This window comes from Mytilus californianus, unplaced genomic scaffold (assembly GCF_021869535.1).
Source record: "Mytilus californianus isolate M0D057914Y unplaced genomic scaffold, xbMytCali1.0.p SCAF_6, whole genome shotgun sequence".
Lineage (NCBI taxonomy): Eukaryota > Metazoa > Mollusca > Bivalvia > Mytilida > Mytilidae > Mytilus > Mytilus californianus.
In genome coordinates, this window is record NW_026262712.1 from 88,548,448 (window position 1) to 88,654,483 (window position 106,036).

Below are 106,036 nucleotides of genomic sequence, written 5' to 3' on the forward strand. Positions count from 1 at the left end.
TTCATAACATTTGGTTGAGGCAAACTTAAGTAAGAGAACGGAAACTAAAAATTTTGCAATTTTTCCATTTATAAAGGGGCATAACTCTAGAAAGATTAAAGTGACGCCACCAAAATTCAAACTTGATCTGTGTTTTGTGGTAATAAGCATTGTGTATAAGTTTCATAACATTTGGTTGAGGCAATCTTAAGTTAGAGAACGGAAACTAAAAATTTTGCAATTTTTCCATTTGTAAAGGGGCATAACTCTAGAACGGTTAAAGTCACGCCACCAAAATTCAAACTTGATCTGTTTTTTGTGGTAATAAGCATTGTGTATAAGTTTGATAACATTTGGTTGAGGCAAACTCAAGTTAGAGAACGGAACCAATTTTGGGACGTACGTACGTACGTACAGACAGACAAGGGTAAAACTTAATGCCCCCACCGCTACGGCGGGGGCATAAAAAAAGAATGTGTTCATGTAAAACAGATGACCCTGCTTGTAAATATATGGCAAATTAAGCAACTTTTCTATTTATAAAGGGGCATAACTTGAGAATGATGAACAGGGCACCACCCAGATCTCTGTTCGGTAGTAATAAGCATTGTGTATAAGTTTCAATAGAGGCAAAGTTAAGTTAGAGAAAGAAAACCAATTTTGGGAAAACCAGACGTACAGTCATACCAGTACAAGGGTAAAACATTATGCTCCCGTCACCTAGTGGCAGGGGCATAAAAATAGTTTTGAAATTACTATAACATTTACCAGGGCCTTGTTCATTTAAACATATAAGAAAAACATAAGCAACTTGATTTACGCTAGTGTACCTCTTTATATAAACATCAATGTTCTTTAATTTATTTAAAAATATACTAAAACCACACTATATATATTATCCATTTGGCAAAATACATGCTTTGATTATCAAAGTATCATTCCTAACATATGTAGAATTATCCAGAATTCCAATCGGCAAAAATTCCATATACCCAAATCCTTTATGATTGCGAGGTGTATTTGGTCTTTGAAATGCAGCTAAATTTGGTTTCGAGATTAAAGTTTCAACAACATGATGCCGTAATTCACATACAGGATTTTGATCAATAACGGTTAATATTATTCTGCCATTAAAAGGCCAGTCTAAAATGTCGTCATAATCTCCCTGCATAAAATGAATAAATATAGAAAGATGAGTTCCTCGCGCAGAATCTACACCATTTAAATTGGCTCTTATACATAACTTATACCCATAGAAATGAGAATAGAATGGTGGACTGTGAATTGCTGTTGTATCACCAATTTCAGCCTCTCGTCTGTATTTGCGGTAATTTCTTATTTTCCAAACATAAGTTCCATTGCACGTCCTTCCTTCAAATTCATTAATAGTACTTTCTAACATTTTAAGCCGTTTATTTAAATCCTTGACTATTTTTTCATGATTTTCATTTCTACCACGAATTTCATCTATTTGATGTTCGTGTCTAGCTAAACTTTCATCCTGTGTAACGTTCTGATCTTTCAGAGACTTTAATTCATATCCTTGCTGAACAGATACATAAGCTCCACCTTCTACATCCTTATTGGATTGCTGTGAAGAGTAACTTAAACTTGGAGCAACTTGTGTTTGCTCACTTATATTCCTCTCTATCAGACCATGACTATGGCTACCAGCAACTGGTTCTGGGAAACCTTCAATAGAGGAGACATTAGAATCAGGTGAATAAGGAACAGGAGTAGAGTTCAATGATAAGACATTCATTCCTTGCTGCTGAACACCTATACGTAAAGTTTCTAGTAAGTTTGTGATTGATTGTTCCGATGACGTGACTGGCAAACTGTGAGATTGAGGGACTGCAGGAAAATGTTGTAATGCTCCAGGGGCTATGTTTTGTACAGCTGAGGTCAGCTGCATTAGAATGTTGAACATCAAGTTCATATGCTGTTGTATGGATTCTTGTAAATGTTGTGACATTTCACATCTCTCCAGCTAAAACAGAAGAAAATAACTTTGAATATGCATTGTTTGATTATACTGGTAGTCAATTTTGTTCCTTAATATAGTAACTGGAAGTCAAAATTGGAAAATAAATCAAAACAAGGGCTTTCAAATGACAGCAAAACCGTGTTTTTATTACATTTATTAGTGTCAATTTTAAAGCAATAAAGGGCCACAACTCCTGAACTGCAAACAAGTAAAAATGGTCAATATTAAACATGATCTTTATTTGGTAATCAGTAACACCATATCAAAATTTTAGTAGAATTTGTTTGTCACTGACAAGCTTACGTTATTGCACAAAACAACATATAGTGCTATTTTCCAACCAATCAAGGACCAAAACTCTTGAACGGCAGGAGTGAAAATAATCAATATCGACCTTAACCTCCATTTTGTCATCAGTAACAACATATCAAAATTTCAAAAGCCTTGGTTGAATAGTTCATAACATGTTGCAAGGAAAAAAGTGGAGACACCCGAAACCAAGACCTTCCCTTCAGCCCAAAATCAAAAACTGAATTTTGGCCGAAAAAAAAACAATTAATAAAAATGTCAGCTTGATTGCTATTATTAAAAATTTAGACAATAAATTATGTCAGCTTTTGAATGATTTTAAGTGGCTGGTTACATATTTGGCTATCTTCTTATAGCTGCAATATGTAGTTTCTTCTTATGATTGTTTCATTCTTACAACATATGCACTAATTAGGTTTAGGAGAAGGTTTGTGTACATGTAATTTAATCCTGTTTTAACCCCACCACATTTTGTGCCTGTACATAGTCAGGCTATTTTGACCATATGTTGTTTGTTGATTGTTTGTCATTGTTTGTGCATCTTTTTTCCCAGGAGTCTGGTGTTAATAGTTGGTATGGTCTGTTATACTGCCCATTATTTTTGGTAATACCTGTTATTTCTTTTATTTTTAATTATTATGAAATATTCAAAATAAAAATAAGAAGATGTGGTGTGATTGCCAATGAGACAAAAGTAAAATAACAAAAATACCGAACCCCAAGGAAAATTCAAAACGGAAAGTCCCTTATCAAATGGCAAAATCAAAAACTCAAACACATCAAACGAATGGAAAACAACTGTCATATTCCTGAACTCTTCACCAGAGACCAAGTGACTTAGAAATTAATTACTATAGGTCACCACACCTGCCCTTCAACAAAATGCTGGTTTTATAAAATATTATAGACCAGCTGCTATTTTCTATGAATGCTACTTTTGCACTGCATTAATTTTTTTCATATTATTTTATCTACATGTCCTGAAATCCATTTATGTATTACATTTTTGTTTCCTGGTGTTAACTGGTAAACAAATTTAGGTTTTTTTCATTGGTGGATTTGACAATTACAGTTCAAGAGTTACAATCCTGTGTTATTCATGTTATATTTAACTTGGGGTTTTTCAGGTCTTACCATGTAACCATACCATATTACCAGTAAGTAATTTTTTACATAAGGTCATCAACCATAAAATAAAGGTTAAGTTTAATTTAATGATATATCTGATATCTAGTTTTCAAGAATTAATTAAGAATGAAAAATTTTGTCATGCATTTTTTTTTAGTTGTAATCTCTGTCCTGCTTTTTTATTTTTCACTATATTTGGTCCTGCCTTTTTTTTTATTAGTTTATCCTGACTTTTTTTTACATAAATTGTCATCCTGCCTTTTTTTTTTTTGCCAAGTTGCTCATCCTTGTTTTTTTTTTACTCAAAACTCCTGTCCTGCCCTTTTTTTTTTAAATTTCATCCTAGCCCCCATAAAAATCAAATGGTAGCTCCCTAAGCTACTTTGTTCTCCTGCAATACATTGTGTATGTTCTGAATACAGCCCCCTCCCTTTTTTAAAAATATGTGTTATATACAATTCTGCTTAAAGACCATCAACATTTTAAAAAAAAACATTTTCCTCATGCATTGTAACTGAAATATTTTCAACATGTAAATACAAAATGTTTTCAAACTTTTCATAAAAACTTGCATTGAACATTAAAAGTAAGTGTAAACACACGATAAAAATAGCTAACTTCCACTGACCCTTTGTCTAAAAATTCATTTCCATCAGAGAGTGTCCTCAAAAAAACAAATACAAACATTTTGAAAATAAAAAATGCAAACTGTTTCCCTGTATACTACCACTGAAAAAATGGGATATGAGTTAGCATGACAGCTGCATATTAATAATTAAGAATAAAAACACTGCTTACCATCCCGATACATGTTTTAACAGCATTGCAATATGATGCCTTAACGTACACATGCACATGTAAGAATGAATTTTAATGTTATGATTTCATTTCACTCAAGATCAATATCAAGTTTAAAGTTTAAAAGTTTAAAAATGCAAAATAAAAGTCAACTTACAGCTGAAATTGTGTTGTATTATACCATAATAAACAATACTAATTAGAATTTGATAGAGCAGTAATGTTAATCCATTCAATATTCTATTAACTTCCTGAATCAAAGTGATTGGACCTTACAACAAACAATAAACATATTAAAGAGCTATTTATGTCATTTCCAAAGGTGTTTTAAAAGTTAAGAGATCATTGTTTCAAGACCATGAGATTTTACAAAGTAAGATACTTTTTTTTATTTCAAATGAAAAACTTAATGGTATGAATGTAAAGTGCCATACTACACCTACTGATCAATGTCACACAACTATCAATTTTGCACTGTGGCCTCAACCTTTTCTCTAGTAGTGTCAACATTTTACTGGAATATCTGTGATGTCAATTAGTAAGAAGTTGTATCAACATGACCATTAAATAACTGTCTATAATTATAAGACCTCTAACTGTATATAAGTTTTTGTACACATTGTGACTTGGATGGAGAGTTGTCTCATTGACACTCATACCACATCTTCTTATTTCAAATTATTACAAACTAAAGTTATTTTAGTTTTCCTCAATGGACATATATGTTTGATTTACATATTCAAATAATAAAATTAGCAAAGCCACACCCATAGACTGATAGCTATTTGGATTTTAGAAGGAAAAAGATACAGGTTTAATTAACTAAATGATCTTAATTTGTTTTTCTTGACACCAGTTGATACAACAGACATTATTTTAAAATACATTGTTTGTTTTATGTTAAAAATATAAATATCTTTCAGAAAATTAAATAGGGAAGAGAAAGATTTTCTTATAAATTTTTCCTTAAAATTTGTTCCAGGATTAAGACATTTATCCCTTTTATGAAAAAAATAAATGCTTTTAATTAAACACTTTTTCCACAAATTCATGTGATAAAAGATCACACAATACATTTCATATAATAATCTGGAATAACATTTGGTGCAGGATTAACATTTTGATTTGAGCTTCCATTGAGCTTCTAAAATTCCGAATATGTTAAACTGATTTTCCAAGACTTTTGATGACAAGGATTAATCAACCAATAAGGAAGAGCATGATCTGTTGTAGATTTCAGACAGTAACGGAATCAATTTGACAAAACAAACGTTTTGAACATTTGAATGACCACTAAAAAAAAACTACCACTGGTTAAATCATTAACAAGATTTTATAATATATTTCACTTTTAACAAAGCAGATATACTTGCTTAATTTTCCAAGGGGGAAAATGAAGAACAGTCTCATCCAAAGAGTAAAATGTTATTATTTTCTTATAATTGTGTGGTTTGTGATCTTTGAGAAAAACCCAAAATTATTCAACAAGAATTAAGGCACAAAATTTTTTCTCTTTTTGCTACAATAATATTAAAAAGCAATCATCTCTGACTATTGAATTCACATTCATTTTGAGTCATGGAGTTGCTCCCTCATTAACAAACTACACATCATCTTTCATTCATAAAAATCTTCTCCAACAACAATTTTGTTGCAAGCTAGACAGGAACTGGGAAAGGTAACGAAAACGATTTATCATAAATTTCTACAAGAAACAGGAAATGACAAACATCTGGTTATATTATTACTTAACACATGCATGTAGTATGTTGTTTTAAAAAGACTTTATGTTGACCTCTATATGTCTTTTGGTAATCTGTATACAATTGTTGGGTTGCTGTCTCAAAGACCTATACACAACATCTCCCTCTCTTTTTACAAAATCTTCACAATAATGATAACATTTTTAACACAAATCTAAACAAAACATTCGATGGTGACAACCATAACTGAATTAATTCTTTTATTGTCCTTTTTGGGGCTCTCAAGAAATTTTAACTTCCGTACTATTTTCTTTAAGAATTTTGATTGATAAAATTTTTTTTGCTAAACTTTACTTATCAATTCAAATATTTAATTTCTATCTGTAAATATTGTTGAACTTGTGTCTAATCCATGGTCATTTATTTGGATTTTGACAATAAATTATGATTAAAGTATAAAAAATAAATGTGGATTGTGTCAACGTGTATAGTTATAAACAGACATAACTGAAGAATTGTAAAAGTGACGCTACCCAAATTGGAACTTGATCTGAGTTTTATGGTAATAAGCATTGTGTGTAAGTCTCATAATATTTGGTTGAGGCAAACTTAATTTAGAGAATGAAAACGAAAAATTTTGTAATTTTTCCATTTATAAAGGGGCATTACTCTAGAACGGTTTGAGTGACGCAACCAATATTCAATCTTGATCTGTATTTTGTGGTAATAAGCATTGTGTATAAGTTTCACAACATTTGGTTGAGGCAAACTTAAGTTATAGAACGGAAACTAAAAATTCAGCAATTTTTCCATTATAAAGGGCATAACTCAAGTACCATTTAAGTGACGCCACCAAAATTCAAACTTGATCTGTGTTTTGTGGTAATAAGCATTGTGTATAAGTTTCATAACTATTGGTTGAGGTAAACTTAAGTTAGAGAACCGAAACTAAAAATTTTTCAATTTTTCCATTTATAAAGGGACATTACACTAGAACGGTTAAAATGACACCACCAAAATTCAAACTTGATCTGTGGTTTGTGGTAATAAGCATTGTGTATAAGTTTCATAACATTTGGTTGAGGAAAACTCAAGTTAGAGAACAGAAACCAATTTTGGGACGTACTTACGTACGTACAGACGGTCAAGGGTAAAACTTAATGCCCCCTCTGCTACGGCGGGGGCATAAAAATACATTAATCCTTCAAACTTAAACGGGGCTCCAGAGAACGAGTGGTCTAAATAGTTCATCTACTGGACCACTAGCCTGTCAACACTGAAGTTCTGAGTTGGAACCCCATACTTGGCATGTGCTTTCGACTCCAAACTTAATAGACTTGGATTGCCAGTTTTCCTACAGAAGATCATTGCTTCTCTCTAGGCACTCTGGTTTCCACCACCAAAAAAAAACTATTAAGCCAATGTTGCTGAAAGTGGTGTTAAACACCAACAATCAATCAATCAAACTGCTCCAAAGCAATAAAATCTATTCACAGAAGTGAATTAACTGCACATTTCCTTCTTGGCCTAAGCATGTGGAGATGGATATAAATTAATAACTATTCTGTGTTGATAATAAACTTAAGAATTAAACTTCATTTTGAAGTTGTTTAATTGTTAACTGTTTAATGTCCAATGACAGATATTTCATTAATATTCAAGATGAGAACGAATTGACAATAAATGCAATAGGTACCGGTAGGCTCTGCAAGGTAGTTTAATCCACTTGGATGAAGGACAGGAAATTTTAGACTGCCACTGGACAATGAGAGTTTATTGGATATACAGCAGAAATTTTTTCTTGCAACTGGCCACCTACAGACCATCATTGAGTTGTTGCAAGGGTTCTTATCATGATGTGAGTTTGTCACTCTCCCTACACAAAGCATTTGATTTAACATCAAGATTCTGACCAGACATTCAACTTTATCAAAGTTTTACTGCTGGAAATGAGAATTCAAGTGATTTTTTATTGTTGAAAATAGTTTGTGTTGTTCATGAAATATTTAGAATTTTTCTGTCTCTCATTTTATAATTGAAAAATTGAATTTATACTTCATTTATTATAGTACCAAGGTATATTTCCCCATTAACTAATTAGAGGGTTACAAGCATTACATGCTTAGAAAACTTCTCATTTTCAATCTGAAGTCTGAAATTAAGGAGACTTTGGCATATAACATAATAAAAACAGAAACAGTTAATAAGGGTTAACATATGGTCTTCAACAAGTACAATGCACTCCATTAGTAGCTGACAAGATCAAAGTAGCCTCACATTCAGTTTAAATGCAAATGCTCCAATATAAAACTGGCAGTCACATTGGTAAGACAATCAGCACTGAAGTAACAACACTCAGTAAATACCTTTCTGTTAAGGATATTGTTTAATTAGTTCAAAAGTAATATAAAAGTTCTTTAAAGTTTCAGAGAATCGAAAAAACCCTTTTTTACAGGCTGTTATTCCATCAAAATCAAATACTGGTACTGTTTATTCAGAAATTATAGTGAGCTTTTTATTACAAATGTTATGCCAATAATGGGGTTGTATGAGTATTGCAATAATAAGTACTCACATTCTGATACCTGACGCATACATATGTATTCAGCTTTTCTTTGAAATCGCAATAAACGCTCTTGAATTTGGTTGGTTATGTCAAGATTGTAATAATAAAAGCTCGCAATAATTTTTGAATGTACAGTTCCTAATAAACTTTGATTTTACAATCCTTAGGAACATTTCTTCTAGATTTGGTCTGATTTGTTTAAGCAGTTCAATAAAAGTAAATTTAAAATGTTTATTTCGAATGCAGGCAAGTCATTAACAGCTAATGGCAGCCAAGTGATGGCAAGAGATCACATGTCAGATTTAGTTTTAAGCTTTTCTGTCATTTTTTCAGTACCCGCTAACAAGATATAAGAAGATGTGGTATGAGTGCCAATGAGACAACTCTCCATCCAAGTCACAATTTATAAAAGTAAACCATTATAGGTCAAAGCACAGTCTTCAACACGGAGCCTTGGCTCACACCGCACAGCAAGCTAGTTCACATACATTTTTTATAAAATACTTTTTTTCATCATTGTAAGATTAAGATTACATCCACAAAATAACTTTCAATGAGATGTGTTTACATATTTAGAAAACTAAAGGCTCACACTTTTGCCATGTCTTATGAGCTGAGGAATGTTCTTATCTATAAACATTATCAAGCAATATTGGTGTTCTTTGCTGACAACAGAAACAATCATTAACAAGAATCTTGTTCAAAACCAATTTTGTTTTAAATACATATTTCTTACAGCCTTCAATGTAAGACTTAATTCAAGGTAAACACCAAGGCAGTACATCTAAGGGCCTTATCTTTTTATCTATTGTTTGCTTTTACAATCTTTTAAATTACTGTTTAAATAATTGAGATATTTTTAAGAATTAGGGGACCTTCGTGTAGCTCAAAATACAGGAGTTATATCATGCCTTATAATGAATCAAATTATGAAAACAAAAAGCAAATTGAATATTGTTCTTTTATCCAACTCAAAGTCATCAATTAATTTAAATAAAATAGTTTTCTTATCTTATGCATTGTACTACAAAATATTGAAGTGTAAAATATAGGCTAAGTTCTTGAGCAGTCATAGCCTTTGAACATCCTCACAATTTCAGAAAACCTTAATAGCCAACTCAAAATAATCATTTTTTTTTTAAGCATTGATGCAAGGACAGAAATGTACTTTTTCATCGATTTTATGACTAATGAAATAACTTTTAAGTGAAAAAAAATTGCTTCTGGGCTCTTGCATCCATTATCAAATTTCACAGTTTTATCAAAACAATAAACATTAGTACCCAATGGGAATGAACACTAGTAGGACTCCAAATTAAAAAGTGATCAAGATGGGACATAAGGATGACAGCATAATGAGAAATAAACAACTTCCTGGTTGGTTGTTATATCATGTTTCTCTTGTATCAGCTGTGATAATACTTCGAACAGAACCTGAAGTCAATTTACATTGTGTTAAATATTAAAATCCACTTATTTTCCTGTTATTGACAATTTTAACATACAATAAAATGCTCCGCAGGGCGCAGCTTGATACGACCGCAGAGGTCGAACCCTGAACAGTTGGGGCAAGTATGGACACAACATTCAAGCTTGATACAGCTTTGCATTTGGATTGTGATTAAATATTTGACACAGCATAGGTTTCTGACACAGAATGAATGTGGTCTAAGAACTTAAAAATTTTAAATTGGACATTCACCTATTATGGTCCAATATCCAAAATCTAAATACATGGTTAGATTCAGCATATCAAATAACCCCAAGAATTCAATTTTTGATGAAATCAAACAAAGTTTAATTTTGGACCCTTTTGACCTCAATGTGGACAAAGTTGATAACGGGGCCCAAAAATCAAAAATCTAAATACATGGTTAGATTCAGCATATCAAAAACCCCATATATTCAATTTTTGTTGAAATCAAACAAAGTTTAATTTTGGACCCCGATTTGGACCAACTTGAAAACTGGGCCCATAATCAAAAATCTAAATACATGTTTAGATTCAGCATATCAAAGAACCCTAAGAATTCAATTTTTGTTAAAATCAAACTAAGTTTAATTTTGGACCCTTTGGACCTTAATGTAGACCAATTTGAAAACGGAACCAAAAATTAAGAATCTAAATACACGGTTAGATTCGGCATATCAAAGAACCCCAATAATTCAATTTTTGATGAAATCAAACAAAGTTTAATTTTGGACCCTTTGGACCTCAATGTGGACCAATTTAAAAAGGGGCCTAAAATCCAAAAACTAAATACACAGTTAGATTCAGCATATTAAAGAACCCCAAGAATTCAAGAATAAAACCCCATTGAAATTGGTCAAGAAATAAGCAATTTATACGAAGTATCTTCTTTTGCACAATACTGTGCAATTAAATATTTCTTGCTATTGCGCAATACTGTACTATTGACAATTTCTTGCTATTGCGCAATATTGTGCTATTGGATATTTCTTGCTATTGTGCAATACTGTGCAATTGAAGATTTCTTGCTATTGCGCAATACTGTGCAATTGAAGATTTCTTGCTATTGTGCAATACTGTGCAATTGAAAATTTCTTGCTATTGCACAATACTTATTATATAATAATTTACACATCCTGTTTGGTGTGTATCTCCTACCATATCATTATTATTTACTTTTAAATATAAATCAGAAATAACCAACTTAAAATGGAAAGTTTTAAAAGAAAAAATAAGGAAAAAGAAAAAATCCCCCCCCCCCCAAATTTTTTGAACCCCCTTATGATTCATCACCCCCAAACTCAATCCCAGCCTTCCCTTTGTGGTATGGTACCTTGCAGTACAATTTCAGAGAGATCCATACACTTGTCAACACAACTTATTGTCTGGAAACTAGAAAAATGTGTTTTTTGCCCCTTTTTGGCCCCTAATTCCTAAAATATTGAGGCAATTACCCCCATCATCAATCCAAGCCTTCCCTTTGTGGTATGGTACCTTGCAGTACAATTTCATAGAGATCCATACACTTGAACACAAGTTATTGTCTGGAAACTAGAAAAATGCTTATTTTTGGCCCCTTTTTGGCCCCCAATTCCTAAACGTTTCGGCAATTACCCCCAAACTCAATTCCAGCTTTCCCTTTGTGATATGGAACCTTGTAGTACAATTTCAGAAAGATCCATACACTTACACACAAGTTATTGTCATGAAACTAGAAAAATGCTTGTTTTTGCCCCTTTTTTGGCCCCTAATTCCTAAAATTTTGAGGCAATTACCCCCAAAATCAATCTTAGCATTCCTTTTGTGATATGGAACCTTGTGGTACAATGTCAGAGAGATCCATACACTAACACACAAGTTATGTCTGGAAATTACAAAAATGCTTATTTTTTGCCCCTTTTTGGCCCCCAATTCCTTTACTGCTGGTACCATAACCCCCAAAATCAATACCAACCTTCCTTTTGTGGTATTGAACCTTGTGGTAAAATTTCATAGAGATCCATTCACTTAAACTAAAGTTAGAGTGCGAAAACCAATGTGTCTTCGGACGACGCCGGACGACGACGACGACCACGCCAACGTCATACCAATATACGACCACAAAAATTTTTTTGCGGTCGTATAAAAATTCATTGCATTGGAACAATATTCTAACTTAATCTATAACTTGTCATGATGTAAACGATACAACAAATATCAAGTCAATATCTTCAAGCATGACGAAAAAAAGTGTTGAAAACTGATTATTTAAGTGATTTTTTTAAGTCCAAGGACCATAACTTTGCACAAAATCATCGGACCGAAACAAAATTCAAATTTTATCTGTAACTTGTCAGGATGAAACTATATAACAATTTTCGAATCAATATCTTCAAGCATGACGAAAAAAAGTGCGGAAAACTTATTATTTGAGTGAATTTTTTTAGTCCAAGGACTATAACTCTGCACAAAATCATCAGACTGGAATAAAATTCGAACTTAATTTGTAACTTGTCATGATAAAACTATATACTAATTTTCAAATTAAAGGGGCACTAGCTACGAGATATATAAAAAATATAAAATATGATTTATTTTTGTTCAATCATAAATGAAAGTGACATAGTGAAATTATATATCGCTTTTAGCAGCCAGTATGGTTCAATTTTGTCAAAATAAGCTAAGAAACATTGACGATGAATTATTCATTTGCAAGTGAATAATTTGACCTCATTGAATCTGTATTGATGTGAAATTCAATTTAACCCCTTAGCTAGAGATGGATACCGCATGCATTGTGAGTGTTCAAATTATTTAAAGGAAAAGAATGTCAACATTGAAAGTGAAACAAAGGTAAATCATTTGATTGACCCACCAAAAATCATTCTTATACAGGTAAAAACGATGATTAACATATATTTTTAATCTTTAATATGAAATTAAACAGACCTAGAAAAATCCAATTGCACGAGTCTGCTATCTATTTATATCTTTATTTATGTTTATATCGCTTATATGGCAATGGGAGGTCAACGCGACAGTTAATTAGATGGCGTCTAGACTAAAATACACACGAAACGAAGCAACATATTATCGAGCCCATGTCCAGTATATTGTTTATTGTAGACTTTTTATGATTTGGATGAATGTTTTACATTGTTATAAATCAAATATGAGAATTTGAGTCAAATCAGTGAACATAAATTTGACAGCTAGTGCCCCTTTCATATCTTCAAGTATGATGAAAAAAAGTGCGGAAAACTTATTATTTGAGTGAATTTTCTAAGTCCAAGGACCATAACTCTGCACAAAATCATCAGACCGGAACAAAATTCAAACTTGATCTGTAACTTGTCGTGATTAAACAATATACCAATTATCAAATCAATATCTTCAAGAATGACCAAAAAAAGTGCGGAAAACTGATTATTTTAGTGATTTTTCTAAGTCAAAGGACCATAACTCTGCACAAAATCATCAGACCAGAACAAAATTCGAACTTTATCTGTAACTTGTCATGATTAAACAATACAACAAATATCAAATCAATATCTTCAAGCATGAAGAAAAAAAGTGTGGAAAACTGATTTGCCGTACTGACGGATGGACGGAGTGCAAACCTAAAGTCCCCTTCGACTTTGTCGGTAGGGGTCCAGGGCTAATAATAATCATGATGAAAATTTATATGCGCATCTTTTACTAAAGTATGAAAATTTACAACCTTTAATTAAATTTTTTATTTGCTATGAATAAAAGCATAATGTGTTCATAATGCAAGTAAAAGTCCGGCACAAATTCCCCATGTCTGTATAATGCAGGCAGGAGTGGCTTCAGTCATTTGTGAAAGGAATGGTTAGGACTTAATAAAACTTGATATTTGGGCAGTGAATGCATTAAAAAAGTAGTCAAATTTCAAATTAACCTGAGTTAAGTAAAAGTTATAGAGAATACAGACATAAAGAGGTATACAGTAAAACCTAAAAAAATTCCTATAATCTTAAATGATTTGGTTCATGCTTACTAAAAAAATTAGCTAATTTCCTAATTTTAAACATGTTAAAGGGGCATAATTCTTGAACAACAAAAGTTAAATGGGTCAAACTCAATCTTTATCTGTAAATAGTGGTCCCTTACATTTCCACATGGACTAGAGACAGTGCTATAGTGTAACTTTTATTTGGGAAACAATGTCTCTTCATTGATGTTTATAGGGCTTTTTACATAATTTTAAGCATCTTTAATCAGAACTTATCTGTAATTTAAAGTGTCTTAGGGGTGAATATTAAAACATTATATGAAACTGTATTTATTTTTGTATTTAATTGTGCCAAAATTTGTCTCAAAATGATGAAACATCTATGTAAATCTATCAAGCAGGTGCAAGAAAATTTCAAATACACCTTAGATCTAATCAGTTTTGATCCTAGAAATTGAAAGTGCATAAACCATCAGAATCTATAAGCAATTTTAAATTGTAACTAAAACTGAAAGAACTTTTTTGCAATAATAAAAGGTCCAATAAGTATTTACTTTAAATTTTAAAACTTGTTTCAAACAATTTATTTGGTAAGACTGGTAAAAAAACCACAAGAATTATTACTTCCCCAACTTTTGCTATATCTATGATGGCAAATAATCCATCTTAATGTATTGCATGTTTACCAAACATCAATTTGTTGAACATGTAATTACAGACAAATATTGGACTCAATTATTTGTCTTCGTTTTTACCTATTTCCTTATTTTCTAAAGATTTTCTTGAGCATGACAATACTTCCATCAGTCTATTTCTGCAGTTTCCTTGTGTACGTGCATGTATTCAAATATTACTAACTTTTGTAAATTTAAGTCAGCTTTTAAATATCTATTTTACACAAGCTAGCCTATATAAAATTAAACTGGTCATATATAACCAAATTAAAATCTTAAACTTCTTGTGGACATTCAAAAGCCTTCGGCTGTCTAATTCACTATTCAGCCAGTTATTAAACAAATGTGTAACTGTTGTACTGACTTTCAATGTACATGTGTATTCCATCTCAGAGATATCACAAGATATGTTAGTCTAACCAACAATTTGATCTTATTATAATTTACAAATATGTGTAGATTTGGGACCACGAAAAATCAGAATTCAACAAGGACTTGCAAATTAAATACTTCTTAAATATAACAAGATGACAATAAAAAGTGAAGAAAATTGATTATTTGAGTGAATTTTCTAAGTTCAAAGAGCATAACTCTTCACAAAATCGTCAGACCGGAACAAAATTTGAACTTGATCTGTAACTTGTCATGATTAAACAATACACCAAATATCAAATCAATATCTTCAAGCACGAAGTAAAAAAGTGTGGAAAGCACGAAGTAAAAAAGTGTGGAAAACTGAATTGACGGACTGACGGATGGACAGACAAACGGACGGAGTGCAAATCTTAAGTCCCCTTCGACTTCATCGGTAGGTGACTAAAACAAGAGGCTCTCAAGAGCCTGAATCGCTCACCTGTATTTCAGAGGAGAAGATTTTTAAATGTTAGCAAACTTGATGAACAAATTGTGTAAAATTGTCTTTAAAGGGCAATAACTCCTTAAGGGGTCAATTGACAATTTTGGTCATATTAACTTTTTTGTAGATCTTACTTTGCTGAACATTATTGCTGCTTACAGTTTATATATATCTATAATAATATTCCAAATAATAACAAAAAACTGCAAAATTTTGTTAAAACTACCAATTCGGTGACAGCAACCCAACAATGGGTTGTTCGATTCGTCTGAAAATTTCAGGGCCGATAGATCTTGACCAATTAAACAATTTTACCCCATGTCACATTTGCTCTAAAAGATTTAGTTTTTGAGATATAAGCCAATAAAATGCTTCGCTGGGCGCAGCTTGATACGACCGCAGAGGTCGAACCCTGAACAGTTGGGGCAAGTATGGACACAACATTCAAGCTTGATACAGCTCTGAATTTGGATTGTGATTAAATATTTGACACAGCATAGGTTTCTGACACAGAAAGAATGTGGTCTAAGAACTTCAATTTTTTTAATTTACCTATTATGGTCCAATGTCCAAAATCAAAATACATGGTTAGATTCAGCATATCAAAGAACCCCATATATTCAATTTTTGTTGAAATCAAACAAAGTTTAATTTTGGACCCCAACTTGGACAAACTTGAAAACTGGTCCCATAATCAAAAATCTAAACACATGTTTAGATTCAGCATATCAAAGTACCCGAAGAATTCAATTTTTGTTAAAATCAAACTAAGTTTAATTTTGGACCCTTTGGACCTTAATGTAGACAAATTTAAAAAACGGGACCCTAAATTAAAAATCTAAAATCACAGTTAGATTTGGCATATCAAAGAACCCCAATAATTCAATTTTTGATGAAATCAAACAAAGTTTAATTTTGGACCCTTTTGACCTCAATATGAACCAATTTGATAGCGGGCCCACAAATAAAAAATCTAAATACATGGTAAGATTCAGCATATCAAAGAACCCCATATATTCAATTTTTGTTGAAATCAAACGAAGTTTAATTTTGGACCCCAATTTGGACCAACTTGAAAACTGGGCCAAAAATCTAAAATCTAAATACATGTTTAGATTCAGCATATCAAAGAACCCCATATATTCAATTTTTGTTGAAATCAAACAAAGTTTAATTTTGGACCCTTTGGACCTCAATGTGGACCAATTTAAAAACGGGGCCCAAAATCCAAAAACTTAATACACGGTTAGATTCAGCATATTAAAGAACCCCATGAATTCAAGAATAAAACCCCATTGAAATTGATCAAGAAATAAGCAATTTATACGAAGTATCTTCTTTTGCACAATACTGTGCAATTGAATATTTCTTGCTATTGCGCAATACTGTACAATTGACAATTTCTTGCTATTGCGCAATATTGTGCTATTGGATATTTCTTGCTATTGCGCAATACTGTTAAATTGAAGATTTCTTGCTATTGCGCAATACTGTGCAATTGAAGATTTCTTGCTATTGTGCAATACTGTGCAATTGAAAATTTCTTGCTATTGCACAATACTTATTATATAATAATTTACACATCCTGTTTGGTGTGTATCTCCTACCATATCATTATTATTTGCTTTTAAATATAAATCAGAAATAACCAACTTAAAATGGAAAATTTTAAAAGAAAAAAAAAAGGAAAAAAAGAAAAAAAAAAAAAAAAAAAAATCCCCCCCCCAATTTTTTGAACCCCCTTATGATTCATCACCCCCAAACTCAATCCCAGCCTTCCCTTTGTGGTATGGTACCTTGCAGTACAATTTCAGAGAGATCCATACACTTGAACACAAGTTATTGTCTGGAAACTAGAAAAATGCTTATTTTTGGCCCCTTTTTGGCCCCCAATTCCTAAACGTTTCGGGCAATTACCCCCAAACTCAATTCCAGCTTTCCCTTTGTGATATGGAACCTTGTAGTACAATTTCAGAAATATCCAAACACTTACACACAAGTTATTGTCATGAAACTAGAAAAATGCTTGTTTTTTGCCCCTTTTTTGGCCCCTAATTCCTAAAATTTTGAGGCAATTACCCCCAAAATCAATTACAGCCTTCCCTTTGTGATATGGAACCTTGTGGTACATGTCAGAGAGATCCATACACTTACACACAAGTTATTGTCTGAAAGTTACAAAAATGCTTATTTTTGGCCCCTTTTTGGCCCCTAATTCCTTAACTGTTGGTACCATAACCCCCAAAATCAATCCCAACCTTCCTTTTGTGGTATTGAACCTTATGGTGAAATTTCATGGAGATCCATTCACTTAAACTAAAGTTAGAGTGCGAAAACCAATGTGTCTTCGGACGACGCCGGACGACGCCGGACGACGACGACGACGACGACGACAACGACGACGACGACGACGACGACGCCAACGTCATACCAATATACGACCAAAAAATTTTTAATTTTTGCGGTCGTATAAAAACCAAATGTAGAAAAAAAATTGCCAAGCAAACATTTTTTTTTAATATCTTTGCTTATAAAATATTACTCTCAAATTCTGCAAATATTTATCCAAACAATTTGTCTGACAGGAGCTGAAGTGGATTTTGAGAAAATTAGATAAGAAATTTGATCAATTTTTCTTTAATTTTGCTTTGATCTTTTTGTGAGATAATTTTCCATCTCAAGCGACTCTGCTGATAATGTTTTTTTCTTAAACGAGTAGAATGAGAACAAGATGACATAATAAACCAACATCATTACCTAGGAAAATAGCAAAAAACAGATTATCTATGATCTCTAAACTTGAAGAAGTTTCTTGGTTGCAACTCATTTCAGGGCTATTGTTTTTCAATGAGATTTAGTCGAGAAACTCCCTCTCCTTTTTAAAACCATAGATAATCTGTAAATATACAGATGGACACATTAATAATGATGAGATCTCATTGGTACTTTTTATTGGAATGAGTCTAAAACAATTTGAATTAAACTGAGACGACATGTCTATGACTTACCCGTGTGGTACAACCCATGGGTTGATACTGACAGGGAACTATTACTCTCTGACAGTCAAATTCTTCATGGCTTTTAATCTGTAACAGAATTAATTCAAATAATTAACTCAAGTTAATTTTAAAAAAGTATAAATTGTTATTGGAAGTATTGATTGAATCCAACAATACACAACTTGACATTTTCATTCATACTGACATTCAAGATGTTCCAATATAATAGGACAAAGTCTACAAACATGTCTGTAATACAGGAATTACTTTGACAAAATGGATAAAATTTTACAAGCTTCAATTATCTTTTTTGCAATTTAAAGATAGAATATCGGATCTCAAATAATGCTATATGCAAGAGCAATTGAAAAAAAATACAACTACAAAATAAAAAGTAATACAGATAGCAGAGAGTAGCAAGTTGCACACATCATTCTATATTTTCTCTCTAAGATTAACCTCAGTTTTATCAAAATGTAACTTTGGACACAAATGTTAGAAACAATGGTAGCAAGTGGAAATTTGAAAGTATCAACAAAAAGTAAAAGAAGTATGTGTCTGAGGACACGAATGCCACCGCTGAAGCTTGCTTTTCTAACGAAAATAGGACGGACAGACGGACAGTCAAGGGTTACACTTAATGCCCCCTTCGCCTTGCTGCTTGGGCATAAAAATAAGTGGCTGTGTGACATATGTGATTGCATTTTGAAAACCATATCAATTACATAATCATTACTTTACAAACTAGAAAAAATTTCATCATCAACTGGTATATTCAAATTCCAAAGTATCATAAAACAGAAGTGATTGAACTGCATCTGTAGCTAGAGGTTCAAATGAGCATCTGGTAAAAATATGCCATATTGATATAAAAAAGATTTCAATTAATTTTTATAGATCTTTTCTTTGCAGTTTACAGTTTCTGTCTATCGGTTTTAGTTTTACATTGATTGATTGATTGATTGATTGTTGTTGTTAATGCTACTTTCAGCTAGGTTGGCTATATCATGGGGGCCAAGTTTTCTTGGTTGAGAATGCTAGAGTACCCAAAGAACAGCATTGACTTTTGGCAGGAAAACAGGCAATCCTAGTCAATTAAGATTCGAGTCAAACACAATTGCCACGAGTGGGATTAGAACTTAAAACCTCAGTGTTGATAGACTAGTGATGAATTAATAAGACCAATCTGCCACCAAGGCCCCCTAGTTTTATAGATAATGAGCAAAAAATGCTAAAAATTGTCGATTTTTGGGGCAATAACTACTATGATGGGCCAATTTATCATTTTAATCAGTAGATTGGTTAGTATTTTTGTAAATCTTGTAGTATTGATCACTTTGCCTCTACAGTTTCTTTTATTTATTATAGTTTTCAGAATATTATACAATAATCTGCTTTGCTGAGCGCAGCTGGATACGCCCGCAGAGGCCCAACCCTGAACAGTTGGGGCAAAAATGGACACAATATTCAAGCTTGATACAGGTCTGAATTTGGATTGTATTAAATATTTGACATATTATAGGTTTCTGAATAAATGTAGTCAAAGAACTTGAAATTGGTTATATGAATTGAATTTATATTCAATTAAAGATTTCTTGCTGTTGTGCAATACAGTGTGTTGTTGCGCAATACTTAATAAATCTGTTGTCAGACTATAAACAAATAAAGTTCAATTAATTCTCAATGTCATATTAGAAATTTATGAAAAGGGAGCTTACATCAATAGATATAAACAATTCACCAAAGTTTCATACGAACTGCTGAAAGCATTTTTGATTTTTTGTCCGAAAACTGGAACATCCCCCTTTTTTTAAGAATAAAACCCTGTAACTCGGAAACGTAAAATCTAAAATATATAAAAAATCAAAAGGGAGCTCATGTCAATAGATATAAACAATTCACCACAATTTCTTGCAAGTTGGTGAAAGCATTCTTGAGTTATTGTCCGAATACTGGAAAATCACCCTTTTTTAATGAATAAAACCCCATAACTCGGAAACGTAAAATCCAAAATTTATAAAAAACGAAAGGGAGCTCATGTCAATAGATATAAACAATTCACCAAAGTTTTATGCAAATTGGTTAAAGCGTTTATGAGTTAATGTCCGACATGTTGACAACGGACGGACAGACGGACAACAGTATACCATAATACGCCCCGTAAACGGGCGTATAAAAATGCTACAATTCATCAAAAACTGTCATCTACGGGGTCAATTTATGGTTTCAGTCATATTGGTATTTTTTAGACCTCAAATTGCTGATAATTTTTTCTATTAACAGTTTCTGCATATCTTTTATACTTTTCAGGATAATAGGCAAACATTTAGAAATTGGTAAAAAATAGTAAGTAGATCTTGACATTCTGAACAAAAAAGAAGAATGAGTCTGAGGACACAAATGCCCCCGCTCAAGCTTCAAACAAACGAAAATGGGACGGACGGACCGGAAGACGGAAAGACGAAAGGACTGAAAGATGGAAGGACAGACGGTCAATGGTAACACTTAATGCCCCTGTCGCCTACGGCTGGGGCATGATAAAAATAAATGGGAAATGTGTCCATGGGACACAGATGATGCCCCTCTTGCATATAACGATATAAAGGGCCATAACTCAAGAACTGTAAAAGTAACACTACCCAAATTTGAACTTGAACTGAGTTTTGTGATAATAAGCATTGTTCATAAGTTTCATAATATTTAGTTGACGTAAACTTAAATTAGAGAACAGAAACAAATATTTCAGCAATTTTGAAATTTGTAAAGGAACATAACTCTAGAACGGTAAAAGTGACGCCAACAAAATTCAAACTTGATCTGTGCATTGTGGTAATTAGCATTGTGCATAAGTTTCATATCATTTGGTTGAGGCATTCTAAAGTTAGAGAACAAAAACTAATATTTCAGCAATTTTTCCATTTGTAAAGGGGCATAACTTTAGAATGGTGAAAGTGACACCACCAAAATTCAAACCTGATTTGTGTTTTGTGGTAATAAACATTGTGGATAAGTTTCATAACATTTGGTTGAGGCAAACTCAAGTTAGAGAACAGAAACAAAAAAATCAGCAAATTTTTTCATTTGTAAAGGGGCATAACTCTAGAACGGTAAAAGTGATGCCACCAAAATTCAAACTTGATCTGTGTTTTGTGGTAATAAACATTGTGGATAAGTTTCATAACATTTGGTTGAGGCAAGCTAAAGTAAGAGAACAGAAACGAAAAATTCAGCAATTTTTCCATTTGTAAAGGGGCATAACTCTCGAACAGTAAAAGTGATGCCACCAAAATTCAAACTCGGTCTGTGTTTTGTGGTAATAAGCATTGTGGATAAGTTTCATAACATTTGGTTGAGGCAAACTAAAGTTAGAGAACGGAAACCAATTTTGGGACGTACTGACGGATGTACGGCTGTACAGACGTACAGACGGACACTTGGTAAAACTTAATGCCCCCTCCACTACGGCAGGGCATAAAAATAGAATATGCAGACACTGAAACCAATATTCCTAATAATACAGTAAAGTAAAAGTGGCACTTTTATTTGTAAAACTGTCAATTTTTTACAAAACCTGCAACTGTGCAAATGGTTAAAATACATACATTTAGACAGACCTTACCTAATAAATATATAGAATTTTAAGAAAATAAGTAATACTTATATTCCTTTGATATAATATTATACAATGTGGACATTGTTTGAACTTTCAAATAAGATACATTGTAAGCTTTTACTTATATATTTCAGCCTGTAGATATCAAGAAGGTATCATGTATAGTTGCTGAGAAAAATTTGATGAAAATTTCATTTATATGTGCATGACATTTTAAAGATATATATTTTCAGCAAACAGGAAGTACAACATGGAAGGAACTAAATAAATGTCACACAGTACACCATAAAGAGATGAAGCTTTGTAGCATATATTAAGATGCCATCATATGTATTTGCAAAGAAAAATGTGACAGAAATGTTTCAGTTCAGACATACAGAAGCACAGATAGACAGGGGTTAACCAGCAGAGTAGCCCTTCCTTTGGAGCGGTGGTATGTTACATACTTGTTAAGAGCTTTTCCAGATTGATATGCATGGGGAGGGGGTGGGGTTGAAAGCACTTTTTTTTTTATCCCAACCACCCATAATATAATATTTTCATTACACTTTTAATTCTTAAAAAGTTCTTAAGAAAATAACACCACCCACAATTTATTAATTTGATTCCTCCCCCTCCCCCTTTCCCCTGCCCCCTCCCCCACATGCATTTAAATCTGGAACAACCCTAAGTATTTCAATGAGAAATTATTTTCACAAACTTTAAAAATGAATTCTTTATTGATAAAAAACAAGCGACCTACCTGAATTTAGAATATTTTCATTTTAATCATAAATTGTTGATATTCATATTAAACGCACATTGAGCTTTCAGCTATCAAATATCAAGAAACCACTCCTTTCAATTGAGTTTTGTCACTATTGTAAGAATCGTATTTCTAACATATAATAGGAAGATCAAATTTAGGTACTTCTGTTTATTAAAATTCAGGAAGTGTTTTTTATGATTTAAACATTTATCAACACCGTATTATATCACAGTTCGATTAACATTATTTGAATAGACTTTAATGGTCATTAAAAATTCAATAGGTTGTTAAAATGTTTGAGATGTAATGTTTTGATATAACCTATATATACAAGAATGCACTCTTGTATGTTACCTAATTATTATAATTTGTCAATATGATAAGACCTTCCTGTATAGCAAGTTTTTTGTGTGTTGTTGTTTTATTTATACATTTAAAACTCCAATCTAGTCATATCAGATGAAAATTTGGGGAGAACATTGAAATGCATAAATGTAGATGGAAGAAAGATAGAAATATTTTTTGCCCAAATTCGAAATGAAATAACTAAATTTAATGTAAAGGACAAAGGATGTATAAATTATCTATCACTTGCTTTTTACAACAAAAGTAGCAGCAGAGAAAAACTATCCACCTTAGAAGGATGTAAACAACTATAGGTCACAGTACTGTCTTGAATGAGGAGCAAAACCCATACTGGGTGATAAGTCACAGTACTGTCTTGAATGAGGTGCAAAATCCATACTGTGTGATAAGTCACAGTACTGTCTTGAATGAGGAGCAAAACCCATACTGGGTGATAAGTCACAGTACTGTCTTGAATGAGGAGCAAATCCCAGACTGTGTGATAAGTCACAGTACTGTCTTAAAAGAGGAGCAAAACCCATACTGTATGATAAGTCACAGTACTGTCTTGAAAGAGGAGCAAAACCCATACTGTGTGATAAGTCACAGTACTGTCTTAAAAGAGGAGCAAAACCCATACTGTGTGATAAGTCACAGTACTGTCTTAAATGAGGAGCAAAACCCATACTGTGTGATAAGTCACAGTACTGTCTTGAAAGAGGAGCAAAACCCATACTGTGTGATAAGTCACATTACTGTCTTAAATGAGGAGCAAAACCCATACTGTGTGATAAGTCAAAGTACTGTCTTGAAAGAGGAGCAAAACCCATACTGTGTGATAAGTCACAGTACTGTCTTGAAAGAGGAGCAAAACCCATACTGTGTGATAAGTCACAGTACTGTCTTAAATGAGGAGCAAAACCCATACTGTGTGATAAGTCACAGTACTGTCTTGAAAGAGGAGCAAAACCCATACTGTGTGATAAGTCACAGTACTGGTTAAATGGGGAGCAAAACCCATACTGTGTGATAAGTCACAGTACTGTCTTAAATGAGGAGCAAAACCCATACCGGGTGATAAGTCACAGTACTGTCTTAAATGAGGAGCAAAACTCATACTGGGTGATAAGTCACAGTACTGTCTTGAATGAGATTCAAAACCCATACTGTGTGATAAGTCACAGTACTGTCTTGAAAGAGGAGAAAAACCCATACTGTGTGATAAGTCACAGTACTGTCTTAAATGAGGAGCAAAACCCATACTGGGTGATAAGTCACAGTACTGTCTTAAATCATACTGTGTGATAAGTCACAGTACTGTCTTGAATAAGGAGCAAAACCCATACTGTGTGATAAGTCACAGTACTGTCTTGAATGAGGAGCAAACCCCATACTGATGATAAGTCACAGTACTGTCTTAAATGAGGAGCAAAACCCATACTGTGTGATAAGTCACAGTACTGTCTTGAATGAGGAGCAAAACCCATACTGTGTGATAAGTCACAGTACTGTCTTGAATGAGAAGCAAAACCCATACTGGGTGATAAGTCACAGTACTGTCTTGAATGAGGAGCAAAACCCATACTGGGTATTAAGTCACAGTACTGTCTTGAATGAGGAGCAAACTCCATACTGTGTGATAAGTCACAGTACTGTCTTGAATGAGGAGCAAACCCCATCCTGGGTGATAAGTCACAGTACTGTCTTGAATGAGGAGCAAAACCCATAATGTGTGATAAGTCACAGTACTGTCTTGAAAGAACCCATACTGGGTGATAAGTCACAGTACTGTCTTGAATGAGGAGCAAAACCCATACTGGGTGATAAGTCACAGTACTGTCTTGCATGAGGAGCAAAACCCATACTGTGTGATAAGTCACAGTACTGTCTTGCATGAGGAGCAAAACCCATACTGTTTGATAAGTCACAGTACTGTCTTGCATGAGGAGCAAAACCCATACTGTGTGATAAGTCACAGTACTGTCTTGAATGAGGAGCAAAACCCATACTGTGTGATAAGCTACTGTAAATTCAGAAATTATTGCATGCTTTTTTATTGCGATTTTTGAAGAATGGACAAAAATGCGAGACTATGTATTGTGATTTCAGGAAAATCTGCACACTGATGCATCAGATATCTGAAGGCGAGTTCTAATTATTGCGATACTCACCTTGTCACATTATTCGCAATAACAAAAACCTCGCATTAATTTCTGAATTTACAGTATATAAATCTTGGTACAATTGTTTACACTGTACATTTAACTCTGCTAGCACAGCAAATCTATGCACTGCCTTCAATAAATTCAACTCTAAGAGTATGTTTTAAACACATTTTGGACACAGCTCTATAGGTGAGTATGCTACCACAAGGCCATCTTGTCAGTTCCCTTATAATGGGCTTAGTATTGTAGATCAACTTGCCTGATTTCTCAAAAGTTCAAGCTGGCAGTATTGACACACAACTGTCACCATAGGACACTCTTTACGTAGGTGTTCCTAAAAAGTAAAAACAAAATCTCATCAGAAAAATAAAAAGCTGTTGACGGAAAGTTTATCTTACACAATAGATATAGGAAGATGTGGTATGAGTGCCAATGAGACAACTCTCCATCCAAGTAACAATTTATAAAAGTAAACCATTATAGGTCAACGTACAGCCTTCAACAGGGAGCATTAGCTCACACCGAACAGCAAGCTATAAAGGGCCCCAAAAATTACTAGTGTAAAACCATCTTCTTATAGTTCATTATGCAAATAACTAAATACCACAAATACAATTGTACAAATATGTATTCTTACCAGTCAAAATCTTCCTTATTATTTGTCTATTAATGAGGGATAATGCAACATTCAAAGCTTTTTATGGCAGTCAGTTTAAAAAAATCTATTGAGTAAAATGAGGGCCTGGTTTAGCCTGTTTTTAGCCATCAACCCTCAGTAAGAAAATAATAATTTCGATCAAATGCAAGTAGATTGAGTGCAGATGACTTTTACTTAACTTGATTGAGACTTGAACCCTACCATAATAGTGATTGACAGCTTCAGCCTTAACAGGTACTTAGACTAACCAGCCATGATGCCCCCCAGTTAACCATGTTATGTTTTATATCATATATTACAACAGGCATGCTTAAGAACATAAGATACACTGAAAATATCTTTCATGGAGTTGTCCTTAAGATTGTTACACAAAATCAATTTTGATATACACTTTCAAAATATGCAAAGACAAATATACCATCATGACTTACTTTTCAAGATATTTCCATTTTAAATTTGAATACTTAATGTAAAAAACACAAAATTTCATTTTTCAATACTTACATATAAAACACAACTTCAAAACGGAAAAAAATATTTTCATCTGTTTTTTAGCAAAGCGTTAATTTACTGGCCATTAAGGCAGCCCATAAAATTTGTCCTTGCAACTGTATCGTATGCCCTTTAAATTCTTATATTGTCAAAATCTTGGAATATTTATGCATTACAAGGTTTGTCTCTGTTGTAACCAGAGTAACTACTACCTGTTCTCTGAATGTTGTAAATATTTCGATTATGACATGTACCTGGTAACTTGTGTCTTTTTTCTGTCACAAAGTCAGTTACCCATTCTCTCTCAGTTCATTTTATCCTCCATTCTATTGATTACCTATTCTCTCTATGTTGTCATCTGTTTTATTAAATACCTGACCTGTTCATTCACCGCTGTCAGCTGTTTTATTTAATTACCTGACCTGTTCATTCACCGTTGTCAGCTGTTTTATTTAATTACCTGACCTGTTCACTCACCGCTGTCAGCTGTTTTATTTAATTACCTGACCTGTTCATTCACCGTTGTCAGCTGTTTTTTTAATTACCTGACCTGTTCATTCACCGCTGTCAGCTGTTTTATTTAATTACCTGACCTGTTCACTCACCGTTGTCATCTGTTTTATTAAATTACCTGACCTGTTCACTCACCGTTGTCATCTGTTTTATTTAATTACCTGACCTGTTCACTCACCATTGTAAGCTGTTTTTTTTAAATACCTGACCTGTTCATTCACCTCTGTCAGCTGTTTTTTTAATTACCTGACCTGTTCACTCACCGCTGTCAGCTGTTTATTTAATTACCTGTTCACTCTACGTTGTCAGCTGTTTTTTTAATTACCTGACCTGTTCACTCACCGTTGTCAGCTGTTTTATTTAATTACCTGACCTGTTCACTCACGGTTGTCAGCTGTTTTTTTAATTACCTGACCTGTTCACTCACCGCTGTCAGCTGTTTATTTAATTACCTGTTCACTCACCGTTGTCAGCTGTTTTTTTAATTACCTGACCTGTCCACTCACCGTTGTCATCTGTTTTATTAATTACCTGACCTGTTCACTCACCGTTGTCAGCTGTTTTTTTAATTACCTGACCTGTTCACTCACCGTTGTCAGCTGTTTTTTTAATTACCTGACCTGTTCACTCACCATCGTCATCTGTTTTATTAACTACCTGACCTGTTCATTTACCGTTGTCAGCTGTTTTATTTAATTACCTGTTCTCTTTCTGCTGTCACCTGATCACCACATTTACAACAGACAATTTTTCGTTTTGTACAGATCTGAGATAAATGATGAGGTAAGTCTTTACGTAGTAATATATCACTACATTCATTAGGACATGGAATTGGCACATAACCACACACTTCTAAATGTTTCTGGAAAGAGACAAAAAACATTACTTCAGAGATAACAAACTTAACTTTTTATTTGAATGCCAATTTTCAAGTATGAAAAAAAAAGAATGAAATATTTGAATTTGTGCAAAATATAAAGTTCAATATAATCCACAGTTTTACTAATATCACTGTCCTAGAGAAATGAAATTACCAATACAGCTGTTAAACAATTGAATATACGTCTGTATATCATACTAATAATATTGATTTATTTGAAAAAGATGACATTGTGTTTAGGAATACTACACCAATGTATTGGCAATGGTCAACTGTAACAGAAATTACTTTGACAGTTTCTACCGATGGACAATGACATGATTCATGATAAAATAAAATCATTGTTATTGCAAACCTAATAAGTCATGATGAACAAGGAGAGTTCTGAGATAGTTTCTGCGTCAACTTGGGAGTTAAAAAAAATCAGATCACATCATTCACATGTCATTGTTCTATGCATCTTTCACATAGGCAAATTAAGCAAATGGAATGATTTTAACAGACTTTTTCTTGAAATATTCATCTATGCTTTTCTATTTTAACCCCCTCAGTCTGGTGAAAACCTATAGCTATGATATGGTGACATTACCCAAAAGTTGATATTTCATGAAGAGAACATTTCCATGATCCCAACATTGCATAGATTTCTGATGTTATCATATATGACTTGTGTGATAAAATTTTTACTTGATAAAAGACAATCTCAGAACTAAACTGTAAAAAACTGAAACACTTATCTTAACAAATGTACTTACAGGTAATTGCTTAAGAACTTCTATCACTTTACAGCCTTCTTTGGATTTGGGACATTTAACTTGTAAATTAAGGATTTCACGTTTGGCAAAATTATCTGGAAACACTTGGTCTCTTATCACAGTTGTATTATCTACAGGACAGCGTTGTTCACCAGACTCACTGCAAATATAATTGAATCTATGTACATATACTTTCATAAAACACTACAATTTTGGTTTAAAATATTTCCTTTCAGTGTGTGATAAGCTGCCATGAAATGTTAGTAAAGTAAAATAACATCAAATCTTTGACTCCTACATTTTGTAAATGTTGGGAAGTGATATAGAGCACAGCTTTGCCCAAGATTAAGAAACAATGACATACATGTATCCAACAATTTCAAAATTATCAATGGCCACAGAATGATATTTTCAATAATTTTAAAGTGTTGGTAAATGTAAAAAATTTTGCACCAGGGTTCATTTTCGGGATTGAGTAAAACTGCACAAAAATATCTCCCATGCAAATAAGCAATATTAATGTGAATGGCACACTTATTCAGTGCAAATTTAACCTGTGCAAAAAAAATTATGTAATTTGAAAATCAACAAAATATGGAAGTTTATAGTACTGCTCTTATGTTTTTCAAAAAACTATGTAAATAACAAAGCACATTGCCAATTTTTTTTTAATCCATATAAAAACTTGGTAATGTCTTTTATAATTTTTCTACTGTGTGAAAAGCATTACATCTTTCTGCTCAAATCCTTTTAAATGTAAAGATTAATGTTGTTAAAGCTTACCATAAAGACGTGTGGGAAAATTCAATACCTACCACAAGGTGGCAGGTATATAACTAGTTTTACTTATGTCCATACCGAGGTCCATACTTCCCCATTCTGACACACAACGGTTCATCATTCTTTTAAATTTGAATTAACTTTTGGCATATATTGTTGTGAAAGGATGAGCTATCACTCAGGTAACATTTGATCATGTTTGCAGATCCGATATTTAACTGATTTTGGTAGGTAATTGTACTGATGAGTTACTGATCCAGTTTAAATTTCATTCTGGTTAATCTGTTTAATATTGATAGAATTATAGCACTTGTTAACATCTTATCTGACAGAGGCAGAGGATATTCCTGTTGTACAGAAACATCTTTTACTAATAAAATTTTCAAGGTTTTTTATACATCATGTAAGAATAGTTAATGTAAGAAAGACAACTCCTTTCAAAATATAAACGCTAAAGTAAATTGTGGAACATGAAAATTACCTTAACCACCTGTGTATACATTTATGACAAAATCTGTGTCCACAAGGTGTTTGAACTGGGTCACGTAAAATAAGTAAACAAATTGGACAGTCATATTTGTCATCTTTTAAGTTCACAAACTCAAAGTCATATCCGTCTTCCGGTTCCGTAAGAAAATTAACGTTTGATGAGTAACTTCCAGAATCTCCGTTGTTCTTTTGTTCTAATGTGTCGAACACACTGGCCATCTGACCTTGATCATCATATTTACGTTAGGAATCATAGGAAAGGTTACACAGGGACATAATACACCTTTTCTTTGTATGATGTTTCTGAAAAAACAAGAAATAGTTATAGCTGATTCTAAACTGCAGAGATGTAAATATAAAACATTTCAAACAGAAAATTAGTATAAATTGGTAGATTCTATTCATTTCATATATCTGAAGAATGAGGATACAAGTATTTATAAAGTGGGTATCTGTGAAGTTCTTTCTGCCAAAATAATGAAAAAATCAGCCTTTTTTTAGCATGTCAGAAGAACTTCCAAAGAATACATGTACATAGCAGCAGTATCTATTGTAAAAGTTTTCAGAAAGGGCCTTACATTGAAGCTGAAACTTATAGCATCAGTTAACCAGATATTCACTTTTGATAGGATCAAAGTAAAATATAACATCAGGATGTCATGGTACCCTCATGCTGTTATGTCCAAGACAGAACACATAACATGCCTTATCTCTGTGATTTGTACCACTAACACGAACAAACTGATATTCAAATCAGGAATGTGGAAATTTCCAACCCAATTTGTGTGGATTGTCCAAAGTAAATATGGTCCAGCTACTTGTCAGGCACAAGTAATTTCTGTAAAAGCACAATCAGTAGCTATAGGGACAAGTAAATATGTTCCAACTACTTCATGTAATTGTCAGGGACAAGTAATTTCTGTAAAAGCACAATCAGTAGCTATCCGGACAAGTAAATATGTTCCAACTAATTCATGTAATTGTCAGGGACAAGTAATTTCTGTAAAAGCACAATCAGTAGCTATCCAGACAAGTAAAAAAATTCTCTAGCAAGTACATCTATGTATAGTACTTGTCCTAAGAGAGTGAAGAATTTTGATATTTACACACCACACCCCTTCAAATTATACAACACAAAAACCACTACCTGCTGACATAATAGAAAAAAAATTGATCATCCCACTGAAGATTTTTACACTACATATACTCACTGTCATGACTGTAAACTTTTCTAATACAGGTATCTTTGTATACAAAGAGGTTATAACATATTACTTGCAATTCTTTTGCATGAATAATCAAATCTACTCATGTAAAAAATTAAATTCCCATTATCATAAATCTAATACTATGTCCACAATTAAAATACTATCTTAATTTACAGTCAATCAAAGTGACTTTTTTAAAGTATAGAAAGGAATACTTTTCTATTCATTCCGTGTAGTGTTAATTTTCATAAAAAAAAATATGATGTAGTAAAGCCTGATTGAAGTTGATAATGATACGGGTTAGGTCCTCGAAAGATATGGCTTAATTTAACAACAAGATAAACTGTCAACTATTGCTCACTAAATTATACACCGCTCTTGCTTTTGTATTAAAAGAAAACACACACACCAATTACATTGGGTAAAGCAAACAAGATAAAATAGATAAGGACATAGTTTAGCTTACCAATAGTAGACTTGGAACCAAATTCCAAATAGCAATGATAAGATACAAGACATTATATGTATTATATTGTATGTATGTCAAGTATATGCTTTAATTGTTGGAAAAAAAAAGAAGCAATGATTTGAAGTTACTGAGAAAAATGCAACATATGTATACATACATGTAAATGTAATGAACATACTGGCAGACAGGAGAGAGATAAGTTACAGATCTGAAAATGCATCACGTTGTAAATTTTCTCAATATGAAGTTCAGTACAAAAATTTAACAAGCTTTGACTTGAGTTGCTTAGAAAAATGCAACAACTTAATAAAAAATTTCTACATTTATTTCAAATGATGCAAAAAGGAATTAGAGAAAGTGACAAATTGAAAGATTTATCACAAGATGAAGCTTAATTGTACCAATATCACAAAGCTCTGGTTTGAAGTTGCTGCAAAAATCTTAAATACATGCATCAATGTTAAGAACATACATATATTCTGCAAACAGGAAGTAGACAAATGATGGATCTGAAAATGTGTCATACAGTAGAGCTTACAAATTGGAAGCTTGGTACCAAATATACAAAAAAAAAGAGTGTGCACTTAAACGTGTCAACTGCATTACTGATCTTGAATGAATTTTATGTTTGAAGTCATTTTACATATGTATCACATAAACTTCATATAATCAATGATAAATGAAAATGAGGTCAAGGTCAAATGAGTCCTGCCAGATAGACATGTAAACCTAACAATCATTTCATACACAAAATATAGCTGACATATAGCTGATAGTATTTGAGAAACTGACCTAATCACGAAAAATGAAAGTTTACCAATAAACCATGAAAATAGGTCCTGATGAACCCTACCAGACTGAAATGTAAAATGAAAATGAGGTCAAGGTCAAATGAGTCCTGCCAGATGGACATGTTAACCTTACAATCATTCCATACACCAAATATCATTGACGTACTTTCGAGTAAAGGACCTAATCATGAAAACCTATTAAACATTGACCAATTCAAGGAAACATGAAAATGAGATTAAGGTCAAATGAACCCTACCAAATGGACATGTTACTCTTACAACCATTACATACACTTAACAAGAATGTAGGCATTAACTAGCTAACCATAACCCCACTCGTATCAAAGTATCAATAAAGAGGAAGTAGGTGTCCGACAAATCAGAGAACACCCACAAATTACAACTCATCACATGCATGCAAAGCTGCAGACAAAGTATGAAGTCATTCTGTTCAGTATAGTACTGGAGAAATGTGTGACTTAAAATTTTCAGTTCATTTAACATCTTGAAATATTAAAGTATTGGCAAACAGGAAGTACAAAATGCAGGTGTCTGACAGATGGAATAGGATCCCAGTTACAGGATACCAGTCCAGTACCCATGAATGAAATCCCTTAATAAATCCACCATCTTTTAAATGGGATATTGTACCGAGATGAAAATTATGTAAAGATGCTTAAATTTGTAGTATATCCAAAGGGTATTCATTAAACTTTCAAATTCTGTTAAATTATAAGTGATTCTGAAATGTATAGGGTGGATGATTGTCTGAGTAAATGGTCCAGATTTTATTTTCGATTTTAACCAGGAAGTTAATAAAATTACATACCGGTACCCTAATTATACTCAAAATAGTATTGCTCTCTTAGATGCCGGTCATGACTTTTCAAGAATTCTCCAAGAAACCATGGAAGGGGCTACTTGTATGACAAAGTAGTAATTTTGCAGTCTTAACACAGGGAATAAAAAATCTGCCCCTCAATTATGATAAAATTGCATTGAAGTAATGGGGGAAATAATTGGGTCCCTGTTCCAGATCTGAAAAGTGCTCGCAAGTTGCAACTCATCACTGTCAAGGGCTGCTGACCAAATGTGAAGTCACTCTATTCAGTAGTACTGCTGAAATGTGTAATGAAAATATCTAAATTCATTTACCATATTAAAAATTGGAAATTAAAAGTTTCAGCAAACAGGAAGTAGGTGTCTGACAGATCAGAAAAGTGGCCAAATATTACAAATCATTATTAAAAGCTGCTGGCCAGATGAAGCCATATCTTTAGGTAGTAACTAGGAAAATTCTGAAGGAAATATTTGAAAGATAAACAGACAGATGAATGAAAACTTAATTTAGATCAATGACCTATGAAAAAGAGGCCTAGGTCAGATTTACCATGCCAGAGGGATATGTAGGCCATACAATCATTCCGTACACCAAATATGGTTGACCTACTGAAATAGTACAAATGAATCTGAGATACAGGCTTCACCATTGAAACTTAACCTTGATCACTGATCCATGAAATGAGGTCAAGGTCAGGTGAATCCAAATATTATTGTCCTGTTACTCATAAGTGAGAAAATTATGGGATAAAAGACTATATACAGGTTTCTTAAGCAGTTGCTGAACCATATTACAGACAATGCACATAAGGCAGACGGAAACTTCATAACAAGATGCATTTGTATATAAGATATGAAGTATCCTGGTCTTTAACTTTCTGAAATATAATGCTTTATTAAAAAATAGTTTACACAATCACCCGATTAGCCCCCATTATATGTCTTGAATTCTACTAGTATGTGACATAGCAGGTGAGACAGAAATGTAGGAAAGTCTTTTCAGTATAATTTTTAGTCTTTAAAACATGAATATCAATTTGAAGTAATTTCCTGATATTGACACGACAAGGGAAAAAAACAAAAGATAGTGCCAATTATTTTATATGAACTTTATTTTTATATAAAATATGAATGTATAACTACCAGTCACCATGGTCACAGCTACAATTATTTTTAACTTTTTGATTATACAGTTGTTAATGAGCACTTGTATCAATTGGCTCATTGAACTCTATACAACATGAAACACTTCTTCTGTTTAACCTTCTCAGTTCATCTATCAAATTGTAAAGTTTAATTGATACCAAACAAAGTTAATTTATCACCCTCAACTTGTTACATGACATTTAGGTGTCAATCTCAATAACACAGGTTAAGGGTAACCATAAAAGTTTTCCACTTTATCTAAATACAGATTTTGGAAATTCTGTTCCTATATAACTGCTTATCAAGTATACATATCTATATATCTATATGTTTATATGCATAATATTGACACATTAAGCAAAGTGGGACTACATGTATATCTTTGACTGAAGACATTGGAAATCAAGTCGCTATTATTACGAACAAAGGACAATTTATGTGAACATATTTTTGATAGAACTTCTTACTGTCATGACGGACAATTTATGTGAACATATTTTTGATAGAACTTCTTACTGTCATGACTGTTACTGAATTGTGATGGCTATCATTCAAAATGTGTTTTGATCATTTTCAGCTTGAAACAAACAAGGAAGTACCTTGCATAACTCGGTAATTTCAAAGCATTTCGTTTTTAAATCAATTTTTTCTCTCCGTCTTTATTATGCAACATTAAATGCATTTAATCAAATTAAAGGAAGACTGTACAACAATAATGTTAAATAAAAAATTGATCTTATGTCATTGCATGTTTTTAGTTTTACCTACATATAATGCAATCATCACAACCTAAAAACGATTCTGTGATCAAAATGAAACATCATGATTAAAGCTTAAAACTTATATAACTGTACTAAAATTAAGGTTGCAACTCCATCTTACAAACTTGACCTTTGATGCTCCCAGTTTTGGCAACTTTTAGACTAGAGCATACCAATGTTGGATTTTACCGTTTATTTTTCTATCAAACTGTTACTTCAGAAATAATGCACATGTATGCAAAAAGTATCACGTCTCATACTTTTCCTTATAGATATTGAATATATAACATGAACCCTTTTATTTTATTTTTTTTTCTAATTAATAAACGTGTAGAAAAAAAATAAAAACCTATGCAATGACAAAAACTTTTTCCAAGCATCAGTGCACTAAAAAGAAAAGAAATATTGCAATGAATATTATACTACCTTATTGATTGTACGATTCCAACATCAGTTTAATAATACATGTCAACTTCCTCGTTGTCAATTTCAATCAGCTTGAGCTAATCATAGCTTGTATTAAATATAAGCACTTGTTTCACTAACTTACATTACAACTTAAACATGCTTTTGCAACCAGTACCTCAGTTTTTGAAAATGCATTAGAATAAAGAAAAGGTGCATGAAAAATAAAGGAGATATCAAGATCATTCTACGTATTTGATTGAAGTTTGAGGAATTTCATTTAACATGACCTCAAACATAGCTTCCTATTAGGAAATTTAACATAACAATAAATGTAATCATCCATGTAACATATAATGTTGTAAGTTTTAATTCTCTTCAATAATTACTTAAAATTTCTTTTGTTTATACCCTTTGAATTCAAGAAAAAAAGAATTTTTTAAAATTCTGATTTTCTGTAGAAAAAAAATATAGGTCAAACCATAAGCATACAATTATTGCATTCTTGAAACATCATAAATCATTACATAAAATACCATTAATATATTTTTGGAACTTTGGAACTGTATGTACGCAATCAAACATATTTTACATTTATTCATTTCATTGCAGCCATTTTAAATTAACATCTTTCTTTTTTAGAAGAGGCAAATTTTGTCATGTGTCTGTTTGTGCAGTGTAGATGTCACATAAAGACATTGTATTTTTCTGATACAGAAAATTTCAAAGGAACATCTTTTTTTTCCCTTTATATGAACTTTCATAAAAAAAATCTCCAAGAAAAAATTCTTAGTTTCATATTTTGATCATAGAGGGATGCATTTACTGTGATTTGCAGTGTAGATGTCACATAAGACATAGTATTTTTCTTATACAGAAAATTTCAAAGGAACATTATTTTTTTTCCCTTTATATGATATTTCATAAAAAAATATCTCCAAGAAAAAATTCTTAGTATCATATTTTGATCATAGTGGGATGCATTTACTGTGATGTGTTGAAGTTCTATTTGTGCATATTTTTACATTTTGTTTATTAACAGATTGCTGTCTCATTGAGATTTACCCTGCATCTCTTGAACACTGACTTGTCTTAAAAATATCAAAACCTAGAACACCTAACTTTGATGAGGTTTTTCAGTACCAGTGCTAAAAACTTACTCAGCTTAGAAAAATATGATCAATGTATAAATGAAAGACTTAGACCATTACATCTGTTTAGTCTCACTAACATGACACAGCTAAAGGCTAAAATATGATTTCACCATAAAAATATGAAAATTGAGCCAAAAAGTTCAAAAAGCATAATGACTTCACTTTGTCAACTCTCTAATTAGCAGATTTTTCTGATGACAGCTAAGGGCTGTCACATATAATGCATTTGTTATTTTGGTTTACAGTATACTCAGTTTATTACATGTATTTACTCATAATAAAAAAATACAGAACAGTCCAGTATTGAAATAAAAACTCATGAGAAATCTTCTTAGAGGTTATATTTTGATCACTTAAATTTTCAAAATACATGTAACTTACATTAAATGACATTTACATCCACATCCAATGTATTCTTACACAAAACAATACAACTTCAAGAGTTTTTAACAAACAAACGATTTCCACTTTCAAGATTTATATATGACTTTCAGCACGATCAGATTTGTTCATTTTCCCATACATTTCCTAATGTTACAATGCTTATGTTATAACAGTCAGAGTAAGAACCAGTTGTTCAATGACGTTATTTACTCCAATTGACCTCAGGTCAATGGGTGTAATTCATTCATACAAAACAACTTGAGAATGGTCTATTCTAGGCAAAGTCTATACAGTCAATCAAATATAAGACTGACTTTGATTTATCCTCTTTGTAAAAGTAAGTTGAGGATACTTTTTTAAATTTCAAAATGTGATAGTTTATCAAAATCTAACCTTGTAAGGTCAAATGCTATCATATAATCTTCAGCCATATAATAACAATGCCAAGTAATATTAAAATTCACAAATAAATTCCAAGAACTGAATCAAAATGATAATTTTTCATCTAACAAGTAAATACATGCGTGTTGTGTATTTTCAAAGCAATGTGGTAAATTTATTTCATAAAACCCCATGCACTGAACTAGTTGCTCAGACATGATATAAAGGGAATGATAACTTAAAAGAATATACACGTAAAACAGAATTGTAGCAGTGCACCTCTACTTATGTATAGCACCACCAAGGGTATTTAGTTAGGGGTCTGAATCTAAAATGTAATTAAAGGCACCCAAGACACCCAATATCAATAACAAATATAAAAACATTCTATATTTTGAAGATCCCTTCTGTTACTTAGCAATTTAAAAAAATTCCATACCTAATATGATGGATTATAGAAGGAAAACTATTATTATTGTCAGGCACATCAAGAAAAAAAATATCAATTTTGACTAATGAAAAATCTTCCACAATTCTTTGACCCCATATATGAGGCTGTTGTTTGAAGAAAGACTGGAACTAGAATCAAATTAAATTTCCTTTTCTTTTTTTTTTTGTTGTTGATTGTTGCGTTAAAGTTTTTAAAATGTGCCACACATCTCAACATTAAAGATACATTTCAGCAACTGGTTTTGGGGTCTGGCCTGTTACAATTGTTACATTTTTAGTCAAATTTCTAACCACTTAGCAGTCAAAGTTTCCAGACTATCCTTGAGTTTATCCACTTTGCAGATTCCTACCCTACTGATTTATAGCCCTCCTGCTGAATATGCATGACATATTTACCATTGAACATTCAGTAAACAACAATCAATCAACCGACAGTATTTATTAAAATCAACTTCGTGTGATCATCACAAGATCTTTAAGCTTTTTAAGTAAATTAAAAAAACATATGCTTCATCCTTAAGATTTGTAGGACTTTCATAAGCAGTATATAGTGTCTGTATAATCCAATAAAGTATGGAGAACGGGAGGTTGTGTGTTCAATACCCAGACAGTCAAAACCAAGGACTTGGCATAGGCATTTACTGCTTCTCTGCTAGCATGTAGTGTTCAGAGTATGAGAAAAGATTGGTCTGTTTGGAGTCAGAATAATGTTTGAAAGTAGGTTGACATCTTCCTATTAGGCTATTACCTTGTGACCTACATGTACATGTATGCTTTAAAAACAGGGCTCAGCATGTTGGTCTTGTACAAAGCAAAGTTCAAGGTCATATCAAACTAATGTTCTTGTCCTGATTTGCATTAAATATTTGCCACTGGACATTAAAAACTAATCCATCCAATAAAGTATGTTTTCTTTTAGAGTAGGCATGCACATAAAAGAAGAAGACCATTACTACTGTAAAGTTACCTTGCATCCAGGTTAGCTTGAACTGTATACACTTCAATTCTGTCTTCGACCAATATGTTTAAGCTGAAGCTTCATGTAGACATGGTAGAAACATGTTTCTTAACCAAAAATAAAACTTTTTAATAGGTAATTCCCAATGTAATGTTGACAGGAAGATTTAGTGTGAAAAATATACATATAGTCATAGTTCTGGTTTTGATTATCAATAAGTAGTCAATCCCCAAATAGTCAATGCACTTATATATTCTAACAGTAAATAAGGATCCTAGCACACACAAGTTTTCTGAAAAGGTTGTACAGTGCATGTGCCAATACAAATTGTACACAAATATTTTTTTTTTACTTCATAGATGAATCACATGGAATGTCACCAGCATCCTTAACAGATGATAATGCTGAAGTAGTTAACACACCATTTAAGATACATATAAAGTTTTACAACAAAGGCAAAATTGCATGCCTTTTTTCCCTCAAGAATGTTGACCACTTTCTGTTTGGTTTTAAGTCTTAAACTTAATTCTAAAGATTTTTGTTGATAGAAATATGCAATTCATGTCAGCAGAAAATTTCTTTTTTTGTGTTGCTTGCAACAGATGCTAATGACACAGATATATAAGTAATTTTCATGATTATAAATCAAAACATAAAACAGATGTACTTAACCATATAATGTGGTCACATTATGCAATTTTTACTGAACAAATACTTTTCAAGAAACATTCAAATCAATACTTCATTCAAAGAAAACAGCCAACTAAAATAAGTTAAAAAAGAAGTAAAAAAAGAATCAAATCACCACAACCTACTTTTTTCACAATATTGTAAACAAGAATGTGTCCATAGTACACGGATGCCCCACTCGCACTATCATTCTCTATGTTCAGTGGACCGTGAAATGTGAGTCAAAACTCTAATTTGGCATTAAAATTAGAAAGATCACACCATAGGGAACATGTGTACTAATTTTCAAGTTGATTGAACTTCAACTTCATCAAAAACTACCTTGACCAAAAACTTTAACCTGAAGCAGGACAGACGGACAGACGAACGGTACGACAAACAAATGGACGCACAGACAGAAAAACATAATGCCCCTAGGTTGGGCATAAAAATCTACAGTTGCACAAACAGCATGCAAGTATGTCAGAGCAAACTTTATCCCTATATTTTGCAAGAAGACTTCCAATTATAAAACCCTGTTTATCAACATCTCTCCTTATTCTGTCAACAGGGTTACAAAAGAAAGTATTTCTGCTAGAAAAAGATCTCTCTTAATATGAGTGTTATCATTTCATTTTTGTCAGGAAATTCCCCCTTGAGTGATTTGTATGTCATTGCAATTGACAAAAAAATACAATACTGCAGATTCAGTTTTATATCCATTGATTAAAAATACAGGAAACACTAGAGGTGAACAGAAGTTTGAGTTCCCTGTACTAATTTAACTCACATTTTGATTGGCCAAATAAATGACCAATCAAATGTTCAATGGTAAAACTGAAAGTCATATGCATTCTTCCTTTAACATTGTTATTTATAATTTATTTTATTTAAAACAAAAATAACATCCTCTCCTTTTGTACTTTAATCTTGAGGATGCAGTTAACACTTTATGTGATTTATTACAAAACAAAATGACTTTATTCCAATCAAAATGCTTAAAACTAAGAAACAATCAACTAGCTAAATGGAATTAAATTTCAGACTGCTATACAAATTCACAAAAACAATATGTACTTAAAAGGAAACTGTCGGTATTTGTATAGTACAAAGGGTTTTAGAGCAAAGGAGAGCTGACTATCCCTATATACAAAATTCTTCATAGTTTTAAATTGTTGAGAAAACTGACAAAATTACCATAGGGTAGCATCCCCCTCTTAACAAGAATCCTTTGTTCCACACTCATTTTAAATTAATCCAGTGATTCCCTCCTAACCAAATTCAATGCACAATAAAACTCTCAATTAATTGATACAATAACAGGATTTCAAATCAGAAGCTCTTGCATATATTGTATAACATATATTTATACTGCTAATGCTATAATATACATGCTGAAAAAAGTCTTCTACTTAATTTCTGCTAATATACAATTCTGCCAAATCTTAAATTTAATAAACATGCAACTTCAAATCCATAGTAAGTCTTAACTATTTTCTCCTCTATTTTAATTTACTTTATAAACATTCTGTTAAGGCTAAACACGTCATTGTAATATATTTTGCGTTATTGAATGAAGTATATATTTACTTTGCAATGAGGAAGTCTATTTTATTGGTCTACTACCTTTTGTACCTAACCAGGAAGTATAGATAAAAATAATTTTTTTTCTACTGAAATAAACTGGCCTTATAAAAGACAGATCAACATGTGGATGGTAGCATATGGATGCAGAGGATGAATCAGCCAAGCCATAAGGTTAAGGATAATCCTTAACCATATTCAATATACATTTTATGATAAAGCCATTACTCAAATTTGATCTCTAACTTTTTAATTCCTTATTAGCTAGTCAGGGTACATTTTATATAATTTTCCTGCTGGCTAATCAACCTTCTTCAAGAGTTATCTTCCTTTACAATAGAAATGGTATTGATTTGAAGTTCTCAAAATGATTTAAATAACCCGTTTTTTAATATTATCAAATAAGATGATGTTTCTCTAAGATACAGATAACCTACCTTATTGTTGGAATGAAAGACATAAATGAAAATCTTAATAATTCACATGTTTAAATTATGCTCTACAATAAAATAATCAGAAGCTGCTCAACCTTGAAATGTAGATTATGTAGACCAAAGTTTTATACATTGTGTCAGAATTGTAGCAGTGAATTATTGTCAATAAGACAAAAATCAGAAAGCAAATAATTCTAAAAGACATCTGTTATATCATGAATTTAAAGGAGCATCTTCGTATTACATTATCCTCAACCAGGAAGTAACACAACAAAAAAACACCTAAAAATTAAAAACTACATTTGTACATGTAATTTGAATAACTAAATCTATACATATCATGTATATATGCATGTTTATATATACAAACACTACTGTAAAAGTTTCATTAATGTCAAACAGTTTTTAGACTCAATTGAAAACTAATGTATAAAATCAATGAATAATGACCATTTTATCCAACAAATGAATAATGATTTATATATTATAAAATATTTATGATAATTCATAAAAGTATCTTTTGATCAATATTGAATACTATTTAGTCCTTCTTTTGCAGTTGTCTGGCAATGACATGTACTTAACTATGTATGATCAGACTCATCAGCAATTTTTTATAGGTCAGTAGGTGACCTGATGCAAGAATAACAAATAGCAAATGTACTACTGTGGATTCATTTATTTTTGTGGATGCTTGAAGTTGAAGCCATTTTTAGGAGTGGAAGTTTGAGAATGAAAGTCTGTATAAAAATGTCCAAAGCCCATAATAATAAATTTCAGCAAAAATCAATGGAATGGAACCAAACGTAAACTCGATCTGTAACTCATCATAAGTAGACTCACATACTAAAAATAAGCTCAATATGGGAAGGTGTTTAGAAAAAAAAATCTGTACAACTGCTATTTTCAAAGTCCAAAGCCCGTAATTTTGGCAAAAATCAGTGAAGCATAACCAAACGTAAACTCGATCTGTAATTCACAATAGTGGACTCACATACTAAAAACCAGCACAATATGTGAAGGCATTTAGAAAAAAAAGTCTATATAGCTGTTATTTTCATGAAATTTTCAAACTCCAAAGGCCATAATTTCTGCAAAAATCAGCGGAGCAGAACCAACCGTAAATCTCATCTGTAACTCATCAAAGTAGACTCACATTCTAAAAATCAGCTCAATATGTGAAGGGGTTTAGAAAAAAAGTCTGTATAACTGTTCATTGTGGAATGACGGATAAGGGTAAAACTATATATACATTTCTATATGGCCTAAAAAAAACTTTGTTGGGGGGGGCCATAAAAATCAATGTCCATACATACTGGCCAACTTCGTTAAAATTCTTCATACGTGTAGCTCTACAAAGTCACATGTATTGTGACAAGGGAACTACATGTATATGTAATGAACTCAGAAGCCTTCTCTTAACAATGTAGCATAGATCAATCAAGTTATACTTACCTCACATACATTGTATTTTATCAAGGGAAGCCATTAGCTTAATGACCTTCCTGTACTTAAATGATTATAAAGTTTAGTACTTTATCAAGGTTACATTTTGTGGATCTAGTTTGATCACCTCTAACTTACATAATTAACTTATAAGTTGATCATTCTGTGAAACAAAGATGTCATAAAGTAAAGCACCCCAAATAGATCTAAATGCTGTTTAACCAAAGAAGGAAATACTTTTATTATATTATAATATTATTATTGGCCAAGAAAGGTATACATCTGCCAAGTTTAATGCAAATACATAAAAATGCACCACTTGGGAATAACAATTTTTGTTAAATAACACTTTTTACAGTTCACACAAGGTGATCGATTAACTTAGAAATCACTTTTGTTGGTGATTTTTCACATCAAATGCTAAAGTGGAGATTGTGGGTGATTGACATTCTGAAATAAATCTTTGTACAAATGTACATGCTGTATATTTAATATATTATCAGAAGGGGTATATTCAAAATCTAAATGTTGTAGCAGAAAATCATTAGCAAACACCCTGTTTTCGCAGTGATTCACTCAATACCAGCAAAAGTAACTTTTAAATAAATTACCCAAGTTTTCTATATGAAATTAACCCTTACCAAACTCATTTGTTCCAAGACCATCATCAAGGTGTTAGTAATTCACACGCATACACAATGAATGACACATTCCACAGATCTGAGGTGAAACAATACACGTACATGTATATCATGTAACACATTGCTAAATGACACACTGCCCGTGTTACATTTTAACTGTAGAGCATAATTTATGAATATAACTGCAAGCAATTAATAACTCTTAAATACATGTCCATGAACAAATATAAATATATGTTTGCTACAATTGTTTAAAATATAGCCCATTTCAGAATTACTGTCAATGAAACATCAGAACTTTTGTTACATTATTTTGTTCAACATGTAAGTTGTTTAACAAACTTTGATATATATATGCTTGGCCACTTCTTAGTAATGACCTCTTGTTTTTATAAGAAAAGCTACACAGTAGTTATTGGGGTTTTTTGTGACACAAGATTTTCTTCCAATCAATCCTACCAATATCTGAATATTATTATTAAATAAAATGCTCTGCTGGGCGCAGCTTGATACGACCGCAGAGGTCGAACCCTGAACAGTTGGGGCAAGTATGGACACAACATTCAAGCTTGATACAGCACTGAATTTGGATTGTGATTAAATATTTGACACAGCACAGGTTTCTGACATAGAATGAATGTGGTCTAAGAACTTAAAAAATTTTAATTTACCTATTCAAACCATATTATTATTATTTGCTTTTATATATAAATCAGAAATAACCAATTTAAAATGGAAAATTTTAAAGAAAAAAAAATCCCCCCCCCCCCAAATTTTTTGAACCCCCTTATGCAGTACAATTTCAGAGGGATCCATACACTTTAACACAAGTTATTGTCTGGAAACTAGAAAAATGCTTGTTTTTTGGCCCCTTTTTGGCCCCAAATTCCTAAACGTTTAGGGCAATTACCCCCAAACTCAAACCCAGCTTTCCCTTTGTGATATGGAACCTTGTAGTACAAGTTCATAATGATCCATACACTTACACACAAGTTATTGTCCTGAAAACTAGAAAAATGCTTGTTTTTTGCCCTTATTTTGGTCCCTAATTCCTAAAATTTTGAAGCAATTTCCCCCAAAATCATTCCCAGCCTTCCCTTTGTGGTATGGTACCTTGCAGTACTATTCAGAGAGATCCATACACTTGAACACAAGTCATTGTCTGGAAACTAGAAAAATGCTTATTTTTGGCCCCTTTTTGGTCCCTTATTCCTAAACATTTTGGGCAATTACCCCCAAAATCAATCCCAGCATTCCCTGTGTGATATGGAACCTTGTGGTACAATGTCAGAGAGATCCATACACTAATACACAAGTTATGTCTGGAAGTTACAAAAATGCTTATTTTTGGCCTCTTTTTGGCCCCTAATTCCTTAACTGTTGGTACCATAACCCCCAAAATCAATCCCAACCTTCCTTTTGTGGCATTGAACCTTATGGTAAAATTTCATAGAGATCCATTCACTTAAACTAAAGTTATTGTGCGAAAACCAATGTGTCTTTGGACGACAACACCACCGATGACGACGCCAACTTCATACCAATATACGACTGCAAAAATTTTTTGCGGTCGTATAGAAAAGTGTTTGTGAATAACCTGCTATTTATGCTTAATTCCATAATTGATAGTGTTTTGGGTCATCTACCAAATGCTTAAAGGGTTAACAATGCAAATGAAATATTCCTCTTTAGCTGTTAACAATTCATCTCAACAGGATATTATAGAATTGTGGTAATTAGTATTTTTGTCAAATTCTCTTTTTAGAAATGCCATGATTATGATGACAGCAGCTGAGGGCATCAACCATAATACTTTAATAAAAGATGATCACAAATGTATCATTTAAAAAAAAGTTTGGTAACAATCTGCAATCAAAAGATTTATTTTGATGAACTATGTATATTTCTAATAATGGTGGCTTTGTTGACTGTTCAGCAAGAGTCATCACTTGTAAAATTTACACATGCCTATGTCACAGGATGAAAACCAAATCAAATAAAAATAATTAAAAATTTCTCAGAAAAAAATCACACTGGCTTTTTGCTAAGTGGGCGAACAAATTACACTTAACTAACAAGAAAACATTTGCAAATTTGTTTCTCTCTCACCTAATCATAATGATTACATACCAGTCAACTGCTTTAAGTGTAAAATTAGCTCAAATTGTTTAAAAAAGTTGAATTTATAATCATTCACCATGATTATGAGGATTATTATTTCGCTTGTTATTAAGACAAATCTGAATACAATGCTAAGTGTTGTAAACTTCAATGAGACAGCAGTCCAACAATACAATTTAACAACAATAAGTTGATCACTAGGTCAAACTGTTACCAGTGTATATTCAGCTATGACATGGATCTCTCAGAAAGTTTTTATTCAAACAAAGAATTCATTCTAACTAATAACTGCTTTGACAGACATACACAATGTATTATTAAGTACACAATAGAAAATGTTTAGTGTAAAAAAGTTCTTGGCATGCGTGAACATTGGCCACAATACATGCAGCTTTTAATCAGTTTACAGTTGTTTTTTGATCAATGAACTGATGATAATAAGATAATTGACATAAACATTGTAAATGTAAAATGTTATTTAAAATGAATAAATGGGGAATGTGTCCATGGGATAGATAGACATTGCCTCCACTTGCATATCATATAAAGTTATAAAGGGACATAACTGAAGAACTGTAAAAGTGACGCTACCCACATTTGTACTTGATCTGAGTTTTGTGGTAATAAGTATTGTGTATAATTTTTCCATTTGTAAAAGGGCATAACTCTTGAATGGTTAATGTGACACCACCAAAATTCAAACTTGATCTGTCTTTTGTGATAATATAAGCATTGTGTATAAGTTTCATAACATTTGGTTGAGGCAAACTAAAGTTAGAGAATGGAAACGAAAAATTCAGCAATTTTTCCTTTTGTAAAGGCATAACTCTAGAACCATTAACATGATTAAAGTGACACCATCAAAATTCAAACTTGATCTGTATTTTGTGGTAATAAGCATTGTGTATAAGTTTCATAACATTTGGTTGAGGCAAACTAAAGTTAGAGAACGGAAGCAAAAAATTCAGCAATTTTTTCCATTTGTAAAGGGCGATTACTCTAGAACGGTTAAAGCAACACCACCAAAATTCAAACTTGATCTGTATTTTGTGGTAATAAGCATTGTGTATAAGTTTCATAACATTTGGTTGAGGCAAACTAAAGTTAGAGAACAGAAACGAAAAACAATTCAGCAATTTTTCCATTTGTAAAGGGACATAACTCTAGAACGGTTAAAGTGACGCCACTAAAATTCAAAATTGATCTGTGTTTTGTGGTTATAAGCATTGTGTATAAGTTTCATAACATTTGGTTGAGACAAACTAAAGTTAAAGAATGGAAACCAACTTTGAGACATAAGGACGGACGGACGTACAGACAAGGGTAAAACTTAATGCCCCCTCCGCTACAGAGGGGGCATAAAAAAATGCATGTTAAATTTTGTAGATTTGGACGTATCCCCAGGTTGTGTCAGCTCTCTAATGGAGAGACTTAGATGGGAGCCACTTAAAGATCGCCGCTGCAAAGACCGTCTCACCATGGCCTACAAGATACACAATAGATTGGTAGATATTGACCCATCTAATTACTATAAACCTGGAGATTCACGGACCAGAGGAGATCATTGCATACACCTACAGCATACACTAAAAGACCAGTACAGATACTCCTTCTTTCAAAGATCAATTAGGGAATGGAACACTTTACCGGAAAAAGCCACAACATCAGCTACACTAGAAGAGTTCAAGGCCAGCCTTACCATCCTGCCAGAGGCCTTGACAGGAGCTTCTCACACCTAGAACTCCTTAGATCCCAGATGTATATAGTTTTAATTTGTAAATAAATAATTGCTGTAAATAGCTACTGCTGGTTTTGATAATTGAGAAGGAAAGGCCTCATGATTATACGAGCAAGAGTCATTATACACTCAAGAAGAGTCCGTCTCTGTATTGAAAGAAGAAGAAATATGTACCTACAAGACCAAATCATGAACTAAACCAAAATCACTCTGTGTACTGTTTTTATGTGTAAACAAAATTGAAACAGTATTTACAGTAGTTTATATTTTTGCACTTTCATAGGATACATTTGTGTAAAATTTATCCATGAAGTACATTAAGCATATTATTTAAAATAAAATAACTTGATTACATTAATCTATACTTAAAAACTTGCAACTGTCTGAATGAAAATTTATTTGAATCATTCAGTGTTTTTACAAGTTTTCAATTTAAATGGTTATTTTATCAATCAAATTTAACATCTATTTATATACAATAAACTTTTTTTTTTAAATGGAATTGAACAGAATATTTGATTAGGTAAAAAGATAACTACGTTTAGGGATTCCCAACCTACCCTCTTATAAGTGCTCACCTATTAACAGTTATTTAACCTCACATTTATTATGTACAGAGTTTTTTACAACTTACCTTCCTTAATAAATTGCTTCGCCAAGCGCAGCTGAATACGACCGCAGAGGTCAAACCCTGAACAGTTGGGGCAAAAATGGACGCAATATTTGCACTTGATACAGGTCTGAATTTGGATTGTAATTAAATATTTGACACATAAAAAGGTTTCTGACACAGAATAACTGTAGTCAAAGAACTTAGAATTGGTCATATGATTTGAATTTATATTCAATTTTTTGTTTTTGTGCAATACACTTTGCTGTTGCGAATTGACCCCCCTCCCCCCAAAAAAAAATAAAAAATTAACCCCTTTTTTTCTTGCTTTTGTGCAATACACTATGCTGTTGCGTATTAACCCCTCCACATACTTTTTTTTTGCAAAAAAAATAATATTTGAAGAATTTTCTTTTTAATTTCTGAAATCTGAAATGAGAAAAAAATGACCCCCCCCCCCCCCACAATTTCTTTTTACCCCCCCCCCCCCCCCCCCTTTTTCCCCCAAAAAAATTCTTTCCCTCAAGATATGGTCATAATCTCAATTCAAATTTCCCATGGAGTTTGCAACCATATATACCCATTTAAATTTACCATAGTGCTAACTTAATCTATTTTATAATAGAATTTAAAATATGGTGTCAAATCTTTCATCTGGATTTTTTTGTAAAAAAAAAAGATGCAACGTTTGCAGATATTTTTACTGGTCTTCCTTTATAAATATGCATTTCTTTAAACATAATTTAAAAGCAGTGTAAGGGAGGTAATCAAAATGTTGTATTTGGATTACCTCCCTTACACTGCTTTTAAATTATCTTAATTGTTCATTAACCATTACTTTATACATAATTTAAAAGCAGTGTAAGGGAGGTAATTCAAAACCTCCCTTACACTGCTTTAAATTATGTTTTGTACTAAAGTATTTGTCCATTAACCAGGACACTCTTGTTTTCCCCCTTTTTTGCCCCTTATTCCTAAACGGTTTGAGCCATAACCCCCCAAAGCAAATCCTAACCATCCCTTTGTGGTATGGAAACTTGTGGTATAATTTCATAGAGATCCATACACCGTTCCACAAGTTATTGTCTGGAAACTAGAAAAATGCTTATTTTTGGCCCCTTTTAGGCCCCTAATTCCTTAACTGTTGGTACCATAACCCCCAAAATCAATCCCAACCTTCCTGTTGCGGTATAGAACCTTTTGGTAAAATTTCATAGAGATCCATTCACTTAAACTAAAGTTATTGTGCGAAAACCAATGTGTCTTCGGACGACAACACCACCGATGACGACAACGACGCCAACGTCATACCAATATAGGACCACAATAAATAATGGGGTCGTATAAAAAGTATCTCATTTATATGATGTTAGTGAATGAAAAGTTTTCAAATTTTCAGGTTTGAGCTTTCCTGGTGAAGGTAAATCCAGAAAACTGCAAAAAAAAGCTCTAATGAATCTTAACGTACATTAAAGTACATTATCACTCATAAGATTGTGCAACTAGATATGATAAAATTAAGCAAGTTATTTTAATTGTATACCAAAGGTACAAATTGAACAATATAAAAAAATAAGATACATATTATTATGGCACTTAATGTATTATAGTAAAAACCAAACATTGTAGCGCCGTGAGCAAACAAGCACTTCTCTTTCAAATCTCACCACTTCTCCCTCTCAATTTCAAAAAGAGAAGTCACTTCTCCCTATGATTCTGAAGTAGTGTGAGCCCTGATCAGAGGCATATGTATACTTATATATATATGTCTCTGACATAATGTAGGAAAACACAGAAAAATGAGAAGAAAAAAATTCTGAAATCTTGCTCTAGATCATGTAGATACTTCTGATCTAAGAAGAAGCAGGTCCAAGTTTTGTAAAATTTTGAAGGTTTGACTAAGTGATTGATGCCTAAAAAAATTTAACAACCTGAACCAAAATGTTGAGGACAACAACAGAATGAATGTTTTTCGCTTTTTCTTGCCATCAAAGACTAGTCAAAATACAATTACAAGGATATCTGGGGTGGTCAAATATTGAATTGCAAATACAAAATGTACACTATTTTAAAACTGCCTTACCAGTGTGAATAAAGTATCACTACTTTCTGATGTTTACTTTAAAATTATGTCCATGGTTTACTATTTAAAATATTTAGATCTATAGGGTCAAAAGATTGTTATATTGAGTTTTTAAGTTCCAGTTTCATATACCATGAAAATTTTCAAAATAATATAGTCATAACCTTCCTTGGAGTTTCATATTCTAATGGCAAACTAAAAAAAAGTTTTTAAATATTCACGTCAATTAAAATATATCTTTTAAAGTTCATTTCTTAATATATTTAAAAATTATCTTCTAAAGTTTTCATATTATATCCTGGATAAAAAAAAAATCAATACATGTTTAAACAATACAAAATTTTACATGATCAATTATTACATGTTATTAGGAAGTATCATTTTCACTTTCTATAAAAAAACAACAGAAATATAATGAGGTACATAGGCATTCATTCCAATGTCAGTTCTATTTTTCTTATACTTCAAGCAAGTTCTGTCCAAGTTGAAAAATTTATATATAAACTTCATGTACACATTGATAATTGATGTATGTATATTTCCCATTAAATCTTGTATTTATAACATTGTATCTACAATCAACAGTCATGACAGTTAATTCTAATGCAACATCATTTGTAATGTTCATTTTGATTGGATGACGTCACCAATTTTCATGGCATCAATTAACAATTGATGCTATGAAAACGTACACGCAAGCACAGACGACATATGACAGATTTTAAATGTATGATTAGACTTTGTTTTCTGTCAGTTTCATTAGAATGGAGAGAACAATATTGTAATTTAAGCTCTGACGGCATCAATTGGTGATTTGATGGTAAAGTAAAGTGACCAAAGGTTCTGTAGGTTAATAATGTGCATGTACACACAATGTACATGTATGTACATTGTAAATATTCAAATGAGGGACTTTGAACTAACTTTCAGTAACTGTGAGCATTCAATAATATGGTATTATCATCATGATCATTTAGTAGTTTTTCTTTTACTACACGTGAACAGTAAAAGTGATAATGTAGGATTTTAATAATGTCCCCATGAAATAATGTTTAACTCCTCCACATATATACTTTTGTGCCTGTACCTAATCAAGCAATCTTTACTCTATTTCATACTGATTGTTGATTTTGAGGCTGATCTCATGCTTGATTAGCAGTTTATGAAATATGGGTAACATGTACATTTTGTATATAATAAAATGTAAAATGAAGTGAAACCTGAGAATTCTAGCTAATATAAACATGCATTCATTATTTCAAAAAAATATAAATAATTTAATAACAACTTCTATGAAATATTGTCCTGTTGGAGGACACTATTTCATAACTGTTGCTGTAAAATTCTGTCCACTTAAGAGACAAAATTTCATGGCATTATTTAATACTTTAATTCTGTGAAAAACTGTCCAGGGGGACACTTTTTCACAGGATGCGATTCTGTCTTACATTAACTGTAGACACTTGGTTATCTCTGACATCGAAGAACAAGTGCTGACATCTAGATGTCTGTTTTGGTTTTATAGTGTTGTTGAGCTGTTTTGGCTGGTTTCATACATTTACACCAGCATCAACGCTATTTTCAATCCAGGTACAATTTAGTGTTACCTCTGTAGTTTGTTGGGGAGAAAACTGAAGTTACATTGTAAACAAGCATTCTGTGAGTATTGCATGGCAATACATAGTCCCCTACCGGTTAAAAATTCATTGCATTGGAACAAAATTCTAACTTGATCTATAACTTGTCATGGTGTACACATAATAAAAAAAGAGTTAAAACACTCTGCAAAATAAGGACAAGCCCAAAGGTCAAAACTCTGTTTATTTTCACTTAAACTTAAGAGTCTTGAAATGTAAAAAATGGATATCTACAGGCAAGAGGTGTGTTATTTTTTTAAAGCAACTACAGTAGAATATAGACATTTGGTTCTAATCAGTTCTTCATCCAGTCTTACAATTCATCGACAATGTAATTGCTAAGCATGAATACCATCACATTTTACATGCTTTAAAAAATTGCAAAATTTCAAAAGATTTTTTTTTATTTCCATCAATCATTGTAAATTTTTACTATGCAGTCACAGCATAATTAAGTCAATCCACATGTATATCCACATCATGCACATGAATGTATCCTCCAATTAAACACTGCAAGTACAAAAATTGTACTACAACAATTTTATTTACCTCTTATCTCTAAAACTGATCATAGTTTTGATAAAAACCAAAAATAATTTACTTTCTAATACAAATACATGAAATACATGTATATCGTCCAACATATATATCATGTATATACATTGTAAGTATTAATTTAAAGGTAAGGTTTGTGGAAACAAACAATATTTAACATGCTGAATGTGGGTACAAGGAGCAGTTTATATGTATTAACCATATTTGCTTCTTCACAAGGGAGGGGTGGCTTTCCTGTCCCCTTTAACATGTTTAATTCCAATTCAGCTATAAGTTTCAATGCAATGCAACTTTATGTTTACTTTTTAATTTCACCAAAGTAATAATCTGTCATTCCTGAGAGATGTTACTGTCATGACAGTGGAACTGATTGGTTAAAATAATGGGAATTTCTAGGATTTCTGCATATATTATCAATTTCGAGAAAGTTTTTTTTAAAAGAAACATGATCATGCAGTATTATCTAAGTAAATAAAGTTGGTATAATATATTACAATTAACCTGCTTTATAAAATATTTTTATAAAATGCAATGTTTTTTAGGTCTAGATCTGTCATCTACAAATGTAGTTTTGCCCACTGCATATGGGTAAGTGCTATGAACCCACTCCTCATTTTTACGTCATGCTTGGGTTAAACACGTTATTCAAACTTTACTAAACCTCATTCGAGATTGGCAGATCAAACATGTTTTGATATTTGTAAGTTTTATTTAAAGGCCTCACCTTAATTTGAAAATTTCTGCTAAATTACTTGGAAATCGGCTGCTACAGGCTACTTCCTTCTTCGAGTCACAGATGATCCAATAATTTCAATTCGGGAATTTCCCAACTTCTAAATTAAAATCACTCCCGGACCATGTAACCAAATGTTCTCCGGAGTTCTTGACTGCCGCGATTGAGTGCATGCGGGCTCTGTAACAGTTGATTGTCTTTAAATGACACGAAACGACGCCTCAGTTTATGCTGTCATTTTTTTTTTTCAATTTATAAATCGATGAAATGACTCAAGAAATTAAAAACCCGCGTCATCAAAAAATTCCCCGTTTTAAAAGCTTTTTGATACTGAATAAGATCGGATAACACATCAAACCGAATAAGAAATACTAAATGCAATATAGGAAATACCAACGGTAAAACTGGACAAAGTCAACCAGGATATGTCAGAAAAGGTAATTATTTCATTACATTGTATTGTGTCTTTTTCAATTCGTGAATATATGTTTTGAAAAGTACGGTTATGCGTTTCACATAGGAAAAATACTGTTTATCAGTTGTTCAGTTTTTTTGGTGAGTATTTTAAATTCGTATTTGAACTTAGAATATGAGCACTGATTAAACCATGGACATTGTTTATGGCTTTACACAATGTTTGCGAAGACTCAGTACAGAATGTTAGGTTGTCAGCTGAGGTTGTCAGTGCTGTCCTTTCTTCCCAAGTTGGCATCATGATGGAAACTTCAGGGACCTTTTTCCTAAAATTATGACGTAGCTGTATCACTAATAACTTTGCTGCTGAGCGACTACTGGTAGCATTTTCTTCGTGCTATCTTACAAGTTTTCGTGTCACTTTTCGATAAAAGGTGACAAACTACTGCCTGGGAGAGGGCGATTGATCATACGGTTGTGGATTAGGCCTATAACGGCTTTTTGCTATTTTTTGCTAACAGCAACTCATGTCTGCTATTAACTTAACTCAAGATCGCCTTCTTGTAGATTGGATTTAACTATTGCTAATTTTTAGAACAAAGTTATTGTATGATATTATATGATTCTAAATTGGCTGTGCCGCTGATTAAATATTCATCCCTGGTTGTTAAGCAAGCAACCCGAAATTCACATTACCAGAGACTTATATGTCTCTGACATTACTATACCATCTCAGATCTGTGGTATCCGCCCCACACTCGACGACGATACCCTTCCTATTTTCTGGTCGCATTTATGACTTCCTTCTCAATATTTATCAATAGAAGAGGCTACGCTCTTTTTAGCTGTCTTTGCACTAAATTGAGCTAGATTACAAGCATATTACTTCAAAGGCCCTTACGACTTGAAATTTTTACACTTTGCGTTTTATATTTTTCAAAATGATCAATCTAAACCAATATCCATCAATTTGATAATAAGATATCAATATCAGTAGTGACTTATCATCTCTAAGGCCGGGACTTGCCACCATCCCGTCCCATCATAGAATTGAACAAAAACATCACGTCATTCCACGATTCTTTTGCTGGGAATAATTAGGCAATGTGATAACAAACTTTACCTGCTCCATGCAATGTCCAAATTTAGATCTGTTTTAAAATAAACTATGGAAAACACCTTCCTTTCCTGACACGTGCGTGATGTTTACATTTTTTTTTATTGAAAAGGGTTTTTTTTTCTGGGTGTTCACACCTTACACATGTAACACATCTTTATGCTTAGAATATCACCAAAAATACTGTATTCCTTATTTTTTTTCTTCAGAAAACGCCTTTGTGACGAGCTTGATTTCCTGCAATTTTGTGAAGTGTAAACACCATGAGCGAGGAAAATTGCCATGCAACCAAAAAAAATTAAAAAGACCATGCATACGGAGAAAGTGTTTTTTGTTTTTTTGTTTTTTTTTAATAGGAATTTTCCGGGTCACATCAAACAACCTCCTTGATGACAGTCAAACATGGCGGACTTCTTTAGCCAACCACTAAAGTTCAGACACTATAGTTTTGTCAGTGACTACACCAAAGAGCATAATACCAAGATTCATCAACAAAGTTACTGTTCAATACATTCAAATATGAGACACACTCTGAAAATCTTGCAGACATGTTTTCTTAAAGTGCTAAGAGAGATCGCAACCATTATGCACATCATTGACGAATCTTGAAAAATAACAATTACATTGAACGTACATGGCTCATATAACATTGGTCATCGTGGAAATAAAAGGAAACTATGATGAAAATCTGATTCGTGCAAGCAGGTGGAATCAAATGATACAAATATTAAACGCAGAAGAAGAAAAAAACTATATACTGCAATTTTTAAAGAGGATAAACTTAGATCAACAGGAAAGTTCCCTTTGATTATATTTATTATTATTAATTATTTTTGTTTATATTCAGAATACTGTTTTTTGTGTGAATTTATAAATAGATAATGTTGTTTTTTGCTACTTGTTAGTACCAACTTAACAAAAAGTAACAACACGTTTTAACATGTTTCAGTGAAGATTTGATATCATAATTGTTTTATTCTAAAGTCTGTTATTCTCTTTTGTGGGTTAATATGCCTAGAATATCAAGCATCTACCAAAAAAGTTCCTCCTATTATTTTTTAAGGAAAAATCTCAAGTCAATTGAATTCCACAATTAAATAAAGCTACATATAAGGGCTATATTTTATTTAGTTAGTTAAAATATTTTACAGAATAACATCTTTGCAAATAAGAAAATGTTTTAAAAAAAAATCGGGAAATTTTTAAATAGGTGTATTAATCTATGTTTTTTATCTTTATTTTGTCTAGATTTTTTATGTTTTTGATTTATTCATGTCACATTTATTTTTTACAACTTAATAATAATAATAATAATAATTATAATAAAAATGATAATGATAGTAAAAAGTAAATTTTGTATACGTTGTGAGTTACTTTGCTTTGATTCATAGATCAATATTCTTATACTATAAAGTTTGATAAAATATGATGTTTTTTTCAAAAATAATTTCAAGTTTAACAGTTAAGCAAAATTGGAGACCAACTCAAATCCAAGATATTCTTTTAATGAAAATTTTTGGAAAGAGCAAATAAGTTTGTTTGCAATGATATTTATGTACACATGAACATTTTTTTTTTCTGTTTTTCAACCCAGTAGTAGATGTACTAGTGGAGCATATTTGGATACAAATTAAAACAAGAGGAAATTAAACTTAAATTATTTACTTTACCCAGCAGCCTCTTCGTGACAAATTCCATTGAATCCACTCTTCTATAAGATTTTTTTTAGCACATTTCTCTATACTCTCCTTCATCAGAATTAATTTTTCTGTTTGTTTTATTATTTGATAATTCCACATTACAACATAAATTGCTGATGCTGTGCTGTAGTAACTTTACACCAAGTTTGAGTTCAGTTTAGGCTAGCATTCTTATTGTGGATGGTGCCACACCATTGCATTTTTTAGAGCCATATAATTGAACAATTATACCATTATGCATTAATTCAGTAAGTTGATATAGCAATTAATAGATCACACACATTGTATTATTGTGTTGTCAAAAATGTAAACACCCAAAACAATAATGGAACCATCTAGTCGATAAAAATTTCTTCATATGATATCCAAAAGTGATGCTAAATTATTTGATAATCATCCCAAAAGCACATTCTTCTTTGAGTGCAAAGGCAAATAATTGCATAAAATTTCACTAAATCTCTGTCAAATGCTCAGAATACCAGATATTGCGTTCACTATGTCAGTTGGATTTTAAACGCAATTTAGCTTTTGTGATTGCTCTATTCTTTTATATACCGACTTGACTGAAGCCAAACTTTAGATCTTCCAGTAGAGCTATTCCTCTTCAAATATATCCATATATATTTGGTTATTCAATTCCTTTGCCTCTGCACACCAAAGGGAGATTGTGGAAAGGAACATGTTGTGTTGTTGTTGGTCATCCATTCACATCCATTCTTACAAACGATCTTGTTTATATTTATAGGCCATTTTAAAAAGCAACACTGATAATCCAATTGACATCGATATCGAAGAATGGGAGGCTTTAGATCACGGTCATGAAAACTACTTTCATCCATTAACATCGTTATTAAGCCGATGAATACAACTTTGTCTAATCGAACGATGATTATTGATACAATGGTCCAGTCCTACAACATTGCACCGCGGTGTTTCCGTACTGGACTTGTTTTGTAACCCGTTTCACTGGAATGTCAAAGTTACCCAATCAAATCTCATGTACAAATATATAGAAATGACGTCACCACATGGCATCTCGGCCATGATTTCTCCACAGCTTTCGCTGCACTTTTGGTAGCTATTAGTATTGTACGAACTATTACTTTGTATCGCTTGGTCAATATAAAAAGATCTGCTATTTTTCTGGAATTTGCTGTTGGCTTCAAAGATTCGACGTGTATTTTATATATAATTTTTCTATAAATGCCAAATATTTTTCCTCTGCACTTACGGCTTTCTACCATATCATTAGTTGCAGTTGTTGGAAAACATCTTTTTGTATAGTCGGTGGCGTTGATTTCTAATACATATGGTTTGATGTTGTATCAAAAACAAAAAAATCTGCGAAAATATCAGGCTTAAAATTTGGTACACAAGACGCAATTAAATAATAATAATAATTATTATTATTATTATTATTATTATTATTATTATTATTATTGTCATTAATAATTTTCCTGTATTACAAATAAAGTATTATTCGTTTGTGTCTGGATGCTGCAAATTTATTTGTCATTTTTTTAATATCTTTAAGTTGTTTTAATATATAATTTTTAGTATTGAATTAGTATCAAAACGTTCAGATAAAATACTGAAATATTTTACTTATTTCCCAGAAATGTCTTAGCAGTAGGTTTCAAATAGAAATGTTTTGAAAAATATATATACGAACAAATAATGCTACTATATTTCATTGGTTTTTTTCCCAGTGGCAACATGAGTAACGTTTCAGCCAAAAAGATATATATTTAAAAGTTATATCTTTTATTTTAAATTATTTTCAAATTTAAAAAGCAATACTTATTTTATAAGGTTCTAAATTCAACAGTTATTTACAGTTTTCCAAAAGAATTATAAAATGAAAATGAAGCTTTTCACAGTAAGCAATTTTATTAACGATTTCTTTGAGCCGATTTTGATTTTAAAAGTTTTACCATTTATAATGAATTACTTTATTTATTAAGTTGATTGTTTATTTATCCTTAGCTTTGTTTTTCAGTTGATTTTTTTTCTTTTTTAATCAAATTTTATCAACTATTTTTCAGTATCCAGAAGACATTTTAGAAATGTAAATGAAATCCTTTTTTGTATGACAAACATAAATTATGGTTAAACAATATTTGCTTTAAGGACATCAAGATGGATGGCTGTTTTTCGTTTTTTTTTGTTTTTTTTTTGTTTCTTTTTTTGCATTCGACACCTTTGTCCCATTTTCAAAGGAATAGAATTTAAGATCGTTTAAAAGAGAGGCGAAATATACCAAAGGGACATTCCAGCTCATAAGTCGAAAATAAACTGACAACGTCATGGCTAAAAAAGAAAAAGACCAACAGAAAAATAACAGGACACAAAAAACAACATAATGTTAATGTTCTGTGTCTTTTTTAATTAAAAAAATAGTAATCATGATTATGTTTTTGAGATACAACAACCTGTCTGTGCTAGCAGGATAATAATGAAAAGATATTCTCGTATAAATTTAATTTATAGTTTCTTCTTTTCTGAAGCAACTTTCATTACCAAAACTTTCAGCTCCACCGATGATGTAAAATCTCATCAAAGATATTAGGATTTTCAAATATTTTGGCATCTTGCATCACTGAAGAGACATCAGTTGACGAAATATGTCCCTGGGGCAGCAAATTTTGTATCGTTATTGTTATTACCACTTCTTGGTCGATGCCTCTGCTGGTGGACTGTTATTCCCAAAAGGGCATCAACGGCCGAATGCCAGTACTTCTGTATTGGCATGAAAATACAGATAATTTGAATGCAATTTTCTGTTATAAAATTTTGGAAATCTTTTCAAATTATGGAATATATCTCCCTCATGCAAAGCTCTTATTCCTTATCCGGATTTAATCAGCTATTTAGCATTTGTATTAGGTTTTGGATTTTCAAATATGTTGGCCTCGAGCATCACTGAAGGCACGTTAGTTGTCGAAATATGCACCTGGTGCAGCAAACTTGGTACCGTTACTATTATTACTACTTCTTGGTCGAAGCCTCTGCTGGTGAACTGTCTCAAAGGTGTCCCCGGCCCAGTAACCATAGTTTCTGTACTGGCATGAAAATATCACTGAATAGACATCAATTGTCGAAATGCTCATCTTGTGCAGCAATATTAGTACTGTTGATTTTATCATAAACACTGGAAATACAAACACAGAAATTACTACATTTATATAACAATGACAACACGTTTGCTTATGACTATTCTCATATAAATTCATTCACAAGTTTCTTGTTTAACTGAACATTTCTAACTGTGGTTCTACTCTTTTGGGGTTGTACACACATATTAAGATAGAAGTTATAAAAACTGTGTTTGTTTTCACTGCACCATGATAGAAATGGTTGCACTTTTATTTATGATTGATTCAAGCAAGTAACGAGTCTCATTATCAATTCCCTGAAGAAAAAACTATTTTACGTTGCAGTTTTAGTGGAACATGAGTATAATTTTTAAACCTTTAAAGTTTTGGATATTACAAATCAAGATCTTGTGGATTTTTAAAAGAGAGGCGAAAGATACCCAAAGGGACATTCAAAACTCATAGGTTGAAAATAAACTGACAACGCTATGGCAAAAAATGAAAAACACCAAAAGAAAAACAATTGTATACAAAATACAACATAGAAAAACTAAAGACTGAGCAACACGAACGCCAGCAAAAACAAGGGTGATCAAAGGTGCTCCTGGAGATATTAAACTTGCAATATTTATTTTCGTTTCCTTTGTGCTTTATGAAAATTCTTTTGTGCACAATTTTCGAAAACAAAAAATCGGTCTGTTGACTTGCTGTCTCCGATTGCAACTGTATTTTACTTCTGACGTAAACTCCACAAATTTTGTCTTTTATTCCTGTTCTTTATCTTTAGATGTGCAAAATGATAAGGATCTGATGCAGTTTACTGACGACCAAAAACAGCAATGCAAGCAAAGTTCATCTACACTGTTGCAACTTTAGTCACCGTATTATAATATGAAATACCTTTGAACAGCTTTATTCTATGTCACAAGAAGCAAGATTGAAGCCTTTGAAGTTGATAAAGATAGTTTTATCTCCCTGGGTTGCCCGAACTCTCCGATGCTCAATAGAGTTTGCTATTGGATTGGATCGTGGTGCTTGATCTTTATTTGTCTGTGCATTTTTTTTCTGATACATTTCTGGTTTTTTCATCTTTGCAAGGTACGGTCTTTAAGGCTAAAAACAGTTGACTAAACACTACAAAGAAAACTAGAGAATGCGCATTACGAACCCCTCCAACCCGGGTTATCTTAGGTACTCCGGCCGGTAGGGTAATCAGATCCAGTTGCAATTGTGGCACAACCAAGTTGCTCTTGACAAGTACAAATTCGGCTTTGATAATGCCACCACCAAGGAAAAGAATGCGGGATTTTGGCTACGACAATTGGAAAATATCAGTGGTCATTTGTGACACGGATATTCCATCCGTAACGGTCAATCAAATCATTTAGGCGTCCGTAAAACTTTCAAAGGCATGACTTGGTGCAAAACCTTTCTTGTTCACAACCCCTATTAAGATAACTAGGATAGAAACGCAAGGTCTGGAATATGGTTTACAACTCCTTCTGCAGGCGCTGCCTGAGTGCTGCTATATAGAAATGCATGGAAAGTTGAACTCATCTTTCTTGTAGTAAATTATAGTTTACAATCATTCCTCATTGTCGGCTTCTAGATGTAAAGCAAGATATGAGAAAGACTTAACTGTACCTGAGTTATCGCTTATTTTAAGTTCGATGGGATAGATGCGTTCAGTGTAGTTATCAAACTGAATCATTAAGTGAGAGGACATCATCTACTATATAGCGGACCGCGAAGTTAAAGGGGAATGCTATCTTTTTTTTAAATTCTATTGTAATTTTCAATGAACGTTATGAATTTATCTTATGTTTATGTTTATGTCTTCCGTACTTTAGTGTTTCTATCCCTTGATGGCGAATTCAAGGAAACCAGGCAAATAATTTGTTACGCAAGACGCCCGTTTCGGGAACAAAAATATCATGAACCCAAAATCTCAACAAAACCAAGTTTGATCTTCAATTTGTATTGGTTTTCAATTTCCGTTGCTTTATCTGTTTATCATACCAACTAAATGTAAAATATGGTCATTCGAGTTTTCCATATTGAGGTTAAATTGTCAATGTTTTTAATACACACCAGATCACAATTTACCTGCGTTTTGCAGCATTTGTATATTTATTTTCTTATTTGATGTTCAAAATTACCATTTTTAATTTTCTTGCATTAGGCCTAATCCTTAAATTTGATTCAGAGCTAAGACCTGTTTGTTTGTCTTGCATAAAAATTTTGGTTTGATGATATGGCCTAAAATGATCATATGAAATATAAATGTAGTACACCGATTTTCAATTATATCCAGACGTTCAGGTATAAATAGGAGACAACAGTGGTAAACCGATATCAAAACCTAAAAAATCCATTCATAAAATAAAACAATGGGAATGAAAACAATCAAAATTGTCTCAAATCCAAACAGGATGAGACCAGATGCGTCAATAGTGTAAACATCTACTTGTATGCATGCATCGCCGATTTAACAATTCAAAGCCACACCCGTCCATTTGGACTGGGTGAAAATACTACTAGTGATTTGAGAGACGTCGACTGTAATGATGACAACCTAAAAATCTCAGTCTTCGTCACAACCTTATAGGTGTAGTTTTTGAGTTGGGACTATCTGATAGTAAAGTAGCTATCAATTTAGTTATGTATGCCATTTGCTAGGGTATTGGATATGTTACTTTACATTAATGGAAAGATGACAATAGAAAAACTTAAATCATCGTTTCTGTCATATATCTTTATTTCAGTTGTCCATCAGCATCGAAATATCAAGATCAAGATATAGATCTTGATATGAAGCAAACATTCTTGTCTCTGTAGTATCCATAATTTCAAGTTCACAAGAATATATGAGGTATAACATGCACGTATACTTCATCACCTTTGTCTTCTCACCAATATTTTCTTTTTCAGTATTTTTCTTTTATCAAAAATTACATAATTATGACTATTGCTTGACGTATTGACATTTGTTTGTTTTTTTTTTTGTTTTTTTTTTCTCTTTGAGATATATTTCAACAAATTATGTAGACGAAACGCGCGCGTAAGGTGTATTGAATTATAAGCTTGGTTATATATTTGATGCCATTTTAAAGCTCTGAATAAAAATAAAGTAAACAACTGACGAGGTTTCTGATTCGGATCAGACACATTATAGTGAAAACCTAACACGAGAACAATGGAAAAATGACTCGTCTTCCTATATAAAAGTTGACAATTTATTGTTTACGCCGGTAACCATACTGCTTAAATTTTTTAAACCGCAATCGTCCATTTTTAAGAAATGATCTGTTAAACTATGTAATTTGAATATACATGCAAGTAAATAATGTCTTATTTTCAATATTTATCGAGATGATTGCATTAGAAGCTTGATTCATTTACCTATTTTTTTAAAGTTAAATTTTGCTGCATATTGATAAAAAAAATATGCTCTTTCCAAATAGCCATTTTTGTGAAGTGTTCCACATAGTCCTTAGCACGATACACAAAGCCCTTTTTTCAGCAGGCCGGTCTGTCCATTGCCACAATCACTTTCGCAAAATTTCAATCCTGGTATCTATGATGAGTTTTTTTTTTCAATATAGAAATGTTGTTTTTCCGTGAATATAACGATTTTAACTTATGTCTCGTCAGATAAAAACAAAATAAAGGAAAATATTTTTTTACCAATTAAATCATCCGTTAAAATATTTTTACTATTTTTGAAAATAGGTCGTCTCGAATATTGAATGTTATTTTGGCCTTCTCGATTTATTTGCATTAAATGTTAATGTCGAATTAAACTTATCATCGGTTTTGTACTTGCAGGGTGCCACACGTGGAGTAGGATCTCCTTACCCTTCCGTAGCACTCCCGGTTTTCGGTGCGGTTCGTGTCTGAAATAGAAGGAGACTGTAATACAACTCCACCTAGTATAATATTGCTGCTTTCAACAATTTCAAAGACAAATAAATGTCCAATGGTCGGTGTACAGAAATCAAAATTGTATATACTATAAACAACATTTTTTCGATGGATGTTAAAATTTTAAAAGAATACATAATAAATGGATCCAAGCAAGATGATTTTTTAATTGAAAATATCGTCAAAATTTTAATACTAACAAAAATAGCGAATGCAGCAGATAGAAACAACAATGATTTAGCGCACGAAATCAAATGACGCAAGTTGTGTGTTCATCGCAAATAAGTGAAAATAAAAAAGAAATATAGATCAATTTCAGTTGAAATATCAAGTTTAGATATATATACTCAAAAACTATAGGGATACATGTGAGCTCCGAACGGATGCTTGACATCATGTCATTAGATCCGAAAGTCATATCTAGGGTAACATAAACGGTACTTATTTTATTGCATCAGATGCGCATTTCGACAATTAAGGATTTTTCAGTGATGCTCGAGGCCAATATATTTGAAAACAAAAACACTAATACAAACTTTGAAGAGCAAATCAAATCAAAGTGGACCTGAAGTATAGCCAAATCCGTACAAGGAATCAGAGCTTCGCACGAGGGAGACGTATTCCTTAATTCTAAAACATTTCCAAAATTTTATTATACTAGTAAAGGCAACAGTAGTATACAGCTGTTCAATAGTCATAAATAGTAGCAATTTCAAATAAACAATATCTGTATTTCCATGCACGTGCGGAAGTGCTGGCTCCTGGGCCGTTGATACTATCGGGGACTAACAGTCAACCAGTAGGGGCATCAACCCAGTGGCAGTAATAACATAGACGGTACTAATTTTATTACACCAGATGCGCATCTCGACAAATAATGTCTTTTCAGTGATGATCGAGGCCAATATATTTGAAAACCACTAATACATTCTTTTAAGAGCAAATCAAATCAAAATGGACCTCAAGTATATCCAAATCCGAACAAGGAACATGAATGAACATGCTAACACTCATTAAAGATACCAGAATTTTAATTACTATGCCAGACGCGCGTTTTGTCTTCATAAGACTCATCATTGGCGCTCAAATTAAAACAGTTTGAATGCCTAATCATTATCGAAGTTGAAGACCACTATAAACCAAAATTGTGCAAATCAGGGAAAATTATTTTGCCTGGTGGTAGAAAAAACTCCTGTCCATCAATTCCTTTTTTTACATTTTACATTTTGTAACAGTAAACCTAAATCTGGTATCAATAACAAAAATGTGATTACATCAAATGAATGCTGGTTTGATTAAGTAACTGAATTCCCTGGGTTGTTAAAATCATGCCCAAACCGAAACTATGCCTACTGGGCAGGTAGTAGAAAACTGAAATCCTGTTTGTCGTAGATCCATAAGCTATTAGAAAACTATATGGGTATGCTGCTGCTATATCCACACTATTTTCGAAGATCTCTCTAATTAACGATTCTTTGAAAGCGATAAAGAGGAACAGCTAGAAGTCTTTGTGTACCAAGTCAGGAATTTTTTCCATTCGTTCGATGCGTTTGAGCTTTTGATTTTGTCATTTGATAAAGGACATTCCGTTTTGAATTATCCTTGGAGTTCGGTATTTTTGTTATTTTACTTTTCAGGTATTCAATATAATAGAAAAGTATGTGATTTTCTCGCTGTGTTGAAGACCCATTGGTGGCCTTCGGCTGTTTTCTGCACTTTGGCCGGGTTGTTGTCTCTTTGACACATTCCTGGTTGTTGTCTCTTTGACACATTCCCCATTTCCATTCTCAATTTTACCCCTTAAATATGTATTTAAAGGGCACCAATGCAGACAAAATTTCCACTTTGGTAAGGCATGTAAGTTTATAATTTAAACATGTTATACAAATTTAAGTACTCATGACACGTATTTCAGTAATAACCTCCATCAGGTGTGCTATATAAGACGGCTTACCTTTTTTTGAATTTACCTTGGAGTTTGGTGTTTTTGTTATTCATTTTTTCCAGATAAAACATTGATTCCAAGTTCTTTAGCGAGGCAGTAACTTAAAATACTCAATCTACAAACATCATTGATCAGTAGGAACATGAACAAATTTATCATTCAGAGATTTTAGAACATCAACATCGATAGGATTAGCAAAAAGGTTAATTAACCTCTGTTGCTCTGTGAATTTTTTTATTTAAGGTTTATGACCCCTTCTGTAGGCCTGTGTGTTACTAAATTTTTAATGATATCAAAACAGCAAACATACAGAATAAAAGTGATATGCCATTTTGTACATATACCAATGGGAAAAGTCGTTCAAATCAATACTGTTTATTGGTTCATTGCATTTAATAGAAAATGGGGATTTTGTGGCAAAGAAAACCAAGATTTTTGCAGAAAATCAACATACTTTATCACAGAGATTTTCGTTATAAAATTTTAAGCATAGATTACTCACTGGTTTGTCAATGATGTGCTAGCGTTTATTGTTTAAAAAGAGTCCTAAACAACCTTTACAATCCAAAACACCTCGTGCTGAGTAACTAAAGTCGAGCGCACCTTAGAAGGTGTACTTGAATAGGTCCATATTCATACTTGTTTTAACCAATATCTTTATTTATAAAATTGTTTTAGGGAAGTCATTGCTAGCATTGCATGCGATAATCCTTTATCTATTAATCACCGAATTGTCAAATATGAGAGTACACAGGGAAAGGCTGTTGAATTCCATATGTTTAGCATTGAAACAACAAAAGGGTACATAATCCTTAAAGATTTGTAGAAAACCAGTCTTAATTTATTTAAACAAAGCGTTTGGTTAAGCTGGTTCACATTTTCCCATTTTATAGCACAGTTCTTAACTTAGTACACCAACAGTCTGAAGCTCTTTTCCCTGATTGCTGGCTATTCGTAATTTAAACTTTTGGTAAGGAATTCAAAACAACAGTTATAACAGTTTGTAACTGTAATATTAATGCAAAGACATCGCACTTTTCGCCAAGCATGTTAAATAAATTCAGGATCTTGTAAACTGGTATAAGGACCAAAATTTTGGTACACATAGCTGGTTACCTCATGGAGTCTTTGCGGTGAAGACGGTGATGTAGAACTTGGGAATGAATAATCTTCACACTATTCGCCCGACTGATAAATATGATATATTTTAAGTTATATAAAGATCCAATCTCTAGATTTTGTCTTGTATCTTTTGCCACAAAACGGCATTTTGTTTCAAAACGTAAGCACTACGGATCAAAGCAACCAGGAATTATCTGATGGCAAGCCTTGTCAACACAGTTTTAAAGGGACAAAAAAAAGTAATAAAACACATGCAAAGGGAGACAATACATGTCATTTAGTTTACGAGTAATCTTAAAACAAAAGAAAATTGACAAATGCAACTATATATATTAATTTTTTTGCATTCTTTTATTTCAATCAGTAGTTTAAGGCAAATACATCGGACTACCTAAATGTAAAAAGTAAAAATAACAAAAATACCGAACAAAACGGAAAGTCCTTTATAAAACGGCAACATCAAATGCATAGGTGCATATTACCCTTAAAAGGTTTATTCCTTGAATGCCTACACCTTTTGATCTGCCGACGAAATACAGGTAAAAACAAATGTAGGCATTCAAGGAATAGTGTCTTATTAAAATTAAGTGTAGTCAAAACAAACAGTAATTATAATCTGTGCAGGTAAGCTGTGAGTTTCCCAATTAAAATTTCAGGTAATATTTTTATTTTCCTGTTTGTTTGCAATAAATTCATATACATGTATTGTATTTTTTCTGTATGTTTGAAATGATTTTTTTTATGGATTTATAAAAACTCTCTTCTATGACAGCTCAGTAAATGTTAACGAAAGATAACTAAAATAAGAGTCTATCTTTAATTTTTACCTTTAAACTACTCTTTTCCTGATTATTAAGTCGTGTTCTAAAACAACATCAATTTATCAAAACAACATCTATTCAATTTTTTTTGTAGGCATTCGAGGAATAGATTTTGTATAAAATGTAGGCATTCCAGGAAGACACCTTTTAAAATAGAAACCTATATTTAAAGAAAAGCTTATAGGGCCTTAAAACATGACTGTCATTGTTACTAAAAAAATATAACGGTTGACCATGATAAAAAAGAAATGAATGTGAATTACTATCTTCTATTAAACGTAAGTTCAATATTTATTTTAATACGATCAGCTTATCATCAAGACATTTCCACCATAGTCAGTATAATTCTTAATTCTGAATTATATCATAATGTAATAGACAATTGATAAAAATCGAACCAAAGCCTGGGCTAATTACTAATGTTACAAAACCTTTGGGAAGGTGATACGCGCACCACGATCAAGGGCATTTATACTGACACTACTGTTACACATGTATTAGTTGTCTCGGTTCAACAGAACAGTCAAAATCGTTAAGGTCAAGTTTGCCTGAGGAAGGCATGGAAGTCGCTATCTTTAATTTTTATACTCGATCAACAAATATTATTATTACTATCAAAACATAGGTCAATATAACCATACATTTACGGTTATGCCTATATATTTACATACAAATGATCTCGCCGAAAGATTTGTTTACATACGAATAGAGACGTACAATTTCCCCTGCATTTATTTCAAACCAGAATCATTCTCTAAAAGTGCTTTACTCTTTTCTTAAATTCACAATATCATAGCTTTAAACATTTAGTGTGTCAAATGTGTACTTTCAAGCTGACATCACGTTGGTGTATTTTCCAACATGTAACCAAATTTTTGACACAAAACTGCAATTTTGGCCGACTTAAGAGAAGGTTAAAAAAGAGTTACAAATTATGAGTACTATACTATACAGATAAACGTAACTGCGTAAGCTGTTAATGTCCATGATAACAGAGAGCTCAAAATTCCATATTCCTGTAACTGATTATAAGTATTACGTTAGAAAATATACCAAAACACATACATAATAAAGTATACTATGTGATAGTGGTATGACATAAATACTACACGGAAGTTTTTGAGAATGAAAAGCAAAATAACAAAAATACTAAACTCCAAGGGAAATTCAAAACGGAAAGTCCCTTATCAAATAGCAAAATTAAAAGCTCAAACACATCAAACGAATGGAAAACAACTGTCATATTCCTGACTTGGTACAGGCATTTCCTTATGTAGAAAATGGTGGATTAAACCTGGTGTAATAGCTAGCTAAACCTCTCACTTGTATGACAGTCGCATAAAATTCCATTATATTGACAACAATGTGTGAACAAAACAAACAGACATTATCAATTCTTCTACATTCACGGCCGTGCGTTCCACAGAGAGTCAAATAATCAACACTCATATCACTACCACATCTCAGCTTATGTCTTCTGAACAATGGAAGGTTCCTTGTCGAGAATACGCGAAGACATGAAGAAGACGTTCGACATATTATAAATTGTATTCGATCTGGAATACCGAAGTATACAAATCAAACGTCACAAAGTCTTTACATTACAACTACACAAAACACTCTTAAAATATAGTTTCATCTTGGCTTCTAGTAAGTGTTCTTCAACTAATCTGTCTGTACATTGAACTTGTTACAATTACAATCAAAAAGCTTGTTATTTATTTTTGTAATAAAGCATATTAAAATAATGGAATTGTCCTGACTATTTTTGGAGTGTATAAACTCTGGATATTTAGGATAATTTAAGGATTGATGATTTGTTCAATTCAGTTGACAGAAATGACTTTTCGACCCTTTTAAAAAAGAAGAAAATAACAATTTATTAATTTTATACTTCCGAAGCATTTTTTTCTGGATTTACCTTCATCAGGATTGCAGATTTATTTGCTGCAACTTATATACAGCTATTTAACTGTGAATTCGATGTGTCCTTCCTACTGTTTTCATTCTAGCATCACTGGTGAGTCTTATGCAAACGAAACGCATCTGGCGTACCAATTTATAAGCCTGGTATCTGAAGTATTTTTACAACCACTGGATCTATGCCACTGCTGTTACACGTTTTGACCCTGATGGTTTCACATGCCCAGTAGTCGGCACTTGCAGGTTAACATGGACTTTCATTGTAATGTTCATTTTCTGTAAATGTACTGTTTATAAAATGTCGATTTTTTCGAAACACTAAGACTTTTCTACCTTCAGGTTTACATTACCCTAACCGTATTTGTTATAACTTTTCGGAATTTTCGTTTTTTTGACTAACCAGGTTTTGTTAACCAAATATTACTTGAATCGTCATTAAAAGTCATGTAAGATCGAATGAAGAAAAAACTGGAATGAAAGAATATCTGCTGACGATGACTTTTCGATATTCAGACAAATCCATCCAAGAATAACTCCACACAAAGCTTGGATTAGTGTAAACAATTTCCCGAACTTCAAGTTGCAGCTAAACTACAAGTAGCAGCTAAATACATGTTAGCCATGATCTTTGTGCCCTGACTGTTCCGAGTACAAGGCATCTCGTGTGTGAAAATGTGGTCGTGTATATACAAATATACATACACATTATAACCGCCTGTGAATCTACTAAAGAAATCAGAAACGAAATGTGAAGATTTTATTTGTATTGATCTCATTCAGTGAGGACGACATATCTCATGACAAACTAGCAATGCAGTCATCGTCGTGTGACACTGACTTTGCCTTGGATGATTACAATATACAATAATTTTCCAAAACATGCGACAGATACATTTACCAAATCTGTTAATATTTCTACGTATTTATTTATCAAATTGATCTGTCCTAGAATCTGTTTCTTCATTTATTCTTCTTCATCTCTTTTCATCGCCAATTCCTTTTGCAAATAAGTGTACTGTATTATTGATTACTTCTTCAGGGATATACAGATATATACATATATTCAGGTCTAGAACAAACGATAAAAACACTGGGGAAATGGAATTGGCCATTTCGCAAAATATTTGGACTTCCACTAGAAAAGTATGGAGATTTAATTTTGGACGGAGAATGATGCTGTCTGTATCGACTAAAATGCGCCTAATCTTTTTTGCAGTTCTGTGATTTGAGTCCTGGAAACCCATTCCGGAAAGGTAAGACGTTTATAAAAATCCATTGACATACTACTGAAAGTCTTGTGATGAGGAATGTTTTTTCAGTAATGACTATTATTTTAGGTAACAATTATTCTCTGCTTAATCAATATAATATCTTGAATAATTGTGTAACTAAAGCACTTTGGAAACTAATTTTTTACCATGCTATGAACATTACCTCTTGCAGTCTTTCAATGGTACTGTAGAAATTGGGTTTCGCAAAGCCCCATGGACAATAAATCATGAGCTATAAATTCTGAATATTTTTAATTCTGAATTAACACTTTGCTGTACGGTTGTATAAAAAGACATAATATTAAAGTCATGTATGTTTTTCTCCAAATTCATTAGATTTCAAAGATGGAAAAAAATTCATTTGATATATGTTTGTTCACAAAACTTAAACAATGGATTGTATATATTATCATTCAATAAAATGTAATTCATCAAAGGAAAAAGACCACGCTAAGAGTTTCTATTTAATCAACGATAACTTGCAATTGGTAATGATCAATAACGTTAAGTGTTAATTCATTCAGATTGAATGAAACAAAATGACAAGTGATCATCATTAAGAAGTTAGATAAAAATGATAAAAACATCGTAAATTATTAAGGCAACAGTAGTTTACCGATGTTAATATCTCATAAATCGATTAAAAAGACAAATCAAAGTACAAACGAAAATTTAGGGCATTGCATGAACTCAAAAAGAAGCGAAAGCGTAAGAGTTTCCATCTATGCATGCATCACTCGCCATTTCAACATAAAAAAGTTCAAGTTTAAAAAAAAAATACTTTAAAGATAAATTTTATTATTTTGGTTTGTATATTGAAATTATCAATATCCTCTGAATTGAAAGTCAGGTAAGATATTGTACGTAATTGTTTATCATTCATTAATCGTTCAGATAAAGTGTGATAAGCGGAAGAAGGCAACAACCTTGCCTATAAATTCTTAAATATATACAATGTACTTCAATGTATTTTATCATAGTTCATGACTAAGGTTTTTAAAGCAAGATGGCTTGGTGGTGATTAGACGTACCGGTCAAAAAGAGCGACAAGCTACAGAAGTCATCGATGTAAGATAACATTAAACCACGTCCGACGAACGTAATGACTATTAAAAGCAACTGTAGTTACTTTATCTTAATTTTAGCTCATTGCATCTTGGTTAATTATCATTATCCAAATCTCTTTCAAGTGTTATTTCGAATGACAATTTTGTCACTCAATTAAATGCAGTTGTGTATTTGTCAACGCCATCTATTGATGTCTTTTTAACATCAATGTCTTTTATTTTAAATTTTTTTGTTTTACTACATAAAATTGAGAATGGAAATGGGGAATATGTCAAAGAGACAACAACCCGACCAAAGAGCAGACAACAGCCAAAGGCCACCAATGGGTATTCAACGTAGCGAGAAAATCCCGCACTCGGAGGTGGTCCTCAGCTTGCCCCTAAATAAAATTGTGTACGAGTTCAGTGAAAATGGACGTCACACTAAACTCCAAAACATATAAAAAAAACTAAAATTAAAAAACATACAAGACTAACAAAGGCCAGAGGCGGGGTTAATCATGTTTTTTATGAGATCTCAACCCTTCCCTATACCTTTAGCCAATGTAGAATAAAGAAACACATAGCAATACGCACAGTAAAACTCAGTTTAAAAGAAGTCCGAGTCCGATGTCAGAATAGGTAACAAAAGAAACTAAGAAAAATGACAATGATACATAAATGAACAAAGTACTACTAGCAGTTACTGACATGCCAGCTCCAGACCTCAATTAAACTGATTGAAAGATTATGTCTTCATCATATGAAAATCAAGTACAAACCCTCCCGTTAGGGGTTTAGTATCATACCATCATAAAATATATGAGAAGAACATAACCCGTATCATGCCAACAACTGGTTTTAGAATAAATTTGTTTATTTCCGATGCAAAGACCCTATGAGTGAATCAATATTAATACCAAAATATGCAATCCTTGATGACTTGACAACAGTATCGTAACTATTTCCTTTCCCAATAAATTTGTTTAAAGATTTGGTTAGCTTTTGAGGTGATGCCAACATTTTTGTGCATTGTAAAGAATATTACCATAAAATATTGGATGTGAAATACCTGAACATATAAGATGTCTGCATGTTGATTTATATTTACGAATGATGTCCTTGTACTGATAATACAATTTAGTAAATGTTTTGACTAGTTTGTGATATCGAAAACCCTGGTGTAATAATTTTTCTGTAATACAGAGATTTCTTTCGTTGAAATCAAATACGTTGTTACATACACGAGCGAATCGAACAAGTTGAGATACATAAACACCATAAGATGGCGACAAGGGAACTTCACCATCTAAAAATGGATAATTAACAATAGGAAATGAAAAATCCTCTCTTTTATCATAAATTTTCGTATTAAGCTTCCCGTTAAAGATAAAGATATCAAGATCCAGGAAAGGGCAGTGTTCATTGTTAGTATTAGCTTTATTTAAAGTCAGTTCGGCAGGAGAAATCTCTTTAGTGTACATACGGAAGTCGTCATTATTGAGAGCCAATATATCATCTAAATATCTAAAAGTGTTATTAAATTTTGAATCAGATGTTGTTTCGATGTGTCTTTGCTGATTTTAGTCATAAATTGTGACTCATAACAATACAGAAACAGGTCCGCAATAAGTGGTGCACAGTTAGTCCCTATGGGAATTCTGATAACCTGACGATATACGGAATCTCCATAGCGAACAAAAATGTTATCTAGTAAAAATTCAAGGGCAGTTATAGTATCAAAGCATGTCCAATTGACATAGTTCTTTTGTTTGTTGTTACTAAAAAATGACTTAAAAGAGTTTGAACATATATATTCGCATTCCGACTTTTTAAATGCCCATTTAATAAGGTGTGTGAATTTTTTCTTAATAAGATTTTGAGGCAACGTGGTATAGAGAGTAGAAAAATCAAAACTTTGAACAGATTCGAAATCACCAATATAATCATGCAATTTCTCAAGTACTTCCAACGAATTTTTGACACTCCAAAAGTAATTAATTCCACTATTTTCAAAGGCCTTATTTGAACAATTTATTACCAGGTTTTTGATGGTACCAAGTGTACTAGTAAGTAGAATAGATAGTTTAGTAGTGGAACAATGGCTTGAAGACGAAATAAATCTATATTTGTAAGGAGCTATGTACAGCTTAGGAAGCCAATACATAGTTGGAACTTTCTTTGTATTTGGTTCTGCTTGTAAAGAGGTAGCTAAACGTTTATGTTTGTTACAGATGTCATTTTTAATTTCCGAAAATGGAGTCAGTTGGAATGTTGGTGAATTCGTGATTTCCTTTTGTAGAACATCAATGTAAAATTTACGTCAAACAATAATGATATTGTTAGCAGCCTTATCAGCCGGGACAAAAATATATTCCTTGGCGAGTTCTTTTAGCTTATGTTTGATACAGGAAATTGGGCTATTATGGTTGTTGTTAGGAGTAAAATGATCGTTAAAATGTTGAATACGTATATCATCTATTTTCATTACCGAATTAAAAAAAGAATCTAATGATTTCTTGTCAGCTTTTTCTCGTTTTATCCATTTAGAGCATTAAGTAAGGAGTGAGTCATGAATGATGTTACGACACTCATTCCAATTAATAATTGACGGGGGACGATATTTAGGTCCTTAACTGAGTAATGATTTCAACTCTCGGTCACGAACGATGTTAAGGTCTCCTGTTATAACATGGGAACTGGGGCCATAAATGTATTCGGATTTACTGCAATTTCATGAGGGAGGTGTATTGTCACTGATATTAACATCTTTACACACCTCGCTGTAATTAAACACATATTTCCGGGTAGATTTTGTAAACATAACAAATAAGAGGGAGTTCAGTATTATCAAAATAGCCAGGAATTTGTTCTTTAACAGAATGATCATTAAAAATACCGGCAATATTTAAAAAATCAAAACCTTTATTGACATATTTAATTTTAATTAAATGTTTTTTGTGATCTTCAGGGCGATCAATTTTGGGAAACAATTTAGAATAACAATATGCAATTATAATTTGGACGATTTCATACTTAGGACTGCAATATGGAATTGTGTTGCATTCCTCCGAAATTTGATGTAATTTATTAACAGGCAAAGAACAGAGCTTGGTTAATAGGTAGTGTCTACCGTTGTTTTTGAAATAGAAATTAGGTCCGAAATATTTGTATTGTTATTACGAAATCTTCTTTGATTGAGATTTATTCTACGCCCATGAGAACGGTTTTTACGTACAGTTTTAGAAACTATATCCAAAATGTTAACAGAATCTGTTCTAGATATATTACCAATTCCCATGATATTGTCGTTAAGACCGAGACCGGATAGACTCTGTATTTTTTTAATCCAATTTAATTCAATTATTTTTCGTGATCGTACAAATCATGAATGAGATTCCCCAGGTTGAACTGTTAAATATTTAAAAGGATGATCGTGCTTCTTAAGGTGTTGATAAATAATACTTTTGAATTTATAGAGTCTTTTAAAACGATAAAGGTGTTTTGCGTGCGTTTAGATAAATATCGTCCAGTTTCACCTACGTACTGAATACCGCATCCCGGTTTGTTTCATGTGAGTAAATATATAATACTGTAAGTTTTCAAGTGATATCAGTTTCAAAATTAAGGGAAAATGTGCGACCATTAAACGTGAACCTTACCTTTTCACGAATGTGACTTACCGAATTAGACTATTTACCGGATTTGTAATAACAAACTCGACGGGTGCCACATGTGGAGCAGGATCTGCTTACCCTTCCGGAGCACCTGAGATCACCCCCAGTTTTTGGTGGGGTTCGTGTTGCTTAGTCTTTAGTTTTCTATGTTGTGTCATCTGTACTATTATTTGTCTGTTTGTCTTTTTATTTTTGGCCATGACGTTGTCAGTTTGTTTTCGATCTATGAGTTTGACTGTCCCTCTGGTAACTTTCGTCCCTCTTTTTTACTGTATTGTAGGTTGGAAAGATGGGGACATGTAAGTCATTTGTTGGCATGACACTTATAGATAGAAGGGTAACCACGATTTTTGTTATTAAAAATGTTAGCGATTGTAGTATTTTTAGATAATCGATTTTGAAGATTGAGACGTGTAGATACCCTTTGAACGCGTTTAGTATTAAGTATTTTTCCAATTCGAAGTTTCATGATTTGTTTTTTGTTATTTGTTTTACCAATTGAAAGGAGCAAAGAATGGCGTCCAGAATATGAACCAGCACACAGGAATATAAAAAAGTAAAATTGATAAAACTGTTCGGCTGAAGACGTCAAACGCTATCCGTCATTAAGTACCCGACAAAATACGTTAACAACAAAACTTGAGGACAAAAAACAAAAGACAGGGTATATCAGGGGAGCGTCTGACGTCTGACTTAATAGTAGAATGGGGCTGAATAGTGAAAACTGTGGTTTGAATAAATATTCCTAAAGTAATGAACATAGAGATGTTCTCGCTCGGACACACACTTCATTAACTAGTATATTATAAGAGCATAAACCTGAAGCACGGGGAAGCACTCTACTGTCTCCACATGGCACTAAAGACAAACTCTGTAAAAAAAAATTGAGAATGGAAATGGGGAATATGTCAAAGAGACAACAACCCGACCAAAGAGCAGACAACAGCCAAAGGCCACCAATGGGTCTTCAGCGCAGCGAGAAAATCCTGCACCCGGAGATGGTCCTCGGCTGGCCCCTAAATAAAAGTGTGTACTAGTTCAGTGAAAATGGACGTCACACTAAACTCCAAAACATATAAAAGAACTAAAATTAAAAAACATACAAGACTAACAAAGGCCAGATGCTCCTGACTTGGGACAGGCGCAAAAATGCGGCGGGGTTAAACATGTTTTGTGAGATCTCAACCCTCCCCATATACCTCTAGCCAATGTAGAATAAAGAAACACATAGCAATATGCACAGTAAAACTCAGTTTAAAAAAGTCCGTGTCCGATGTCAGAATAGGTAACAAAAGAAACTTTTACTTAGCATTACAAGTCCATTTTTTGTCTTACAATTCTGTTTTTAGTCCTTAATTTGTCCTTTTTTTATAACTACATCCTGTTATATCTTGATGTACTTTTTTGTCTTTAAAGTGCAACTTAGTAGTTTTAGCCCGTTGGCTGCCAAAACCTCATGCTATACTCTTTATTTTACTCATAATACTCACTTCTTTTTACGCTGTGATTTGATTTACCAATATAGTTATGTATTGATAAATGATATATTCTACGTTTCTGTATGTAATTTAACGATTACGATTCGTTTTTGTAATTGTTTTCCATTTTGAAATGTTTTTTTCGTTTTTTAACAACTCTTCTGGTTTTGCACTTACATGCCACTATAGGTTTCCGCTAATCACCGGGTTCGGGTTATACAGGTTTTATTAAATTTTGAAATGAATAACAGATGTTCAATAGTTATCAAAGGTACCAGGCTTATACTTTGATAAGCCTGTTCAAGCTTTCCTACAGACCAAAATAAGATTGTTATTTTTGAAAACATGTTTAAAGCACAAATGACATTGATAATTCGGGGCTTACTACATGATTGTTAATACCATTTAACAAATATACTTTGTGTTGTTCTCAACTGAGTCGACAGAGTATTAGATACACAATCTGAATATTAAAAAAAAAAATACATTTAGTAGGTACACCTAAAGCCAGGGGGTTCCATTCATCTGGGTCGGACATCAGTTAACTTGGAACATTCATTTATTTTGATACCAGTTGCCCTTTAAAAGCTCAAAAAGAATATAGAACGCATTAGGAATCGAGCATTTTAAGAGTCTAAACACCTTCTTTTGAACAACTTGTTTTGTCATAAGATGTTGATGATTTTGTATTTATTAAGAAATTCTACAGAAGAAGGTTGGTAAAGGTTGTTCTCATATAAGCAATCTAATGTTTACACAATTGATCCCATGTGGTTCTGGTAATACGATCGTAGTCTATCAACTGGAAGATATATACTCCGTATGCAGGCGATGCTGGAATGTTGCTGCATAGAAATGGAAAGTTCACAATTGGGAAGCTGAAATCATCTCTTTTGTCGTAAAGTTTTGTTTTCAAACGACCCTCATTGTCAATCTCTTCATTTAATTATGAACTGTATTGTTTAGTCTATTTTTTGTGCAATGTTATGTAGACTGTTTGTCTTTTCGCCGTTTTAAAACAACTCACACATCGCTATTTACTACACCTTTTTTGTTGGCGTCTTTGTTAAATTAATTTGTATGCTTGTTTGAATAGTTTAGTTTAATTGTGTCACATGTGTCTGTGATGTATATTTACACAGTTTTGACTGCTGGATCCCAATTATTATCAAATTAACCTATTATGTCTGTTTGGGTTGCTTACCCAAAAATTGTGAGTATAATGGAACTATAAACTATAAACAACTGTCATACAAGTGGGAGGTTTAGCTAGGTATAAAACCAGGTTTAACCCACCATTTTGTTAGGAAAATGCCTATACCAAGTCGGGAATATGGCAGTTGTTTTACACTTGTTCCGTTGATTGATAGCGTTTGATTTTGTCAGTTTTTTTGTTATACTTTTTCACAACAACAGTAACTGTAAAGATTGTACCTATAGTTCAAATCTGAACCCATTTAAGTGAGAATAAAGCAATTTTATATGCATTACCACATCTTCATTTAACAATAGTACCCATTTGTTTCGAGCCTGCGACTTCTGTTGCAGAAAGCTCGACATAGAGATAGTAATCAGGCGGCGGCGGAGGCGGCGGCGTTAACTAACTACTTAAAAGCTTAATATTTTAGAAAGTTGAAGACCTGGCTACTTAATACTTTGTATATAGGTGCGTCATGTTATGACGTTTCCGTCTGCCATATATCCATGTCCTTGACCTCATTTTCATGGTTCAGTGACTACTATAAAAAAAAGGTTAAGATTTTTTGTAATGTTAATTTCTCTCTTGAGTATGAGTAATATGATAACTAAATTTAGTATGTGCGTACCTTGCAAGGTCCTCATGCCTGTCAGACAGTTTTCATCTGACCTCGACCTCATTTCATGGATCAGTGAACAAGGTTAAGTTTTTGTGGTCAAGTCCATATATCAGATATTATAAGCAATAGGTCTACTATATTTAGTGTATGAAATGATTGTAAGGTGTACATGACAAACTGATTGCAGATGTCATCTGACCTTGACCTCATTTTTATGGTTCAGTGGTTAAAGTAAAGTTTTTGTGTTTTGGTATTTTTTTCTAATACTATAGGCAATAGGTCAACAATATTTGGTGTATAGAAATATTTTACGATGTACATGTCAGTCTGGCAGGTTTTTTTTACCTTGACCTCATTTTCACGGTTCATTGCTCAGTGTTAAGTTTTTGTGTTTAAGTCTGTTTTTGATAAACTATAAACAATAGGTCAACCATATTTGGTGTATGGAATGATTGTAAGGTGTACATGTCCAACTGGCAGGTGTCATCCTACCTTGACCTCATTGTCATGGTTCAGTGGTTAAAGTTAAGTTTTTGTGGGGTTTTTTTCTAATACTATATGCAATAGGTCAACTATACTTGGTGTATGGAAATATTTTACGATGAACATGTCAGTCTGGCAGGTTTTATTTGACCTTGATCTCTTTTTCACGGTTCATTGCTAATTTGTTAAGTTTTTATGTGTTGGTCTGTTTTTCATAAACTATAAGCAATAGGTCAACTATAGTTCATGTATAGAATGATTGTTATGTGTCTGTCTGGCAGGTATCATCTGACCTTGACCTCATTTTCATGGTTCATTGGCCAATGATAAATTTTCCTGGTTAAGTTTGTTTCTTAGAAACTATAAGCAATAGGTCAACTATATTTTGTGTATGGAATGATTGTAAGGTGTACATGTATTTTCGCTTTGGTTTATCTTACCTTGGCCTCATTTTCTCGGATCATGTTAAGTTTATGTGATACTTGTAGTAAAGCTTTATATTTAGGACTATCAACATAAAATCAATGATCAGTAAAGCAGGCGAGACATTTCAGCATGTGCACTGTTGTTGTTGAAGGGCAGACAAAATTTTAAAGGAGACACACAAAGGATGACCACGGCCAACTTCGGCTCCAATTGACCAAATGGTTTTATATGAGAAGATTTTCCATAGATATTATCTATAAAAAAAAAAGAATGCTAATTTGCATTTTCGGCAAAAACGACAGTTTTAGGAAGAACCTGTATTATAGATTGAACAGTTCTATATATAATTAAAGAACCGTTGTGAGCACCCTCGCATACCAACAAGCTTTTCTAAGTTCAAGAGGCATAACTTCCTGTCGATATGTACATCTACATATCATGCCCTAATTATCTACAAAGTTTCATGGAATTCTGGTGTGTGGTTTCAGAGAAGTTGCGATGACAAGAAAAGGACTGACGGACGGACAGACGGACGGACAGACAGACTGACGGACGGACATGTCACACACATTATACCCTACGGAAATTTGTTCCGTGGAGTATAATTAAAGCATTTGTTTTGGCCAATTATAGACATGCCTATGTATTTTACATCTATATTCTATTTGTAACAACAGCCGCAATTTTGGTTGAAAGACATCGTACAATTACTACTTTGAACGAGGACACTGTTAGAATAATTCAAGCCAATTTGGTAACAACTGGCCCATCAGTTTCAGTGGAGAAGATAAGCCTTTTTTGCATATTCGATAAAATTGCCAAAGGGAGGCGAAAGATACCAAAGGGACATTGGTTAAAAAAAGAGAAAAGGACAAACAGACAAACAACAGTACACAAAACACAACATAGAAAACTTAAGACTGAGCAATACGAACCCCAACAAAAACTGGGGGTGATCTCAGTTGCTCCGGAAGGGAAAGCAGATCCTGCAAAAAGTATATGTTTGTCTATGCAGTTAAAACATCTCGACTTACAGGTTACTTCAGTAATACAGACTTCGCACTGAAAGTGAGATCTTTTCTGTCATTTAAACTATTCAGAAAGGTTAAGGATTAACTAATAGGTACCTTCAAGAAAATTTATGACCGAAATTATAAATGTGTTGATAGAAAGATAGTTTCGACATAATTTGTCTGTAATAGTTTTGTCTTTCCTAAATGTAACAACATAAACATCATCAATGGTGTCAATAATGCCATAGGAGACGCCAACTCTCCCTAAACATCTGGTTACTTTAGTCCCGGTTTCGTGTTTCTTAATTTTATCTGTTTACTGTGTTTGTGTGTCAGAATGACATGATTGTGAGTCATTGTCTAATCCATGGCTTATCTTGTTATTTGTCTTACCTCTATTTAAAGAAATAATTTATCTTTTAAATTTCATTACATGCATGGTATTGATTTATATATGTACAAAAGTCAACAACTGAATAAAACTATGTTAACCATAATAAGATACGATACGAAAGAACTCATTGAAACAACGTACGCATTTTTTTTTCAAAAGTACATTTAAATGTCGGAAACAAACAGAATGTTTTCAATGTAACATTCCACGACCATGTATCTTTTGCATATACATTATAACATGTGCACGAGTTTCGCATTGATGTTTCAAGATTTCTTTTAATTCCTTCATGAGATTAATTTGTTCATAAGGTTTGATGATGAAAATGTCTTCACGTCTGGGAATGAAATAAACTGGAAACGTTAGTTTTTTGTTAAAAGACTGCAAACATGATAAGATGTCGCCAACTAAATCAACTATAGCTGAATGATAATTTCCGGTTGCTTCTGGATTGCCTTTCTTTTTGTAATTTTCGAACACATAGAAGAGACAATTTTTGAACATATAGCTTGTTATCAATTTGTTTTTTATGCAGGCCTGAATATACTTATCGTCCGAACTATGGATATTTGTAAGCCACAGATAAAGTAGCTTACAAAGACGATAACCTTCAAGACAATATGGCGGTAAAACATTTTTTAACAAGTCGATCTCTGCCGGTGAACAAGAAATTCTCAAATGTGTTTCCGACTGTACCATGACTGTTGTTTGAAACAGCAATAAGCATCCTTGTCCTTTAATACTTGCATTCAGCAAATCACAACAACCGCCATTTGAAGGCCACCATTCCATTTTTCTAATAGCTGGCACGAGGTCAATACTTATAATTTCATCTTTGTAAGAGCATCCAAACCAACGTATTTCCAATGTTATTACCGGTTTGTCACATTCCTTAGAATTTTTTAACTTCCCAAAAATAATGTCTTTTGATTTCCAAATCTTCTCATTGAAAACAATTGTTTTCACCGCTCTAGAAAATGCCAATCGAACTTCTGATATTTTACACAAACCGTCTTCCCCAAAAAATATTGTAAATGGCTGAGGAATGTCTTTATTGGCCATGTTAGCATTTAGTTCAACAAATTCTTTTTCCATCTTCAAATCCTTAACGCTACATAGTTTCTGTATCTCATCCAAGCAAAATATAAAATCGAATTCATTTGGATCTCCTACTTTTGTTCCCTCTTCTGAGCTTCCTGATCTTTGAAGAGTACATTTTAATCTTGCGTCTTCTTCACCAATAGCAATGCACAGTTCTTCAGCAAACTTTATAACAGTTTGTTTGATATATTCACTTTCTTCGTGGTCCCATGGGGCCCCTATTCCTCTCTTTTGTAAAAGTGAATGTATAGATTCTATATTGACATTTGGAATTCCCTTGATTTCAGACTGTAACCGAAATCTTGAAACTTCATTTGGTGCATGTCCTTTTATATCTTTACATTCCAAGTAATCCCATCCTTTTCTATCTTTACATTCCAGGTAATCCCATCCTTTTCTATCCTTACATTCCAGGTAATCACATATGTCCAATTCTTTCTGCAATATCGCCACGTAGTGAAATAGTGTTGATTGATAAACATCAGAGTGTAGAATTATTTCTTTGTCCATCGTTTCGATATAATACCGAGTAAGGTGTTTATGATTTTCCATAGATACAGCTGCAAGCAATATGGATCTTCCGAATTTATCGTTAATGTTCAAATCTGCTTCATTGTCTATGAGAAGCTGAACAGAACTTATAGCATTTGTTAAAAACAATGGCGTACGATCGAAAATATCCTTTTGGTTAACATTCGCACGAGCCTTGAGTAACATTGTCGCAATTATATTTCTCTTTTTGTTGTAATCATCCAACATTTGTTTGTCAATGGCGGATGAAACATTCTCATAAATATTGGGCAGAAATTCTTTTGACATTATTATATGAAGTGGACCTAATTTCATATTGTTCGAAGTGTTAATATCATATTCATAGTCTTCGTTTAAAAAGATTTGTAGGGCCTCTCTGTTAACACAATCCATATCTTCACACCTTAATAGCTCAAGCAAAGGTGTATTTCCTATATTATTTTTATGCTTTAAAGATCCTTTAACGAACTCCTTTCCTTTTCCTAAAAGAAGCTTGTTTATTTGCCTACCAAAGTTATCCAAATTATCAGCATCTCCCATTTGGACCAATTTATGAAGAACATTATTACCATCTTCGTCTATCAAATCTGCGTTTTTTAGACAATCATCTATTAAGAAAATCATCAAATGGTTTTTACTTTGTTAACTGTTTTACTATTTTAAAACAATTACCATATTGTCCACTACAGAGATAAATAATATCTTATTACAAAATTATCAAAAGGAAGACACAGGTGACATAATGTGACATAACATACCGTTTATCGATTACCGCATCATCCATGAAGCACTGGATACGCTGCATTTGTATTGTGACATGATTTTTGTATGTTTGTTACTATATTAGGGTCATTATAAAATTCATATGAAACGAGTTTCTTCTAAATATATTGTCGAGGAAGTTATTGAAACATGCACGGATATATAATGAACTAAGTCTTCTGTGCACGTTTTATTTTTTAGATTTATTACAAATCCATAACGTATAATCGACAACAAGTATTTATTCGGTGACAGAATCACGGGGCACGTGTCTAATACATAAGATGTTAGAGTGCGATGATTATATGTGTTGCATGCGTTCCTATTTGTTAATTTAACTTTGCCATAGCAGTTTTTAATTGATTTGGTGTATTATTATTTTTTTATTTCGGAATTGGTTATTTTTTTATATATAGTTATACTATCTATACTTCCACGAATTTAAAGGTGCCTTGGTTAAGGTCTCTGTATACTGATAAGCCGTGAATAAGAGTACGAGAAGACACTAATTCAATTGCAGTACATTTCTGCAGATTTTGGTCAAATTATGGATGTTCTTTTAAAAGATGGTCTATGTACACATGTTTTATTTAAGTATATAAAACATACTCATGGATGGATACCCCATATCCTTTGTTTTTCTATCAAATAATTTTTTGGTTATATTTGAAGGAGCATATTACTTTAATTATTATAGTCTTACATATGCAAATAAAACATAATATATTGTCTAGTCATCAACGCAGTGGTGGATTCAGGTTGGGGCGTAGAGGCAAATCCCTCCCCCACTTTGATCACCCCAAAAAATATTATATCATTTTTTTCACGATTGATATGCTTTTTTAGTATAAGATAGTCGAAAAATATAATCCGTTTTATGGAATTACGCCCGCTTTTCAAAAATCCTGGATCCGCCCCTGCAACGATTGTTGATATTCTTGGTCCATTTTACTTGAGTGAAGATATTGTTTTGTTGTTAAGAAAGGAGATTTTTTTTTTTTTTTTACACTGAATCATACAACACTAAGATACTTGGATTAATGACCTGAAGTTGATAGCAAAATAAGTGTAATACAGTGTGAACCGTAACAATTTGACAAATAGATTCAATGATCCAATATGAAATGAATGTTGGATATTGAAACATTACTCTATCTATAGTGAAAAAGAGTTATAAAAACCCTTAAGGAACGACCATTTAACTTATAGGGAGGTGGGGGTGGGGGGTTATGGTTTTTTCCTAAAAAAAATATTCTTATCCCCAATTTGATGAAAAAAATATATTGTGGTCAAGCAGATGACAAAAAAACATATTCTGAATCCAGTTTTCCCCCATACCTTATAGTGTTAAATTTTGAAAAAAATAATATGATTGGTAGCGTCGAAAAACTAAAAAAAAATGTTCGCGCGAACAAAAATATTCTGACTCAGACAAAAAAACCATACCCCACCCCCTTGAAGTTAAATGGTTGCTCCCTTAAATGATAAAAAGAAACCATCAACTTTCCTCTTGCCACTGGAAGCCAATATAGAATATCAAAAATTTGAAATGGACTACATAGTCATCATAAGAATTGAAAATTGTGCACAGAATCACTATATATATATTACAAGATTTACACTTGTCCAATGCATATTGAATTTAAATTTTGTATACCTATAATTTCATCCCATAGTGTTGTCCCATTTTCACTGTTTTCATCAGCACTCTGGTCACTGTTATTGCTTACATCACCTGTATAGCCAAATTAAAAACGCTTGTCTGTTATAACTATGAGTATTAAAAATTAACTCTTTCCTGTTATAATTACGAATACTATAAAATATATTTTCTGTAACATAGGTTTATTCTAAATCTTTATTTATTAAGCCTTCTCTAAACTTGTCCCACACCGACCAAAGGATGCCGATGGCTTTCTAATCGGCTACTACAAATGTTCAAATTAAAGCTGAATTATATCAATTTGAAATCAATGTTTAATGTTTGAACGCCCCTTTTAACAACATTCAAGTGTAATAAAATTTTAAACAGTTTTAGTTAAACATCGACATCTTGCTTGCCATTGGACTCCAACATAATATAAACACTATAACATATATTATCACCTTGCAAGAGAGATGCAGATCCCGCTTCTTTGAAATCTATTACAATAATATAACTGGAAAAGGCTACATAATCTTAGCTTAGGGTTATAATAAATAACGATTATTCTCTACAGTTTTTGCTGATAACAATTACAAACAACCATAGTTTAACAGCATTCTAGCAACTAGCAACTGCAATTCGTTAAAAAGCTACCAATTCGTATTGTTTCATGCATTTACAACAATCGCTTTCAAATAATAAGTATCAAAAAAATTTATTTTAATTTAAAACAAAAAATATCAATAAATGAAGGTTCTAAAGAATTACCAAAGTCTTCGAAACCTGCAGGAACTCCAAATTGGTCCATTTTACAGAGTATACTATCATCGTTTGTTAAAGACGCATCTATAAAAAAAATTGCTATTTTTGTAATTAATTAACAGTTAAATAGTTCCAAAAAAAAATCATATTCAAATATATATTTGGCAAACCTGGGACTATTATACTATGTTAGTATAATAGTCCCAGGGCAAACATATAATAGAAAGTATGAGTGACGAGCTTTTTTTTCAAGCTACAGGTTATGCAAATTTGTCAGATTTTGTATAGAGTATACATGGAAACCCCTATTTGTGTGATCGAAAAAAAACTAAACGATCGTATTTTCGGATTCAATTTTTACTTATTATAAAAGTTGCGTTTGATGTCAAGAGAACACAGTCTTTTTTCTATTGATAAACGATTTCCACATTCTCCCACATCCCGTCCCCTTTTCCCCGAATGTGACCTACTGAATTAGACTTATCACCGGGTGTGTACTATCATGAGGGACACGACGGGTGCCACATGTGAAGCAGGATCTGCTTACCCTTCCGCAGCAGATGAGATCACCCCCAGTTTTTGGTGGGGTTCGTGTTGCTAAGTCTTTAATTTTCTATGTTGTGTTTTGTGTGCTGTTGTTTGTCTATTGTTTGTCCATTTCTTTTCTCTTTTAGCCTTGGTGTTGTCAGTTTATTTTCGACTTATGAGTTTGAATGTCCCTTTGATATCGTTCGCCTCTCTTTTTTAAAAAGTTCAATTTAAGTTAGGATATTGTTTTTATTTAAATACAAAATGATATTTTATCGATAAACTTTTTACATTTCTTCACAATACAAATCATACAACAAACACCACATTTGAATCAGAACTTAAAGACCTGAAATTGATGACAATACAGTTAATAGATATAAGAAGATGTGGTATGGGTGCCAATGAGACAACTCTCCATCCAAGTCAAAATTTATAAAAGTAAACCATTATAGGTCACAGTACGGTCTTCAACACGGAGCCTTGGCTCACACCGAACAGTAAGCTATAAAGGGCCCCAAAAAATTACTAGTGTAAAACCATTCAAACGGGAAAACCAACGGTCTAATCTATATAAAAAACGAGAAACGAGAAACACTTATGAACCACATCAACAATCGACAACTACTGAACATCAGATTCCTGACTTAGGACAGGTGCAAACAAATGCAGCGGGTTTAAACGTTTTAATGGTACCAAACCTTCACCTTTTTCCGAAACAATAGTGTAACATCACAACATAGAAAGACACACTATAAAATATCAACTGAAATAGCTTAACTCAATCAAAGGACATATTAACACCATTGAACATACACTGAACAAATAAATTTGACCTATGACACAATGTAATTACAAAATAAATAAACTAAGGGAAGAATAATAAAAGTAACATGTTATATCGGTAAGAAATGTTAAACAATTAAAGAAAAACAATATGCTCGAACAAAAATATCAGACATTTGCAATAACTTTAAACGCAGGTAAATGAAAATAATTTTGTTGTTATGTATACGTGTACAGTACCAATAGAGAAAGGAAATATTTTTACAAAATAAATAATTTTGATGTTCATAGTACGAAGTGAAAATTTATAGTTATACCAAACACTTATCAAAGCTGGTATATAGACCCGATATAACCCTGAATGACATTAAATAACAAAAAAGCAATACAATTAGTATCAACAGGTCAAATAAACAAGAAAGTACGATTTGAGAGTACTCGCAGTTACTGACAGCTAGTTAAAAGCCAAAACAATTAATAATAAAAAATCATGTTAAGTACACTATGAAATCTTTTTGTAATTGTCAGCGTAGGTTTCAAAGGATTTAAAGCAGTAAATGTCTAATTAAAGAAATACACCATAAATGATTTTTTTAAATGTGTATACCAAAGTCATCGAAACCTCCAGTTGCTCTAAATAGGTCCAGTTTATGAAGTACATTAGCATAGTCCTCATCTGATGAATATTCAGCGTCTATTAAATAATCATCTATAAAAAAGAAACACGCAAAAAGACTATATTGAATACTTTTTGCTTAGTTAACAGTTTACCATTGTCAAACAACTATCGAGGAATTAACACATTATATTTGATAAATAGAAAAATAAAGCAATGAGTACAATTGATCAGAGGCGAATTTGTAAAGAGAGATGGAATGAAGTAAAAAGATATAACATATCGAATATAGTATCATTTAATTGTTTGATGACACCTTTTAGAATTTTTGAATTGACAACGTCTGTTGTAATAGTTACAGTTGCGTTTGTGTCAACAATACATTGTTTATTGCCTATTTACAACCGATTGGCAATATAATGTTGGTACAGTGTGAGTCATAGCTTCGACACAGATGTCAAATTTGAAATAATGAACAGGATCTGCTTACCCTTCCGCAGCACCTGAGATCACACCGGGTTTTGGTGGGGTTCGTGTTGCTCAGTCTTCAGTTTACTATGCTGTATTTGTTGTACTGTTGTTTGTCTTTTTTTGCCATGGCGTTGTCAGTTTATTTTTCGATTTATGAGTTTGAATTTCCCTTTGGTATCTTTCGCCTCTCGTTTGCTGTTTAATCATTATTTTTGACAATGTTCTAGTATAATATCAAAATTCTAAATTAATTTTGTATATGATCGACTTGTTACTTGCTACTTTAAAACTGCATAGTAGCAAACTACCAATCTCTAATCTCAACATGCAGATGATGTTTATACAACAAATTTTATGACAAAGATATTCAAACAATATTCACCATCACATAAAAATGTCAGGGATTATAGCTAATATCCTGCACAAAGTGTTTTGTTTGAAAACGTTATAAGCAACAGTTGTTTTCTAATACCATCATTTAGAACATCGAACTACAAATTGAAAAAAAAAAACGTTTCCATTCCGTATTTCCGATGAAAAGAATGAATTCAATTCTCATCTTATCATCTTTGAATGAGCATCAAACTTTTAATCCTGATGAAGGAAACATATTTATGAATATTGGGCAAATATTATATGCGCAGAGGACTTAAATCATCTTGAACGAAGTATTGATACCGTATTCGTAGTTTTTGTTTTAATCCTGATGGAGGAAACATATTTATGAATATTGGGCAAATATTATATGCGCAGAGGACTTAAATCATCTTGAACGAAGTATTGATACCGTATTCGTAGTTTTTGTTTTAAAACAATCTCAATGGCATCTTATTCACAATTATCCATATCTATATACCTTATATTATTTTCAGTTAAAAACTTATTTTTTTTAGGTAAAATTATCGAAATATTCTTTATTAAGCTGAGGACAACCCATGGTTTGCAAATGTTAGTGAGGGGCACGCCCGCCACGCCCCCGCCTGAATCCGTCCCTGCTGAGATATCAATACATACATTTGCTATGAAATTTACTAAAACAACTATGCATTAAAAAGTACTACAAGTTATCAGCTTTCAACATTTAACACTAAATTATTCATTGTTATTAGTGTATCTCGTACATCACCTGTGTTTTCTGTTCCCTTTTCTGCCATTTTCTGTTTTCTTTTGTTTCTAAGATATTAAATCTCAAGAAGCACAATAAACCTTAAAAAAATAAAGAATGCATGTTTGTTTCGTAAACATGATGCGGATACGTTGTATACTGTAGTCAAGTATTAACCTACAGTGTATTAATTTCTTAAACAAATGTGTTTATATATTTCAACATTAGTACCAAACTCAAAATATATACTTCAATAGCTCAGTTATGTCATGTTAAGGTTATGGTCTAATGAGATATAATAAGAAAGCGTATTGATGATTAGCAGGTTCAATGGGCAAAACCATATGAGTGGGCAATTGGAATTGTTACCTCAAGGCAATGCTAAACATCTTTATATTTTTAGGATCAATGGTCACCTCCGTTCTGAACAAGTTAATAAGGTATCGGTCGTTTATTATGCACTTTGATAATTAAATCAAACAGTTCATTGCTGCTATGCCCCTGTAATTGCTAGGATTTAATTTGTCACCTCCTTTGAAAATAAGAATGATGAATGATTGCTCCATTTATCAGAATATAAGTGTTTAGTATAAGATTGAATAATTTAGTGAGTGTATCAGCATGTTAGCGCTGCTACACTTCATTACTTTATAGCATATAATATCAATAATCAGCAATGTGCATTTCAATTGGAGAATTGACATGCTATTTCAAACAAGTTTCTCGGTAATATATAAAACTTATAACAACATAAACGACAACGCATACAAAAATGTCAATTTTTACGCCGATGTATGAAGCAGATTTGTCAAACGCCCGCGAAAAGTCATGAAATAGTTTTGAAGCGAATTAATACGATGAAATTCTGTATTTTATCATTTATAATATGATATGCTGCTTTTTTGGCCTTTGAACAAAATATTTAAAATATTCTTTAAATCTAGTTCAAATTAAATCCCCACATATACACAATGTAGAAATGTTTTTTGTAAGAATGTGTCCTCGGATTGCAACACACATATTAAATGTGTATTATATCTTCGTTTTACATGTTTTATGCAACCTTTTGTGATATTTCATGTGTAAATTGTTTTTTAAATATTTTGAACAATTTCTTTTTTTATATATATAATCAGGTAATTTTCTAAACTGATCAAAATGTGAAATGAATCTATCTGAACATAACATATCTTTTTTTTATACATTTTTGAATCAATTCAAGTCAACTTTTCTATACCAAAAAGTTTTAACAACTTTCTTTTTATTTTTATAAAACATATAGTTGTATCTCATGTATCTCTAACTGAACTGAAGCCATGGGGTAACATCGGAGATATGTAAAACTTACTATTGATATGTTTTATGTCATTAGCGTAACTTGAAAACGATTTTCGCTTTGAAAGTCCGGAGTAATTGTCGTTTGTTGCTGTATATCATATTTGTTTTCTGTTTATTGTTCTAGTTCTACGTCATTTGGTGGAGAGTTGTCTCATTGGCAAATATATCACATCTTCTTATTTTAATATTCAACCACAACTTATAACCGAAACTTGGTATAATGATGAAGTCCAAGATTGCACTGGGGACTGATGGTCTTTTTATGACTTTCTGGGTCCATGGGATATCGGAATGAAGTCCACATAAAAAAACATGATAACTGTCACTCACACTTTTAACAGCAAGTTCCTGTCTCGAAATCGCAATGGGTCTGTTTTCAACTAGATACATCAAACAATAATTGATTTTTCATTCATTTTACTTCACCAATGTGTATCTTTTATTGAAGTTCTTACCCCTGTAAAGTTTCATTTACATCAACCTACTTTTTCATCCGTTTACTTTCGTTTTGAACAGGATGTAGTAGTTAGTGGTATTAAGTCAGATCATCGACAGACCGGAATATGGATTACACATAATCTCTCTATGGGAACCATGAACTGGACGGAGTAAAGATATTTTCAATAATTTAGTTGGAGGGGGGGGGGGGACATTTCCTGACATCTAAATTAAAAAAGTTTATGGTAAGAGTGGAAACAATTTCCATAGTATAATTATTTGTCGATATTTGCATACACTTTATCCACAGGCACTTGTCTCTGGTAATATTTATCTTGACATATCATATAAGTTTTTTTTTAGACTTTATCACTGTGACTTTACCCTCGTGTGTTTTGTGGGATTGGTGAATTAAGTACAAGGGTCCCTGTGGGACAGTAGTAACCTAACAATTTTTTCACGAAGAACAATCGCCTGTTGGGGACCCCATTGGACGGGCTGATCAGGAATATTGAGCAACTAAATTTTGTTCCGTTTGTGTCTGTCCTTTATTGTTCAAGAGTAGCGTTTTATTGTTTTGTTTTTATAACCAAAATGTCAGCCTTGGCACCAAACTCGAGGGGCATACTGATGAATAATCGCTGTGATGAACATCGCTGACTTTGGAGTAGCTGAATCTTCATTCTATAATCTGACCAAGTTCCAGCAAACTAATGCAAACATTTAACTCCCGGGGATCCGGAGAGATTGAACGTTGGACCGGGGGGACATTTCCTGACATCTAAATTAAAAAAGTTTATGGTAAGAGTGGAAACAATTTCCATAGTATAATTATTCGTCGATATTTGCATACACTTTATCCACAGGCACTTGTCTCTGGTAATATTTATCTTGACATATCATATAAGTTTTTTTTTAGACTTTATCACTGTGACTTTACCCTCGTGTGTTTTGTGGGATTGGTGAATTAAGTACAAGGGTCCCTGTGGGACAGTAGTAACCTAACAATTTTTTCACGAAGAACAATCGCCTGTTGGGGACCCCATTGGACGGGCTGATCAGGAATATTGAGCAACTAAATTTTGTTCCGTTTGTGTCTGTCCTTTATTGTTCAAGAGTAGCGTTTTATTGTTTTGTTTTTATAACCAAAATGTCAGCCTTGGCACCAAACTCGAGGGGCATACTGATGAATAATCGCTGTGATGAACATCGCTGACTTTGGAGTAGCTGAATCTTCATTCTATAATCTGACCAAGTTCCAGCAAACTAATGCAAACATTTAACTCCCGGGGATCCGGAGAGATTGAACGTTGGACCGTCATCCAATCTAAGCTTCATCCAGTTCAGGAACGCAGAATACCGTACTTGCGGGAACCTCTGTTGTTGTTATGCTAGGCAATCCCCGGATGACAACTATCATTGGCTACCAAAGCGTTTCGTGCACCGTCTGAAAATTATCTGTATGACCTTGCGGTTATCAGACAGAGCCAGTGGGCCATCGACTAGGAATCGGGTAGCCATGCCTTTTAGATAAGACTGAAGACTATCGACGATGTCACCAACATAACGAATAAGCTATTTACAGCAAGCGTGAAAAAACAGACGTTCTCAGCTTGAGACAGGGAGGGCTCGGTTGAAAAGGGAGGCCTTGATAAATCATCTCCAGATACAAAGCGTTCTGTCGCTGAATTTCTTTGGATCAGTGAATTCAAAAGGAGTCCAAAGCCAATTCAAAGGTAGATAGATTTATCTGGGGAAACAAAAATAATAGGCGAACGTTACTATTGCGATGTACGAGAACTGGGTATTCAGAGACATGTCAACAGTGATCAGATGTTAAACGACAGCGGGTTAGCTCACGAGTTCTGACTATGACAAAATACACTGAAAAAGTCCTCATTAAATTGGAGTATGATATGTTAACTATTGCTGCCTAAACCGACTAACCCATATTATTGCTTCTCACCTAACACGAAATCCAGCAAGAGCATAGACGGCAGTCCCGACTCTTGTCCAAGCTCTAGTCACAACTCCAGTCCTAGTCACAGTCCTAATCCCGGCATTTCACAGTAAGTGATGCATTTAGTTTGGTCATGTAAATCTGTGTTGAAAATTGTAATTCGGATACCAATAGGGCATATGAGAGTGGTCATTGTGACATAGGGAGGATCTGGGGATTGCTTCTTGCCTACAAGTCGATTCTCAAGGAAATAGCTGGTAAGCCCGAGTATGACTCTGAAATTAGGAGTGATTCACCCGTCACAGTTTTCAGCTCCATACCATCTGAAAATGATCCGACTCTAGGGGAAGAGCTTGCTTTAGGTTTTGGTATATTGAGTGATGACCGTGACTAAAAAGAAAGACCAGTTGATAGTTCTTACGAAAATTGACTTGCTTATGATAATACAAATACAAACATACATATAGAACGTGAACAATTGTTCGACTAAGAACAAGAAGATCATGTGGTTAACCCTTCACAACTTTCACTCCAGAAGGAATTCATGACCCAAGTGGAGCAATACTCAAGCACTCATGTCTGGGAATCTGGTATTGCCGGCATAATCTCAAAATATTTCAGTGCCAGACTCAGCTGGAACAATTTGTCACATGATTCGTAATTTCATTACGTGCGGAGAGAATTTTGGGAGTTCATTTATTCATATGGTCCCAGTGACATGTTAACAACATTTGCCTCTTCATCAAATCTATCGTATGCAAACGTAACGCATATCTATCTCTTTGCATAAATTAGCTCCAATTTAGAACTGTGATGAAATGACGACATACCCTAACAATGGTCTCCGACAATGTCGATGCACCTGGGTCCAGGATCTGTCGTTGAGAGGTCTGCTTCGTTCAGTTCATGGTTCCAAGAGAGGAATTGAAAGTAATGTCAAAATTCGACCCGTGAATGGTCTGATTTATTACCATTGGCTACTACAATCCCTTGACTTTTATCGAAAAGAACACAGCCGAATGTCTAAATCAATTTGAATTCCACCCATAAATAAAACCCCGAAATACAATAATAAACAAGTTACAAATAAAGAATAGAAAACCACACCAAAAAGAGCCTTATTTCACATCCATTTAGTAACGGCACTAAGGTTGGCGGTTCTGTCATTTCTTGGCAATATCAGCCGTTCATCCGCTCACTTCTAAAACACCGCTCCACTCCCAATACTGTAAAAAATGGCAAGGGCAATTCCTGACTCATGTTACAATTATCCCTGATCTTCTAGTGTCATTTTTTTGTTAACCCACCAAGCTTCATTAAGTGCACCAATTTCAATACATTCCAGCTGAGATTGGTACTGAAATAAGTTGAGATATATCCAGTCGATACCAGAATCACATTGGCGTGATTGTTTGAGTATTGCTCCACTTGGGTCATGGATGCCTTCTCTAGGGCAAGTTGTGAAGGGTAAACCACATGATCTCCATGGTCTTAGTCGAACAATTGTTCACATTTTATATGTAGGTTCGTATTTATATTATCATAAGTAAGTCAATGTTCGTAAGTGAAGGGTCAACCTCGTGATTATCATGGTCTTCGTTGAACAATTGTTCACGTTATGTACGTTGGTTGTTACTCAATATACCAGAAACTGAGAAAACTCCTCCCCTTGAGTTAGGGGTCATCTTTAGATGGTATAAGAGCTAAAACAAACTGTGACATCTAAATAACGCTCGTTCCTAGAGTCATTCCCGGGGCTTGAGCTTTGACTTGAGTTAGGACTGTAGTTTGGGCTCTTAAATTGCTTGGTTTTAAGTGAATTTAGAGACAAGGAATGTGGATTAATTGGTCTAGGCAGCAAAAGTTCAAATAGGAGACTAAACTGTTCGTTATTTGGTTTCATCAGTTTAATTAGGTCTTTTAGTGTTTCGGGACATGGTTATTCTTGTGGGCTAGCGCGCTGTTCTTTAACGTCTGGCCACTGTTAATAGCTGTCTCTGATGACCCAGTTCTCGTATATTGTAATACTTACCTCCTTATATTTCGCATATTAATCTTTTAAAGTCCGTCCATCCTTGAATTGACTCGCGATTCCAATGCTTTTAATTCACTGACCCAAAGAAATTAAGTGACAGATTTCTCAGTGTGTAGAGATGATTTATAAAGGCCTCCCTTTTCAGCCTAGCACTCCTTGTCATAGCGGAAGCCGTGAACATCTGGTGTTTTTACGCTTTCCGTAAATAGCTTGGTCGTTATGTTGGTGCCACCTTATCAGACCAATAGCATCATCAAAATTCTTTGTTCTTGTCTCAAAGGCATGGCTAACCGACTCCTTGTTTATGTTCCCAGGTACAGTATGATATCAGCCTGCTTACACAGATGATCTTCAGACAGATAAAAGAACGCCTTGGTAGCCAATGACAAATTCTCCTTCTTATCTTGGACTGATTAACATGGTTGAACTGCGCAGTTTGGCAATCTTTTGCATATCTTTTAACCCAAGTCGCTTTTTCAGTTTCAAGTAGGATTTCTGTTTACCAAAAGACTATAGTATTCGATGGCCTTGCCATCCAGGCACCAACACAGCTGATCTTTGCACTCCAGTGTAGACTAGCCAATAATGTTTTTGTTTTTGAAAAACATGGCATAGAAAGCTTGCCAATTTGATTTACAGACGTATTTCAATGTTTCGACAAGGCAAACATATGTGACAAAGACAAACCAAACAGTGTTAACATATCCTCGAAGATTTCATTTATAATTGACAATGAACATCAACGTTCAACAAGTATAAAGGGACATGTTGGTCATACGTCAATAAGAAAGTGTTCTAACGACACAAAAATCAAAAAGACATCCTGGAGTCATTACTTATTATACTTTTACCCTATTGTAATTAGATAGCTTGGATTATATAGTTTAAATTATTACGTACGATGTACATTCAACTTTTAATTACGATTTGATTCTACCTGAAAACTAGAGGCTCTAAAGAGCCTGTGTCGCTCACCTTGGTCTATGTGCATATTAAACAAAGGACACAGATGGATTCATGACAAAATTGTGTTTTGGTGATGGTGATGTGTTTGTAGATCTTACTTTACTGAACATTCTTGCTCCTTACTATTATCTCTATCTATAATGAACTTGACCCGGTAGTTACAGTGGAAAATAATTTGTAAAAATTTACAAAAATTTACAAAATTTATGAAAACTGTAAAAAATTGACTATAAAGGGCAATAACTCCTTAAGGGGTCAATTGACAATTTTGATCATGTTGCCTTATTTGTAGATCTAACTTTGCTGTACATTATTGCTGTTTACAGTTTATCTCTATCTATAATAATATTCAAGATAATAACCAAAAGCTGCAAAATTTTCTTAAAATTACCAATTCAGGGGCAGCAACCCAACAACGTGTTGCCTGATTGGTCTAAAAATTTCAGGGCAAATAGATCTTGACCTAATAAACAATTTTATCCTATCAGATTTGCTCTAAATGCTTTGGTTTCAGAGATATGAGCCAAAAACTGCAGTTTACCCTATGTACTATTTTTTAGTCATGTCGGCCATCTTGGTTCGCGGGCGGGGTCATCGGACACATTTTTTAAACTAGATACCCTAATGATGATTGTGGACAAGTTTGGTTAAATTTGTCTTAGTAGGTTCAGAGGAGAAGATTTTTGTAAAAAATTACAAAAATTTACGAAAAATGGTTAAAAATTGACTATAAAGGGCAATAACTCCTTAAGGGGTCAACTGACCATTTTGGTCAAGTTGACTTATTTGTAGATCTTACTTTGCTGAACATTATTGCTGTTTACAGTTTATCTCTATCTATAATAATATTCAAGATAATAACCAAAAACGGCAAAATTTCCTTGAAATTACCAATTCAGGGGCAGCAACCCAACAACGGGTTGTCCGATTCATCTGAAAATTTCAGGGCAGATAGATCTTGACCTGATTAACAATTTTACCCCATTCCAGATTTGCTCTAAATGCTTTGGTTTCAGAGATATAAGCCAAAATCTACATTTTACCCCTATGTTCTATTTTTAGCCATGGCGGCCATCTTGGTTGGTTGGCCGGGTCACCGGACACATTTTTTAAATTAGATACCCCAATGATGATTGGTGCCAAGTTGGTCAAATTTGGCCCAGTAGTTTCAGAGAAGAAGATTTTTGTAAAAGTTAACGACGAAGGACGACGACGACGACGGACGACGACGGACGACGGACGACGGACGCCAAGTGATGAGAAAAGCTCACTTGGCCCTTTGGGCCAGGTGAGCTAAAAAAGAACTAAAATTGATTGGGTCAAACCCTTTATCATGTTTATTGCCGAAGTTAACTTTAAAATAACATATAAGTTATTAAAATCGCGTTTGGAAGAAACAGCCATGAGTTTCATTACTATTTATAGCAATATATATAATTATGGCCAGAAGTGTATACTTGGTAGGAGTGGGGTCTGTAAGAGAAACATCATCGTGTGTCGAGTTAATCAGATACTGGTAGCTGTCTGTCCATGCAAACTTTGTCGTCTTTTATTAAAAATAAACTTCAAACTATGTAGAAATTTGGATGGTGATATGCAAACATGACTATACTTTTTTCTTTGAACACCTCTTTATTATACAAACTTTTCATCATAACTGCAACTACTAGGGTTGACTTGGAAAATGGTCACATAGACTCTTCCAATCGTGCAATAAACCTCATGCTTAAGATGGACGTCCGTTTTTCTGTATGAGATGTATAAATACGCAGCCATGTCCTATCGGAATGGGAATATTAAAGCCGATGGCTCATGTAAGGAGAGTTCAAATATTTCTGCACGTCAAAGACTCTTTGAAAGTCCGTCGGTGGCCTGTTACAAGTCAAAATATCTGATCCTATCCACCATAACCTCTTTTCCAGTGACAGTCTTAAATTTTCGTCCTGACTAAACAAGGTATATTTACAACTGGACATTAAGAAAACAACAATCAATAAATCAATCAATCAATCAATCATCACAACTATTTAATTGGGTTTACCTTATGACAATGAAACTTTCGTACATTGTAGTCCAACCTTTAGAAGTTTCCCATTCATGTGTACATGTGTTATTCATAGGTAGAAAATAATACAATTAACCTAAACACATAAATTGGAGACGAAAAATACTTTAAAATTTCTATTATTTTTTAAGGAGGGTATATGATAATGCAATAAGTATGTTTAATCTGCGGTGTCAATGATCGAATATCGCCTCTGTGGTGTCGTGATAGCGTGTTCGCCTCGAGTGCGGGAGGTCGTGGGTTCGAACCGCGTTCGTGCCATAAATTTGAATTTGCTGCTTCCCCGCTAAGCACGCGGCATTAAGGATTAAGAGCAAAGACTGGTCGGCTCGGAGTCAGAATAATGTCTCCGGGTAGGATGACATGTCTTCCTGTGGACTGTTACCTTGGGAACTAGCACGATAAAAATTCGGCTCAGCGTGTCGGTTTAGTACAAAGCAGGGTTAAATCCATACTAGTATTACATTAACATGTTCTTGTCCTGAATATGCATTTAATTTGCCGCTGGACGTTAAACAGCCATTAATCATTATCGTTGATCAACTCATGCAACATCTATCTGCAAAGGCTCGTATGTTGTAAGACACATTGTCTTACCTCCAAAACAAATATGCTGTTGTCCCTAGCAGACAAACCTCAAACATGCAATATCGTGTTCGTGTCTAAATCTCAACACTGATCGATAAATGAATGATGCATCGACATTTCACTAGAAAAGCACACAAAAAACCTAAACACTAGAGAGAAGCATAGGTTAGTAGTATGTTCTTTCGGATGAAGAATTGAATCCTCCTCATCGACTGAAAACCTAAATTACATGTCCTTTGAAAAAAAAATGTTATATGTTGAACTCTTCAAATTGTTCTACGAAACCTCTTTCCAAATTACTAATATATTTCAATCTGTAATGTAAATGGGAATCTTGGTCACTATGAAACTACCATCTCTATGGACCTAAATAAATGTGGATTCTAAAAAATAATTCATAGATATGTCAGAGTACATACACTCAATCGAATTCCCTTCTGAAGTAAAAGTGTTCAAATATTTGACTTGTTCACTCTTAATAAAACTTTTCTATGATTAATTCAAATACAGATGTCTGTTTGTGTTGTTTGGTTCTAATTGATGTATAATAGAAAAACAAAGGATATGGGGTATCCATCCATGACACAAAATCAGTAAATGCACAACAACAAAAACATAAAAAAAGCAATGGAACAGCGCTATTATTGCTGTTCTTCATCTCAAAGTCACAGTGAGACCTCAACACGGAGCAAAATGCAGAATAATGCTTGAGATGTATACGCAATATCTCCTTTTTACTCAGATTAAAATAATTAGCTTAACTTTGAATCATATAAAAAAAACACGTATTTAGGGTTTCGCCTGCAATTGCTGCTCTCGGTGTAGAAGTGTAATGTTGATTGACAAAATCTAAGTCCACTCATCAGTAAAACACAGAAATAAATATTCCACGAGGCTTAAGAAAGTTAGTGATGTCTAAAAAGCTTTAACCGCAGACAGTAAATTAATGTTAACTGCACACACAAAAAAAACTACGTCCATTTACTTGTACTGTAGCCTCAGAGAATAAGGAAAATGAAAAAAAATATTTTCAATTTTTACTCTGGATACAGTCTATTGATCATAAAAGAGATTATGTCTAATTTCATAAAATTCAAAGTAGGTTTGACAAATTTATTGATGTCTGAAAAAAAACAGTAACCATGCACAGACTGAATCTAAATGTTGACGCTGCCGACGCCGACGATGGAGTATAGGATCGCCATAGCTCGCTTCCAAGACAAAAAGGACTACCAACATTGATAGAAACTACTTGTTTTTAAGAAAAGACAAATATGAGTATGTAAAAAAACAATTCTGATTCTTAACAAAGTCCTTTAAAACTGACATCTTAAGATGATGGATTCCTCCTTTTGACAACGTGTTTGTCATGTTTGGTGTAAGTATAATTCAACAGACATTTTGCATTCCTATAAGAACAAACTGTGCTACTTGTTTTCAGTCTTTTTTAATGAGGCAGACTCTATACAAGGTCTTCTCCCAAAAAAAAGGTACATTAATTTATGGCACTGGCTACGGTTACATGGAAATGTAACAATAATAAAAATATTATTGTTACATTGGAGACTAAATGCAGGAATGCATGGTTGGGTAAGGACCTGATTAATTACGAATGTAACAATAATTATTGGGGCTACGGTTACATTGCGTTATTGTTACATGAAAAACAGCAATGTACGATGGGACTAGTAATATGTACTAAATAATAAAAGTTGAAGACATTTATTTTATATTTACAATACATACAATTATTACATACAATTTCTTTAATTTTTTATTTACAATGACATTTTCTACATATTCAGTAAGTGGGTTTTGGAGCATGTTTAAGTCCGACATATTTTTGATGAAACTACTCCAAGCAGCCATCACACACCAGTGATGCCGCATTGTGAACGTCCGTATCGCATATACACCATTTGTTGCCGAATAATAATATTTATTATTTATCATTATTACAAGTATTATTTAGTACATATGAAAGAATTAAGCAACAAAACTATAGAAGATTTAAGTTTAATAAATCTAGCGTACATTGCTGTTTTTCGTGTAACAATAACGCAATGTAACCGTAGCCTCAATAATTATTGTTACATTCGTAATTAATCAGGTCCTTACCCAACCATGCATTCCTGCATTTAGTCTCCAATGTAACAATAATATTTTTATCATTGTTACATTTCCATGTAACCGTAGCCAGTGCCTTAATTTATTCTGCATTTTTTTTTCTCTTATATAAATCAAGTCTTTTCATTGAATAACAGTGAGGAACAGGTCATATTATTCATATTGAATATAATAAAATAGATACACTATAACCTTTGTTAGTCTTGTATGTTGTTTTTTTTTTCATTTTGGTTCTTTATATGTTTCGGAGTTTAGTGTGATGTCCATTTTCTCTGAATCAGTATACATTTTTGTTTACGGGCCAGCTGAAGCCTGCCTCCGGGTGCGGGATTTTCTCGCTGTGTTGAAGACCCATTGGTGGCCTTGGGCTGTTTTCTGCTCTTTGGTTGAGTTGTTGTCTCTTTGACACATTCCTTAATTACATTCTAACTTTTACTATAATCTACACTTACTAATTAATAGTGAGGGTCAGTTGACAACGTAAGACAAAGCAAGATGTATCCCTACAACATCTTGCACTTGTAACGTGTAACCAGGCGTTTATATCCCAAACGTCCGTTCCAGTAATTTCTTGGATCCAAGTTGTCCACAAACAATACGGCAATACTATAACCATCTATATTATGCACAATGAACTAAAATATACACACTGACTCTTTGCCGATATAATGTAACAACGGACAATTATATATATACAAATATAATACAATAAAACAGCCTGTCCTCAAGATGGGACGGTCTGTCACTAAAAGACAATGTGGCTGGTATAGTCTGTCTGTATCAGACAGTGTGTGCTGGTACAGCCTGTCCTCCGAGTGGGACAGTCTGTCACTTCCGAACAGTGCGGGCTGGTACAACTTGTCCTCCGAGTGGGACAGTCTGTCACTACCAGACAGTGCGGGCTGATACAGCCTGTCCTCCGAGTGGGACAGTCTGCTATGTCAATCCTATCAACGTGTACGTCCACTTTGTACCCAGTACAAAGTGTCCTCTGAATATCAAGGCTCTATATATGTGACGTACGCTCTGTTGAAGGATGACAGCTCATCGACAGCCAACCGACAGCCTCAAGTGCCGTTTCTCATTCTCTTATATACTCGTGGTCGATACCACTATTTCCTTGATAGGGATGTTCTCTATATATTACCCTTACGGAGCATAGAGAGTCCCTTACGGTCACCCCTATAACTTTCGACCCGGCCACTAATTTTCCCGCCAAACGTCTAAATCCACACAACGCTTCCTTCAGAGTGAAACATGCATAGATACAACCAGATTTTTCTTGTATGTTACTATAACGACCAATAAACATTACATAACCCACACCTCAATCTACATGCGTCCCGCATGATATAAACATTACAACTACAAAACAAAATTCATCCATAAATATATGTACACAATCTTGACTTTATTCAATTACACAATCAGCCACCCAAGCTGGTTTATTATTCTCGTGACGACCATAATCAACCTCGTATCTCATTGAGGCACGCTTCCTTTTCATTGGGCGTTTTCTCCTATTACACTTATTGCAACCAGCAACATATGCCCTGACATCGGATTGCAACCCAGGCCAATAGTAAGACTGGCGTATTTTCTCTAGAGTCTTATGCGTACCTAAGTGACCAGCATACCTTTTCTCATGACAGTATTGTAAAACCTGCTTGTGTTCAGACATTGGAATTACAGCTTGTAATTTCACAATGTTCTGTTCCTGGTCGTCGAGGCGTCTAACTACTATATCACCTTTGAGCTCTAAACAATCAAACTGACTCCATAATGACCTTAGAAAGAATCCCTTACTAGATACCTCATTGTATTGTGGCCTTTGACCCTCTGTCAACCACCGTTTAACAAGTTTAAGGTCCGAGTCATTTGATTGTAGTTCTATTAAAGTCAAATCTTTACCTTTGTCTGGTATCTGACTTGTAACTATGTTGACCTGACTTTGTTCTCTCTTAGAACAATCACGGTTCGTTTTTAACTGTCTATCTGATGTTAACCGACATGGTTTTCTGTGAACATCAGCCTTTCTATTTTGAGTACCTTGAAAAAGTAGGGGAACCTTAAAGTTATCGAAGTGTAATAAGTTAGCAGATACGTCAATCAAACACTTATTTGTTTTCATAAAGTCTAAACTTAGAATACCATCGACTTGTAGGTCAGTTACAGCGGCCTCTGAAATAAACTTCTCTTTACCAAAATCAAGTGTAAAACTACCCTTCCCCCTTAGGCTTAAATAGTTGTCACAGACTGACTTAATCTGTGACTGAGTTTCACTCATATGTGGTCTATACAAGTCAGGAATTAAATCATACACTCTTTTAGAAACTAGAGTTATTGTAGCTCTAGTATCAACCACAAACTTGGCTGGTACATCTTGAATGTTCAACTCGACAAACATTCCGGCATTCCCTGATGCTGAAACAACAACATCGCCTTTGTCAATATTTGAAGACTTAACTTCAGACTTCAGTGTGTTAACCGTACCGTTCGTATCAAAATCATTCTTATGTGTTCCCTCCGTACTTTGTATTTTAATTTTATTGGGACAATTTCTTGTAAAGTGTCCTATTTCACCACAACTAAAACAAGGACCGCACCCTTTTCCTCGACCTTGTGCGCTATTTATCTTCATCCGTGTTTGGAACTTTCTCGTGTTCTTTAAATCCCGAAGTTCTTTTGTTAAGGATTGTAAACTGTTTTCAATCGTCTGCATCCACGTCGTCATTTGTCCCATAGATACAGCCGTATCAGGACTATTAGGTGCTTTTGTCTGTTCGTCACTCGTAGTCTGTCGTAAGTGACCCATACTTTTCATTGTTCTACTCTCAGCCTTGTTGTAAGCTTCAAGCTCAACTGACAATCGTACAGCATCGTTAAGACCTTTAGGCCGAGACTGTTTAATTCTCAGTCTCATTTCAGAGTCTACTAACGCGTCTAAAAATTGTTCTTTAGCGAGCGTGTCCCTTAATTCTAACGGGGCAGTCGGGTAGGCCAGATTAGAAAGTCTTCGAACTGACTGACCTAACCCCGGCAAAGTATCGCTTGCTTTTTGTCGACATTCCTTGAATTGAACACGATAGAGTTCAGTCTGACTAGATGGAGCAAAGCGTTCCTCCAGTGCGTTTACTAGGTCTGAAAATATTAGTCTCTTTTCCTTTGGTAAATCACCAAGGACTTCTTGAGCCTGTCCAATCAGTGACACGGCCAGGTACAAACCTTTTTGATGTTCAGACCACATATTGACTAGGGCACACATCTCAAAGTGTGATAAGTAATCCATCCAAGGAGTATTGCCAACATATTTTGATGGTTTGATTTTAACATCGTTTGAACCAGAGCAAACAGTATGATCAGTACTTTGATTTTTGGTCAAATACTGTTTATCTTGCCCTATGGATTTCCTATTACTCATGTGAGGATTTGATATGATATCCCCATCTGGCAAAGGCAGTGTATCACTCACGGCCAATCCACTATGTGCTGATAGAGACGGCCCTGTCGTCACTACGCCTGAATCATGATCTTTATTTGCAATAACCTTTGTATGTACACCCTGATCTTTAGGTGTAGAAGATATAAAGCCAAGTCCATGTTGCATTGTGCTTTCACTAAGAGACTGTATTTGTCTACTTATTTCAGCAATCTGATCGTCAATATTTGACATATTTATTACTGTATATTGTAATTCAAATAAAACAATCATAGTGTTATAATATTTTATTAAATAATACACTCGTGTTACAACTCAGTGAACTACAACTATGCCTCACGGTTGGTCCGCTTTAATCTTTTAAATAAACACTGATGTCAACTGACAATAAATAAAATGACGATCAATCAATCAAATAGTATTTGATAGACAACTTGAATCCCAACCGCTAGCCACCAAATATGTAACGTGTAACCAGGCGTTTATATCCCAAACGTCCGTTCCAGTAATTTCTTGGATCCAAGTTGTCCACAAACAATACGGCAATACTATAACTATCTATATTATGCACAATGAACTAAAATATACACACTGACTCTTTGCCGATATAATGTAACAACGGACAATTATATATATACAAATATAATACAATAAAACAGCCTGTCCTCAAGATGGGACGGTCTGTCACTAAAAGACAGTGTGGCTGGTATAGTCTGTCTGTATCAGACAGTATGTGCTGGTACAGCCTGTCCTCCGAGTGGGACAGTCTGTCACTTCCTGACAGTGCGAGCTGGTACAACATGTACAACTTGTCCTCCGAGTGGGACAGTCTTTCACTACCAGACAGTGCGGGCTGATACAGCCTGTCCTCCGAGTGGGACAGTCTGCCATGTCAATCCTATTAACTTGTACGTCCACTTTGTACCCGGTACAAAGTGTCCTCTGAATATCAAGGCTCTATATATGTGACGTACGCTCTGTTGAAGGATGACAGCTCATCGACAGCCTCAAGTGCCGTTTCTCATTCTCTTATATACTCGTGGTCGATACCACTATTTCCTTGATCGGGATGTTCTCTATATATTACCCTTACGGAGCATAGAGAGTCCCTTACGGTCACCCCTATAACTTTCGACCCGGCCACTTATTTTCCCGCCAAACGTCTAAATCCACACAACGCTTCCTTCAGAGTGAAACATGCATAGATACAACCAGATTTTTCTTGTATGTTACTATAACGACCAATAAACATTACACACTGTTCACACTTTCACTCATCCATGTTAAAAGGGTCAAATAAAGGCAACAGTAGTATTCCGGTGTTCAATAGTCATAATTCGATTAAGTGAAAACAAATCCGGGTAACAAACCAAAACCGAGGGAAACACATCAACTATAAGAGGAAAACAACGGAACAACATACTGCATACACTTTGGCAAACTTGAAAAGTTCTACCCTGGTTTTTGCTGTGGTTTTCTGTGTAAAGTTTTTACAAATATATTTTTGCCTTTATTAGGTCTTTCCACTATTTTGTGGAAAGACCTATTGTATTTGTTCTGATAATTTTTTTTCTTCTTCCGCCAAATTTCAAAACTTGTTTTTTGGTTTCGCAAGATGTCGCTTAGATTTTTTGCATATGATATCGAACAGTTATTGCGCTTTTGAGACTGACCCTGTTTAGTCGAAGCCTTTTTATTGTAAGAGTAATCTCCCCAAACACTGTTTTCTTTGTGGTGAGATCTCCTCCGTAACCATAAAAGAAAGCGACAAATTTATTTTACTAAATTGCTCGTTATATCCTCAGGATGATTTGTCAAATTTTAACTGAATCAATTCGTAGACTCCATATGACAGTTATTTCCCCTTTTGAATTTGACATAAGTGATATGTCAATGTATCACATGAATGGTAAGAAATACAGACCTAAGGTACATGTATTTGAGGTCCTGGGTTCATAAAATTATATTTGAGGTCAAGGTCAAAGGTCATGTCTAAATTTTGACTTTTCATTGTTCAGATATCTTTTCCGTAACCGTAAAAGAAAG

At 33.2% G+C, this 106,036-nt stretch overlaps 2 protein-coding genes and 1 long non-coding RNA gene across 11 annotated transcripts; 1 reads left to right on the forward strand and 2 right to left on the reverse strand.

Moving 5' to 3' along the window:
• Nucleotides 1-794: 794 nt before the first annotated feature.
• On the reverse strand, nucleotides 795-57,688 carry LOC127705594 (TNF receptor-associated factor 6-like). Of its 6 annotated transcripts, none has more exons than XM_052209930.1 (7): nucleotides 56,263-57,688; nucleotides 29,856-30,166; nucleotides 28,595-28,754; nucleotides 27,660-27,821; nucleotides 25,556-25,630; nucleotides 18,435-18,512; nucleotides 795-1,969 (listed from the first exon to the last, which is right to left on the reverse strand). In XM_052209930.1, the coding sequence occupies exons 2-7, from the start codon at nucleotides 30,080-30,082 to the stop codon at nucleotides 875-877; spliced, it is 1,797 nt and encodes a 598-aa protein (XP_052065890.1). In that variant the 5' UTR covers nucleotides 30,083-30,166; nucleotides 56,263-57,688; the 3' UTR covers nucleotides 795-874. The 6 variants fall into 6 exon arrangements, with proteins under 6 accessions (XP_052065890.1, XP_052065888.1, XP_052065885.1 ...); XM_052209928.1 differs by having other exon boundaries at nucleotides 56,258-57,688; XM_052209925.1 differs by lacking the exon at nucleotides 56,263-57,688 and adding an exon at nucleotides 53,053-53,202.
• On the forward strand, nucleotides 53,210-56,243 carry LOC127705597 (uncharacterized). Its single transcript, XR_007983918.1, has 2 exons — nucleotides 53,210-53,498; nucleotides 54,802-56,243. It is a non-coding gene; the product is annotated as an uncharacterized LOC127705597 (long non-coding RNA).
• Nucleotides 57,689-80,727: 23,039 nt separating the features above from the next.
• LOC127705593 (uncharacterized) lies at nucleotides 80,728-90,917 on the reverse strand. 4 transcript variants are annotated; one of them, XM_052209922.1, is made up of 6 exons: nucleotides 90,858-90,917; nucleotides 89,056-89,135; nucleotides 87,450-87,551; nucleotides 85,535-85,612; nucleotides 84,779-84,856; nucleotides 80,728-82,967 (listed from the first exon to the last, which is right to left on the reverse strand). In XM_052209922.1, exons 2-6 carry the CDS (start codon nucleotides 89,081-89,083, stop codon nucleotides 80,920-80,922), a joined length of 2,334 nt encoding a protein of 777 aa, XP_052065882.1. In that variant the 5' UTR covers nucleotides 89,084-89,135; nucleotides 90,858-90,917; the 3' UTR covers nucleotides 80,728-80,919. The 4 variants fall into 4 exon arrangements, with proteins under 4 accessions (XP_052065882.1, XP_052065881.1, XP_052065883.1 ...); XM_052209921.1 differs by having other exon boundaries at nucleotides 90,828-90,917; XM_052209923.1 differs by lacking the exon at nucleotides 90,858-90,917 and adding an exon at nucleotides 90,703-90,819.
• Nucleotides 90,918-106,036: the final 15,119 nt, after the last annotated feature.

Bases quoted from the DNA above. Each gene is read 5' to 3' on its own strand.
- LOC127705594 (XM_052209930.1), bottom strand. From the start codon at position 30,082: ATGGCCAGTGTGTTCGACACATTAGAACAAAAGAACAACGGAGATTCT. The intron at 18,513-25,555 runs GCAAGTTGATCT...ATTCTGTTACAG, and splicing joins TTGAACTTTTGAGAAATCAG to ATTAAAAGCCATGAAGAATT. The intron at 1,970-18,434 runs GTAAGTCATAGA...CTTCTGTTTTAG, and splicing joins CCATGGGTTGTACCACACGG to CTGGAGAGATGTGAAATGTC.
- LOC127705593 (XM_052209922.1), bottom strand. From the start codon at position 89,083: ATGGCAGAAAAGGGAACAGAAAACACAG. The intron at 87,552-89,055 runs GTGATGTACGAG...TCTTTTTTATAG, and splicing joins AAAGGGAACAGAAAACACAG to ATGATTATTTAATAGACGCT. The intron at 82,968-84,778 runs GTATACAAAATT...TTTTCTTAATAG, and splicing joins ACTATGGGATGAAATTATAG to ATGATTGTCTAAAAAACGCA.